Below are 118,728 nucleotides of genomic sequence, written 5' to 3' on the forward strand. Positions count from 1 at the left end.
TTAATCTTTATTGGGGTTTAATATGGCAAAACTTATCCTTGAAAGTTGAGGGCTACGGGAAAGTGCATAGCACCTCTCAGAATATCGCATAGGTATGTATGAGCATACATGGGGATACATGTCAATACACGAAAACATATTTGATTAAGTTAGGCTAAAAACTTGAACACGTGGCTAATCAAACCAGGACCTCTCTATTTAACGTTCAGAATAGCTATATCCTCTGTCTGCATGGCAATATTTAAAGTGGGTGTGTCGGAGCAGTAGGATTGTAGGAACCATATTTCGTAAAAAGTATCTATACATGGATATCGGTATATTTGATTCATTTATAGAAAATCAATCTACTACCCAATTTGCATCTGAATAGTACTTGAGTTGAAACTTGGCATGTGAGTAAGGGACATTAGGGGCTACCGATCCACGACATTCTACTATGTGATCGTATTTGAGGGGAGATCAGAGGTATGGTTGGGTAGACCAGAAAGCCTTACCCATTAAATAATCACATGATAGTCAACTACGTACATTTACCCAAAACGATCTTTCCAGTATAGGATAGGGTTTGTTGACTAGTATGGATACCGATATCATTTAAATTCCAGACCTCATTCATGCCTATGGCTTGTTTGATTTAAGATTGGATCAGGTTCATGATTCCAGGTTTATACAAAGAGTCCTACCGCGTCGGGCTGGGCTGGTTTTCTTAGGTTCTCGGAGCTCAGCACAGGCCTGGCCTACCGGGCTCAGGGTGGGCTGGGTTTGGCCTGGTTTGTGTCATTTTAATGTCATTTTTCCACACCAAAAAAAAAATGGAAAAAAATCACCTAAATCTGTATATGTTTACTTTGTTTAATCAATAGTCTATATTAAATATAAATTTTAATATTTAATCCATGGCTGCCCCTTTTCTTGCATGCAATTATAGATTTAAATAATGGGAGAGGGTTGGGTAAGCAGCCAGCTCCAGGTAAACTAGCGGGTGTGCCCAATGGGGAGGTGGGATGGGAATCATTTCCATCGGTATGGGAGAGAGACAGACATAGGTTGGTTAAGCCACCCGCTTACCCAGCCTTTTCCCATAAATAATATAATACATGTTTTTATGGGGAGAAGGTTTATTGGTATGGCGGACCATATAATCTTGCCTTGGCCGGGTGCCTACTTCTACAATGGGGAAGAGGATTAAAATTCGGGGTGGGATGTCACCACCTGGCAGGTGTAACATCCAGCTGACCGAGCACAATTCAGTCATTTTTTTTTCTTTCTTCTCGAGCTCGGACCATTGGATGTCGTGCCTACCAGGTGGCGACATCCCAATCTCAAACTGCACTACACTACACTTTTAGGGAATTGAAGAGAATTTTTTTCCTGTTGAAGATTGAATTATGCAGAAATTTTATGGATAGTTAATCGCAAGGTTCCCTGCTCACACATCAACGAAATCGGAGTTCACCATGGCAAAACATAGCATTGAAAATCCAAACCATCTCAATACATATGGGTAAATGATTTGAGTTTACAATCCAAGCCATCTCCTAGAAATCCACTAGTCAGATTTGCCATTTGCCCCTTCCACATGGTGGAATTAGGCATCCAAGCCAGAGACACCCTTACCTGGTTCACCAATCATGGAAACTTTTGCCTCTATATACAAGGTAGGGTCGGACCGGGGTGGGTCTCAGTCCAGGAACGGTCTGGCCTGACCCCAGGCCTGGAAAGCCAACCCTAGCCCAGCCCAATAATTAACAATTTCAAGCAGAGCCAAATTTGCATCCCTAGTTTGTAGTTTGATCAGAACTGAAGGATACAATGAGGGAGTATAAGGATCTCAGTGATCCATGAGCTTCATGCCTGATCCAGATTCCAGAATCGAAGAGAACGTTGTTTGTCTTTCATCAAAGCCGACGGTGGAGTGAATAAGAAGAGGAGGATAGGATATTGCTGGTGATGCACTAAAACACTTTCACCATCCCAAGTAAACAACATAAAAGCTTGACCTGTTTAAATTTACAGCAGTAGTAGGTTGGCCAATTGAACCCAACCTGAAGAAATAAGAAAGATAAATAGTTTAGTGACTATCTTTTACACACAAAAAATCACAGCCTTGTACAATTTAACTACTACCCAAAAACTGGCAGAAAATATAACCTGAGGAAAGCCCATACTGAATACAAAGCATATCAAATAGAAGAACAAGCCAAGAAAAGAAAATGGCACTCTCAAACTGGAAGATGTCAAACTCTTAGAGAATGTCAGTTCTTAGGAGGAATCAAGCTGCTGCTAATAACTGTACATGCAAATCCTTGACCAAACATTGCCCCAAGTCTTGACCGATAATTTGGTTGACTTTCCGCTTTCCGGAGTTTGAATTCCTTCTGTATCTGAGACATTAAAATATTGATAAATTAAAAGTCAGCACAAATGCTTTTGCATGCTGATGTCTTGATCAAAAGGGGATATATAAGCACCAAATTCTGGCTATTTTAGATAATAAACTAAAGATGAATGGAAAAGGAAATAAGGATCGAAAATGCTCTCAGATTTCCAAATTCTACTTCAAAGTATTTAACAGAAAAAGAAAACCAGCTAGATTATGTTTATGTTTATCGTCACCTCTAATTGTATGATTAACAAAATTGTGTCTCATTCTTGGTTCTATAAAGCATCCAGAAGCCATTGGAGAATTGATTATTCACGTGTGTTCACATATATGTGGAGTCCATTTGTTTCATCAGTGCACTCTTAGCAGATCTGCTCTGATATAAAGGGTCCCAGCCTGATACGATCTCGCTTTTGCAGGATCCCAGGAGGGGTGGGTGGACTAGAGTTAGTCCCAACAATTTGTGGCCACCCCAAGACTAAAACCCATGTCTTCAAGCTGGCAGCGAAAGCTAATAATTCCTTGTCCAGTTTGATGAGATCCAAAGTGCTAGTAACAATGGCTGGAGGACCCAGGCATCTTAGAGATATTCATTCACTAACATTGGATAAAGAGAAATTACATGACTGCCCCTCTACTAACATAACATACATTTAAGTTCTTATATTCCTATTCTACCCTCAAAATATGTACTCTTAACACTCCCCTTCAAGCTGGAGAATAAATTTCATACAATGCCCAGCTTGCTCAAGAGAGTATGGAACTGCAGTGAGTTGATTCCTTAGGTGAACATATCAGCGAGCTGATTCCCTGCCTTCACAAAGGGAGTACAGATGTAACCAGGGCCAATTTTTTCCTTGATGAAGTGTCGATCAACTTCAACATGTTTTGTACGATCATGTCGAACAAGACTATGGGCTTTGATAATGGAAGCCTTGTTGTCATAGTACAACTACATGGAGTCCTCGGTCTCAAACCCCAATTCTTGAACAAGTCTCTCCAACCATAGAAATTCATATACTCCATGTGTCATGGCTCTAAACTCTGCCTCTACACTCGATCTGGCCACCACATACTGCTTTTTACTTCTCCAGGTAACCAGGTCCCCCACCTACAAAGGTGCAGTATCATGATGTATTCTTCCTATCGGCAACAAAGCCTGCCCAATTAGCATCAGTATACCCCTCAATTTTTAGATGTTCATGTTTGATGAATAGCAGTCCTTTTCCTGGACTGGACTTCAAGTACCTGAGAATACGTACACAGCATCTAAATGCCCACTCTTAGGTGCATGGATGAACTTACTCACTACAACCCAACAACATAAGCAATGTCCGGATGAGTAAGGGAGAGATAGATCAATTTCCCCACTAGTCTCTGATACTACCCTGCATCAATTAGAGGGTGTCCACTGTCGTCACCTAGTTTATGATTTTGATCAATAGGTGAGTCGGTGGGTTTACAACCCAACTTCCTTATCTCTTTCAGAAGGTCCAACACAAACTTTCTCTGACAGATATTTATGCCCTTTTTTATGTTGGCACTTCAATTCCCAAGAAGAATTTCAAGGGACCAAGATCTTTAATCTCAAAACAGTTGTGCTAAGTAGGATTTAAGACTCTTTATTTCCTTTTGATCATTCCCAATTACTACAATATTATCCACAGACAATTAAGATTGTGATAGTACACTACCTTAACGAATGAACGGTGTATGATTAGCCTGACTCTAGGTGCACCCATTCTTCAGAACAACCCGCCTAAACCTCTCAAACCAAGCCTTTGGAGACTGTTTAAGACCGTAGAGAGCTTTCTTAAGGCGGTACACTTTACCTTCAGTCGTAGGAAACTTAAGGCCACGTGGATTTGCATATACACTTCATCTACCAAGTCATGATGGAGAAATGCATTCTTCACATCTAACTGAAATAGTGCTCAGTCCCCATTGGCAGCCATTGATAAAAGGACTCTTGTCAAGTTGTGCTTAGCCACTGGAATTGAGTCCTTCTTAAGGCGGTACACTTTACGTTCAGTCGTAGGAAACTTGAGGCCAGGTGGATTTGCATATACACTTCATCTACCAAGTCATGATGGAGAAATGCATTCTTCACATCTAACTGATACAGTGTGCAGTCCCCATTGGCAGCCATTGATAAAAGGACTCTTATCAAGTTGTGCTTAGCTACTAGAACAAATGTCCACTGATAGTCAATTCTATGTACTTGACTATATCCCTTGGCTACCAACCTAGCCTTGTATCTTTCAATGGTACCATCTAATCTGTATTTAATTTAGTAAACCCATCTACAATTTACTGGCACTCTTCTTTCTGGAAGATCAACAAGATCCTAGGTACAGTTCTTCTCAAGGATCCTCATCTCCTCACTCATAGCTTCCTTCGACTTGGGACTGGTTATGGCCTCATTGACATTCTTGGGAATAGGAGTTGAGGAAAGGGCAACCAAATAAGCAAGACCTGTAGGAGAGATTGCATTATAGGAAACAAACTTTGCTATAGGTTAGTAAAAGCTCTTGTTCCTTTCCGAACAGCAATGGGGGGGGATCTAACTCAGAAGGAAGAGAAGGAGTGTTACCTGATTCAGAAATGGAAGGTAGTGGATCTGAAGAGGACTATTGCCAGGTCTACCTTTCTTTTCTTTTGTATATCAGTACCTCCTGCTTGTCACCTCCCTCAAGGCTAGGTTTTTTCCCCCTTTTATACCAGTTCCCCTTAGTTTTGATGCGAGCACATCATCAACATCCACATCCCTGGGTTTCCAAACATCATAGAGAAAGGGAGGAATAGGTAACAAGTGATGGATCAACTACCTCTTCACTGTGACACCCACTCTCCCCCTAAAGAGGTAATCTAGAGGGAGAGAAAAAAATAAATTGACTCATAGAAGGTAATATAACTGGAGATGAGCCTCTTTTGGGAAGAGAAATGGTAGCATTTGCAGCCTTTTTTGGCAGGAGAGTAGCCAAAAAAGATACATTTGAGAGCCTTCGAATCAAGCTTAGTACGTGTAGATTTGTTAATATTGACATAGTAAACACACCCAAACACATTGGGAGGGAGAGAAAAAACAAAGCAGGAGACAAGATTTCCATAGGGGTTTTAAAGCCAAGAATAGAGGAAGGCATACAATTAATCAAAAAGGTGGCAGCAAGAAGAGAATCAAACCAAAAGGTCTAAGGGAGATGTATAAGTACCGCGGTCCTCGGAGGGGGTTTCTTCGGCTTTATGGCAACTGGATTTGCCTTTGATGGATTATGGCGTATCATTTCGATACATCATCATGGGGGATTGGGATCATGCTTCATAAAAATGGAGTCGCCACCTAGGATTAGGGCCTAGGACCCAATGGGTGTAGCCCTATCCTGGGTGAGTGGAAATGGGCTATGTGATTCCGTATGGTCTAGTCAGAGATTATGGGTAAGTGGTCAGGTTACGAGTGTGGGAAGGTATTAGCACCCCATCTCGCCCGGTTAAACCGGTCTTTCTACTAGATGCAAGGTTTCGAAAATTCTCCCTTAATAATGTATCCTATACCAACATGCGAGACTAAGTTATGATGCACTAAACATGACGAAGAAAGGAGAAAATTAATTACTATGTACATTAGAGTGAACTACTTTAATGGTCTACATTGTGCTAAAAATAATAAAAAGGAAAGAGACAAATACCTGTCAGGTAATAAAAGAAATGAATGAAAATGTATCAAATGGGAAATATGTAATGTCTCACGGCTCAGGTACAGACACTCAGACAGATGATCGGCTTGCCTCTCTCTTGTCAGACAGAGTAAGGACTATATGAGATAGGTTGCGTCACTCAGACTTCAGGCAGGGCAACGACTGTATAAAGGGGGTGTTTTCGTTACCCGTATGCAAACGGAGTAACGACTTGACCTGAGATGGGAGCACTCCCTCTTCAAATAGGGTAATCGAAGGATCTACCCACGACCTAAGAGAACCCTCACAAAAATCACTTAAAAGAGGCTTGAATGGAGGCAAAAAGGCCAAAAAAAAGGGGCCGGGACGCTCTCCCCCCCTCTCTTCTTCCTCCTTTTTGGGGGAGGGGGACCCTCCTATTTATAGGGGTCACCCATAAAGCGCAGTGCCGTGTTGGTCCTCCACAGCGCTGTGTTTATGACATCTGTCACGTGTTTTTGGGCTCCCAATGGGCTTTTTGGGTCTTTTGAGGGTTTTTCTAGGTTTTTTCCTCCCTTTTGACTCTTCAGAAAATTTTCTGTTAGAGGGCTCCGCCCCCTACACCCCCCGGCAGGGGGGCTGTCCGCAACCCCCACAACTCGTTAATCGGCTAGCGGGACCGCCGTAGTTGGGGAAGGTGAGCAGTACCTCCTTCAGCATTTGGCAAAAGGGTCCTATAAGTCATTTTTAGGGATGTCAGGGTGATTTGGCTTAGATGTAGGGGCAAGTGTCCTTGAGAGAAATACCGATGTCTGCCCGTATCCTATTGTCATCATCGCCGAGGGGTGACAAAATTCAGTGTCTACAAGATGCTTTCAAACAACAAGCTTCTTATCATTTCTAATAGATGGGGATTTTTCCGCTCAACCACCTATTGGGGGGTATCGACACAGGCAAGCTGATGGACAATACCCTTATCAATGAAAAAGGTTTGGAGTTGCACACACAAGACAACAGATTTGAACATGAGGCCAATACTACCTGAAAGAGGGCCCCAGGGCGATTTAGGAGAGCTTGGACCCACCTCCAACTGGACTGCACAGCTGCCAGTAGGATTTTCTGCTTCCTTGCTTATGTAGCACAGTTTTGAGTTGCAGAGAGATGGGTAGATATCACTAGCTGAACCTATATAGGCTTGAAAGGAACCTGGTTCCAACTGGACTGCACAGCTGGCAGTAGGTTTTTCTGTTTCCTTGCTTGTGTAGCACAGTTTTGAGTTGCAGAGAGATGGGCAGATATCACTAGCTGAGCCTATATAGGCTTGAAAGGAACCTGGTTCCAACTCCAACAGACCACAAACAAAGGAGAAACAATAAGTTGTTTCCAGAACTGGTGGTACAGTTGTCTAGGTTGAGTTCTCCATCGGTGGTGTGTTAACATCTCCCAGCTTCACCAGCTGCAACTTCTATGGATAGAATTGAGTCATCACTATGATTTGCACAAGAAATTCCTTGCTCTGGAACCCTCTATTGTTGTTGGGTTCCAAAGCTAGAGAGCCTAGGTTTCAAGGTCTTTGGTCGACTCTCAAACCTATAGCTCTGATACCAAGTTTGATGTTACAGCAGCAGTAAAAGAAGCAAGGAGAAGAAGAAGTTGGTGTAAAGAGTTGGGGAGAGAAGTTTGATACCTCTCCCCTATATTCATTCACTAACATTAAGTAAAGAGAAATTACATGCCTGACCCTCTACTAACATAACATGCATTTAAGTGCTTATTCCTATTCTATTTTCACAATATTTACTTCTAACACTTCAACTCTTCAAGTATAACTCCAATTTTTTGTTTGAATTCTTCAGAGGCTTGTCTTTGATACTCTCTTTGGGCACAAACACTTTGTTGAAGTGAAAGTAATAGATCATAAATATGAGCATCAACTTCACTTCTTTAGGTCCGGCTCTAATACCAAGTTGCTGTATATCAAAAAAAGGATCTGCTATGGTGGGCTTAAGAGAGAGAATAAGAGAATAGAGAGACGATAAGGGATTGTTGAACAGTACCCATGAACAGTAATGTGAACACTAATTTTAGAAGAGAAGAGAGGAGAGAAGAGAAAGAGCCACACAAGGCAATAACAAACTAATCCATTCATTCAAATCATGGAGGGTGTTATGATCTTACAATGTATTTAAAAATTAAACTGAGTGACAAACTTTAAAAGGGAAACTAAAAATAAAAGACAAACTCATAAGGACACTCCATGCGTGGGCTGTTGGAGGAGTCCCTTGCTGACTCGCTAATTGAATAATAAAGAAATAAAAGACTAACCATCTAATACTTTCACCCTTCCAGCCTTAGGCTATAAAGGAGTCCTAAGGTGACTCAAACATCACAACTAAATTAAGACAACTTAATTACATAAGGAAACTGAAGAAATAAAGAGACTAACTCCCACGACTCTAACTCTCATGATTTAAATAGTGATAAGGTTTCCTTAAATCTAGGAATGGGCCCCACAAGACACTAACAACTTATTAAACTATCTTAACAACTGAATGATAAATAAAAGAAAGAAAATAAATTCCTAAATCATCCCATAATTTGACTAGCTAAGGCTGGTTCATTGAACCTGGTCATCCAAACAAGGGAACCAAATTTTGAATCAAAATTTCAAATCTGGACCAAACCAGTCCTGCATTACAGCCAACATGTGTTCCATGTCCACCCAGATGTCACGGACAAATTTTTCCTGGAACCAATCTGTCGGTGTGGTGCCTTAGCCAATGCTCCACCAAGGCAAGCCTAAGGTCATTCAAGCCATCTTAACATTCGACCAAACTGATTTCATAATAATCAACGGGACATGGCTTGTGCACAAGCCATATGATATGCCAAGGCTTACTCGACCTCCATGATTTGAGTAAAAAATCATGTTGTTTTTATGGTGAGATATGAGGACTTTCCTCCTAGATTCATAGTAGAATTACTCGACCCATGAGCAGATCAATGTGGCATTAACCAAACCACACTAATGCTTTTCACTACTCATCCAACAATCCATCATCGTAGCAGCCCATTGTTAGTGCCAATCGAACTCAAGCCTACAATTAAGCAAACTATCATGTGTGTACCGAAGGTGTAATAACATTATAACATCTCAACTCGAATGGCAACAACCATGACAAAGGTTCGCTACACCTATGGCACACTCACATATGTCAATTATCATTGTCGCACAAGGTGTACTAGTAACTAACAACAACACGGACTCGTCCAAAGCACGCTGAACACAAGCGATGCCTAAGATAGGCACACCCGCATAAATGACACGGGATAGCCCACTCGCTCAAGCCTGTGTGCCATTAACGCATAGTTGGTTCTAGTAGTATCCATAGCCCCAAACCTCTGCCTCTCCGACAGTACACCATGCTAGCGCCTTCCGTTGAACGTAGTCCCGTCAGTAACCAAACCTACAGGGAAACACCCATCACCCACTTCGGTTCGGAGAGTCCACCCATGGAATACCTATGCTTACCGATGCATGCACGGCCAGACCAACTGCGCACACAATGTCCTTTTGTGGCAAGCCACGATGCCATGCTAGGATGCATTGGCAACAAGGAGGGTGAGGCACACCACCCTTCCTCAAGGTAGCTCTTAAGAATTTCGCCCTTTTTTAGAAGTAGACATCAACCACCCCAAAAATTCATATTGTTATACTTCGAATCATCACAACTCATTGGTTTTCCAAATCATCCCTGCTCTTGTTGCATAATGTTAGCATGATGCCACCGTGCTACGACATGCCCCATGCCAAGACCAAAGCCATCATCGAACCATAATGCATGCCCACGCATCCCTCCTCAAGTGCCACGGCCGTGCAAACAGTTTGGCCATGACACAAGGCTCCGGTTGTACGAGTTCTAATTCTAAGTTGTTTAGCTTTAGCAGATATTTTTGTGTCATTTGGCTATGTTGACTCTATTTCACTAGTTATTTTACTAATTTTTGGATTTTTTTCTATTATTGTTCGGGGGGCCTCATTGGTTTTTCATTCTGAATTATGGATTCTTTAGTTGTAAAGGGTATTTTAGACTTTAGGGATAAGTTTATGTGGGCGATAGCTATTCTTGGCTTACTTTTGGTTATGAGGTCATAGCCAAGCAATCACAATTCAGAAAAGTGTATAGATAATGCTGTATACCAAAAGGTGAGATGGGTTTTTTCTGTTTTTGAATGAAATTAGAATACGGTATTCAAGCCTTTGTTCTAGGTTGTTGGTTGGAGAAATAATCAGCCTGACCATTGGTTGGAGTCATGGTTCTATGCTATCTTCTTTAGTATGTACATCACAATCCCACAGTTCAGATTTTACTACTAAACTGTAACAATGTAGCTTGTAGTTTAATGTTTAATCAAAAGGTGCTTCTTCTAGGGTCTTCCCCTATGCAGGAAATCCAATAACAAAGCCAAATTCAGCAGTTAAGCTTGACTCTTGAACTTGTTATCCTCTGTTTCTTGATAATACAACAAGATCAAATGGAATAGAAACCCTATGTATGGTTCATGTATGTCTTAAAATTCGATGGGTTAATATTTAATAATAGTTGACCAGCCATGTACACCATTTCTTGAGTTTTGGAAGTTTTGAGTGATGATATAAAGAGTCAACCTGAACAAAATTCTAGTTCTTGATTATGAAATCAGTCTGCCTTAGGGACTTTACCTTGACCCAAAACTAAGATTCCTATCCTGTTTAATTCATAATCAAGTCTCCTAGTTTCAATAAAGTTTGGTTGGATTTGAATACTTTTTAGCATTTCAACTTGAAAGCAGAGGAGAGGAGTCTGCTATGCTTTGTCAGAAGGATATGATTGATTGGTGGAGGGCAAGCATACCCTATGTTGAAGGGAATTTCAATTTTTTCATTGACTGCTTGTGTCAACACCCACAGGTACAGGTGGCTTCCCAACCATTTTGCAGCAAAGGATGTAAGACATTAGTTTGGTTGTGTATAAAGTTCAATGGAAGGGTAGAGTGTGTTAAAAAAAGCACAATAGAAAGTAAAACCGGCTGCCTATGACTAGACTTGCATAGAATTTTTTTTATCATTAACAGAATATAACAAGGTGACATCCATTAGCCTACTCAAAGGCCCAAAGTACAAATAAACCGAGGTTTGAAATTTTGGATTTCAGCCCCATTTTGATTTCTGTTGAAACCAAAATATTTTGGTGAAATTTTGGTCCATTTAAACACTGCAATTTCAATAGTAATTTAGTTTCGATTTCGATCGAAACTGAAATATTTCACAAAAATTTTGGTCGAAACCATGAAATAAACAAGGTCAAAGGAGGATCATCCATGCCTTAAATGCATGGTACTTCTAAGAAACCCAACAGCATTCCACTCACAAACAAGAGAAAATACGGGCAAAGATAGCTATTTATGAAGGATCCTAATGGAAAACAACATTTCAAAAAGAACTACAGGAACTGGGGTTGGTGGAATTGACCTCTGGACCGAGGAACAAATGAGGGTAAACCAAGGTTTTGGATAAGAAGTTATTCTTTTAGCCATGATTGCAATTAGGCATGATGAAGGACAGCTTATTGATGGGTATCATGCTGGGAAGTAGGATAAGGTTGGACTTCTGTTGTGCCATTGCAAGTTTTCTTGAGGTACTTTAACTGTATTCAAGAGTTAGATAATGCCAAAGGGCTAAGGATAGAAAGAGGATATTGTTGGACTTGCGTGTGTCCATCAAACCCGGTTCAGTCCAGTTCAACCTGGTTCTTCTTTGTATTGAACTTTTATACATTTTAGTTTAATATTATCACATGCGACATAAACTTTTTGAGCATTATGTGTCTGTAAGTTTTACTTAAAATGGTAGTCACAACTAGGGTTTGGGCTGGGCACCCTTATCATATGGTCGTTGCGTTGGGTATGCCTAGACATGTGATGTCAGGGTACGAATGCCAGTACTCACATGTTTGATGTGTGTCTTGGCGAAGAATCTACTTTGTCGATTCCCTCATGTATTACTGCCAGATGTAAGAAGGGATAGACATGTGTCACCGACACCCTTTGCCTGAGGGAACCTTGTCACTGCAAAGTGTGATCGCATCCTTTGGTTCATCAATGACTGAGACTCAAACGAATCAAAGCCGGTGTTCTGGGAATGCGTGAACACTTTGTGAGTGAAGGAGTTATCCAACATGGTCACCACTATCCGATTGGGGAACACCAAGATTGAGGCTGTCTGTGTATGGTCGGATCGGAATCTGGATCCAGTGCCGTTTTGGAAATGGTTTTGCAAAAATCTATTTTACATAAAATAATAGATTATATATGATTATTTGAACAAAGAGTTTTATCGAGTTTTGCGGGACCCGATCAGATGCACAGACGCTCTTATATGGACATACACTATGGAATGGGGTTTGGCAGTACATGTGTACATGCCCTAGATTCCATAATGATGGTGTTGATTAGTGGGGGCGTTGTATATGATAATTTGTTATCATATAGGGAGTTATTTGGAATTTGCTAATTTAATTGGTTCTTTATTTAATTAATGGATATGGTGCTAATTGTAATTATCCATAAATATTAAATAAAATAACTAATTAATACTTTCCCTATTAGATTCTGCTTCTTCACCTTTTTGAAGCACTTTAAGTTTAAACAAAACTGCCAAACTACGAGAGAGAGTCAGACTCTCACAGGGATTAATCTAATCCTATCAGGGTTTTTAATTAAAGCCTAGCTCTATATAAGGGGACCAAAACGCAAAAGGGGGGCAGTGCTCCACGTTTTGGCCTGACCCCCTCTCTCCTGCGTTTTGGTCTCTCTCTCTCCCTCTTGTGATCTCTCTCCTTCTTCTTCTAGTTTCTCTCTACTGCAATTGAGAGTTAGGATTTGAGAAACCCTAGATCTGTGCTGAAGAATTTGAGAGCATCTGGGATTAACGTGAAGAACCTTGGTAGCACCATTGGGGGTTCAGATCTGTTTACTTGGAGCGCTCATTGGAGGAAGAACCATTGTCTATTGGAGGAGCAACACTTGAGGCTCACCAGGTTAGCAATTCTTCATTAATTCCTCCTGTTATTAATTATTATATATTCATGGGATGCGAAAGAAACTCGAATCGATTTATTTCCACTGTGCATTCGAGTATGGGATGGATCTCTCTTGCCATGTGATGGATTAGAGATGATTTTCTCCGTCCCTTTTGCGTTCTATGATTGCATGGCACACATGAGGGAAGGGAAAACCCTAACAGGGATGCACTAGGGTTCCCATGGGCAACCATGGGAAACCCTAAAATCAAAATGGGGCACCCATGGGACACCATGGGACAACCTAGGGCGTGCAATACCCTAATTGGTTTATAATTGGTTTCCCTAAGGAACCATGGTTTTATCCCTGGACCGTAGTTTGACCTACAGATATGAATGTAACTGGAGTTGAACGACTGAAGAAAAAGCATAAACCTGATTTTTTAATATGAATTTCTTAGGTAAAAAAAAACAGCATGTCACAATATGTTGAAGAATGAATAAAGAGGAGAGATGTGAGAAACATCCCCAAAACCAAACGCTTATGCTTAAAAATATAAACAAGAATTACTAATTCAAACTATTCTAGTTTCCTACTGACAAGCCTGTATGCCTTATTCCACAATTAGCATGACTCCCTCCTGATAGAGGTGCAACTTGGGCCCCAAAAACCCAAGCCTGCCTGAAATGTTCCATGCTTGGGCTGGGATTTCCAGCGCCCACGCTGTCCTGAGCAGAGAAATCTCAGCCCAAGGTCTAGTCAGGTTGAGTTAGGGTTAAGGCCTCGGGTCCCTCCCCCCAACGAACCATGGTTTGAAATTTTGGAGACCTATTTCAGTTTCATCATTGGTTGAAACGATATGGCGTACGAATTGAGGGGTCTCCAAACAGTTTTTTCACCGAAATGGATCATATTTGGCCATTTTGATGCCATTTTGAAATTCCGTCCATTTCAGTGGTATATTTCGGTTTCAACCATGGTCAAAATTCCAGTCGAAACCGAATCTTGGACCTTGCAACTAAGAAAACAATTTACAAGCAAGTAAAGGGCGTACCCAATGCACGAGGCTCCCGCCACTGCAGGGTCTGGGGAGGGTCATAATGTATGCAGCCTTACCCCTGCTTTTGCAGAGAGGCTGTTTGCATACTTGAACCCATGACCACTTGGTCACAATGGAGCAACTTTACCGTTACACCAAGGCCTGCCCTCACCAATCTAAAAGCGAGTGTACTTTTTTTTGGGGGGGGGGGATGAATGATTAATATATTCAACGATACCCAGGAATTCTTCCACACACACACCCCCCCCCCCCCAAATAAAATAGAGGAAAAATACGAAATAGCTGGAGAAAACTCCACAACAACAGAACGGACTATCCCTACAGATGAATCAAGCTATAAGGGAAATCTGCATACAAAGGATAGAGAGAACTCAAAACCACTAGGCACCAGGGCCAACTCCGAGAATATCAAAATTACTAGTTCACTCCTTGATCAATGGGATCATCATCATCACTTATATTACAATACTTTCCCTGAGGAACAGTCTCGACGAGCCTGATTGTGAGTAGACATGCGCCCACTGTTGGAAGGAGGCTCGATAATTGAGTGGGAGTTCTCCTGTTGATCAAAGCAAATATGATTGTTAAGTATCTTCAAGACATCATGGCGGAAAGGAGCAGGGGTCACAATTTGCATCCTCACAGTCAGAGACACCTTGGAATAAATCCTTCACATATGAGTACCATAGGTTGCCAATGGGAAAGGGGGATCGGCATTAGATTCTAGATTCACCTCAGTTGCAGAAATACCCAATTCAATCACCAACTCAATCCCCTCATTAAAGGGACCCATTATGGAGGAATCCAATTAGCATCACCATGATCAAAAGGCAACATCGTTACACCCACAAATGTTGCTGAACCTGATATAGCAGCATGATTTGAGAGCGAAGAAGTAGGAGTAGGATTTTGGAGCGTTTCTTTTTCCGTTTCTTAGGGTGCACTACCTCTGTGAGGGGGGCCACCTCGGTACTAGTTCCAGCATGAACAACCTGAGGTGTCACAGATTGGCTTATTTAATAAGGAATAGGAGGATCTGTGCACCCTTGGTCTGGCCAACATACCAGAATTACCAGATGATGAAGGCCATTGGATGAACCAGGGACAGCCCCAGAATGGATAGACATCAGGTTCTTAAGAACGTTCTCAGTAGCTGAAGCATGAGAATGGAAAGGTTGGAGTTAACTCCCAACAGAGTACTGACAACACTTATAGACCTGGCGGCAGCAGCAACAGTAGGATTTTCATCCTCTCACACTGGAGTAACCCCTACTGGCAAGGGCAGAATCCCTTCACCTCCACCCAAGGATGGGATTTTGCTGTATCTGAGAGGCCGAGCAAATGGTGACAACCATGGGAGGAAAATTTTCGACGAGGGTGTGAGGTCTTTGACTTTCTATACTGGGTGGTAGAGTGCCCAAAGGAGATACACGTAGAGCAGCAGCGAAGCAACCATTTGAAGTGGTTCTCTTGACCAACACAGAAACCTTCCTCAGGATTAATGGACATACACTGTTGGAGATCAGTCAAGGTATGAATCTCAACGTAAATTCTAGCAAACGACAAGCACTCCTTAGAGAGAGTGAGGCGGTCTGAGTAGAGAGGGGTGCCAATGGCACTGCCACTCCGGCTCGAGGCATTGCTGGTCCAGAGGTGGAACGGCAGACCAGGAAAGCGCACCCATATTGGCAAGGAGGAGAACTCCACCTTCTTCAGCGGGGAGAAATGGTGCCACAGCCGAAGGATGAGAGCTCTCCGCTGAAGAAACCATGGCCCTCCCTCAACAGCATGGTGTTTGTCATAAGCATTACTGAAGTGGAAAATGAAGAACCCATTATCAATGAGCTTGACATTGACGTGCCCCTGAGCCTCCATAGATGAGAAACAGAGGCTTGCACATACTTGAAGGACAACATCCGCCCTAAAAAGTGACCAACACAGGTGGTGTCCGAGAGATGGAGCTCCTCGGCAATGATACTACAAGGGCAGTGAACCACTGGTTTCCCCTCCATTAGGGAGGGAGGGACAAAATGCAAGTTCAGACCCTCTTAGGAAGAGCGAGGAGCAGCAAAGAGGACCAGGGGCATTTCTTAGTCCCAACTTTACCGTTGCACCAAGGCCTTCCCTCACCAATCTAAAAGCAAGATTCAAATCTTGTGCAGAAGGCAAGGAAGGGGTTTCCGCAAAGACACCACCGACAGACAGTGAGGGAAACACAGCCGGAGCTACCAAACCTCACTCCAGAAGAACAGAAGAAGAGACAGTCTCCAAAACAGCCCCTCACCAGAGAGAGCAACCCCACCCAAGGCTTCCCCAAGTGGAGAAAACTCCTCACACGAAACAAGAGGAAGAGCCACAATGGAAGAAGCACCCCACTCACAATCCATCCTACCAGAAGACGCACCACCCCTAGCTGACCCTCCCCGAGCTCGGCCAAGGGAGGGAGACCCCCTACCACCATGACAGCTCCACAGAAACACTTTCTGCCAGCCCCTTTTCCATGCGCAACCTGTTCCCCTGCTGACTTCTGGGGGTGGGAACCCACAATTGCGAAGCCACTAAGCCAACAGTCCGCACCACCACCCCCAGATTTCCTTCAAGCCACTGATCCAGAGACACTAGTAGACGACCCAACTCCTTCCCCCACCAGCACAAGAAGCTCTCAGCACCTCAACACCCAGTACAGGAAGAGCTTCTCACTGACCCCTACCACCTCACAGCAGAATCTTCCCCTCACCAACCTTCCTCTCAGCAATGATAATGTTTCTTTGTTGCTCCATCCCATTAATCTTCATGTGGTTCATGTTTCACTGCTTTTTGACTCCTAAAAAGAAAAGAAAAGAAAAAAAGAGGATCCTTGCATTGGTCAACAAGCATCCGAGCATTGGTGTACTTATGTACCATGATGGTAAAAACTTTCCAATAAACTCTTATTCGAAGGTTCGAATCTTCTTTAGTCTCTCCTTAATATTTACATTTAAACATGTTCAAGATGGGCCTTCAGGCCAGGCTGGATTAGGCTGAGACTGGATATGCTGGGCTAATGTTGGAACTTCCTAACTTTGGGTGGACTTGGCTTGGGCTGGGGATAGATGAACTCGGGCTAGGCCAGGGTTTTTTAAAATTTGGCCCAGTATTCATGAATTACAACCCTACCTTTGACATGGATGCTCCAACACTTCACTTTTAAGTACAAATTGTTGTACCCAAGTAGCTTCCTACCATGCCCAACAAGTTCTGAATTGGTACTATATCTAAATGATGCCTAAATAACATGATCTAATACCTCCAACATTGCAAGAGATAATACCTATGCCAGAAATTTTATAATAGACACAGACCAAACCTAACGGGCAAAAGACTTTTTGGCTCTTCTTCCCATCCTTATTGGTCTTATTGCAATATAAGTAGCATTTGCACGTTTTCTCCAAAATTGTCTACTTATACAACTACTCCATAGCCTTCCTTCATTGAACAAATTATCACAACTTAACTCTACTGATTAATTAAAATAAATCTATGACGAAGCAAAATAAAGAAAACCAGCTAAGTAGAAGAAAAGAGAGAATATAATAGGGAAACAAGAACCACCGATTGGAAGAAAAATAGAGAGCAGTCCAATTGGTAAGTATGTCTTGTATATTAAAAAAGGGCATACCCAGTGCACGAGGCTCGCGCTACTGGGGTGTAGGGATGGTCATTATGTATGCAGCCTTACCTCCGCTTGACGGATAGGCTGTTTCCCGACTAGAACTCACGACCACTAGGTCGCCATGGAGCAACCTTACCGTTGTGCTGATGTCCGCCCTCTATGTCTTGTATAAATAAATACTAAATAAAATAAATTACAATAAAGTCCCTGGCTTATGTGTATATTTACACACAAGATCAAAATAATAAGAACCCATTACAAAATACCCTTATAGTATAACATAATCTTTTATTTCTTAACACTCTCCCTCAAGCTGGAGCATAAGAGATATATATGCTCCAGCTTAAAACAATAAGAATATAAATAACCAGCAGAACCAAACTGAATAAATATATCAGAAGTAGAGGACAGTGGCCAGCAACCACATCCAGATATGTAGCAAACAAAAGAACAAGAAGAAGAAGAATCTTCCAGTCTCAACACCAAATTAAACATAAACTAAACAGAACAGCTCAGATCTGATCAGATATACCAGCTTCCATTAGTAGCAACAGAGAGAAATCTTCATTAAGAAGAAACCCAGATATATAAGCAGGAGAAATTACCAGCCATAGGCCATAAAATAGCAGCAGTAGAAATTGAAGAGCCCATCAGCTGCAGGGCAGAAAAATACAACAACAGCAACAGACCAGAAAATAGCAACACTAGAAGATGAAGAACTCATCGTTGCGGCCAGAAAATATTCAATAAAAAGAACTCCAACAGATAGAAATCTTCAATAAGAAGAAATCTAATTAAGGAGGAATCTTTTTTTTTTGGTAAATGAATATATTACCGAACCCCAAAAGGGGGAAAGGAAAGGGGAACCAATGTACAAGAAGGAAAGAAAAGAAAGAGAGAAAAAAAGGGGGGGGGGGGGGGAGGCGGCCAGCCAGCCTACGCAGAGGAGGGGGTCCGCAGAAGGGCAGTATCAAGGCCCCAAAAAATCAAAATGTGTCTATTCCTGAAGTTATCTTTACAATGTCGCTGCCGGATACAGCTAAGCTTGGAAGAAACATCGGAGGAGATGGCTTTCCAAATCGTATCAAAAGATCTAGATTTGGAAGTCCATCTCTCCAACCAGATATGGTGAACTACAGCACTAAAAACAAGCTTCCCAATAGTGTCACAAATAGAGTTCCCTGGGAAAATCTTGAGCAACCAAAGCCATTCACGGTCGAAACTCCGAACTCTTCTGGTCCGCGGCCAGATAGAAGACAAGGTAATGTAGCCTAGGTGAAATAAATCTCACTGAGGACCAGGTTCTGTCTTAGGGCTGGCCGAATGGACAGATTAGGGTTACTAGGGCAGAAGTTAGGGTTAGGAATGGGAGATTGAGTTGGGGTTTATTGGATAATGGTCTGCATGTTTTTAGGAGTCTATTAGTATAGGATCTAACTAGGTTTAAATAAGAAATAGAAATTCGGAATATTAGGGTTAGGGTTTTGGGTCTTAGGACTAAAGAGGATAAAGGGATCTAGGGTTTCTAGAGGGAATCAGGCCAAGAGCTTCTGGCCGAGTGTCACAGAGGTAGGGAATAGGGTTCGGCTGAAGTATGGGATGATTTGGATGGCTGGTTAGGTCTAGGCAGGTTTAGGGTTGTTGGGGTGAAATGGAGAAGAGAGGAAATTAGGGTTTAGTTGTTGAGATGAAGGCTACAGGTTAGGTCGAGTGGAAGGTCTGCTGTGAGGGATCTGTGGTTAGAAGTTTAATGAAAACTGATGGTCAGATCTGTAGTTACGAAGGAATCCTAGTTAAAATAAGAGTTGCAGATTTAATGGGGTTGAGAGTTATGGAAATTGATAGAGGATGTAGGGCTGGGTTAGGGAATAAGAAGGAACTAATTAATTGCAGAATTCTGTAACAACTTACTTGTAATAGAAGAACTTCAATGGCAGCAACTCGAAGAGCTTGGTTGAAGAAGAAGAAGAACCTCCCGATCTGCGAGATGCAAGGAGTCGCTGGATTTCTCCAACCCTAGCCCTTGATATAACTCACAAGGGGTCTTGATATGACACACAAGACAGAGAACCAGCAGCAGTCATGGCTGCAGCAGCAAGAAGAAACAAAACTTCAAACATAATAGGTGGGGGAGCCTCCCACGATTCTACTATTTATAATAATAAAGGGGGGCCAAAAGACCTTACAAATAATCAATCTAAAGCAATCCTAATCAGATTAGGAGTTGGGATTCCTAATCTGAATCCTAATTATAAAACATAGAATAGACTTATACTCTATATAGGAGTATAAGTGTAAACAACTAAAACAAATAAAATAAAATACTAATCCCTCTAAAATCGTGGAGGGGAACTAAGAAGATAAACCATGAAAAAGACTGTTTTAACCCTAGGCTACAAGAACAAACAAATAAAAAAGCTCCAACGAAAAATCAAAGAACAGCCAAATTAATCATGGTTTCGGCTTCTGCATCACAAGGCCTTGTTCCAGATGGTGGAGGTGAAGGGGCAGTCTTCATTACCAATGTACAAGAAGGAATCTTCAATAAGAAGAAATCCAATTAGGGAGAAGTCTTCATAACTCCCAACATCTTAATACTCCTCACTTGTAGCACTACACATGGACAAAAAATGCAGCAATGTAGATTTAAAAACTTCTGAATCAGCAATGTCAATCAATCAAGAGCCAATAACTACTGTAATCTGACACCACAGCAGATTACAAGATACCAAACATACATACATGTGCCGCAGAATAGGTTTGATCAGATCTCCACAGAGCAGCATAAAGAGATTCAAACTTCCAAGAGACAACAGAGTTCCAGAAATCCAGAAAATCAGAACTGCAATGACACGTTTAGAAACAAGAATTTCAACAATCCAGTAAACAGAGATCAGTAACTAAGATGTGAATTAAGAATCTGATCAAATGTCAGATATATGGAGGGGAACAACTCTTCAGAATCTAAACCCGATCTAACGGTTTGATCTGATAACAGGTAGAAATATCCTATTAGAGTTAGGATACCTAAAGACAAACTCCAGAACAACAACTGCAACTGATTGTCAGATCCAAATCAGTAACAGAATGTATCCAGAACTACAATCAGATTAAGCACAACAGTAACAGAATTCAGACTGAAATAACAGGATAGTTTTTCGATTTTTGGAATTGAAAATAGAAACCAAAACAGCAACAGATATCTCAGAACAATGCAGTAACCATCGGCAACACACTGATCAGAACAGCAAGCCAAGAAAGTTATATCGTAGGGCAGGGAATCCAGAATAGAGGATAATATCAACAACAATAAATTAAGAGCACGGATCTACTCACAACTCAGATTGATTATAGACCTTGAATGAGAGAAAACATCCCCAAAAACTGGAATCCAACGGACAGATAGGGCTCGGCATACACAACCAGAAATAGAACTAAAAAATAGAAAACCAAATAACAGCAAATCAATAGACCAGATAAAGGCCAAACTTTGGTCGATCTCCTCTCCTGGGGCAGAGAACATGATCCAGTATGAGTCGATGGTTGGATCATCGGATCTTGTAAGAAAATTTCAGATCAAGAAACTTGAAAGAAGAGTAACCACAGATCATTATCTCATCTTATTTCAGACCTAATTGCAAGAGTAATCAACCAAACATATAGAAATAAACACAGGAAAATATCCTTCATCAGCACATAGAAATCCCTTGTTGTATATGTGATTAAACAAGTGAAGCAGTCACTACTGTATACAAGCATGAAAATCTTTAGACTCAAAACAGCAATAATGGGTATACAGTTCCTGCTTATCTTGCTCTGATGCCATGCGAGTATGTGACAAAGCAACATAAAGAAAACCAGCAAAGGAGGAGAAGAAGAAGAAGAAAAGAGAGAAGATTATAGGAAAAAGAAGAACTACCAATTGGAAGATAATAGAGAGCAGTCCAATCGGTAGGTATGTCTTGTATACATAAACATTAAAATAAAAAAAAATACAACGAAGGCCCTGGCTTATGTGTATTTACACACAAGACAACAATAATAAGAAAACATTGCAAAAATACCCTTATGGTATAACATAAACCTTTATTTCTTAACAAAATCTATTCAGCTTAGCCATGTGGTCACCCATATCGTCACTTATAGCTGCGCACATTTTTTTTTAATTGATTTCTCCAGTCAATCTCTCTTATCATTCAGAATTTGGTCATAGTGTAGCCCTTTAAGTTTTGACCTTAAGTTTTGTTCTCTAAGTAAAAATAAAATCTGCTCATTTCCTACCATGTCCCCTCCAGCTCCTAATCTGTGCATTTTTCCTATGCATGACACGACAGCCGAAAAAGTGCAAGGCAGAAGTGATCCAAAGAATATGTTTTGAGCGATAAAGTATCATGAGACCAACTGTAACAAACAGAAAAATGCCAGAAAGGGAAATGATATCATGGGATCCCAAAAGATATGTAAGGCATCAAATGGTCCAAAACATAATACCTACCGGCTCAAATGTATGCCCGAACCTTCAAGCAACTTATCAATTGAGGATGCAAGTACAAAAAGGATTCCAAAATATGGAGGATAGAAACAACATGGTCATCCAAAATCCAGGCAGCCTAAATACAACTCAAAATTTTTTGAACCACAATGAACACAGGCCAAGCACATTTGTCATGCTTGCAAACTGGTTTTGTCCATGTAGAAGTTGTTGACACGGCATTGGAAAATGGTATCAGGATTCAATCATTCTATTTTCCTCCTGCATCCTCAGCTGCTTAAAGATTCCTTGGTAAATCTAGGATAATAACTAGTTCCCAATACCGAAGGTCATTTTCTATCTTGAATGCTTAAAAAGTTCAAAAAAGCACGAATGTCCAATAATATTTTAAAACATCCATTTCGTTCAATATGCTTTGCCAGCAGGCAGCTTTTTTTTATATGCACCAGACATCCTACCTTCATCCTTCACTTCAACAGGAAGATTTCAAAGTAACTTAACATAAAGAGAGCAGCATCAAAGACGCAAAACATTCTAATAGAAGTATATGCAAAAAGGAAGTCCGTCCAGATATCAACCTCTTCTTTACCCCTGTTCTAAGAGACAGATAGAATCAACATGATTACAGACAAGTTTTTATACTGGTGGAGAAGAAACTAGAACAGCATAAGAACAGAATAGAATAACAATAATATAAAAGAGTTGAAATTAGTTTTGCAGTAAACTGCGAATGGCACTGTTAAAACAGCACTGATTATGCACAGAAAAGGCTGAAGTATGATCTTCCAAATGAACACGTATAAACTAGATTGTCATAATTTTCCAGGTATTTCAAATCAAATTAATGAATGAAGTAACAAGATATTCTCATATAGTTAGCTAAATGGATAAGACAATGACAGAGAACTAAAGACAGTAGCAAAATTTACCTTCAGGTCAACATGACAAAAATTCAAGCAATAGCTTTCTCTCTTCTTCTCATGCTTATTTTCCGTAACTCACGGAGTTGATGAGCTATCTCTCGAATAAATTTTAATCCTTCATCCCCATTCCTAAGAGAATTAATTGCATGCTCAAGAAAATTCCTTTCTGCCTCCAGTGCCCCCAACCTCTCATTCAGGTCTGAAACTTCATTTCCAATGGCATCCAAAACATACATTCCACCAGCCATGGTGGAGTCCTGTCTATCACAATCAATATGATGATTTTCTTTATCAACACAAAGTGGGTTCCCATCTAGAGTATTGTGTCTTTCTTCAGCAGGAGGGTTTCCTTCAGTTAGCAACATACCATTTTGCACTGAAAAATCATTGTCTGCTGTCTGACTAGTTCCTTGAGCCGACTCATTCTGATGAATTCCGTCCAGATCATTTTTTCCATGGGTATCGGAATACCTACCATTAGACAATTCCACACAAACCCCATTATTAGAAAATAGATGCAGCCTCTTTTCCAGCTTCTTCAAACATTGTGATATATATAACCTTTCATCTTCAAAGTCTAATACTGAACTTTTTGAAATGTTCATATCAATAATTACTTCAGGTTTATTACGGCTCTCAGATTCTCTAGTCCTTAGTGAGTAATAAGGAGTATTGGCATTAGCATCACTGCCACTTAGATCTAAACACTCCGCTCTCCTGTCTACTCCTCTCAAATCACATGTCGACTCCCTTACTTCATCCAACACTGATTCATCTGGGAACTTTGCCCTGTAAAATTCAAGCTCTGCTTCCAGATCTTGTATGTCTTTTTCCCTTTCATCCAGGAGATCATTTGCCTTTTGCAATGCTTCTACATCATACTCTGCTTGTTCTTCCATCATTCGTAAATACTGCAAGGCTTCTGTATGCAGTGCTGCCTTTTCCTCTTGCAACCTAGTAATCATAGCCAGTGCCTGACTAGCAGCAACAGCAGCAGCATTTCTTTCTTCCTCCAATTCTTTGTACAGAGCACCCATTGATTTCCGGTCATACTCAACCTGTCGTTTCAACCGATCAACCACACTTTCACCTTCAATTTCGCTGACAATGCTTCCATCCAAAGACTCAAACCCAGATTCATTTCTTTCGAGCGAGATCTTCTTTTGAAGTATCTGCACCCCAATAGAGCTGGAAGAATCAGAAATCTTTAATTCATCACCATTTTCATGCATTTTGGGACTCGTATCATTCACTGATAACTCAAGCCCTCGAACAGCAGATACTTGTGACAGCAACAGCTTCAGATCTTCACTGACTCTTGCACTATCCTTCCCGCTAAGTTGTTCTGCAAGCAGGGCAGATGCTTGACTTCCCTTGCCCAAAACAACCAATTTGTATGCGTCAGAAAGAGAATTGGGCACTAGTGGACTAGGATCATTTGAAACCTGGTCTGTTTTCAAATCCAATCCAGTTGTTGTGATCGAACCACTTCCTGGTTCACAGACTTCCCCACTTTCTGTGGTGGAAGTGTGCCCAGTATCAGAAGTCCCCATAGCATCTACTGCAAGAACCATTTCATGCAAGAGAACAGTCAAAAGTTAAACACAATTGCACATGCAAGTATTTCTGTTTGTGTGTGTTGGGGGGGATGTGCATGAGAGAGAGAGAGAGAGAGAATTTACAGTTGTCTCCTAGTACTTCAATAGGGGCTTCAGTCACACAGGTTGATGCAGGAACATCATCTAGTGAGATAAGGTCACATGTTGCAGAAGGGCTGACTCTCTGGTCAACATGGTGCCAGTTAAGCTCCTCCAAGCCATGTCCAATGGCGACATCAGGTGCAGAAGATGTCACATCATGGGGCTTATCTACTTCAAGTTGCATGGAAGAAATTAACACTGAAGGATCAGATGTAGAAGCTTCATGGATCATCTTCTCTATGGTCAAATCACCTGATGCATTCTTAGGTAAAATCTCTGGACTAGCTGGATGAGTCTCCAGTTGTACACATTGAGATATTAAATCTTCCTTGAGATCATCTGGTTCACAAGCCAGAGCACTTGCATCATCGTCGTCAGAAAATGAGACTTCCGACTCCGTATCAGATGTAATCTTCAGCTCAGTGTACCCTATATGAGACAAAGGATCACGGCCACGACTCTCTTGATGAGAAGCTCTCACCTGCCCAGATGGCATCTCTCTTCTGTTCTGCATGCCACCTAGTGATTGAAAATGGTTATTTGCTGTAGGACCCAGTGAAGGAACATCAGGTTCTCCAACCTCAGGTGCAATCAATCTGGTCGGGAGAAACCTACCGGCCGACAATCTCATTGTACATGGGTTATTGCAACAAGAACAAGACCTTGTCCTAAAAGAATCATGAGTAAGATTGTTCAGAAGTGGATCCTCATCAACACAACGTTCAGGATCCATTCCCAATTTCCCCACCAACAACCTGTATGTTTCAGCATTGGACTTGTTCTCTGTAGCAAAGGAGAAGAAGCAATCGTCGCATACTCCATGGACATCGGCAAGCTTATCATGAATATGGCAAAGAACCAATGATGAAATCTCCAACTTATGGTTACCACATATTAAATTTCTATAGAATCCCGGTTTTTCGTTACCTAGGACATGATCAAGCCTTGAGCATAAAAGGCAGGGGATTTGCAATTCCCAGCACCGGGCAAATTTTGTCACCAGATAGGAAAAAATTGCATCAATGAATAACAGAAAAATCAGCAACCATTCTAGGACAGCAGAAGCCAAAACAGTTCTGAACCCTCTAGAACACCTATGTACTTTAACAGACGAAGTCCCACTTGTAGCCATGCCCCAGCACAATCAATGTGGCAATCAAGCAAGGCCCCCAAATAGGCAAATCCAAGAGAACACCAATTGCCCAGAAGAAAACAAACTCCAATCCCCCCGGGCAACAATGTCCAAAATACAGCAGCAGGTTCAAAACTGCGACTATCACAATAACAAAGACAAAGGAAAGAAGCAGGCTTCTGGGAATGGATGAGGGGCCTATATGTGAAAAACAAAGCAATACACACAACAGCAAAAGGCCAACAATACTAGAGCAGATCAGGGACGAAAAAAATACTAGAAGGATAAAGCCAATTAAGTAATGTCAGGAGAGATTTTGAAAGAACCCAGTTGTAGAAAATGATCAAACACCCCCCACCATACACAGACTCACAAACAGACCCGTAAACTGCAATAGAATATAAGCTCACTTACAGATTCCCAAAGAAAATGAACTACAAACTATAAGCTTGGAATCGGAAGTTACACCTTAAAAACAGAATTCAGGATTGGGAAAAATTCGGAACCGCAACCTGATCATCCGATAAGCAGCACCAAAAGAAGATTGAACTCAGAAGCCGATCATAAAATCAAAATGGGCGATTTCTACCTATTCGTGGCAGCATATATAATTGAATCACACGATTAATCGAATTTTTAAAAAGGGGGAACAGAATGGCCCAACCGAAAAATTGAATTTTTATGACACATCTGTACCTAACTTACGAAAAGAAAAGTGGGAAAACACCGACAAAATATAAAAGTCGGTTGCAACTACAGATACCGACGAAGACCGAAAGGCAAAAAGTATACACTAATTCGATTTCAGAAAAAGAAAAGAGATTCCAGTAACTCCAATTAAATTTGTTTTAGAAGGAAAATAATGGAGAAGTGGGCGAAATGTTCTATTCTATAATTTGAAAAGGGAAATTAAGGGGGGAATCATATACGTTATCCGGAAGATGATGATGTGAAAGATCAAAAAGACTAGGAATGATGGGGTTACGGCAATTAAATTAAGGGAAATATAATATGAAAAAATAAAATTAAAATTACAGGGACGTCTCTGTCTATGAACAGTCTTGACCGTTGACGCCAACTGAAATATATTTTAGTTGACCAATACCTACCTGGAGCCTTTCTTTCTTTCTCTCTCCTTTTTCCTTCTTTTCTTCTTCTCCGTTTTGGTGATGGGAGTGGATTTCATGGAAATGCTCTGCATGTCACAAGATCTGTATTGTCTTTCATTTTATATATATATTTTTTTAATAATTTTCTGCAAGATTTTTTGCGGGAATCCGGGGAAAGTACTTGTCTAGCAGTAGGTTTTAAGCTGCCTGCTTTAATCAATTTCAACAAAAAAATGCTGCTAAAAATTTCTATTTAGGAGAGGGTTCCTAAAAGAATGTCTCCTGAGCCACCGTGGGTGCCAATGGGAACGTTTATGGAAGCATTAATAGAGGTAGGATTTCTGCCTTTCGTGCATAGCCAAGTAGTCATTTTGCACCCCTTTGTGTCTAGTATAGGCATAGGGGCAATGCTCTTGTTAGTATTCTTTTTTTTTTTTTTTTTTTTTTAAGGGAGGGGTAAGATGTGATAAGAAAATATATTACTTTGTTGAAAACTGTTGAGGATTGGTGTCTTGACTTCTAATGACTGGATTGTTGTGTTGAGCCTCCGTAAGCCGCAAAATGGACTATATGGGTATTTCGGTAAACTTTATGTATAGGGTTTCACTATAAACCTATAACAAAAGTTCTTTCTCTGTAACAAAAATCTGAGAGAGACGTGAGGAATGAGCGATTGTAACCCTATTCTCCGTTGATGGTGAAACAGATCTCATCTCACCATGGACGTAGGCAATCTTGTCGAACCACGTAAATCCTTGTGTGTATTGTGTGATTGTGTTTGTGTTTTTCCTTTACTTTTCTGCATCGTGTTAGGGTTCTATTGAAAAACCTATTACATTATGTATAATTGTATACTAAGGGAGAGCATTTTTTTAAGGGGGAGTGCATCAATGAGAAGCAACGAAACGTTTTCATATACATATGGGTAGAGAGGTCATTTGATGTGAAGAGGAGAGAGATAAAAAAGAGAGGCTGTTAATGTACCTTCTATGAATCTTTTTTGGGATTTCTCATGTTGCCAATGTAGGGAGGAATTTACATGCCACACCTATGGGCTCACATTTCCAAAATAACAAAATTTAATTAAAAACATCGTGCGAGATGGAAACTGCATAGTGACCGTGTGGATCTTTTTAAAAAAAGAAAACAAATATTCTGCAATCTTTCATTATGGGAAATACTTGTTCTTATTCATTTAGCCCCAAACATACATTCTTGAGAGGCCCAAGTATTAAACAAGTAATAGTTGCATTGACATTCAAGTATTTTGGACAGGGTTACATTACCACATATCAATTTAGAAAGTTTCACCAAAAAAAAAATAAAATTTAGAGAGTTTCAACCAATCCATGAAGGTATAAAAATCACTTTCAATATTTTTGGGAAATATCTTTTTCTTTTTATGGCTAAACGGACATTTCCACCTCAATGATTAAAGATATAAGACAAATGTCCTAAAATGGTGAGACATATATACATATTTCACAAATATCCTAATACTTTGTATGGAGGGGGAGTACTATGAACGCCTAGACATAAAGGGGGGAGAAATGAGCACCCTACCCCATCCCTCCCCAATGAAAAGAAGAAATCCTACATCCATGATGTCAATATGCATGTTTTCATTGGCTCCTGCACAAATCGTTTATAGCTCATGATTAGAGCTTAGTTAGTAAGTTTATGTATTATATGTGTATTAAACGTGTATCCAAATGTTTAATTAAAAAAAAGTATTTTATTGTATATATCCGTATATTTATTAGAAACCGCGTTTTTTGAGTGTTGCCGTTTTATACCCGTATAAATACGCACTAATCGCATATAATATGTTAAAAAACTAAAAAAAACTAAAGGTAAAGTGAGAAAACACGCAAAACCCCTTCAGTTCGCAAAAAGGGGAAAAAGCTCTGGTCTGTTCACTCTTCGAACCCTAGTCGTCTGCTGCGGTGCTGCTCGATCACCTGCTTCGTCTCCGTCTCCGTTTAACGGCGTCCGGCGAGACTTCATTTAAGGTTCAATACCCCCTAGCCCATGCTCCCTTCCTATACTCCGTCTCTGTTCAAGGTTAATTGCAGTGGTGGAGTGGCGGACAAGCTCTGTTCCTCTTCCATTTTTTGCCCCTTTCTCCTCCTCTCGCTCCTGTAAGTTATACTATCTGCTGTGAATGTAAATAGCATTATTGAATGTTAAGCCCTTTGTGGTTTTTTTTTTGTGGTCTCATGTGACCATGTCTTTCTGCCGCCTCTTATTTCTTTACTCCTCAACCCCCGTCTTTTTTTCTCTTGGTTCCATTGTTGTGTTAGTCAATATAACATCTTTTGTATTTTTCAATTCGAAACCCAGATGTGAATTAATGAAAGAACCCAAGTTCTGATCATCATTTCAAACCCAATAAGTTATTCAATCTGAAAATAGCTTTCCGTTTTGGAAGTATTTGAAGCTTAAGTAATGGGAATAGGTGGTGGTGGCCTGAGTGTTTTGACTAATTTTTAATCAATTATGCTCAAATCAAGCACCATTGCTTTAGAGATTTGGAAATGGTTATTGCAGATTTGAAGATTTATATAGAACAAATAACCCTGCTAAGCTATGCTACAGGACAAAGATTCTAAAAGAACTACCCACTTTAACCCAGAATAAAGGTGTACTTGCATTGGTTCGATTTGCCTTTTTTTTTTAAAAGTATATTGAATGTTAATCTGAATATTTAAGTTTAGCTCTCTGATTAAGGCTGTAATTAGTGGAAGTAACACAAGTTGAGAACATAGAATGATAGAAAATTCTGGTTCCTCAATGCTTCAATTATCTTGGAGATGTGACGATCGTTTCTGATTTTGGTTAAAGATTTAAAAGAACCACACACTAAAATCATTGTGTATATGCTATTATTTTGTTTATTAGGTGGTGAATGTCTGTTACATAGTGAATAGTGAATAGTGAATATATGCCCGTATTTTTGCTTATAGAGTGGCCGTATTAAACACATATCATATTATTGCCGTATGCATTTTATTACACCAGATTTTTTTTAAAGTATTATTGCTGTCTAGTCCGTTTAATTGCCGTACGTATCTGTTCCCGTTCAATTGCCGTTCCCGAGAGTCAATCTGATTTGCCGTGGAGGACCCGCAAGGGCTAAACATAGTCTTAATTTCCTTAGTTGTGTTTATGGAGTTCGTACTGATGGCAATGCCGAATGTGAGTTATCCTTATTCATTTGTATTTGCATAAGGTTATAGAGTATACCCTCCTTTCCTACATTGTATTTATTGTTAAAAAAAAAAGGGTAATTGAATCGGGTACTGATTGTAATGGTTGGAATCAATCAGAATCGGCCAAAAATAACAGAAATCAGCAAGAATTTGTGTCAATTGGCCAGATCGGTTAAGCCGATTCCGATACGAATCGGCTGATTAATCTGATACGTTTCCGATTTTTGAAACCATGAACAAAACCCACGCTTCTTCCCAATTCCCGACTTCCTTCGTTCGCCCCTCGTCCCTCGTCCCTCTTCTAATCTCAGCCTTTGTAACCCTCCCTTAACTCATTATGCCGGCTTTCTCTTCCTCTTCTCCATATCCCACACCCTTGCAGTGGTATACCCCTCTGTTTGCAGCGGTATCCCTTCCTTTGAGACTCCGACACCACCAAAACTATTGAGGCCCTTACTTTTCTCTGTGACAGGACCCCAGTACCTTCCAATTGCAGAAGCCCTTCTTTTTCTGTGTCTCCAAGACTTCGAAAGCCTTGCAGTGGTACCAAATCTTGCCCTTTCTGAGGAACCTTATCATCTTTGTTGGAGCTATCGAGATTGCTAGTATAAGGAGACTTTAGAAGCTATGTGCCGTCAGGACTCAGGACTCAGGACTCTGATGTGTTTTATTAATTACCACTTGGTAGCTTTAATTGTCAATCGAGTTAAATTCTTGAACTAGGGTTTATTCAGCAGCAATTGTTGCTCTCGAGCGTTTGTTTGTTTGGTGATCCTGCTGGGCTTTCTGCTATTTCTTCTGCTGCTTTAATTGTCGATAGATTTAAGGTACTTTCTTTTTCCTCCTTTTAAAAGAAATGCCAGAGTTACAATTTTGAAGTTATTAATCAGGTGTATCATTAGAAACAGAGGTTGGTATCACAGGTCTGGCATTTATGTTGGTGTTAAGGTTTGGTTGGCTGAGAAAACTAAATGAATGAGCAAATAAGAGCACAAACTTAGCCAGTTTGTTATGGGCTTTGGAGACTTATTTTGCAATTCTATCCTTCAATGGTCTTTTTGGTTTTAAATAATGTCAAGTTGGCTGTGCAAGAAAGTAGTATTTTCGATTTTTGTCTACAAAGTTGGCCACTAGGCATCTAATCAGACATTTTCCATTAAGCAAATTTCACATGTTTCTATTACTGTTATAGAACTTTATCGTAGATTTGTGACGTCTTTTGTCCATGTTATAGAAATTGTCACTATATAAGAATCAGCAAGGGAGTGTTTGTTATGAATCAGCATGTGCTTCTGTTTGTTCCTTCAGCTATTTTATTGTGTTTATTTCAGTTGCAAGGCTTCATTTTGATAAAAACCATTGTCTGCATGTTATTATTTGTTTATTAGGTGAAGTACATACCTATTACATAGACCAAAAGAAGAAAACATGTTTGCTGGAGTCAAGTACATACCTCGGGATCAGGTTAATGTAGTAAGACATTTTTAGATTTACATGTTCTCTCAATTTGTTTATTGCCTTTTGAATTCTATCCTTTATTTGCTTTTCTGGTAAGTGGATTTGTTTTGTGTTTGACATTGGTTGTTTGTGTTCTAGGTAGAACCAGACGAGGCATTGGTTTCTTCTGTGAACATAAAGAAATCTGGAAATAGGAAGGAAAGACATCAGAGGAAAAAGAGCTCTCTTTATTGTAGTTCTGATGATGAGGAGATTGAAAAACTTAGTAGAAGTTCTAGTAGGAAGAAGCATTGGTATTCCTCAGATGAACATTCCTCTTCTCTGTCTGGAAGTGGAAGCGAGAGTGGTTCTGATTATGATAAGAGGAAACATCAGAAGAGCAGAAAAAAGAAGATGACATATGATAATGGGAGTTCATCCGATGAAGTGAGTGATAGAGCCAAGAAGAGGTCGAAAAGAAGTAGAAAAGGTTATTCATCAGGGAAACCAGATTTTAGATCTGAAAGTGAAGGTGTTAATGATTCTTCTGATGGTAAAGAAAAATCCAAGAAGGAAAGGGGGAAATATGGAAGTGAGAAGACTAAGAAAAAAAAAGATAAAAAAGCTATTGGAGAGGACTTGTCAGGTATTTCTTATTTGGTTGCTAGTGTGGGTGTTGACTAGCTTGATTTCAGGTTTTGACTATATGCCCTTTTTCTCGTTTGTAGATGATGACAAAAATTCTCCTTCTATAGACAAAAAGGAACTAGCAAGGAAAGAGATGGGACTAGATTGGATGGTTAAACCTGTACAAATAACAGAGAAAATGTCTACACATGCTAATGATCAGACAGAGGAGCCCAAGGTCGAAGAGGTATGTCCTTATTTGACAGAAGTTTATGAATTCTCTTTAATTTAGAAACTGCAATAACATGTTCTATACAATTCAGCCGAAGTATTAGAAAGTATTTACTTCAAATAGTTGTTTCGTGCAGACTTTTCTGTTTTGAATTCAATTGAATTAGTAATTTACCATGGTCAGGGAAAGAGAAATTAACCATCAAGTCACCGGGCACTGAAAAATATATGTCCTCTACCAGGAGCTTCTCCATTTTTTCTTTCTTATATTGTTCAGTATTTCAGTTACTCTACCCCATGTCCCCATTATTTTCAGAGGATAAAATGTAGTCTATGAAATGGTTTTTCTATTCTCTCTATTTCCTTTTTGGTGCATTGAACTGAGATGCATGTTCAAAGTATTCAATTCTTGGGCTGTTCACAATCTGAAAGTGTTTTAGGCCTCGTTTGTTTGCCGGATAAAAAGGAGTGGGAAACTTGTAAGGGTGGGTCCCACATGTTGTGGGTTGGGTTGACAAGGAAAGGAAAGGAAAGGAAAGGAAAGGAAAGGAAATAATGGAATATGCATTTTGTAGTGGCGTGGGATTTAGTGGGGGAGATAGGAAATGGACATGGGGTGGGATTCCATGGGAAAGAAAGGAAATAGGAATATGCATTTTGTAGTGGCGTGGGATTTAGTGGGAGAGATAGGAAATGGACATGGGGTGGGATTCCATGGGAAAGAAAGGAAATAGGAAGAGGAGAGAGATAGACTCAAAAGTAATTTTTCCATGAATAGTGCCAAGGTCCTACTAATTTTGGTAGGACTTTGAAAGTGAATGAAGTGGGAAAAAGAGGGGTGCCACCTCACCAGACAAAAATAGAAGCATTTAATAAGCTTGTCTGGAAGTTTTCCACCCCATGTATCCAAACACACACATCCTTGGTATTTTGTGGGGAAATAGTACACTTTTCCCACCCCTTTTTGCCTATCCCACTTTTATCCGGCAAACAAATGGGCCCTTAGTGATTAATGTTATGGTTTGAAGTTCATACATATACTGCCAGTTAATTGAGGAAACACATTTAATTCCAGCATTGACTAATTGATCCGATATTTGGGTGATTATGGAATTTTCATTTCACTGTGAAAAAGGATAGGAGATGGTAGATGACCAACCATTTGGGAGAAGATCAGCTAGAATGGGGACAGTTACTTTTGGAAATCGAAAACAACATATGAAATACATTGAGTTGTATTTAATAGTGATTAATATTATGGTTTGAAGTTAATACATGTACTGCCGGCTAATTGAGGAAACACATTTAATTCCAGCATTGGCTAATTGATTCACTATTTATTTTAGATGATTATGGAATTTTCATATCACTATGAAAAAGGATAGGAGATGGTAGATCACCAACCATTTGGGAGAAGATCAGCTAGACTGGGGACATTTAACTTTAGAAATCAGAAACAACATATGAAATACATTGACTTGAATTTAATATGATGATAGACATTAGACAAATTTAAGGTGGTCATTCACATTACTAAGTGGGTATATTTGGACTTCCTTTTGGCTTTTTTTTTTTTTTTTTGGGGGGGGGGGGGGGGGGAGGGAGGGAGGAATGGATTATTACCTGTTTTATAAAGCCAAGCACCCCAAGATCCGTGTGTTTTGGCTACTTTGAAGACAAGGGATGCACATCATGCATTAGATTACGGATCATCAGTCTGTTACCCAAGATGACATGGCTAAACTCAAGACTCAGTCAAACACGTCATCTAGAGTTCTCGCTCTCAAGCTGTTAAACAGCTGAGAAACTCTTATCTCTTGTAATCAACGCTTATCTTGGCTTTTTATTTTTTTGGTTGGGGGGGGAGGAGGGAGGGAGGGAGGAATGGATTACTACCTGTTTTATGAAGCCAAGCACCCCAAGATCTGTGTGTTTTGGCTACTCCAATTTCTGACTCTTATAATATTTAACTTTGAAGACAAGGGATGCACATCATGCATTTTATTACGGATCATCAGTCCGTTACCCAAGATGACATGGCTAAACTCAAGACTCAGTCAAACACGTCATCTAGAGTTCTCGCTCTCAAGTTGTTAAACAGCTGAGAAACTCTTATCTCTTGTAATCAACACTCATCATTTGTAATCTCTTGTAACCATTTTCAAACTCATTATACTACAAACAGTAAACCCATCGTCAGATATGGGAGATCGATTAATCCAAACCTTCTGTTATCACTTGGTATCGAGAGCCTTCAACTAACGTCAAGCAACCCAGTAATGTCTTCTTCCTCCTCCTTCACCACCACCTTGCTGCCAGCGTCCTCTCCTTTTGTCTCCCTGACGAATATAGTTGCTCTCTTACCAATCAAGCTTGACCGCACCAATTACGAAGTCTGGAAATCGCTGTTCATCCCGCTTCTGAATGCTCACGATCTCTATGGCTACGTCGATGGAAGCTTTCCTTGCCCGCCACAACACCTCACCATCACCACCACTACCATTGTCTCGGCTTCCTCTTCTCCGCTTGACCCTGCTTATACAATATGGCGCCGCCAAGATGAAATCATACTCAGCTGGATCATCTCCTCTTTATCTGAACATGCTCTCGCAAATATCATTGGCCTCTCCTCTTCCTATGCTGCTTGGACTGCTCTGTCTCGTGTTTACTCCTCCTAGATTCAAGTTCAAATTATGCAATTGAAATACCAACTTTCTCAGATCAAGAGAGGGACTCTACCTATCACTGATTATCTTCAGCGCGTTAAAGACCTGGTTGATAATCCGGCAGCTGCTGCCCACCCCGTCTCTGAGTCCGACATCATTCTCAGTGTTCTTCGTGGCCTCAGTGATGACTATGATTCCTTTGCAATGTCCGTCACCTCTCAGATTGATCTGCTCTCTTTTGATGATTTCTGTGGCCTTCGTCTTAGCCCAGAAATTCTCAAGCAGCAGCGGTCTGCAGAGCCTCTAATGTTTAATGTTATGCATTGTCTTTAAGTTTTAGACTATGCACATCATGCATAGTCTAAAACTTATTACTGTTATGGATTGAGGTTTGTACATATACTGCTATCTATTGAGGAAACACATCTAACTCCAGCATTGGCTAATTGACCCGCTTTTTATTTTGGATGATTATGGGATGTTTATGCAGCTATGAAAAAGGGATAGGAGATGCTAGATTGCTAATCATTTGGAAATAGATCAGCTAAATCAGAAACATCATATGGAATACATTGACTTGTATTTTATATGATGATAGACAAATTTAAGGTGGTCACTCATGCTACTAAGTAATGGGATTCTAATCACCTAAGGAATAGGGTTTAATAAATCCAAGTGAAACCAAAATCGCAGGTAAGGGATAAAACCCAGATTCAAGAGAAATTGAATGTCTCAATAAGGACCTGTCTGATTATGTTCAGATTCTTCTCGAAGTCTTGTCTTAACTGGATAAGCAATCCTGTCAAGTTTGGTCCGAGTCTGATGGACTGATTCCCAGATATCAAGTAATCCTACTGGGAGTTGTTAATGTAGCTCTAGATAGGAGAAGGATCCTACTAGAGGCCAAGCAACAGGATCTAAGAGGGGCTGCTGTTTCAAATGGACAGAACTGGGGAATTAGGGAAGAATGAGGGTTAGATTTATGAATATGGGGATGAATCTTATCTGGTATTAATGGGCAGGCCTAGGGGAAGCTATTAATGTAGGTTGAATGATGTTTAATTAACAAAATTGAATTTCAGAAAATTAGGGTTAGGGTTAGGGTTTCGGGTTTTAGAATTTACGTTGAAATTAGGGTTTTAAATGGGAGTTTAGGGCTAGGGTTGGGATTGAGACATTGAGTTTTCCAAGTAGGGAGGGGGATGTTCGATCCAAATATTGGAGGTTTATAATGGCTGGTTAGGTCTGGGCAGATTTTAGGTTCTTAGGTTTCAATGGCGTTTAATGGAGATTAGGGTTTTGGATGGGGGAAAGTGGTTCAGATCTGAATCGAGTGGAGGGGAAGTGTTGGGGATGCTGTGATCCAAATCTGATGAAATTCTGACGAGGGGTTAGTGCTGAACAGGGTTAAGGGTGATTAGGGTTTATGAAAATCAAACAAAAACAAAGGGGAATCGATTGGGGGGGAAGTAGAGGGTTAGAAACAGAATTGGGTCTCAAACTTACAGTAGAATCCACTGGCAGCAAGCTTGGACAGCAGAGAACGATAGAACCACCTTCAATCTTAGGAACCCTCCCAGCCGTCACGGCGTAAGGAGTGGTAGGAGATCCACCTACCCTTTCCACCTTGATAGAACCATAAGGATGTACACTCTCAAGGAGCAGCAACAACAACAAAGGCAGCAATACGATTTTTTTTGGGGTAAATTACACTGCGACCCCCTGTTTGCCCTTAATCCAGGGCAACCCCCTGTGTTTTGAAAATATACACCCGACACCCTTAAGTGGATGGTGTTAAGCAGAAAATATAAATGACAGTTTTGCCCTTCAATTAAAACCACCCTATTCTTTCTAACCCTTATTAAAATAACCCTATTCTATGGCTTCTTCTCCTCCTTCGCCTGAGCCGAGGAAGAAATCTATTGCTTCTACGGCTTCTTCTCCACACCTGGTCTCCCATTCTTCTTCCTCTTCTTCTTCTTATTCTTCTACTTTATTTTATTTTATTCTTCGTTTATCCTTTAACCCTGACAGTGACCGCCGACCTCATCCATGAAACCCTCTCCTCTGTGACTGCATCACCAAACCTTCTCTTCCCTTCTTTATTTCTCTTCTTCCTCCATCTGTTAAATCTTTACCCCACCATTGCCAAAACCCCATAAGCATTTCTCTCTTCCGTTTTGTTCCTCCATTCTGTCTTTCCTTCCCCTAACCAAAACCCATTTCTTTCTTTAAAATTTCCAATAGCATGGCTGTACTGTGACTGCATCACCGAACCTTCTCCTCCCTTATTTATTTCTCTTCTTCCTCCATCTGTTAAATCTTTACCCCATCACCACCGAAACCCCATAAGCATTTCTCTCTTCTGTTTTGTTCCTCCATTCTCTCTTTCCTTCTCCTAACCAAAACCCATTTCTTTCTTTAAAATCCCCAATAGCATGGCTGTACTATCTCCCCTTTTGATTTTTTTCTATTTCCTTAGGAATCCCAGCCGACATCATTACCTATTGATCCGTTTCTTTCTCTTCTCAGTTCCCCCTGTGCCAGATGAAGTGGATAAATCGGAAACCATCTGATAAGCTTCCAATTTCCATTTCTTCTCTTTCTTGTGAGTCTTTCTCATGCGCTCCTTGTTTCGATTCTGTTATACTCTTGGAGAGCTATTGAAGATGTTGCAGCTCTGAAGGGAGTGATCAAAGTGTGGTTGCTGCCATGATTCCAGCAGAGACTTCTTCCTTCTGTTTACCCAAATCCTTGACTGTTGTGCCTTCTCATGACCCCCTGGTCGCTGCCCTCTGTTACTGCCTACCGCCGCAACTCCCATTGTCACTGCGCCTCACCGCAACGACTCCCTGTCTCCTGCACTGCCGCCGTTGCACTCAAACACGACCCCCTGGTCACTGCCTCCTATTGCCGCTGCGCCATAGTACTATATCTCGCGATATATCGGTATCTTAGGCCTACCGAGATATCCGAAATATTCGAGATATCGCGAAATATGCCCGAAATATTGCATTTTTTCTGCAATATTTCGGGGGTCCATCTCGGGGGGTATTTGGCCATATCTAGGCCTGAAACTTCATGGACAGCCTTATTTAAGCTTAATAAACACATTTAAACCATAAAATTGTAAAAATGTGAATTCAAATTGGTGTTTTGGGCTTGCACCCTTGATTGACATACGGTCGCCGACCCTAATATATAAATAGTTAAATACATATAGATTAATGAAATCACAACTTAAGTTACAAATTACAAGTGCTAAACTGCTAATAGTAGTTGCTGTGCCTCCCTGGATCAATCCCACTCATGCCTCGCTGGAGTCGACGTCCATTGCTCTCTGTTTGAAGAACATATGTGGACCACGGTATAGAATCGGAGAAGAAACGAGTGTAGTTATCCACAAGTGTCACGTAAATGGAATCATCAACATACTGTAGGTAACCTATCCTAGGATATAAACTAGGGTTACCAATCGATCCAGTCCGTGAAGAAGATGATCCACTGTGATATGATGTTGGCGCCGACGCAAGAGGCGATGGCATTGGCTGCATGTATGGCTGGTGAGGTTGGTAGCTAGGTCCGCTAGGGTATGCAAATATGTTATCTACAAAAGATGATCCAGTATGTCCCTGGGACTGGGACTGGTAGTCATAGTCACCTACCCCACTAAACTGCCCATATGATGATGATCCATATCCATATCCACCGTAAGGTTGTGATGCACCATAATCCGATGCCAATGGAGTAGCATGTGCGTCAAAAGATGGGGCACGCCAATGTCCAGTCGGTCCTCCCTCCCTATCATCCATACTCAAACCACCAACAGAGCTAGATAGGTTATCAATGTCCATGTGATTAGGTTGCAACTGTGTTTGTCGACCCCTACGCTTCCTGTTGTATGTATGTAGGGGGCCTCTCGAGAGTGGGGGTACGGGGGCACGTGCTCCGTGGTTCGTATCTTGTGTGGCATGATCAAACTGTGTCTCTCCAGTGAATCGGAGTGGCTCTACAGGTGCCGTATCCTGGGCCTCCTGGCCTACCACAACGCTCTCGCATGCCGTCAAATTCTTCACCAGCATCACCACCACCAACATCACCACCACCAGATTACCACCACCAAGATCACCATCACCACCACCAAGATCACCATCATCACCATCATCATCATTTGAGGACTTAGACCAGTCTTCATCATCAATAACATTGCCACCGAGGGTGGAATGGTATGGTGAGGCTTCCCTTGCATGTATCGACCCTCGTCGACCATATACTCGTCCACATCAGACCAATCTCATAAGCTATCATGGGGTCGGGCCTACCTCCCTCCTCATCCAACACCGGCTTACCTCTATCCCTCACCCAATCCACAATAGGGTCCTCATCGTTTGAGTCAACTTGAAAGATGTCAGCTAGATCAATGGTGCCCCTCTGTCCCTCACGTCCCATGCGTATGTGTTGCAGTTTCAGCCTCAAGTTGTAGTGCACATACACCATGCCAGATAAACGTTGAGACCCCAATCTGTTGCGCCTCTTGGAGTGGATGAGTGCAAAGGTACTCAAGTTCTTCTCACAACCAGATGCAGAACATGTTTGGGCAAGGACTTCAATTGCTATTCTTCTTAAGTTTTCAGCCGATTCCCCATACAACACCCACCATTCAGCTGCATTACAAGTTTACAACAAAAAAGACATGTGTCAAATGTTGTTTCAACTATCAACTTTCAAATTTCAATACATATGTAATTTAAAACTTAAAAGAATTACCAGCATCACCAAGTGCTCTGCCTTGTATCGCAGCCTCAGTTCCAAAACTTCCCAATGCATCCCTAAATACCTTGATCTACACCCATGTGGAAAATTAGTAAGTACTTCTTCACAACTTATTTGAAAGCATCAATAAGTTGAGTTTTCAAATGAACTCACTTCATTGTTGCAAATTGCTTGAGTGCACCATCGGCTCCAACTTCTTCACTATTTGTTTCACATCAATAAGTTGAGTTTCCAACCCAAGCCTATTGTTATATTGATACTTAGGGTTCAAGTAGTATCTTGAAATATGACATATAGAATAGAGGTATTGTCAAATGCATAGGTAATTAGTAAATAATAATACTATGAATTAGTAAACATAAAACAAATTTATTCACTGACCTTATGCGGTGGATGCATAAGTTGATTCTCCCAATGAGCATTTATGATATCTAAGAAGTGTTTGCTACTGCGAGGAGCCACACTATGGACACTATCTTTCATCAAGTCTATTGCAGCATATAGGACTGGCATGGTTGGGCCCTTCAGAGCGGAGTCAGCAACATGTAGAACTTTAACTACTGGCTCTAAAACTTTCACCACTTTGCTTAGTTTGGTCCAGAAGTCCTCAGATGACATCGTTGTTTGTGCTTCCCTCCCATTTGCAGTCTTAGAACCCTTCCATTCAAACCACTCCTCAGAAGCAAACATGCTTCTCAGCCCGGCCTTCTTTGTCTCAATGCTTTTGAGAGCAATGTAGTTGGTGGCAAATCTTGTGATGCCAGGCCTAACCAAGTCACCCCCACATTTTTCCCTCAATAGATTGAGTGCATAGGAGTGGTTGTATACAAAGTTGGTGACTTGTCTTGCACTTTCAACCACAGTCTTCACCAACTTTAACTTTCCCATATCTTTTAGCATTAAGTCAATGCAATGGGCTGCACAAGGAGTCCAGAAGAGCTGGTACTTACTATTGTTCATCATCTTCTCACCGGCCAGCTTGAAGTTACTTCCATTGTCCGTTACAATTTGGACAACATTCTCAATACCCACATTTTTTTCCACTACTTCCTTTAACAATATGTAAATATATTTTGCATCATTTATCTCTTTGGATGCATCCACAGATTTGAGGAACATTGCCCTCCCATCACAATAAACCATGAAATTGATGATGGATTTTCTTGTAGGCCCAGTCCATCCATCTGCCATTATAGTCACCCCATATGTCTCCCACATATTCCTCATCTCACTAATGTACTCATCAATCTCACTCTTTTATTGAGGTAGATAAACATTCATTACCTCATATGGGGTGGGGCCCTTGAATCCTGGGCCAGCCTCTGCAATGGTATCTATCATGGTAGCATAATGGGGGCCTTGTGCGATGTTCTTTGGGATGGTATGGTATAGCATCCACTTAGCTAGTGATTCTTTAACCAATACCTTCATCCCCTTCCATGCTCCTTTGATTAGGGTTGATTGCTTCCTTTCTTCTTATGCAATTTAGGATCGGATGTTGATGGTGGTCTGGCATCTTGGTAGAGGTGTTGGGGCTGCCCTCACACTTTGTGATCTTTTAAAAGATTCAAAGTTCTAGGACCTCCCGAAGCGCCGCACCTCCACTACCCCCTACTCTTTGTCTCTGTTGATCATCTTGAAAACTTACTCTACTTCTTGAAACAGATCCGCCTAAAATCCCTAGCCTCCTATCTTTGTTTGTATGTCATCAGTGCTGCAATGTCATCATCATCATCATCATTGTATCGTCTTCCTCCTCCCATCGAACTCCTCCTGTATCCTCAAGTTGTTCTCTTATCCTTTGCTTGTCGGCCTTCCTCTTCTTTCTTCCCCTCAAACTATCACCAATCTCCTGGCTACTTGATGAGGGACCATATGACAACCTACAACATCTTTAGATCCTCCAGTCGAGATGTTGTTTAAATCTCTTGGACCCACCTCCCATAAATTGCATGTGACAATAGTTACATATAGATTTTCTCTTATCCCCATCAATGGGAGTACCATGTAACCATGCAATGTCACCCCTATCTTTGGCTGGCTGGTCTCTCTTGTTCCCTCTGTTCTCTTTGTTCCCTCCGCCCCCTTTGTTGACTACTTTCCCCCACCTTTTGCTTGCCCTTCGCACGTTGTCTATCACGATCCGCCATAATGATACTTGTTTACTGCAATGTAAGTAACACAAATAATTAAAAAACTTAATGTAGAAGCACTTCAATTGACACTTTTAGATTACTAATACACTTGTATAGTTATTTAATATTTTTCCCCTAACCCTTATATTTTTCACATAATTAAAACCAATTTTTTATATATAATGTTAATATAAGTATTGACTTAACACAACAAAACCAAAAATTAGTAAACATAATATACATGTAATGCATCTCAAAACATATAGAAATAACTTTCATATTTTTTCATTATTTTTTAAACTTAAAACTCATATTTTTCCTTATTTATTTCTGTTTTTTTAATTTTTTATATATTTTTCTTAATTTTCGAAAATTAAAAGAATTATTTAAGTGCAGAAAAATAAATCCGATACTGTGAAGCCGTAGATCGGCCATTGGTGTCTAACATATATTTAATTCATTACCATCTAAGTTATATTACCCCTAATTATTTCCTATTTTAGTTGTAGGAAAATGAATTTTTAAAACCAGAAAAAAAAAAAAAATACATATGGGAAAAAATTTCAACACCGTGAGTGTTTGTAGATCGGCCTCCAGGTGTCTAACATATATTAATATCATCAACATCCAACAACATTTGTACAAAGTTTTTTAAAAAAATAGTTTTAGAGAAATAGAATTTACCTTAAATAATGAAAATAGGCTTGGATGATGAGCTTAGATGACCCTCCGACGTCTTCCCGGCGACAAGGAGCTTCAACAATGCTTGGATGAGGCTTGGAAGGGAGGAAGAAAAGCAAAAAATGAGGAAGAAGAGAGAAAATTTGATTTTCAGCAGCTCTTGGTCGAAATGTCGACCAAGTGCTGTGAAATATGGAATAAAATGGGCCTTAGTGTGACACTATTTGTCACTTTTACAATATCTCGCGATATATCGTGAGATTTTGCGATATATCGTGAGATCCACGATATATCGACGAGATATTGTATTTTTTTGTTTCGGAAGTGTTTCGTATCTCGGGCATGTCGAGATTCACGAAATATGGCGAGATTTTATACCAGGGTGGGGCAAGCTCTTCTATTCTGGTTCATGGTTTTTCTTGGCTATATGGTTCATCCGGGGGAGAGATCGAGCTTGAAGAAATAGTGAATGGCCCTTAGTGTGACACTATTTGTCACTTTTACAATATCTCGCGATATATCGTGAGATTTCGCGATATATCGTGTGATCCACCATATATCGTCGATATATCACGATATATCGACGAGATATTGTATTTTTTTGTTTCGGAAGTGTTTCGTATCTCGGACATGTCGAGATTCACGAAATATAGCGATATATCAGCGATATATCGCGAGATTTTATACCATGCGCTGCACCCAAACATGACCCCCTCAGTCGTTTTGCCTTCCTACTGCGGCCTCTCTGCCGCAGGTAACTTCGAGTAACAGGGGAAGTGAAGGGGGTATGAAGTTTAGGCTTACCTAAAGGCAAAATTATATTTGTCATTTTAAGGCATCAAAGGTCAACACATTAGCAACTAATGGGAATGCTCTAACGGATGGGGGCTGAGTGTAACAAGTACCCTAAACTCAGGGGTGCTAGGTGTATATTTTCAAAATACAGGGGGTTGTCCTGTATTTAGGGCAAAACTCAGGGGGTCGCTGTGTAATTTACCCCCTTTTTTTTAATTAAAAAACGTGTGGGGGAGCCTCCCACGATTTAACTTTTATAATGAAAGGCCATAGGCCAAATCCTAATACAATTTAAACTCTTCCCTCACTTAAATCGTGGAGGGGGGGACCTAATTAAAACAACTTAAAATTTTAAAAGGTTAAAAGACTTATTTACCCCTATAACTTAAAACAAAAGACACTTAATTAAATTACTTAAATTGAACCATGGTTTGAACCGGTTCAATTTAAGTTCACAAATAAGCTGAAATACAACTAAGTATAGAACCTACTAAATGTAAACCTAAGCTATGGCTCCAAACTAAGCCCTAATTTCAGGGCTGTTTCTTTTTCTTCTTCTTCCTTCGGGTATGGGCACTTGGTACTGCATCAGTTGTATAGCTCAAGTTCTGCAGAATTAATGGGCAGATTGGGGTTCCAATTAGAGTTCAGTCAAGACCCGGCCAGATTTATTGAATCTGCACACTTAAAGTCATCCAATCGATTGGATCAGGTTGTGATCCAGTCTGACCAAACCGATAGCCTTGGTCTACAATTCTTCCTCTTCTGTACTTCTGAATTGCATCACTAAGTGGGTATTTTTAGACTTCCTTTGGATTTTTTTTTTTTTGGGGGAGGGGGAGGTGATGCAGGTTTATCACCAAATTGGGTTTCTTTCCCTAGAAATAAGTCTAGGGCTGTGTTATAGACATGTTGGGCCTTTGGTCCCATGGGTTTTCTACGTAATAGGCCACTTTTATGGGCCTAAATTTGGGGTACGTAAGTTGCATACACGATTAGCCATTTAGCCCTATATTTAGTTTATTTTCATGTTTTAGTGTTTAAATTGAACTGGTTGAACCACTGGTCCAATTTAAGTGATTTTAGAATATTCTTTTAGGATATAGTCTTCTTAACGTAAGTTTTATTTTAGGGTACACACCTCTACACGAGTTTTAGAGAGGGAGTGTTTGTATTTAGACTCAGCCTAGGATTAGGGATTTCCTATTCCTAGGCTGCATAGGAATTTAGGCCTTTGGCCATTATAAATAAAGGCAAACCGTGGCCCGTGGGGCTCCTTTTTGCCTCACTGTTTTATGAAATCTGCTCTTGCAAGCTGCTGCAACCTTTCTTCTATTGAAGATCTGCTTTGTGTGTGTGATCAAAGTTGGTGGGATTGGTGTGTGATCCAATCGACACCTTCCGGTGTCAAGGCCAGGTGGTTTGTTGGTGGGATTGGTGTTTGATCCAATCGACACTCTGCGGTGTGAAACACGAGTGGTTCCTCTCAAGTTCTACTTTCAAGTTCAAGATCTGATTTTTATTCAAGTTCAAGTTCAAAGATTCAATTTGTATTCAAGTTTCATCCTCAAACAAGCTGCTGCCAAGAGTAATCTTTCAATACAGTAAGTTTGAGACATCCCCATCCTTCTTCTAATCTTCTACAACCTCAACCCTAGTTTTCCTCTTTGTTATTTTCAGTTTTCTTATACCCAAAATTCCCTACAGACCTAACCAGCCATCAAACTTCATCAAATTTGAACCACAACACCCCCTGCCCATAAGGAGAACTCGACCTCCCTTGCTGCCCATCCCAACCACTGAAACCCTAATTTCCCCCCCATCTCAAATCAAAACCCAAAACCCTAATTTCTGCCCAGCTCAAACCAACTGTCAGAACAGTCTACAAATCTGACCGATTATCTCTCATACCCTCCTAAGAAAACCATACCAGTTCGGTTAACTTCTGTCCAGTCAAACCCTAGAAATCCATCTTTTCCTCTTTTCCAAAATCCGAAACCCTAACCCTAACTTGCTGCCCATTCAAGTTTACACACTTTCGCCCATCAAAACATCTCAGGACCTTCACTGATAGACTCCCCTACCCCTGTTTAGCATAACCAACACCTCAAACCCTAACCCTAATTTTGACCTAAAACCCTATTTTGACCTAATCGGATCACCAGTTCATATCAGATCCTGGTTTACTGGCTCGTAGTTGGTCTCCAACCAATCTAGGACTACATTACGAGAGGGAAAGTATTACTATGTGTTTTGTAAAGCCAAGAACTCAAGATCCATATGTTTGGCTGCTCCTTCAATTTCTGACTCTTTGAAGATAAGGAATGCATGTCATGCATTTAACTGCTGCAGCATATATAAGTGTATGCTTTTTGGTACAGAAATACAGAAGAGACCATCAACATTGGATGATTTTGATTAAGAAGGGTGCAATGCCATTATGTGAAGTTGGGCCCGTTTCAAGTGCAGTCCTAAGAGCTTAACACTCAATTCATCACCGACCCACCCTATCCGTGTCAAAATTAGGTACCATACCTGAGCCCAACATGATTTAGTTTTTCTTCTAAGCTAAAAGTATGCAATAATCAGTATTGAAAGACTCAAAATCAATTCTTTACTCATGTGGACTTATCTTTTATGTTCAAATTGTTGAACCAAGCACATTATTATTTTGTTTGAGTCCTCATGAGCCCAAGTCAAGTGAACTTTGACTCTTGGGATCAGTTGAAGCTCAACCCAACTCTCAAAGACTAGAAAAATTCAGTCAAGACTTGAGAGGTCAGGTTGGGTTTGGATTAACCCTGGCCCGAGTAGCTAAAAGCAAGACTACTGCTGCCAGTTCATGCTTAGGATATTCCATTGGGATTTGGTTGTAATTTTGCAATTTTTTAGAATATGTAACGCTGATGCCTTGTTTTCTAGACTGTTTTGCTTACTTTATATGGATTTTTTGTTGGTTGCATATCATTCATTTGTGGGTTGGCAGGTGAAGAAACCCAATCCTAGAGAACTGAATCCATATCTGAAAGACAATGGAAGTGGTTACCCAGAAGAAGGAAATGGGACAAATATTGGTGGGGACCGGCTTTTATCTTCTTCAGTTGTTGGAGATGGTGGAGCCAGCTGGCGACTGAAAGCGTTGAAGCGTGCAAAAGAGCAAGCATCTAGGGAAGGACGCAAGCTTGAGGAGGTACATTTACTCACCTTTCGTTGCACAGCTGCAATACTCTGGCTTATTTACATTTGATGATTATGCATGTGATTTTTCCAGGTTGTTGAAGAACGCTGGGGCTCTCTTGGTCAACTGGCTGTTTCTGTGGCATCTCGTGCAGCTGCTCCTTCTCGTGCTCATTTGTGTGCCATAAAAGATAGGAGGAGAGGGGTAGCAGAAAAACATAAAACTGTGGTAGATGACCAAAGCAAAAATCCAGAAAAGTTACCTGGAGACAGCCGAGAGTATTTAAAGGATGTATCTCTCCGGCATCCTGAGATGAGGGAGCCAAAAGTTCATGATTCCTTATCTTGGAGGAAGGGGAAGGGTCAAAAGATGTCTACCGAGGATGCTGGACTCATCTCTGCTGTGGCATCTAGCCTAAATAAGTTTGCAAATGATGGAAATTTTATTCTTGATTTTGCTCATCACCAGAACAAAGATGATGGTTCACTGGGTTCGTCTCATGCAAATTATGATAGGGATAAACATACGGATTCAGTAGTGGTTTCATCTAAGATCGACAAACCTAGTGAAGATAGTCCTGTTGTTATACAAGGATTGAGTGTAAATCAGTTGGCAGCCAAGGCGTTGCAACTTCGTATGAAAGGAAAGAATGAAGAAGCCGAGAGACTTATGGTGAGAGATGAGACTTACACTCTTACTTTGCATAGTGTTCGTAAGTTTTGGTACTTTTTACTCCGAGTACTATCGTTGAGATAATCCTTATTAAATTCTAGAAAGTGTTGTGAGTAAATTGGTATGGCCCATGATGCAATTGTAACTTTAAGTTGACTCAGGAATTACATTGAAATATGCTTGTCTATTTTTAAGGAAAGATTATTCAGATAGTAGCTTACAATGAGCTTAGGACAGTGGGAGCCAAATGTGGAAATTATCTGGTCACGGAAGTCTCAGAATAAACTTGTGGCTGTTACCAAAGACTTCTTTATTGGAGTTTACCTGAAACAGCATATTCTTGATTGAGCACTTGCAACATTTTGGCATAAATATTTTTTGCAAAGAGCTTTTGACTTGGATCCTAGAGGCAGTTACTTTGTCCACTTTCATTTTGTGTCTCTGGAAATGGGTTCACACGATGCATACAGGCATACAGCCTAAACTTCAACTTCTTTTCAGCACCTGCATGTTCTTGGACAAAGTGCATGCCTTGTTCTGGATTTGAATGTTTTGGTGGCAAACCATGATTTCTAGTGTTTGTGTATTTGGTGGGGGGGGGGGGAAAGAGCCTTAAGTTTGACATATGTATGACCGTAGGGAACACAAATGCACAGATAGATTGTAGAGGATTGAATTGTTAGTTGCTGAGAGTCACAACTTAAGTCTTTCAGCTTGATTGCAATGTTTCTTCAATTCTGCAGAAAGAAGCAGAGAACCTGAAGGGGAAGCAGGATAGTGGAGAGAGATTTGTTAGCCAGGGAGCTGAGGAAACTTCAAGAAGGTAGATTTGTATTCTAACATTTTAAAGTAAACAATAGGTTCTGCCTCTTATATTCCATTGTTTATAAGCATAATTATTTTTGTGGAACTGTAAATTGTTTACTGTACATTTTGTATTCGTATCTCTGGCTCTTCCCATTCCTGCCCAAATTCAAATATTCCTTTTCCTTTGCATTTGTTTTGGTCACATGTTTTCCTCAATTTATCTCCCCCCCCCCCCAAAAAAAAAAAAAAGAAAAAGATTTGGTACTCTGAACTGATACTGAATTTATTTCATCTGATTACAGGTGTTTTTTGAGGGATGTTTCTCTTAAGAAGAAGAAAAAAGAAGAGGATGCTGATATGCATTTGGCTCAAAAAATAGTGCAGAACAAAAAATTCAGCATGTCTGGTCAGGCAGATGATGAATATGACTTTGATGACGGTCCTAGACGAAAGCAAAAACAAAAGAGAGGAGAGGAGAATAGTATTTCAAAGCGGATCTTGACTCAGCAAGAGCGCTGCCAATTTTGTTTTGAGAATCCAACAAGGCCAAAGCATCTTATCGTTTCAATAGCAAATTTCACATACTTGATGCTACCACCCTGGCAGACTGTTGTGCAAGGCCATTGCTGCATTTTACCCATGCTGGTTAGTGCATTATACTTTTCCTATCCTTTTTTTTCCGTTATATTTCCATGTTTGCTGAATAACATACTGAGAGGAATTTATGCAACTTTTCAAGCAATGTATCTGGTTTAGAGCCACATTGGCCACTCACTAAAGAGTAAAGACAGGTTCCTAAGACCCAAGGTTACCATTTACTAGTCATACGAAACCACTATGTCTGTGAATCACACCAAATCATTAAACCTGGTGGCTGCTCTCTCTTTGATCAGTGATTCACCAGCCGCTACATCCAGAGATCCCACCTTATTCTCAAACCAGAGCTAATGCTGGTGACTGTACTGCACTTAAAGAGCTGTAAAGGGTACTTACTTGACTGGGAAAAAGCGATGCCGCTGCATTTCCCTGTCCTTTTCTTTTAATGCTTCGACCCGAAATGATGCTTCTAGCTAGTTCAGTGGATAAGATGTAATGTAGTCCTAGATTGGTAGGAGACCACCCAAAAGCCAGTAAACAAGGATCTGCTATGAACATTAATTCAGGTAGGTCAAAAATAGGGTTTTTGGTGAAATTAGGATTAGGGTTTGATGTGTGGGTTATGTTAAGTTGAGGTAGGGGAGTCTATCAGTGAAGTTCCCGAGATGTTTTGATGGATGGAAGTGTGTAAACTTGAATAGGCAGCAACTTAGGTTTAGGGTTTCGGGTCTTGGAAAAGAGGAAAAGATGGATTTCTAGGGTTTGGCTGGACAGAAGTTAACCAAACTTGAATGGTTTTCTTAGGAGGGTATGAGGGATAATCGGTCAGATTTGTAGACTGTTCTGACAGTTGGTTTGGGCTGGGCAAAAATTAGGGTTTTGGTTTTGATTTGAGAAGGTGGGATGTTAGGGTTTTTATGGGAGATGGGGCTGGGCTTAGGATCTAGTGGAGCTTGATGGTGGAGGAGTATGTGGTCTGAATTTGGGGTTTTCGTGGATGAGTAGACAGGTCTGGTTCGATGGTTGGTGTAGTAAAAGTGAAAATTAAAAAAGGGGGATAGCTAGGGTTGGGGTAATGTAGTCCTAGAATAGGAATTAATCCCACTAGGAACCAAGTAGAACCAAGCTTAGGGTAAGCCTGCTGTTTAAGGCTGATTAGGGGCTGTTTTAGGGCAAAATTAGGGTTTAGGATGGGAATTTGGGAATGGGGTTTATAGGGTTTTAATCTGCAGGTTTAGAGGGTCATTATGGTATAAAAATATCTGGATTTGAATAAGTTTTAATTTCCTGCAGAAATTAGGGTTAGGTTCGGGTTTTGTAAATAAGGTAAACAACTAAAATTATGGTTTAAAGTAGGATTTAGGGGCAGGGGTTAAGGTCGACTGTTAGAGGGGCTAGGGGGAAGATTCGGTTGCAATATGGAAGGTTTCGATGGCTGAATGTGTCCCAGCAGAAAATTAGGGTTTTTAGGGTCAATGGAGAAGAGGGATCTTAGGGTTTGGATGGACAGAATGGGCAGCAGCTAGGGTCGAGTGGAGATGGTGATGAGGGGAAGTTATGGTCCAAATCTGATCAGATTCCAATGGAGGAGCAGATCTGAATCGAGTTTAGAGTCTTCTAGGGTTTATGAAAATAGGACGAGAAGAGAAAAGGAATTGATTGGGGAAGGGTAGAAGGGATAAACAGAAAATAATAAATTCAAACTCACTCTCTAATCCTCTAACAGCAGTTTGAATGGTTGAAGGATGAAGCCACCTTCGAAGAAAGATCCTCCCAGCCGTCACGGCATAAGGAGTCAACCGGATTCCACCAGTCCCTTTCCACCTTGATAGAACCACAAGGATGCACACTCAACGAAGCGGGCAGCAGCTATGACAGCAAACAAAAAGCTTTTCATTAATCAAATTCGTGTTCAAGGCTTTGCCCCTTACAACCTTATATAAAAGACTCAAAAATAGACTTTTACTCTAAAAGGAAAGCCCTAACCCAATTCCTAACCTATTAGGTAACTTAAACTGACTAGGAAACTAAAATAGACTCAAAATAGAGTCCTAATGACTTAAAAACAACTTAAACTACTTAAAATAAAGAAGATTCCCTACTAGCCAATAGGATATAAGAACCTCTTAGCCAATAGGACCACTTCACTTAAATTAGACCAATTGAACCAATTAGATGCAACCAATTTAAAGGTTCAATTAAAAACATAAAAGACTAAATATTGGGCTAATCCGTATGCAACCTATGTACCTCTCTTTTAGGCCCATAAAGTGGCCTTTACATGAAAACCCATGGGATCAAAGGCCCACATACATATAACACCCTAGACTTATTTCTAAAGAAATAAGCCCATTTGTGAGAATCGCATCATGGGGTTGTAGAGGGTTAGAAGAAGGATGGGAATGGGGATGTCTCAAACTTACTATAGTTGCAGATTACTCTTGGCAGCAGCTTGTTTGAGGATGAAATTTGAATAAAAATTGTGTCTTTAACTAGAACTTCAAAGAAATCTTCAAGCAACTTGAAGGAGAGCTTCAAAAGAACCACCCGGGCTTCACACCGTAAGGTGTTGATTGGATCAAACACCAATCCCAGCAGTCTTGACCACACACAAGACAATCTTCAGCAATGAAGAACAAGTTGCAGAACAACAGCTCAAAAGAGAGAGATTTTTCAAAGTTCAGCCTCTCCACCGAATTCCTTTATTTATAGTAGCCAATGGCCCAATTGCTATGTAGCCTAGGAGTGTAAATACTCCTAGCCAGCTAACTCTAATATCGCCTCCCTTGACTAATTCGTGGGAGCTGTGGACAATAAAATAAAAAAGGTGACTTAAGTCACTTAAATTGAACCACCGTTTCAAACTAGCTTTGGACCGGTTCAATTTAGAACACTAAAACATGAATAGATTAAGTATAGAGTCAATCCCGTATGCAACCTATGTACCCCTACTTGAGGTCCATAAAACTGACCTATTACATTGAAAACCCATGGGACCAAAGGCCCAACATGTATATAACCTAACCATAGACTTATTCCCCTAAAAAATAAACCTCATTTGGTTATGTATCTGCATCAAGATGGCAGCGCTCCAGCTCATTCAAGATGGCAAGCTTGTTCTGATCTTGGATGCTCACAACTTAAAGATATATGAATTTAGTGTTTCTTCTTCAAGAGGGTGCCTTAAGAGGTGTGACATGAGGAATGAAAAGCAGGTCTTTCATCTTCACTGTTTTATTCAACAAGAGCGCCCAATGGTGATAAGGAAAGGGGAGAAAGGAAGTGCACAAAAGATATTTTTGAGGTGTCTTTATGAGTCTGAAGCCCATTAAGTGTTTCAAACAAATGCACCAAAAATGAATGGCTTGTAGTGGTTTTTCAATAGGGACTGTAGTTTCTCTCTGAACCTAAAACTAGATGATGAATCAAAGTTCTTGCTTTTTTGAGTTAATGTCATCATTTTAGATGTTGGAATTTATTTAGGAAAAGGCCTAGAAGGATCAGAGCATGGAGTATTTCAAGTAAGCCAATTTTGATCGAAGTAGGACTGCCTGTACACACACTCACAAACTGATCCATATATTGCTTTACAGCATACCCAATATGGTTTTTCCCATCTAATTGTCTTGTGAGACCAAGGTACTAAAACTCGGGTCTTGGTACCAACTCGGCCCTTGGAAAAACCGAGTCGAGTCGAGATCTCGCCGAGTTGGTATTTTTTTTTTTTTTTTCCCCGACTTGAAGCCTCAACTCGGTGGGTTTTAGGCTTAGTTTGGGTCTGAAACTTGGTATTCAGCCTATTTTAGGCCATTTAAACACAATGGCACTATCAGATTTTGCCAAAACAAAGTCCAAATATGAGTTTCAATTCGGACCATAGGTTGGTAGGCAATGACGTACTAAAATACCCTACTCTATACATAGTTTAGTAATAGAAAGCAAGCAAAACATTCAATTAATAGCTTAACAACTTAAATAAGAATTAGAAATGTTAAAGTGATACATCAAACTGTTTAACAGTGGTACAACTATCATCACATAAAATGACTTTGGATCAAGTATTCAGTCCCCGCTAGTGTCACATAGTCTTCCCATGACATAGTGTTGCCGTAATGTTGCATATAGTGCTCCACAACAAGCATATAAGAGTTCTGTCGAGTTAGGTAAGTAAATACACAGTAGATGGGTCATTTCCATGGGTCAACCCGAGATCTCGCCGAGATATGTCGAGTTAGGTAAGTAAATACATAGTAGAAGGGTCATTTCCATGGGTCAACCCGAGATATCGCCGAGATCTCGGTGAGATATTGCACTTTTATGTACCGTATGCCATCTCATCTCGGTTTCTCAGAAAACCGAGAAACTCGCCAAGATCTCACCGAGTCTAGACGAGTTTTAGAACTATGTGTGAGACCACTACCCGGAAAAGCCTATGGACTTGGTGGGTTTTTTTCTTATGAAGCCAAAGTGATGCATTGGTTTATTGTTTCGTGTCTTAGTCTTTGGTCAATGAATTCCTTTGAAAGCTACAAATATCCATGGTTTAAAGTATCGGTATGTATCGAATCGTATCGGCCGACACGTATCGGTATCGGTCGGTACTGATACGATACATACCAATACATCTCTTTTTTTTAAAAAATAAAAATAAAAATAGACTGTCTCAGATTGTACCTAAATGTATCGGCCGATAAAGACCAATACGATATGATACGACCGATACATATCAATATCATCAATATGTCTGGTAAAGGGTTATGTGGGTGGTTTAATACGTATCGGCCGATTCGTCTCAATACATTTTGATACATATCGATACCATTGATACATTCCATAAAAAAGCCCTTTTTACTCACAGACTTGATACAACTTTTATTCTAACAGAAAAATGAAGGAAAAATCTCAAACAAGAGTCTAAAATCTTGCATTTAATCTTGGTTTTTCACACTTTTGGACCAAAAAACGAATCAAGGAGTGCTACAATATCATCCTTCACATCATCCAATACTTTTCATGGCTATAAACAATTATAACATGTAAGAAACCTGATTTTTTTATAACAATTTCAATTTAATGCACTTGTTTGGTTATACATTATTCTCCATTTTAGTGTTTAATTTATGTGTGATACTTGTTATATATTGCTTATATATATATATTTTGTTCCAAAAGTGTATTCCCATGTGTATCTTGACCATTTTTATGCGTATCTGTAGTGTTCGTTATGTATCTCTGATACAATACATCTCTTAAAATCACCGACCGATACGTTACCCGATACCGATACGTTACCCGATACCTATACTTTAAACTTTGCAAATATCACTCATCATTTGGACAAATTTCAACATCTCCTCTTTGTGCTGTTCTTAATTTCTAATCTATTCTACTTAGCCTTCCTCATAGAATTGTTGAGGCTTGTATATCAGTTAAATTTTTTTATTTGTTAAACTTTTGATTCATTGTTTTATTTATATTTTTGTTTGGTATAAGTTTTCCTCAATGGCTGTTAAAGAAAGAATTGCCTTGATGGTTCACGTAGTTGTGCCACATAGATGGGTGATGTGACAATTCCTACATTTGGATGTCTAGGGAATGGTCCAGATTGTATACCCACCATATATAATATAGTACTGTATTTGAAGGATCAAAACAGTAGCCCAAAAAAAATCTTTTAATCAAAGAAATAGTTCAGATTAGGAGACTTTATATACCGAAAATTAGACAGTTACAATATAGTAATATTCAAATTGAGTTAAAGAAGCAAGGGGCAGAATGTTTGCTCAAAACTTGAGATTAATCCATTGGTTAAATAAGAAAATAGGGGGTAATCCTAGTAACAATAGGATAGGGGTAAAACATTATTTAACCATGGAATTCAGATATGGGATGGCTTAAACAGTAGCTCTTTGAGGTAGAATAGGAAATTTGAAATATCTTCAGATCCAATGGTCAGAATTAGGTCAAATTTGAATCGAGTTCATCATTTGGGTTCGTGAACATGTGATTCAAATCTAAAATCTGGTGGCTGGTGTTTAATCTCAAAAAAATCCTTGTATATGAATGACTAGAATCTAGGGTTCTAGTTGCAGAAAATTAGGAATTAACTTACTTGATAATGGCTGTGATCTGAATATATGGATAGGAAACTAACAAGCAGCAGTAGTAGGAGAGCAAGAACACAAGATAGATCCACCCGGACTTCACACGGCAAGGTGTCGATTGGATCAGACACCAATCCCTTCTCAATGTAGAAGTCAGTTCAACTAAGAACCACTCTACAGTAGGATCTATGATAGGCCAACAGTAGGTTCCAGCAACAATAATCTCTAGTTGAATGATAAACAATTCAGTAGTATTTTCCACTTTATAGATCTTCTAACCAGCAGCAACAATGAAGCTTCGATTGTATCTTAGATGAAGATGAACTCACAGCATAATATGATAGAAAGTAAGAACAAAACAGAAAAATAGAGAAGGGGAAAAAGAAGAGATATAAGGATAGAAGGGGAGGGAGTTGGGGATAGATGACTATCTCAGCCTTGGACCTCTCACCCACAGCTATCTCAGCTATTGAAACAAAGATCTCTCTCAGATTTCAAGCAAGCAAACTGCAATTCATTGGATTAAAACTGTTTAATATTACAATTGATGGCCCCTTTATATAGATTGGCCAAGCTTCTAAAAAAATAGAAAGTTGAAATTTATAAACTTACAGCCAAAAAAGAAAGAACACAAAATTTGAAAGTTCTCAAAATAGGAAACTACTTGCTAAAACAAAGACTTACTAAAAACTTATTTGCTTGCTAGTTGAGCAATCAACATAGGAAATAAAAAAATAGAAGCAAATCTGCCTTCTAGAAGCGGTCGCTGATCTCCCCTCCTTGCTGCTGACTTTGTTTCTGAATAAGACAAAATATGGGACATATTTGGTCTTCAACTTGGGTCTTCTAGAAGGATTCCCACCAAGGCAATATGGCTGTGACACTGTTCAAGTGAACATACCACGTAAATGGTAACTTTGTTTTGAATTTGATTTTGGCCCTTCTCTTCATGCTTCGATCTACATCAATTCTCCCCCACTTAAAAGAAACTTGTTCTCGATTTTGTAGAATTTAGGGATGAGTTTGGTATGGTGCACATCCAGTTTGAGCCCAAAACAGTACTCCGACAGCTCACAGGTGTTTGGAATGTAATCTTCGAGACGGGGAGCTTTCTCTTCAAAAAATTAAGGTGGGATCACGAACTCTATGTGATCAACTTTGATATCATCAGTCATGTTCATTGGGTCGTCCATGAACGTGTTTTCAACCTTCTCTGCTTCAAACTCGAGCTCTTAAAGTTCTTCCTTGTCATTCACGTTCTCCTCAATGGTTTCTTCAACCACCTCATCAATTGTTGTGCCAAGTTCCACATCGTTCATTACCTTAATTTTGCTTGTTTCAACTTCTTCAATGTAAGCCGGACATTTGAAACATCAAGGACTGACTATTCCTTTAAGATTGAAATTTCTGGAACGTCTTCAACATTATCATCAACTTCATGTTCTGGTTCACTGATTGGAGGTTTCTTCTCTTGTTGCTCTTCCATCTTCAAAACTTCAACGACTGCCATGGTAGCATCCATTGGAGGTGGAGGGTGGTGAAGTCCAAAATGTGGCTTTAAACGTTTGCTCGAAAGTGGCAATTCAGTCTATTAGTTGCTTCATGCTCTCTTCAAGTGTATATGATTTTTGGTGGTAATCTTGTTTCTTTGCATATATTCCGGTAGGTACTTGTTCTTCAACTCGTACTTCATCTCTTCCCAAGTGTTAGGTTCACATCTTCTAGCTTTGAGTTTCTCTTCATGGAGTTTCCACCATTTTATATCATAACCGGTTAATTAGGAGTAAACAAACCTAAGCTTCTGCTCCTCTGTTGGGTTGTACCAGTCAAAATATTCCTCCAGAGAATCTAACCAATCAAATAATGGGAATAGATCACTTGGTCCAGCAAAGTAAGGAACTTTTGTCTTCATCTTCTTAGTATTAACATCAACCCAACTAGGAAGTGATAGGCTCTGATATCAAATAATATAGGTTCAACTAAGAACTATTCTACAGTACGATCGATGATCGATCAACAGTAGGTTCCAGCAACAATGATCTCTAGTTGAATGATGAACAATTTAGTAGTATTTTCCAGTTTATAGATCTTCTAAGCAACATCAACAATGAAGCTTCGATTTTATTGTAAATGAAGATTAACTCACAGCACAATATAGTAGAAAGTAAGAACAAAACAGAAAAATAGAGAAGGGGAAGAAGAAGGGATAGAAGGGAGGGGGTTGGGGATAGATGGCTATCTCAGCTGTTGAAATAAAATCTCTCTCAGATCTCAAGCATGCAAACTGCAACTTCATTGATTAAAACTGTTAAATATTACAACTGGTGGCCCCTTTATATAGATTTGCTAGGCTTCTAAAAAAATAGAAAGTTGAAATTTAAAAACTTAACAACCAAAAAGGAAAGAACACAATCCGAAATTACTTGCCTAACTTCAACTTACTAAAACAAAGACATACTAAAAACTAACTTTCTTGCTTGTTGAACAATCTACATAGGAAATAAAAATAGAAGCAAATCAGCCTTCTAGAAGCTTTAGCTGAACTCCTCTCCTTGCTGCTGACTTGGTTTCTAAATAAGACAAAATAGGGGACAGATTTGGTCTTCAACTTGGATCTTCTAGAAGGATTCCCACCAAGGCAATACGGCTGTGAGACTGTTCACGTGAACTGTACCACATGATAGTCCATCGGGTACTATTTACATGAACAGTAACTTTGTTTTGAATTTGATTTTGTTCCTTCTCTTCTTCATGCTTTGATCTACATCAATTCTTCCTTGATCAAACACAAAGGGTTTCTTGATCAAACACAAGATTCTTCAACAATGGAGAAGGAGAGCAACAATAGCCTTTTTATTCATCAAAATTCGTCTACAATGCTAGCCCCCCCTTACAAACTTATATAGAAGACTAAAACATAGACTCCTACACTAAAAAAGAAAGGCTTAACCCAATCCTTAACTAATAAGGTAACCTATATTGCGTAGGAAAGTGAAATAATAAAGGAAGCAGACTCAAAACAATACTGGACTTATAGAATCCTACTCAAGCATTCAACTAAAACGCATTAGAGTGGCTCATTACAATCAAAACGCATGGGATCAAAGACCCAACACATACTTACCCCAATCTAAAGCCCATTTTTACTAAAATAAGTCTATTTAGGTGATCTATCTGCATCAATTCTCCCCAGCTTTAAAAAATTCGACCTCGAATTTTGCAGTCACGAGGAGGAAACAACAATGGAGTAGCAACTTTGACTATTCCCGAACAAAACTCTGGTGGCTTAGGGATGTTAGGAATAATGTCTTCAACCCTGGGAGTTTTCTCTTCAAAGTGGTAAGGTGGAATTACAAACCTAATAAATTCTCCAATTGTAAGAATACATTCAGGGTGGTGACAGCTACAGGATGAGTGATGTAGATCGAAGCATGAAGAAGAGAAGGACCAAAATCAAATTCAAAACAAAGTTATTGTTTCAAGAGTTACTGTTCACGTGAATAGTGTCACAGCTATATTGCCTTGGTGGGAATCCTTCTAGAATACCCAAGTTGAAGACCAAATCTGTCCCCTATTTTGTCTTATTTAGAAACCAAGTCAACAACAAGGAGGGTAGATCAGCTACAGCTTCTAGAAGGCTGATTTGCTTCTATTTTTATTTCCTCAGCAAGCAGGATAGTTTTTAGTAAGTCTTTGTTTTAGTAAGTCTAAATTAGGCAAGTACTTTCCTATTTTGAGTACTTTCTAATTTTGTGTTCTTTCCTTTTTGGTTGTAAGTTTCTAAATTTTAGGGTTCTATTTTTTTAGAAGCCTGGTCAATCTGTATAAAGGGGCCGTCAGTTGTAATATTTAACAGTTTTAATCAATGAAGTTGCAGTTTGCTTGCTTGAGATCTGAGAGATCTTTGTTTCAACAACTGAGATAGCTGTGGGTGAGAGGACCAAGGCTGAGATAGCCATCTATCCCCAACTCCCTCCTTCTATCCTTCTCTCCCTTCTTCTTCCCCTACAATCCTTTGTTACTATTTTATTGTTTTGCAACAATCATGTTTCTGAGGAGATCCGAAGTACTGTTCTATACTGCTGAAGCAATTGGTTGAACCATTGAAGCTTATTCCATAAAGTTCAGACTGCAGATTCAAAACACAACCTAGAGGTCCTTCTAGTTGGTGCCCTATTGCAGCAATCTTCAACCCCCTGGATTCCCAGATCCTTGGCTGAGATTTTGAAGGCTGCTTCAATTCCACTCTACCTACCCTCGACCCAAATATGGTCCCATCGGAGAAGTTGAGTTACTAATTTGGTGAATTTTTTTTTTCCGGTCAATTTTCTCCCTTATATAGTCAGTATCTGTTGCTGGAATTGCTGCAGTAACCTACTGATATGGTTATATAACATAGTTATCAAGTCGGGAAGGCGATCATGGCATTTTAGACGGTCAAAATTCAAGGCGACATCGTCATGGCGGCAAGGCACCCACCATGGCGCATAGTTCGAGAACTCGCGAGATCTCGTCGAGTTTCTTGGTATTACGAAAATCCGAGCCGAGATGGGGGTCGAGTCACAAAAGTACAATATCTCGCTGAGATCACGGATCTCGGTCGAGATCTCGGTTTGACATAGGAAAATGCCCATCTAGGTCCTTTATATGAGTGCCAGATCTCGAGATCTTGCTGGAAATTCTTGGTATACAGATACCTATCTATGCCAGGAACCAAGACAGACAAGACAGACACTTATTTATGCTTTATGCCTAATATCATTTAAGTAAATTTTTTTGTATTTGTATTTCATTTACTTAAGATATTATTCATAAATAAGCAAATACCCCCCTATTTGAATCCAATAAAAGTAGTTAAAAAATCAAATTCCAAAAGGAAAAAAAGTCAATCCCCCAGTTCAAGAACAAAAATTGTATTGAAGGAGTTATGTACCGGTCAAACTTAATTCGGTGTGCGCGAATGCTGTCAAAATCGCTCTGAATTAAAAAATATTTTTGGACATCAAAACAATTGAATATTTTACCGCACTTTTGATTTTTAGCAATGTTTTACCATATTAAGATTTATGGAATTTTTTGATTTGAGAAAAACCCCAGCATTAGAAAGTTGAAAATTGCACCTACCGCAAAAAATCCAGTTTTTGTTCTTGAACTAGGGGGTTGACTTTTTTTCCTTTTGGAATTTTATTTTTTAACTATTTTTATTGGATTCGAATAGGGGGTATTTGCTTATTTATGAATAATATCTTAAGTAAATCAAATTCCAAAACTGAAATCCAAATACAAAAGCGTTTACTTAAATGATATTAGGCATAAATAAGTGTGTCTGTCCTGGTTTCTAGCATAAGTAAGTGTCTGTCCTGCTTTCCCACTACCTGAAACTCCTATTTGGACTTTGTTTTTGCAAAATCTGATAGTGCCATTTGTTTAAATGGCCTAAAATAGGCTGAATACCAAGTTTCAGATCCAAAATAGGTCTAAAACCCACCGAGATGAGGTTTCGAGTCGAGAAAAAAAAAAGTGCACCAACTCGGCGAGATCTCGACTCGACTCGGTTTTTCAAGGGTCCGAGTTGGCACCGAGACCTGAGTTTTCGAACCTTGCCATGGCGACGCCTTGATAACTATGTTATATAACGATCCTACTGTAGAGTGGTTCTTAGTTGAACTTCTTCTACATTAAAGAGTGTACTCAAAGTCTTCCTTAATCATGAACTCATCTTCACTGCTTTAATTGCGTCTTCATCAACCTCTACAATGCAATCCTCAACTGTGGTAACCTTTTCATCGAAGTCTTGAGACACAAACTCTACCTCTTCAAGAACAACATCATGAGTGTCAACGATTTTTTGTGGAATGTTCTTGACCACTACCTCATCTTCCACTATTTCAGCTTTGTCTACTTTGATTTCTTCAATGTAGACCTATTCAGCAGATCTTCTACTTGTTGACCTTCCGTCTTTGAAGCTTCAAGTACTATCTCTGATGTAGATTTATCACCAAAGGGCTTCTTTGTTTAGGAATAAGTCTAGGTTTGAGTTATATACATGTTGGGCCTTTGATCCCATGGGTTTCCAATGTAATTGGTCACTTTAGTTTAATGGACCTAAAGTATGGGTAATAGGGTTGCATACGGGATTAGCTGTTTTAATTCCTTAGTTTATTTTTATGTAATTAGTGGTCATGTGACTTGGTTAAGTGGTCATGTGACTATGTAGTTGTTTTGTAAGTTGGGCTGGATTATGATTCTATAAGTCCATCCATGTTTTGAGTCTATTTCTTTCAGTATTTCAGTTTCCTAGTCAGTTTAGGTTTCCTAAAAAGTTAATGATTGGGTTAGGCCTTTCCTTTTTAGTGTAAGAGTCTATTTTTGAGTTTTTTTATATAGGGTTGTAGGGGGGGGGGGGGGAAGCATTTGACACGGATTTTGATTAATGAAAATTTTTTTGCTGCTCTTCTCTTCTTCTCCATTGAAGATTTGTCTTGTGTTTGATCAAGGCTGAAGGAACCGGTGTTTCATCCGATCGACACTTTGCGGTGGGAAGCCCGGGTGGTTTGTTTGGTTAATTTTAGCATCTCCATTTCTGTTCTACATTCAAGTTCTGATTTTTTTTTAAGGAACCTCAATCAGACAAGCTGCTGCCCAAGTACTTCTTCAACAACAGTAAGTTTGAATCATCCCTAACCCTAGCATTCTTCTTCTAATCCTCTAAACAACCAAACTCTAGAATCCCCTCCTTCTCTAAACCCTCCTCCACAATTCATTCACAGTCTAGCCCATTCTAACCGTAGGAAATTATCCATATTTGGATCGAATACTCCCCTCCCTGTATAGGAAACTCGATCCAAGTTGCTGTCCTAACTGACAACTCTAACCCTAGAACTTCACTCAACCCTCCTTCCCAAAACCCTAACCCTAACCACAAAACCTCGCTGCCGAGCCTATAAACAGTCACTGGTTTGTTAACGGTTAACATATCCTTCACTGGAAGACTCCTACCTGCTGCCTAGACCAAACCCTACCATCAAACCCTAACCCTAATTTGACAAAAATCACCTATTTGGACCTAGCCGAACTACTTCTTCTTTACCATCACAGTTCACTGTGATCACTTCAGCTTTATCTTCAGCTTCAGACTCATTTTCTTTTTACTGGTTCTCTCTCAATTTCCTTCATATCTTCCTTTGAAGGTGCAAAGTTGAGCTTAGCTTGCGCTTTAACATTGTTGATGTCAGACTTCCAAAAATCGTCAACTTGCGAATTGAATTTCATTGATGGATGTTTAAAGTTGTTTTCAGTTCTGAAGGACTTTTGGTAGTAACCTTGTCAAAGGGCAAGTTTCTTTTGGATATGCTCTGGTAGGTACTTGTTCTTTAACTCGTGCTTCATCTCTTCCCAAGTCCTAGCCTCCTAGGTTCATGTCTTTTAACTTTAAGCCTCTCTTCATGGAATCTCCACCATTCTCTAGCACGACCAATCAATCGCAAGTAAACAAAGTGAAGCTTCCTTGCCTCAAGTCGTTTTGTACCAGCCAAAATATTCCTCTAGAGAATCTAACCAATCAAGGAATAGGTATGGATCTGTCTGTCCAGCAAATTAGGGAACTTCAGGATTTTTCTTATTCTAGTAATATCAGTCCTCCTGTAGTATGTGTTGTTTTTCAGATGTACTCCCTCTTTGAATTCTCTTGATATTATTAACAGTTGAACCAAGAGGTGGCTTTCTATTAATTCCCTGATTTTCAAAGGGTGTATAGGATGTGTAAACACTCTTTGGACCTCTATCCATGAACCTTTGAGTATGGTTGTTTGTTGTAGACTGTGTCGGATGTTTTGCCACACCTTCAAGAGGTGCATAACTGTCTTGTATGGATGTAGGAATTCAGTTCACTAATGCTGTAAACTGATCACATAATTGTTGTAACATCTCCAATAGTTTATTCATAGGATCAGGTGGGTCTGGAAGCCTTGAACCATTCTCTGCCGTAGCTCTGATACCACTTAATGTAGTACTGTATTTGAAGGTTCAAAACAGTAGCAAAAAACAAGATCTTTTAATCAAAGAAATAGTTCAGATTAGGAGATTTTATATAACAGCAAATTAGATGGTCAGAATAGACTAATATTCAAATTGAGTTCAAGAAATAAGGGGCAGAATGTTTGCTGAAAACCTGAGATTAATCTGTTGGTTAAATCAGAAAATAGGGGGTAATCCTAGTAACAATAGGATAGGGGTTCAGATATGGGATGGCCTAAACAGTAGCTCTAATGGAGGGTAGGGGTGGAATAGGAAATCTGAATTATCTTAAGATCCAATGGTCAGAATTAGGTCAAATTTGAACGACTTCATCATTAGGGTTCATGAACATGTGATTCAAATCTCAAGATGTTTTGGTGGCTGGTTTGCTTAATCTTAAAAAAACCCTTGTATATGAATGCCTAGAATCTATGGTTCTAGTTGCAGAAAATCAAGAACAAACTTACTTGATAATTGCTGTGATCTGAAAATGTGAATAAGAATCTGCCAACCATCAGTAGTACGAGAGCAAGAACACAAGATAGATCCACCCGGGCTTCACACCGCAAGGTGTCGATTGGATTAGACATCAATTCTTTCTTCCTTGATCAAACACAAGGGGTTTTCTAATCAAACACAAGAGATTCTTCACCAATGGAGAAGGAGAGCAACAATAGCCTTTTCATTCATCAAAATTCGTGTACAATGTTAGATCCCCTTGCAAACTTATATAGAAGACTCGAAAACAGACTCTTACACTAAAAAGGAAAGGCCTAACCCCATCCTTAACTAATTAGGCACCCTAAATTGACTAGGGAAGTCTGCGGGGTATGGGGAGGGTCAAAACAGGACTGAACTTATAGAAGCCTAGTCCAGCCCAACTAAAACACTTAATAACAATTAAAATAAAGATACAAAAACACTTAACTAAGTAATCCCGTATGCCTAGCCTCTAGTCCTCCACCCACATTATAGGCTCATTAAAGTGGCCCATTACAATGAAAACTCATGGGATCATAGGACCAACACATACATAACCCAACCCAAAGCTTATTTCCACTAAGACAAGTCCATTTAGGTGATCTATCTGCATTAATATATTAGCATTTTCTGTTGTATTTTCAGCTGTCTCTCTTCCCCCCCCCCCCCCTTTCAAATCATTTCTCAGCTGTCGCTAGGCCAACTCCATGTGGACTAAATCTGAACATGTGAGCAGGGATCCTTTGGGTTTAGCTGTTGACAAAAAATTGACAACCAGCCACATGGCATATATTTGGGCTATCCAAGAAAACCTCTCCCTTTTGTTTGTTTGTCCCTTCCCCCCCTTCTTTCTCATCAGGATTTGGATGGTAACGATTATCTTTCCCATATACAGCATGAATCAGCCACAAGAAATGTTGACAATAATGTGTGGGAGGAAATTCGCAACTTCAAGAAGTGCCTCATCATGATGTTTGCAAAGCAAGAGAAAGATGTAGTGTTTCTTGAAACTGTGATGGGATTGGCGCAGCAACGCCGCCATTGCATGGTGGAGTGCATTCCTTTACCACAAGATATAGCGAGGCAGGCTCCTCTTTATTTTAAGAAGGTCAGCTCTTATATTTTATCATCAAGTATATCGCAGTTCTGCTTATTGTATATTTTTAGTTAGTAAATAGATGTCCTTGAATTTCTTCCTTGGAATATATTGTAATCGTGTTTCTTGTTTCTTCCTGAATTTGCTTTTCTTTTTCTTGATGAAATGACAAAGTTCAGTTGAAAAGGGAAAAAGACTGTAAAGGGATGAAGTTTCCTATATGGAAGCTGGATCTTTATACAAAATAATAAGCTATAGGGAAAAGGCTGGAAAGTTTGCGAAGTACTGAGAAAGCTAATTATAAGATTTATCAGACCGGTTTAAGATAATGTTAAAATAGCATCATGTTGTCATCTTGCCAGAGGCAAGCCAAGGTAAAGCTTAGGCACTTAAGTTGGGTTGTACATTCCAGCTATTTTTTCCATATTCAAGCTATTGTTCCTTCATCTTCAGGGTCTTGGCTCCTTGATGCATAAGGTGACTGGTTGCCTTGAGCATTAAATTTGCCTTGTGTGATGCTTTGAAAACTATAAATTGAATGTTTGGCACTTGTTCTGAACAAGCTTGTGAACATGAGAGTAATTTTCATTGAATTTGAAAGCTTTGTGTTGAGATTGGGAAAAATATGACTTGTGTCTCATGTGACAGAGGCCCTCTATTTATAATATGGAGAAGAACACTCTAGAATAGGGTACAGGACAGTTTTAGCCCTAATAGACAGATAGACAATTTTACCCTTGTACACTTTTACAACACTCCCTCTCAAATTGGTGCATATATATCACACATGCCCAACTTGGAAACAATAGAATGAAAAGTCCTACCACTAAGTCCCTTAGTAAATACATCAGCCAACTGATCAAGAGAAGGGACCAAGGGAACACAAATGAGACCGGATTCCAACTTCTCCTTGATGAAGTGACGATCAATCTTCACATGTTTAGTCTTATTATGCTGAACTGGATTATGGGCAATGCTGATGGCGGATTTGCTAGCATAGTAGAGCATCATAGGAAGAATAACAAGATCAGCCAAATCAAGAAGAAGACCATGGACTCATGGAGCCATAAGAGCTTACTAATGTCATGTGCCATAGAACGAAATTCTGCTTCAGCACTAGAACAAGCCACAACAGCCTGCTTCTTGTTTCTCCAAGTAACCAAGTTACTATCTACAAAGGTGCCATAACCTGTGGTAGATTGACGATAGTTAGGAGAGCTAGCCCAATAAGAATCAGTAAAAGCCTCAACTTGAAGATGATGATGAGGAGAGAAAAGGAACCACGGCCTGGAGCAGACTTCAAGTAGCGGAGAATACAATAAATTGCTTCCATATGTGTGGAATTTGGGTCATGCATATACTGACTAACTAAGCTGATGGCATAAGCAATGTCAGGACGGGTATGAGTAAGATAAATCAATCAGCCAACCAAACGCTGATATCTTCCCTTATCAACTAGCTCACCTTCTTTGTTCAAGAGATTAGCATTTGCATCAATAGGAGTGTCAGCCGGTTTGCATCCCAAAAGTATTGTCTTAGATAGAAGGTCAAGAGTATATTTCCTTTGAGGCAAGAAGATCCTTTAAGTAGTCCTAGCCACCTCAATTCCAAGGAAATAACGAAGCTGTCCCAAGTATTTGATTTTAAATTTAGTACTCAGGTAGCCTTTGAGCCGAGAGATCTCATCAACATCACCATCGGTGACAACAATATCATCAATGTAGATAATCAAAATAACAATCTTACCAGTAGATCGCTTGATGAACAGTGTGTGGTCAGCATTGCTTTGAGTGTAACCAACCGACACCATAGCCCTGTGAAACCTCCCAAACCAGTTACTAGGTGATTGTTTCAATCCATTTAAGGTAAGTTTAAGCTTGCACACCTTTCCCTAAGTCTTAGGAGAATCAAAACCCGGTGGAATATCCATATATACCTCTTCTTCAATTTCCCCATGAAGAAAGGCATTCTTGATATAAAATTGTTGTAGGTCCCATCCCAAATTGACAGCCAGGGATAAAAGAACACGGACAGTGTTTAACTTTGCTATTGGTGCAAAGGTCTCCTGATAAACTATCCAATATGTCTGTGTAAAGCCCTTGGCAACAAGCCTTGCCTTATACCGGTCAACTGTACCATCAACCTTCTGCTTAGCTGTGAAGACCCATTTACAACCAACAGTCTTCTTTGGAGGAGGAAGACTGACAAGATCCCACGTATCATTTTTCCTCAGAGCCTGCATCTCTTCAACCATAGCTGCCTTCCATGGTGAATTCTTAGAAGCATCCTGCTAGTTCTTAGGAATAGAAACATAGGAAAGAGAAGACACAAAAGTGTATTAGGAAGGAGAAAGAGAATCATAAGAGACAACCTGAGCAATGGGGTGAATAATGCAAAACCGAATACCTTTGCGGATAGCAATAGGTAAATCAAGTGTGGGATCAACCAAGGAGTCATTGACAGGAGAGGTTGAAGAATCACATTTGTTGAAGGGAACTAGAGCAAGACCTGAATCAAGATCAAGGGGCGGCGATTAACTAGGTAGAGTAGCTGCGATGGTCACAATGGGCTGCTTATGCTGCTTTTGAACATAGACACACATCTCTAGTCTAGGCAGAGTAGTGTCCTGTGGAACAATCTCCCCCTAAATGTGAGTATCTAAAACTAACGATGACAGCACATCAAGAGGTGACTCATCTTCCAGAGAAATAGAAGAAGGCTCCTCTTGAAGAGGAGTCGCAGAGTAGTAAGCCACAAACTCATGAAAAATCACACCCATTGTCACAAATCAACGCCGAGTGGGAGGATGGTAACACTTGTATCCTTTTTGACTGGCAGAATCAAGTTTACCATGGGAAATGTAGAAGACTCTTGGAGAACATCAAGAGGAGAGCGAAAATCAAGCACCCAAGATGGCATGCGAGTGATGAGGAAGGTTGTTGTCATCACTGCATCACTCAAATATTTTGGAGGGACATGCATTTCAAACATAAGAGAGCGAGCCACCTCTGAAAGATGTCGATTCTTCCTTTACGCAACCCCATTCTGAGCAGGATTATCAATATAATTGGTTTGATGTAAAATTCTATGGGTACAAGGTAAGACTGAAAAGAGCCCTCCATGTATTCACGACCATTATCACTGCAGAGCACCTGAACCGTGGGAGTGAATTGGGGCTGAACCATATGATGGAAGTGCTAAAAGCAAGAAAAAACCTCCCCTTGCTCCGCATCAAATAAATCCAAGTAGTTCTAGAGTGACAATCGATAAAAGTGACAAACCAACAGAAGCCAGTAATAAAAGTACAATGGGAAGGCCCCCAAATATCATAGTGAATTAATAAAAAAGGAGTGCCACTTGTTGGGTAATTGTATTACAATTTCTTACAAACAATTGAAATAACACAAATTGCAATACAATAGCTTAAGCAATCGAAACTAGGCTGGTGTTATTTTGACCTTTGGCTGAAATGAGAAGACCAAATCTTGAATTCGATATTGAGTCATACCTGCAACAACTTGAACGAACTGCAATAGAATTGAGGTTGAGTCACACTTGTGGTGCTGCCTTTAAGGTAATTGATGCCTCCTACTGCCAAGGATTGTTCTGCACTACTACCCCAAGATAAAACAACCTCCAACTAGAAGATAAAGCAGTTCTTCTAGTCCCTTGAAGGAGCCAAGAGCTTTAGCATAGCAACCCTCTAACCTTACACAGACTTAGAAGAAAAGAGGGGAAGAAAAATAAACCTCATGTGATTGCAATGTGTGGGCATGGATGTATATAAAAAATGTGTATTTTGCAATGAATGTATTTGGTTGGGTTTATATAGACCCAAAACCTACCCTTGCATACCCTTGGAATCCCCAAGAGTAACTACCAAGTAATGGCCAATTGAATTGGAGAAAAAACTTATGGACATGAATTGAGAATTGATTCCTAATTCATTCATTCCCCACTAACGACCATGAAAGGCCTTAAAACCCCATAAAGGGAATAACATAACCTATGGCCATGAATTGAGAATTAATTTCATAAATAAAATTAATCTCAATCAATATTCTTGACCCAACTTACCACTCATAATAGTGACCATGAATGGACTTTAGGGTACCCATAGGATATTACAATCCTTTGGAATTCAACCATTACTTCCTTGATCACATGGGTCCCACACCATAACAAAGCAATCAAAACCTTTTTGAAACTTAAAAAATAAAAGACATTTTAAATCTAACAGCACTTTTATTATTTGAACTAGAATAGACTGATCGATTTTGTTTGGCCAAAACACAAGCCTCACAAAAAAAATCACTCGATTTACAATGCTTAAAAGAAGGAAAAAGATGAGCTAATGTTCCCAAGAGGGAATTACCTGAACACCTATGCCACTAATGTAAGTCAGAATCGCTAGGAGATACTATCTGAAGAGCTTGACCAGAGAGTGAAGGAGAGTGTTCATCAAACAGATACAGACCACCATGTACTCTAGCAGAGCCAATGGTTGCCCCTGTCACCAGATCTTGAAACACAAATTGAGAAGGGAAAAATGTAACTTTGCTGTTAAGATTGGAAGTAAGACTACTGATGGACAAAAGGTTAGTAGAAAAATTTAGAACATGCAAAACAGGGAAAAGGGACAATGGGGGAGAGCATTTGATGGAGCCCTTTCCAAAGATAAGGGAGAGGGACCCATCAGCTACCCGGACCCTATCTTTACCAGAACAGGGAGAGTATTAGAAAAATAAGTTGGCGAACCAGTCATGTGATCAGAGTAGGTGCAACAGACGTACTTAGACCAGCAAAAGGAGTACCTGAATTGGCATGGTGAGGATCAGCGGGGTAATGTATCTCTAAATAGGAGGAGGATCCTATTAGAGGCCAAGCAACAGGATCTAAATAAGGCTGCTGGTCTGGCTAGGCAAAATAGGTAAACTAGGGCAGAATTAGGATTAGGATTAGGGATTTGAGCTAGGGTTTTATTTAGTAATGATATGCAGGTCAAAAGGAAGCTAATGGAATAGGTTTTGAATAGGTTTAAACAGAAATTAAAATTCTGAAACTCTAGGGTTAGGGTTTTGGGTTTTAGGTTTTAGGAAAACAATGGAATTTAGGGTTTAAAGTGGTGTTTAAGGGCTGGGGCTGAGGTCAAGTTTTCTAAACAGGGAGGGGAATGTTCGACTGTAATATGAAGGTTTTCTGATGGCTAAATTGAGTTTTACAGAATTTAGGGTGTTTTTGGGTTTTATGTGAGTGAGGGGACTAGGGTTTTGATGGACAATTGAGGCTACAGGTTAGGTCGAGTGGAGGGAGGGCAGTAAGGGATCTGTGGTTAAATTTTGGATGAAAACTGATGAAGGATGAAGGCTGGACAGGTTCTAGATGAATTAGGGTTTATGGGATTCAAATTAAAAATAAAGGGATCGAATGGGGAAGGAGAAGGAATGAAAAAACAGAATTAACTTCAAACTCACCACAGGAATCCACCAGCAGCAGCTTGACAATTAGGGATGTAAACGGATCGAATTCGGTCGGATAGTCGCATTATCATATTCGTATCCGATTTTATTCAGACGGATTCGGATAATTTCCGGATAGTGATTTTTTGAATACAGATTCTCCTAAATGGATATGAATACGGATCGAATAAGATTTTTCGACTATCCGTTGACATATTTACCGTTTTTATTATGAGGGTTAGGGAGACTTGAGAGTTCGGTAACTACCCTTTCTTCTACTCTTCTTAGTCTTTTATTCTCTTATGTTTTTTACTTTTGATTTTTTAATAGATAAGTAATTCCATGTATCACAGTGCATAAAACAATATATATAAACCAATAGCAAATCTAGAAAAAGAATCACATTATCTTAACTTATAAATTTATTGGTTTTTTACAATTACCACCCCAAAAACTTTACTATTTACTATTCCCCCCCCCCCCCCCCCCCCCCAAAAAAAAAAAAAAACTTTCAAATAACGGTTACCCCCCCCCCCCATGTTGCAAACTAATTACTAATGGACCTCACCGTTACAGACCCATAACGGTGGGGGTTAGTAGTGATACAAAGCCGTTGTCACGAATTTTTTAGAACGAAAATACCCTTGGTCAAAAGTGAAATAAACCCTTTGATTTTCAACTTCGTGTTAGCCCTCTTCACTTCATCCTCTCCACCTCACCTATTGCAGCAAACCGGAGGAAGAAGAAGAACTTCGTCTCAGCCCTCCTTTTCTCCCAAACCAAGCTCGAACCCTAAATGCCTTTGCAAGCCTGCATCCATTGGAGAGTGGAGACTTGCAAGACTCGCCGCTGCAAGCCTGCATCCGTTGCCGGAAGGGATCATATCCACAGGTAATAAATAAATAATAAATAATGGGTAAAAAGGGCATATATGGCTAAATAGGGTTTCAGTGAAACCTTTTCACACGATTTTCTCCATTCTCCGTGACCCTTCTTCTCCACTCTCCCAACGCCCAAATCCCAAACCTGATTTTCAGTCCCCGTGACTCCATTCTCCCAACTCCGAAATCCCAAACTTGATTTTCAGTCACCGTGACTCGCAATGCCCTATTGTTCTAAATAAAACTTCAAATATGGTAGAGGATTGAAGGTTTAGATCTGGTGTAAACCCTTGATGATCGATCTTTACAAGCAGATCTGTTTTATTTTGGAAGTAACGTAGTAATTGCAGACAAGAATCACGAGATCTGCAACCTGGAACGTTGAGAATCGATAATCAGGTTTGCTCTTCTATTCTATCATGGCTTGTTCATTTCTCCTTCCCTTTAGAAGTGTGGAAGCAGAGGAATATCTACATGCGGACTGTGGGTTGTGTAATACAGTAGGTCTTCAACGAAGTAGAAGAAAAAAAAATCCAAAGGGATGTAAAAGAGATTCATTATTTTGTCGGCCATTTCTCAGATCTCCATTAATGTTAGTATGAACATGAGATACCCTCTTTGATCAAGCTCTGTTACTATAAAAATTTGAACTACCCATTCAATAAGAATCATAAAAAACCCAAGTTAATGGATCGATCCAGAAAAGGAAAAAATAGCAAACCTGGAGAAGATGGTTCCACAATCACATTTGTACTCCTTTGTACCACAAGTCTGTGAATGGGCCTTCCAATCAATTGAGAAGGGAGAAGACATGCTGCAATCCAATACCTTTAGATGGAGAGTGGAGACTCGTCAAACTCGCCGCTGTAAGCCTGCAACCGTCGTCGGAAGGGATAAACTCCACAGGTTTATTTCACTTTTGATCAAGGGTATTTTCGTCCTAAAAAATCCGTGACAACGGTTTTGTATCACTATTAACCCCCACCGTTACGGGTCTGTAACGGTGGGGTCCATTTAGTAATTAGTTTGCAACATTGGGGGTAATAGTTGTTTGAAAGTTTTGGGGGGGGGGGTAATAGTAAATAGTAAAGTTTTTGGGGTGGTAATTGTAAAAAACCCTAAATTTATAAATAAACCAATAGCAAATCTAGAAAAAGAATCACATTATCTTAACTTATAAATTTATAAAAATAAGATAACAAAATCCAATAAGGTAACTTAAAAGCATAGACAAACACAGAGTTATATTTCAGATATTTTATTATCATCGGACTGCTAAACGAATCGGATAATAATCGGTCGGATAGGGGGATTATCATATTCGTATCCGATTAGTTTTGGAAGGATTCGGATTCTCCTAAACGGATACGAACGCGGAATACGGATTTACGAATATCCATTTACATCCCTATTGACAATTGAAGGAACCTCTCGACCGTCTCGATGCAAGGAGTCGCAGGAATCCACCCACCCTATCTACCTTGAAATCCACAAGGATATCACTCACAAAGGAGCAGGAACAGCAGCAGCAGGAATTGGCCAGCAGTAATAGTCTTTTTTAATTCAAATTCAATGTGGGGGAGCCCTCCACGATTTACTTATTTATAATATGGCTTTATGCCAAATCCTAATACAATTTAATGACCTCTCCTTCACAAAATCGTGGAAGGGAAGGAATTAAAACTAAAACTAATGACTTAAAATAGTAAAAGACTTATTGAATCCTACTAACCTAAGTTAAAAGACATCTAACTTAAAACAACTAATTTAAAAGAAGATTTCATATTAGCCAATAGGATTTAAGGACCTATTAACCAATAGGAACACTTCACTTAAATTAGACCAATTGAACCAATTGGGTGCAACCAATTCTAAACCGGTTCAATCTAAAAACAGGAAAAATAAACTTAAGTATGGAAAATAATAATCCTAGTCTATGGCTCCCTATTCAAGCCCCAAGTTCAGGGCTTCTTCTTCTTCTTCTTCCTACTTGGAGCTGCATCATGGGGGCAGCAATAGATGCAGATGAGGCATATGCAGGGTGAGGCTGATCCATACGAGAGAGAGAAGGCGTCTAAAGGCACTGAGCTCATCTGGAGACAAAGAGGAGCCTGGAGCAATAGGAGCAAGGACGGCTGTCTCAGTGTGAATAGCCTGAGTTTGGTTGGAATGACCAAGACTAAAGGCATCAGTAGGCCGGCCATGTAACTTTCAGCAGAAATCCTTAGTGTGACGCTCCTTACCATAGTAGTCACACTTCACAGGAGCCTTCTCTGATGAGGAACCACCATGCCGTGAGGGCTCACCACGGGACTGGTTACTAGAAAAAAAAGCTGATCTTTCTAGAGGTGCCAAAATGGGATAGGGAAGCATAACAAACGACGGTTGTCCTCCAACTAAATCATAAAATAAGTCTGCTCCACAGTAGGAAAAGGGTCACGAATCAGAGCCTGTGCACGAAGCTGATCATATTCAATATTCAGGGCTGCCAAGAAATCATAAATTCTAAGCTTGTCCTCACGCTTCTTGAAATTGGTTGCGTCAACCAATGTGGTGGCCTAAAACTCTTCATAAAAATCCAACTCCTGCCATAAACTATGTAACTCAACATAATATTGTGACAGAGTAAGTTCTTTTTGCTTCAGTTCATGGACCTTCTTGTGGAGTTCTTAGACTTGTGCATCGTTCCCAACCTAGGAGTATGTGTCTTGGGCAACCTTCCAAATCTTGGCAGCCGAATCAAGGAGATAGCCATGGGCAATTTGAGGTTTGCATAGAATTGACAAGAAAAGCCATAACTGATGAATTTCACATTCCCATTCATCAAGAGTCGCACCTGCAATCGTAGGTTTTATTGCATCTCCAGTAAAGTACCCATAATATCCACGGGATCTGATAGATATGCAACACGAGTGTGACCAAATCAAATTCGTGGTGTCCAGTTTGATAGAACACACTTGGAAGGAAATATAATTTCCCTGAGTAGAGCCTTCCATCCTAGTAGATGCAGTAGAGATCTTAGAAGTCTTTGGCATAATAGAGCGTGTGGCTTTTAATCACAAGAGAAAACCAAAAAAATTGTGTAGCAGGGTTTCTCCAAAAAAAAGTCGAACAGCACGGAGTGGCCCTGAAAAACAATGAAGCTTTGGTGAAGAAAAAGCAGGGATTGGCCTTCAGAAAACAACATAAAGGGATGAAGAAGAGAACTAAATCATGAACCATTCCCAAAGAGATTCACACAAAGAATAATGGAGCAGCTCTTAATAGTTTATACATCACAAGAGAGCTGATCGAACAAGAGGAGGGACCAGAAAAAAAGCCCTCGATGATTTAAAAAGAACCACCGAGGGTGGCAGAGATGGTGGCGCTACCTCCCGCTGGCTCCTGTGGCGGTAGTGCTAGGTGGAAGGGCTGGTGGTGGCGGTGTTGGGGGAGAAACCGAGGAGGAGAGAGAGAGACGGAAGAGAGTCGATCAGGGTGTGGATCCCTAGGTCCATCCCGCTTTGATACCATGTTGAGATTAGGAAAAATGTGACTTGTGTCTCATGTGACACACACCCTCTTTATTTATAATATGGAGAAGAACAATCTAGAATAGGGTACAGGACAGTTTTAGCCCTAATAGACAAATAGACAATTCTACCCTTGTACCCATTTACAACACTTTGTTTAAACTTTAAACTTGCTTCACTAATTTTTGTTGTCCTGGTAGTTCAAAACAAGTATATTCAATGATAAATATATCGTAGTGTTGATGTATTTGTGCTGTATCGGGGCAATATGTGTCGTGCATCAACTTAGCTCTTCTTTCTAGAACAGAAGCACATTTCATGAATTGAAAAGAAGAATACAGTCCAGTAGCTCTCACTAGGCCTAATTAAAAGTTGAGACCTGAATAAGACCAAAAAAAAAATAGACTTATTGTTTCAAAAATGTTTAAGAAAAAGATAAAGAAAACAGTGGTTTCAACTCTAATGAAATGATGATTTCTGCTGAGGCCTGTTTTGATTCTTTTCAGTTGCATCTTTTGTGAATGATTTTGACTTGGAAGCTTTCAAGTTCTGGAATAGTACTCGTACTTGAATATTAAAGTAATTTGGTTTCCCATAAGTAATGGTTCTTGAAGAATTCAATGAGACTAGAAGAACAAGAAACATTAAGAAAGCTTCCAGAAATGGTTGATTATTGATGTTTCTTCTGACTTTTATCAGCCATGTTGTCTTTTCTAATAGGGAAAAAGAACCCTAATGTAAGGCTAGATTACAAGTAATCTTAACCCCAGATATCACCCACAGTAAAGGATAAACAGTCCCAACAATAAAGGTCTTTAATCAACAGTTCGTCAAGTAAGCAACCACAGTGAGAATTAGAAGTTTAGTGGATAAATACCAAATCAGCCAGCAGATTACTTACAGATTTGGATCGAGTGGAGAAGCTATTTGCAGAGATTTGTACTCCAAAATTTATTGAATTCTGATGGCCTGATATGGAGATTTGGTGTTGCAGCAGTTAAGACTTGGTTGATCAAGTCACTCGATGCCTTCAATGGAAGAATGTTGATATCAATCAGATCTGTGATGTGATATCTCACAAATAAGAATCAAGTGGCCCTCTTGACAGAATGAAAATAATCACCAGATCGGATGTAGAAATCCTCTTGTATTTGCATAGCTGATAACCTTGAAGAACCAGCAACAGAAATAGAAGAATAGAAGATGGAGGGCAATGTAGTCCTAGATAGGTAGGAGACCTACTAGGAGCCAGATAACAGGACCAATAGCAAAAGGGGTTGTTGGTTCGAATGGACATCACTAGGTTTTAGGTTAATTCTAGGGTTTAGGATGGGAATTTGGGAATGCGTCTTATATGGCTTTAATATGCAGGTCTAGGAGGTCATTATGGGATAAAAATAATTGGATTTGGTTAAGTTTAAAATTCTGCAATTCTGGACAGAATTGAGTTGCAGGTTTTGGGTTTAATGGAGTGGAGGAATGGAGGGGATAGAGTGGGAGTTATGAGCTGGGTTTTAGGATAGAGTGTAGGGAGAAGTGTGGGGGTTGTATGCTGTAAGTTTGGTTTGAAACTGATGGACAGATCTGAAGTTATGAAGGAGTCCTAGTTAAGGTAGGAGTTGCAGGTTTAATGGAAATTAGGGTTTGATGGATGGAGGGGGGTGTGGATTAGGTTAGAGGATGAAGAGGGCAAGGATATATGTAGGAAACTCAGATTACTTACTGGTTTGATCTCCTTCAGAGGCAGCAGCAGCAACATGAAGAAGCTTGAATGAAGAAGAAGAACCTCCCGGTACTGGGCAGACGCAAGGAGTCATGAGAGTCCACTCACCCTTCACCTTGAGATCCACAAGGCAACACTCACACAAAGGGAGCAATGGCAGCAATAAAGGCAGCAAGCATAAAGCTGAGTTTTTATTAATCAAATTCGTATTCAATGCTGGCCTCCCTTACAAACTTATATAGAAGACTCAAAAATAGACTTAGACACAAAAAAGGAAAGCCCTAACCCTATCCCTAACCTATTAGGTAACTTAAACTAACTAGGAAACTAAAATACTAAAAGAAATAGACTCAAAACATGGCTGGACTTATAGAGTCCTAATCCAGCCCAACTTACATCACATGACCACTTAAGTTGTCACATGACCACTTAACCAAGTCACATGATCACTTAAATTGAACTAATTGGATGCAACCAATTTGAACCGGTTCAATTAAAAAAACATAAAAATAAACCAAGTATTGGGCTAATCCCGTATGCAACCTATCTACCCCTAGTTTAGGCTCATTAAAGTGGCCTAATACATAGAAAACCCTTGAGAATAAAGGCCCAACATGTATATAACCCAACCCTAGGCCTATTTCTAAAGAAATAAGCCAATTTCTATGATGAACCTGCGTCAGAGGGGATTGAGTATGATGATGGGATGGGAGTCTCACACTAGGCTTCTCACCTTTCCAATCTCTAGAATGACAATTGCAAAAGCAACAACGATTATATTCATTCAATCGTGGGCTCACAAGAGCTGATTACATTGTTTAAATAGCCTAAGGGCTGTGACAAATAACAAAATAGAAACTAGACTCTAATTAGGATTCCCAACTAGGATTCCCAACAAAATAGAAACTAGAGCCTAAGTTGGATTCTCAATAAAACTAGGATTCCCAATTAGGATTACAACTCAATTAAAAGACTAAATAAAAGACCAATAAAAACCTAATCAAGATCCCGCGATTTATGCTGGTGTAGGGGGGATCCCTACACCTACCCTACAGTGCTGCTGGTGTAGGGGAATCCCTACACCTATCCTATGGTGCTTCTGGTGTAGGGGAATCCCTACTCCTGCGGCTGTGTTTCTTGCTGGACAGCCGAGATACATCAACCCTGCTTGACAGCGTGGCGACTGCGCCGTGCGCACAGACACTAAGGGAGGTGAAATGACCACCCCACCCCTCGTGAATGCAAAAAAGGGTGGTGCAGGGGCCATGCTGCCAGGCAAAGAACCCTCTCCCTTTCTTATATTACTGACGAAAGCTTCTTATGTTTTGAATATTTTCTTAGATTATATGTTGAATTTTGTTATTAACTTTGTGGTTTTTTTATGTTGGCAACTTATATTTCATGTGAAAATCAGATATTCCTATTTCATCAAACAAGACAATCAGATATTCTTGGATAACCACTATTCAGTTGTATATGACAAATTGCTTGGTTATTGTTACTTCCTGTTATGGACAACTGCAATTTTGATTTTGTTGCAACCTGTCTTCTGATCACCTTGCATTTCCTTAAAAAACCATTAACTAAAAGCCTCTTTTTTCTTCTTTTTGTCTTCTATGTTCTATATATTATTTTTCGTTGAGTTTGGTTTTCATGTACCTCTCTCAATTATTTGGTTTTTCAGGCAATTGATGAAGCTGAAGATGAGTGGAGCCAGCACAATGCAAAGAAGCTTATTGACACAAGCGAGAAGGGTTTACGTGCTTCAATCCCTAAGGACTTCCCTTACTTCCATGTTGAGTTTGGTCTAAATAAGGGGTTTGTTCACGTGATCGATGATGAAAAAGAATTCAAAAGCAGCCTTGGCTTGAATGTTATCAGAGGCATGCTACATCTGCCAGAAGAAGACATGTATCGTCGCCGGAAGTATGAGTCGGTGGAGACACAAAAACAAGCAGTTGTGAGCTTTGCCCGAGAATGGGGGCCTTTTGATTGGACAAAACAGCTTGGTTGACTATCAAAATCTTTCACTTGTATGAAATTTCTGGTAAATAAATCCTTTATTGTGCATATCAATGGTTATACTTGTGCGCCATCCTTGGGCCAGCAATTGTATCATAGGCATGAGTTCATTTGAGCATTATTACCATGGATCTCCTAAATGCATGTATCCCTTTCTGTTAAAAAATTGTTATTTCTCATCCGTATTTTGCTAGTACCCCTTCTCTGGTCTAATGTATGTTAGGCGAGCTGGACTATAAGAATTTTTGGATCTATGATAACTTCAACTATATACGGTATTGGGTGAGTTTCTACATTAGCTGGGTCTTCTCTTTTTCTTGTTTGATAAATCTTTGTTTAAACTTTGACCTCTATTTGGTTAAGGTGCATCACAAATGGAGATTGGGTCTGAACCTGACAATGACATGCATTATTTTTTTGCAGATAGGGAACGTTATAGATGAGTTCCAGCTTATTAGAGGCACACCATTGGTCAGAGAGCTGGCAGATTTAACCATCAGTGATTTACAGGACTTGTGTAGTGACACTTCCATACTTACTGGATAGTATTGCTTTGCATGGATAAGGTATTGTAGAGAATGTGGTTGCCTGCCAAACTGCATGTTCCCTCGAGTCTGGATCCTCTCCAATGAAGCATGTGCCCAATGAGCATCCAACGGCTGGGCTGACTGGGTGTGTCTCGGGATGTGTGCCCGCATGCACAACCAGCCCAGCCATCGGATGGCTCATTGGGCTCTCCAACTCATTCAAGAAGATCCCGACTCTGTTCCCTCAGGCAAGGTTGGCTGTGTTGGCTCAAATATTGCACCTGCCAGGCCGCCTGGAAGTACATTTTGTACTTCCATTTCTTGGTTATGGACGGTTATCATACTGGATAAAAGATCTTGCAGATTCATGATACATTTTGTGCTGTATTTTTAGTCTTAAACTCCTCATTAAAAGATTCATTTGGGCTCAAAAAGTGGCCCGAATTATCAGTATTTGAAAGGTTTTCCTCTTGGGAAGACCATCTGTGAAGCAACTTTCTGGATATGATTAAAAAAATTATATTTGAAAATATGAGACCCGAAAGGTAAAGTTTCTTGTGATCAAACCATCTATGGAAGCCTCTCTGCCACATGAAAGGATGATTTGGCAAATCCAACAATTGAATAGAATAGATAAGGTGTAGATTGGCAATATGTGCAACTTATCATCATAACTTAATCATTTATCCCCAGTGTGTTGACTTCTTTAGTCATTTATTTGTTTTCCTAAAAGTAATCAATCTTCAAAATTTTATATTGCTACATCAGCTGAGATTGAGTTCTATTTTGACAGGTAGGAACGATACCATGGGACCTACTCACTGGATGGTATTGCTTTGCAGTGAGGAGATTTTCTGCCAAACTGCATGTTCAGGACAGGCAAGGTTGCCTGTGTTGGCTCAAGTATTGCTCTTTCCAGGACGCAAGTAACGAGAGAAGTTCAGATGACTTTCCTACATTGGGAGAGGAATTACCTGCCCCCACATGCCTCTTCAGGCGACACCTGTAAAATGTGTAACGAGGAACTTTAATTATGATTATCTCTTTAATTTTGAATATAAAAATTGTAGGATCAGCACCTTTGTCTCCCTCGTTTTTCCTCTTCTTCAAGGCGGAGGAACACCTCCACAACCCCAACTACCACCACCACCTCCTCCCTCAAGATAGAGAAGGGGTGGTGAGGCGAAGACGGAACCCAGTTATGTTTAATCATCCGGCTGAGTAATGAAGCAGAAAGTTTGGCAATCTATTGTACTTTGTGCACGAGTCTCCCACCGACACTGTTGGAATAAAATAAGATGGGCAGAAAGTATAAGACTAGAAATATAATAGAGGAACAGTAAATACAAGAATTATTTGATTAGTATGGCAAATAGTATAACATCGATATATTCTTGTAGAAAGAAGTACATCAATACACATCCTCTAGTGTAACTCGAAAATTACATAGTTGAGTTGAGTTGTATTGGAGACTTTCCTTAAGGTTTTTAATCGTCCGGATTTGTGTAACCGAGTTGACCATGTGTTTATACCTCTAAGATAAAACAACTCTCTAATCACATGCGGTGCACCCCAAAATATCCAAATCTTATACTCATTAATTCATTGATACAAACACGCTACGATAGAAAGGAAAACAAATTTAAGATTTCTTTAAAACAGTAACATCTCTTCTCTTTACATAGGAGAGGAAGAGACACCACTAAGGGATGTCGTCAAACGATATGTCACAAATCATGTTTTTCCCCACAAGGCTTGTTTGTTAGCCATTCAAATAAGTCTTTCAATAGACATATTCATTGCTATTTAGGTTTCTATTAGGAAGGACTCAATCCTTTAACACCTTTTATAATACAAAATAATATTTTGGATCTTAATATTTTAAAATCACTTAAAATTCCAACAATTTTCCATAAGATTCAAAATATCGAAAAAACAACACTGAACTAATGAATATATTAAACATAATAGAACATATTGTTGTAGGTGTCCTCTGGACTTAAATCTATACTTGGTCTAATGAACTATGCTACATAGTAGGGCAGGGGTGGTGATGGTGGTGGTGGGACTGGGTTGGGCTTGGGTTAGGTTGGGAAGAGGGGGTGGGAGGGGATGGGTTGTTCGACCTTGTCCGGGTGGGTTTTCAATAAACTATTTTTTATTAGGGGGTGGTTTTCTAATATAAATTAATTTTAATAAAAAATGCATTCAACAATAGTATGAGTATCTATATAAATCACCGCTAAATAAGGTATTTATTAATAAAAAAATTTATTGTAACAATAAAAACTCTTTCATTTAGCAACGGTAATTATTGAGAACTTTCTTCCTTCAACTATTTAAGATATCCACCCTATATTTTTTTAAATGATCTTTTTTATGAAAATATATAAAAATAAATTAACTTAGGGAGAGGGTTCCCTACACTGCCTGAGTGCAGTTCTGGGTGAATAAATGAACCCTCTTTGAAATTTGACAAAAGGGGTAGGGCTTTTACGACATATCACCCCCTCACATAAACAATGATATGTGAAAGGGTGTGCAATTTCATTTTTGAGCTGACGATATGCAAAACCTTTTCCAATTAACTTAAAACAAACACTATCAAGTTAAAAATATCCACCCTATTGTAAAGGAATCGTTATCGTCTATGGTTCCTGACCGGTGCGGTTCCCTAGTGCCTCTCACAAGAGGGGGTGGGACCCACCTGGGGTACATGACCGAACACTCTGCCCGGATGGGGTCCACCCTCCTCTTGTGAGAGGCACTAGGAAACTGCACCGGTCAGGGAACCGCATACGATAAAAATTCTATTGTAAAGAGGTCCGAACCAAGGGTTTTACCTAGGGCTACAACAAGGTCGGGTTGGGCCAGGCTTTTTAAAACCCCAATCCAACTCTGAGTCCCCTTAGTTGGGCCCAGGCCCAGCCGTACCCTGACTCAGGGCCTAGAAAATCCAACCTCAACCTGCCCTCCGGGTCGGGTTAGGCTGACCCTGATTGACCCTGATCATGGAGTGAGGGAAGGAAGAGATGCATGGAATGGACTGAGTTGGGCTGGGTTAGGGAAAAGATTATCAATTTTACATAAAATAACACTATAATAAAATATATTATCACTTATTATTTTCAAATATAATATATTAAATAACAAAATATGTGTGACATTTAAAGTTTCTAATATATATAATATATCAATATATATATTTTATAGTATAACTTAAAACAAGGTCAGGCTGGGCCGGGCCGGGCTCAACCCGAGGCCTCAACCTAGCCTGACCCGACCCTGACTTTTCAGCCCTGACCCACCCTCAAGGCCAAGTATCTCAGCTCAAGCTCTGTTCAGGCTCAGGGTGGGTTCGGGCTGATAGAGGCAAACTTGCACCCCTAGTTTTACCAGAATGATATAACCATCCTATGTGGCAACACAAAAGTCTCAGCATTTGATGACCAACATTTGATGACTGATTGCAACATGCTAGATACAGATTGTTTGTAACATGCTAGTGTATCGTATTCAGTATGTCTCCATCGCTCATATGCTAAGGGAGGTCAATTTAGTCAAGGCCTGCCACGAGATGAAGCTATGTCTCGGAATATGATGTTTGAACTAGACAATATTCCACCAAGGTGCAACACTACCTTTGGATATTACAAACTCCCAACGCTGAACCAAAGGTGAAACACTTGGAGGGAGGGGGAACCCACTGTACATGATCCCCACTACCAGGGGTTCTTCTGGAGACCAAGTGAAGTTGGTCCCAAACCAAGGCAAGAGATGAAGAAGTTGGGGACCTGGGTCCCAATTGCCATCTAAGAGGATAGAGCAAACAAGAGACATTCTACTAGAACCAACATCATATTTGATCATGTCGCCAAAGACTGAGAGGAAAATCCCACTTGGGTGCCAGTTATCAAGCCATAACCTAGGTGTGGAGCCTTATCAATCAAGGTTTTAACTCTATCATAAACAATATGTCTAATGTTTAAGAGCTTCCTCCATAGGGCTGCAACAGGGTCGGGTTGGGCCCTGACTTTTTACAACCCTAGTCTAACCCTGAGTCCCTTTAGCTGGGCCCAGACCCGCTCTGACTCAGACTCAGACTCAGGGTCTAAAAACCTGACCTTAATCTTGACCCTGATGAGCCAAGCCCAGCCCACGCCCACCCTGATTGGGCCGGGCTTGGCCTAGTGGCCCTGACCCTGACCCTAATCCTAACCTTGACCTTGGCCCTAGCCCTGGCCCTGATCCTGATCCTAGCCCTAACCCTGGCCTTGACCTTGACCCTAAACTAATATTGACCTCCTCCATTAGTCAAACCCACAGTTCATGCCCCTCACTCGGCTCTTGCTGCATAAGCAAATTAAAATAGCTAAATGTTAATATAGCAACACAATAAAGTGACAGATTCGTATTATTCTAGTTATTTTATTATGTTTCTTTTCCTTGGTACAATGGTTAGGCCTCATTTTAAATAATTATATGCCTTGATCACATATATCATAACTTCTTTTTTTTGATAAATAAAGAATTGTCTTTACGTGGTACAACCAAGAAATGATGCTTCAGTAAACCATAGAGCACATACTAGAATACTAACACAATAAACGAATAAGGGACAAGATCAGGGTCAAGATCAAGGTCAATATCAGGGCCAAAATCAGGGGCGAGTTGAGCCCGAGGTCTCAACCCTGACCAGGCCCAACTCTAACTCAAGGCCAAGAATTTCTGGCCCTAACCCGTCTTAGGGTTTGTTTGGCATCCAAGGAATTTCTACACTAAACCCGCCCTGAGCCCAAACAGGGTTTGGAGTGTATCGCTCAATAAGTGTCCAATGAGGCATCCAAAATGTGGGCTGTACCGCACATATCCCGATGGTTGACTGGGATGTGTGCCTCTACATGGGTTGACTTGCTGACTGCCTCTAAGGAGAGGAGCCCAATCCCATTCTTTGAGCCCGACTGGCAGATTCCTCTACATGGGTTTCGTGGAAGCGTGGAAGCGTGGAACCCCAACAAAACCAAACCCCTCTCCCTACCCACCAAAAGAAGAAAAAAAAGAAAAAACAGAAAAAAAAATGGAACGGGTTAACAAGTGATCACCGTTTGATGATTTGGATTGTCAGCATTAGAGAGAGTTGGAAATTAGAAGTTTCGTGGAGCAATGGGTCTGGGTAGCAGATTTATGCCCATGAAGCGGTTGTTGAGATCTTCTACTGCGAACCATACTGTAAGCTCTTATTGTTCTCTCTCACTCTCTCCAAAATTTCAAAATTTCAAGATTTCGTTACTTCCGCGGAACATTGACGTTTCAACAACGGCCACGCATATGTAGAGAGTGGAAACTGTTAGAGGTTTTGCTGGGTTGAATGAGAAGAGGGTTGCAGCCAAAGGTCCTCTGATTGAAGGGGTTAAGGATATTATAGCCATCGCTTCTGGAAAAGGCGGTGTTGGAAAGTCTACTACCGCTGGTAAATGGGAAAAACTCTTGAATCATGTTTCTAGTTCGGGATATTTTATTTTTGTTTTTGAATTTTGTATATCAAGCTCCAGTCTTGATAGATTGAACAACTTCATGATATTGGGATGATTGCCATGCTCTTATCTAGGGAGGGTTTAAGGATTTGGGTTTAGTGTCTGTCGACAGGCTTTTGAGCGCTTAAAGCAAAATTTGTAGTTCTACATTTTGGGTAATTCCGTAACAGGTTTGGAACAGTAAGTGAAATTTATTATGCGTTTTTAGGGTTTTATCTCTTCGTTGAACCTGGTAGTTTTTTCCCATACATACCGAAGTTGGAGCTCCATTGGGTTTCGAGGAAAAATTCGAAATGTCAAGTTACCTAAAAGAGGTGTTTAAAGTAATTTATATGTGTGACGGCACAAGCATATGCTTGTTATTAGAAAGAAGGGTGCCATTCGACGGAATGTTCTTGTGACATTGAAGCTTTATGGGTGCACTAATCTTTAATGTTCTGAGATGTTTTCTCTGTTATCTGCAGTTCATTTGGCTGTTGCACTTGCTAACACTTGTCAACTTAAAGTGGGCTTGATTGATGCTGATGTGTATGGGCCATCTATCCCTACCATGATGAAGGTTCATGGAAAGCCAGAACTGAGTGAAGGTGAATTGCAAATTTTTTTTTTTACAACTCAGACAATTCCCTCTTTCGAGAAAAAAAAAATGTTAAAACTACTGTTTACAGCAATTATGTGCAACCTTTATCCCTACAATCAGATCAAAGAGTTCTCTAACCTTCCCCCCCCCCCCCCCCACCCACAAAGGTGGCTTTCATCTCCTTCCTTAGGCGTTTACTTCCTTATCAAGCACATGGATTTTGAATGTTATCTCTCTTTCTCTCGCTTTTTCTCGTCAATTGCATGGAATTTAAATTTTATTTTTCAGCCATAGTTTCCTTAATGATCCTTAAAATGCTGTAATGATCAATAATGTAACTGTGACAAGTGGTATGCGCTTTGCGTATTATTCATGAATCTTTCTTGCTTCCATCTACTATGGATGTGATGATGTCACACTTCTTAGTCCATATCTACAATCTTAGTGAAGTCAAAGGCTACATATGTATTCATAGGAATGCTAACGTTTGGAAGGCTGGTGAATTTGGTAAGTTTTTCCAACTGCCATGTGGCAGATATGGGAAGGTCCATGTGAGAGGACTCACATCCATCTTACCTGTCAATTTCTTCCTTTGAATTTTAGCAGGGTCTTTTCATTTTTAATTCTTTTATCAGTTTATTGTAGCTGCCTACAGTAACTTATTTTGCTTGGGTATCATCTCTTGCAGATTTAGTCATATTCTGATTGCTCCTAATTGTTTTTGAATTTCTGTTAGCAGATTTAAGGATGGTTCCTATTGAAAATCATGGAGTTAAGTGTATGTCGATTGGATTTCTTGTAGAGAAGGATGCACCAATTGTGTGGAGAGGTCCTATGGTTAGTGCTTTCCTTATTTTATCCTTCGAATCTCCAGCATGAAGGATGTTTGTTTTGTGATTGTATGATTTTTTTGATTTACTGGTCTTGCACATATTGTTTTGGTGTTGAAGTGTATCTGTCACTTATTTTATTCAAGGATTGGCTTTCACTTGGCTATCAGCAGTTTTAGTCAAAGTGATAATATTTCTCCTATCGCCCTTCTCATTTTATATTAAAATGGTAATTTTGTATTTAATAATGAAATTTGTAGATAAAAGGGCAGAACAAAAAAGAAAAACCGAATGGTTCCTTAAAGAGGGAAAATAAATTTTTTATCACGATAAATTAGAGGATCATGTTTTCTTTCAATATTGTTTTGTAATCATTGACATGGATTAATTTTCCGATATTTGGCATGAGATATCTGGACACGATGATATATATATATATATAAAGGAAGGTACTTCCATGGAGGAATATATTAAGATCCTTCATCCAAGTTAATAAACCCTTGAGGTTTTCCATGCTTTGTTACAAATCCAATTCTGAAGGTCCTGGGCCTACAAATTTGCTTATATCCTCTGAAATTGTATGAACTCCATTCCAGAGATGTTGATGCATGGATAAGCTGGTGCTTTCAAAATCTTCATTGTATTCTATGTTTTCTATTGCGAAGACCAACAAAGGCACTGGTAAGGAGTAATATGATGCAAGTTGAATGTGATAAAAGGGCAAGGGGAAGGTCAAAAAATGACATGTGTTGAAATAGTGAGAAATGACATTAGTACTTTTGAGTTCACAACTGTTATAGCTTTATGGAGGAATGGCGAAACAGTATTCATGTAGCTGACCATAATTGTTTGTATATGGCTTAGTTAAATTATGTTTGTTATTACAGTCAGGATAGAGTTGGATATAAGCTTTGTGACATCATTTGGGTGTATCCCCCTCCTCTCTCTCCTCTCTTGGGGTGGGGGGTGTGGTAGGGGTTTATCACTAGTGCATTCATGGAACCATGGATGGCAATTAAAGTTGAATCAGACTGGAACGAGGTCTCGCTGAGATCTCTGAGTTATCTCGGTTTTTTGAAGGTCCAAGATGAGATAGAGGACAAGTTAAGGAAACAGCATCGACTCGAGATCTCGGTATTTTAGATTAATTGTATGCTTTCTACTACTAAATTATGTGTAGAATAGGCTTATTAGTACGTCGTAGCCTACCAACCTAGGGTTCGAAGTTAAACTCCTATTTGGATTTTGATATTTCAAAATCTGATGGTGTTATTGTGTTTAAATGGCGTAAAATAGGCTGTATACCAATTTTCATGACCTAACTAGGTCAAAAACCCACTGAAACCTGGCTTCGAGTTCAGGAAAAAAAACTGCACCAACTCGTTGAGATCTTGCTCAGTATTTTACATTAATGGTATGCTTTCTACTACTAAATTATGTGTAGAATAGGGCTTATTAATATGTTGTAGCCTACCAACCTAGGGTTCGAAGTTAAACTCCTATTTGGACTTTGATATTTCAAAATATAATAGTGTCAGTGTTTAAATGGCCCAAAATAGGCTGTATACCAATTTTCATGACCTAACTAGGTCAAAAAGTCAAAACCCACTGAAACTTGGCTTCGAGTTCAGAAAAAAAAAAGCACCAACTAGCCGAGATCTCAAAGCAACTCGGTTTTCTGCCTGGCCAAAACCAGGTCCGAAACCGAAACCTTGAGCCATGGAATCAGAAGCACCATTAAATCATGTTGAGATTTATTTTTTACTTGGAAGCTTAAGACGATGATACTTGTAATAGTAACCTTTTTGCTGGAGAAAACTCTATCATAACCCTGTAGCTTCTTTCATTTCATATGCCAACTAGCTTTGATGGTATTCTCCCTGAGTCCTGTATGGGGTTTCTAAAAGAAAAATAGATCCAAAAATAGTTGCTTGAATTAAAATCAGTGCTAGTGATGCTGAATACATCTTTGGCTATATTCTATAATACAGGATGAGTTAGCTCTGACGTAGCTGGAAAAAAAAATCTAATGCAATTACTTTCAACATGTAGTCTCTATTACATTTCTTAACTTCAGCTGATAAACACATAAAAGCCACCATTCAAGGGATGAATTAAGGTCCAGGTGCTATGGAGCAAACTAGGGTTTCTGTTTCTACCCATAAGGTAAAAGTAGCAAGAAGAATCTTCTGGTTTAGAAGTGTAATAGACTGTGCGCTTCGTCTGTGAGGGTTGAGCATAACATTATAATCAAGCGAAACAAGATGCAACCCAAAAGGGTCTGCAACTAAAAAACCCTTCTGTGTAAGTAAATTCTATGTTAGAAACCTCCTTGATTGATGTGAACATTCTCTGCCTTTAGCTTTGGGTTCGTAAACAGCGATGGTCATAAGTGTTCCTGATAATATGGTGATAATAAGGACAAAACAAAATCTGGTTTGCAGAATTTTATAACGTTCTCTAAATAAAACTCATCTAAGCAGTTGAGTGTTAAATTTATGATCTTGTTTTATCAATATTTGACTTGTAATTCACCACGACTGATACAATGGTATGATGTAGTTCTTGTTTTTGTGTATATCATCTGTGCATACTATTCAACTATAATCCATAATGAGGTCATTTATATGAAGATATGAAGCATGAGTATTTAGAGTTGATACAAAATTATATTGGTCCTGCATAATGATTTAAGGAATATAAAAATACGATTTTATCAGTTCAACATTTAACTCATCATTCAGCAGGATCTCCCTTCTTCTCATTTACAGATATACCCTTCTCATTAGGAGCTTGATTTGATTTCTATCTTTGCAGGTAATGAGTGCTCTTGAAAAGTTGACGAGGGGGGTTGATTGGGGAAAGCTTGATATTCTTGTTGTGGATATGCCTCCTGGCACTGGAGATGCTCAGTTATCTATTTCTCAGAGGCTACAATTATCAGGTACCTGCCCCAAATCAGAAGCATTTTCTAACTTTTTCCTGCTGGAAATTTTCAAATTTAATTTTTGTATGGTATACAAGATATTTGTCAAAGTTTGGCTTACCCTACAATCTTTTTATGTTGCTGTTTCTAATTCAGAACTTTCATATGCTCCTGTGATTAGGATTTTGTTGCCTGTAGTCAAGCAAAAGATACTTTATTGTGAATGCTTTTTGGCTAAGCATGTGTTATTTTTTGAAAGAAATAACTAAACTATTCTCTAGCCTGTTCTTTCGTAATATTTTTCATCCTAGGACACATCTCTATCATATCACCATGGATACATCATTTATTTTTGCAATTGTACATTCCTATCACGGGTTAGAAGCTTTTCCATTGCTAAAGATTTCTTCTCCTTGCAAATTACTCTTTTAATGGTTATAACTATGTTTGTTGTGGGGTTTGCTGGCAGGTGCTCTGATTGTCTCAACTCCTCAAGATGTTGCACTGATAGATGCACGGAGAGGAGCAAATATGTTTCGTAAAGTTCAAGTCCCTGTATGGACATCCATTACATACCTTTCTTAAACCCCCAAAAAAGAAGAAACATTTATAGCTCATTGAGATTGCAATTCACTATATTTGAGTTTATGACACACAAATCTTTGAAACAGAACTTTATGGTCGGAAGATTTCTTTGGTGTCTGCATTTCTGGGTAGAATATGCTTTTTCCATGGTTATCCTATTGATATTTTCAAGTATATTGAATGTGGGTCTCCTGTGGCTTCAAACTTCCAGTAGATCATAACATCTCTATGGGTTTGGAATTAAGATTTCGATGCTCCTTGCCAACAAATGATGTATCCACATAAACAATAAACCTTCTGCCATATTCATATTTGATTATTATCCACATATTTTCAAGTATATTGAATGTGGGTCTCTTGTGGCTTCAAACTTCCAGTAGCTCATAACATCTCTATGGGTTTGGAATTAAGATTTCGATGCTCCTTGCCAACAAAGGATGTATCCACATAAACAATAAACCTTCTGCAGTAGTCATATTTGATTATTACTGGAAATTCCTATGCATCTTCTTTCTTTTTCTCCTTCTCGCTCTTCTCTTTTTGGGTGTTTGGGGGGGGGGGGGAGGGGAAGGTTCGACAACTTTTTGCTTCTAGTGATCAGATTTGCTCAGCTCATTGGTAATCCTATTTTTAGGGCCTTCATCTTCCATTCACGTCTGGTGATGTGATCCTGATTTTGAGGGATGAATATTTGGAGAGGAAGCAGATACTTGTTGCCACTAAACATTTTTTCCTCCCGATCCTCCACTCCTTTCTTATTCTTCAGATATTTTCGATAAGTTCCTTACCTATAAGTTTTGGAGTAGCACAACTTGTCATTTCTCAAATGTCAAGCTTCTGAGCAGTAGATAGTGCTTACTTCATGAAATTAGATATGGATTGTTTCTACTGGTTTTCTCCTATGATCTTAATTCAGTAATGATTACAGGTAACTTGCCAATGGATCCTTTTTTCCTCTTTTTTCACTCTTGATGTTATATGTCCAAAAATCGACCCATTGTACTTGCATTCACTGCTTTACCAAGGTCTGCAGCACTTGAGTTGTTGAGTGAAGTATGAGGTGATTGACATCTCTACTTTGGAAAACCCAAAACCACACATACACGAATCAAATTGACTAGTCCTTATCACAACTATTTGGGTCTGCTATGTGGATTGTGCTCTGGTATCAGGCTTTATGATGCAGTTGCATATGCCTAGTTGGGCCGGCATGACCCAATCTGAGAAGTCTAGACCAACGAAAACCAGGTCCAAACCTGGATTTTAATTCAGTAGGGGTATTTAGGGAATTTATTTTTAAATTTCATTTCATTAATATTATATGTTTGTTAGCTATCATAGGAGATAGCGATTGTTTAAGTTCAGTTCCCTAGTTTGATTCAAATTCAGATTATTAGATTGGAATGAATAGAAGCGTGTTTTTTTATTTTTTTCTGGTGGCTGGTTGCCCACCTTGGAGATCACAGGCGGGTTCAATTGACTTCTCCACCTTCTTTCTTCTTTCAGTTTCCAGTCTTGAATCACAAGTGTGATCCTTCCTTTCTTCTTTCTGTTATTCTTCTTCTTCTTCTTTCTTTTTGTTTCTAGTTCTGAGCAGAGATTATGTTTCCTGCCCCTTTCACCCATCAATTTATTATCATAAATCTTTACTTGGTTTACATTCAAAATTGGTATATAAGAATCTGTTGAAATAGGCTGCTTACCCGATTGGGGTTAGCAGTCCTAGTTTGATTGGGATTAATCCTACTAGTCCTAGCTGATTAGGATTAGTCCTAGTCATGTTAGGAGTAGTACTAGTCAGATTGGATTCTTTTCTTTTATTTTATTTTTATTGTTTTATCCTCAGCTGAGTCCTATTCTGGCATTCCTAGTTGTATTAGGAATTCCTAGTAGGACTAGGACTGAGGTGTTATTATTCCTATTTGTACTTTGATCAGTTTACTTCAAGTTACTATAAATAAAGGGGCTTGGGTGATCGATTCAAATCACTCAAGCATTCATTCCAATGCTGTTTACATGGTATCAGAGCCTAATCTGATCTAGGAAACAGCTTCTCTCGATTTCAGGTTCTCTCCTCTCTCTTCTTTCTCTTTTTTTTTCCCTTTTTTTCTTCTCTCCACCACTCTCGGCCTCCTTCTCCACATCAGGGCAGCAACTGTGAGGTGATCTAATGCAATTTTAGTTGCTGCCCTCAATGTCACCTCATTGAAGATCGAAGAACAGCTGGTGTGACCTAAATCTGCCGGCAGGATTATTCCATCCCTGGAGATCGAGCTCTTCTTACACCTGAAGTTTGATTTCTTTTTTTATGGAGATTGTTCCCTGCTTCTATTGGTCTACACCAGCCCTTAGTTGAAGACTGCAGAAGTGTTTGAGATACAGTGCTGCACTTTTCTGCAATTTCCTGCAATCAGTTTTTCTGCAACCAAGCTTCTTCCTAAATTTGTCAAAATTTAGGGTTTTTTATTGGCTCATCAGAAAGAGCTAATTTTTGGAGGTTATCTTCCCTGGTATTAGTAGGGAACTCGACCAAGGTTTCAGCCCATTTTGACGGCTGAAAACTCTGCAAATTAAAAACCCATTCGAATCAGTTTTTTTACAGATCTGATTTTTCTGTCTGGCTGAATCATGGGTGACTCGGAGATGACTATCGCTTAGAGGAGATCAAACTAGGTCTGATTTTCTTCCCTATGCTGCTGCCATTAAGCTTGATGGTACAAACTACTTGATTTGGGCAGATCATTATCCCTAACGATGGGCTGGTAGGGGACTCACAAGCCACCTCACTGGCACCACCAAACAACCTCATCAAGAAGGTGTTGCTCGTACTAAATGGGCTGCCAATGATGCAATGGTAATGTCCTTTGTTCTCGAACTCTATGACCATTGACCTCTCTAGTCAGTATCTTCTCCTTGACACTGCTACGAGATATGGACAGCGCAAGGGCACTTATGGTCGTTCGGAAGTGGTGCTCAGGTTTATGAAATCGGGAAGACACTCCAAACCACTACTCGAGAAGGAGATGTCGTCACCAAATACTATGCTGCCCTCAAATGTTTATGGCAGCAATTGGATCACTATGCTCGGTTTCACCTACTACTACTGCGATATTACGCTACCACACCTATGTAGACCAATTCCGTGTCTATGATTTCCTGGCTGGCCTCAATGATGACTATGATCCTATTAGGGTGTAAGTCCTTGGACGGGTTCCTTTCCCCACTGTAGAGGAGACTTTTTCTTCTGTTCACAGTGAAGAGACACGATGGGCTGCCATGATGATTACTCCCAAAGTTGAGAGATCAGCCTTACAGACTGCTGGCCCCACTCTTGTTGCTTCTTCTGACAGTGTTGCTGCTTCTACTACCAAAGAGCCTGTTAAGTATGAGCATTGTCACAAACCATATCACACTAAGGCTCAGTGTTGGAAATTATATGGAAAGCCAGCTGATTTTGAGGCCAAACGTGGTCGTGCTAAGTCTAAAAACAAAGCCAATCATACTGAAAGTGTAGCTCCAACTCCCACTGCGACATTGGTTTCTCCCGGGAAGAACTCCGGGCTTTGCGTCGTATGTTGAACACATCAAGTGCCTCTACTATGTCTCTGCCAATTCGGGTTCCTTCTTTGCCCGCATGTATTTCTTTTCTTGGTCATTGTGCTTGAGTAGTATCCACTCCATGGATCATTGACTCCAGTGCTACTGATCACATGACAGGTTCTTCTAGCCTTTTTAATACATATTCTCCTGCCTCTGGTAAGGATAAAGTCAAAATTGCTGATGGGTCCCTCTCCTCCATCTTAGGGAAAGGATCCATTGGTTGTTCTCCTTCCCTTACACTGTCATCTGTGTTGCATATTCCCAAATTTACAACTAACCTTCTTTCCATTAGCAGTATCACTAAATCCCTAAATTGTAAAGTGACTTTTTTTCCCACTTACTGTGTTTTTCAGGAACTGGACTCGGGGAAGACGATTGGATCGGGTAAAGTGCATGGCGGATTGTACCTGCTTGATGGCGATCCTACTCCGGCTTTGCCTTCAGCATCTTTCTCTTCTGATTTACATAAATGGCACTCTAGACTAGGCCATCCCCCTTTAGGTACTTTATCAAATTTATTTCCAGCATTAGTTAAAGACTGTAATAAGGAAGATTTTTTTTGTGAGCCTTGTGTCTTGGCTAAACAGACGCGTTCAACTTATCCTATTTCTAATGAACGATCCTCTTCCTTATTTCATATTGTTCATACTGATGTGTGGGGGCCTAGTAGGAAAGCTTCCCTGACTGGCCATCGGTGGTATGCCACTTTCATTGCCTGCTATTCTAGGTTCACTTGGGTTTACCTTATGCACACAAAGAGTGAAGTTTTTTTATGTTTTCAACACTTTCATTAAATGATTAAGACCCAGTTTAATGCCACTCTTCAAATTTTGAGGAGTGACAATGGGAAAGAGTATATGGAAGGTCGGTTCCAAAAATACCTTCTTGCACATGGAATCCTCCATCGGACACGTGTGTCGACACTCCAGCCCAAAATGGTGTGGCCGAGAGAAAAAACCGCCACCTCCTGGAGGTGGCTAGGCCCTATGTTTGCTCGCACTTGTCCCTTCCCTTTATTGGGGGATCTTGTTCTTCTGCGCCTATTTAATTAATAGGCTGCCCATGGATTCTTCTTTCAAAAGCCCCTATTGAGCTATTACTTGGCTCTTTTTCCTTTATAGTCCCACCTAAGGTGTTTGGATGCGTTTGTTATGCTAGGGATACAAGGTCCCCTGGTAAACTTGCCCACGTAGCCTCGCCGCATTTTCTTGGGTTATTCTCGCTACCCAAAAGGGGTATAAATGTTACTACCCTCCATCCCATGCAGGACTTTTGTCAGCATGGATGTTGTCTTTCATGAACATGTTCCATATTATGTGTCCCCACCTCTTCGGGGGAGAGTGTTAGTGAAGATGTGCGACTATTGACTCTCCACCTCCACTTGATCTGTTTACCATGAGTCCGAACCAGTTCGGCTCTGCCCCTAGTACTCCCCGAGGCGGGGAAGAGGTTCCTACACGGGGAGACCATTTCTATTCAGGGGGAGCAATCTACCCGGTCCGGACTCCTATCCAAAGGACTATTAGTGAATTTCGAGAGGAGGATTGATGCGTAATGTGAAGACTTAGTAAGGAAACATAAGCAGGTTCAATCAACTGTTGCTCTAGTACCCATCCAATTGCGAACCCGGATCGAACCCGCCTCTCCACCTGTTAATGATCCCGACTTACCTATTGCTCTTCGCAAAGGTGTCAGAACTTGCACTCAGCATCCCATATCTCATGTTGTTTCTTATGATTCCCTTTTCCCATCCTTTCGTGCCTTTATTTCCTCTCTTTCTTCTGTTCGTATTCCTAACAATTGGCAAGAAGCTTTATCAGATGGAAAGTGGAAGGCAGCTATGATGGAAGAAATGGATGCCTTGAAGAAAAAAACACATGGGAGCTTGTGGTTCTTCCACCTGGGAAGAAAACCGTTGGATGTAAATGGGTGTTTGTAGTGAAACAGAAGGTGGATGACACTGTGGATAGGTATAAAGCACGACTCGTGGCCAAGGGGTTCACTCAGACATACGACATTGATTACCAGGACACGTTTGCACCTGTTGCAAAGTTAAATACTGTTCGTGTGTAATTATCTTGTGCAGTCAACCTTGAATGGGATTTGCAGTAGCTAGATGTAAAAAATGCCTTTCTAAATGGAACACTGGATGAGGAGGTGTATATGGACATTCCACCAGGGTTCTCTTGTGACGAAACCAAGGAAAAATATGCGATCAACGCGCACTTTATGGGCTGAAGCGATCCGCGAGCATGGTTTGGCGGTTCCACAAGGCCATGATTTCTGTGGGCTATAAGCGAGTAATGCTGATCACACACTCTTTATAAAGAGGGTTGGTGAAAAACTCACTGTTCTTATAGTCTACGTTGATGATATAGTGGTTACTGGCAATGATGGTGATGAGATCAGACGGTTGAAGACCTTCCTTGGACAAGAATTTGAGACTAAAGATCTAGGAAAACTACGATACTTTCTTGGGATTGAAGTAGCCAGATCTTCTAAAGGCATTTTTCTCTCCCAAAGGAAGTATGTCCTAGACTTATTGGCTGAGACCGGGTTGCTAGGCTATCATCCTTCAGATACTCCTATGGACCCTACTGTTCGACTCAAGGAGAAAGAGGGTGAGCCTGTTGACAAAGGCCGGTACCAAAGACTTGTAGGGAAGCTGATTTATCTTTCACACACGCGTCCTGACATTGCTGTCGCCGTGAGTACTGTGAGCCAGTTTATGCATGATCCCTACTCTTCTCATATGGAGGCTGTTCTTCGTATCTTGCACTATTTGAAGTTAGCTCCTGGAAAAGGAATTCTTTTGTCTACGCATGGTCATCTACGGATAGAAGCATACACTGATGCTGATTGGGCTGGTTCTGCTGATCGGAAGTCTATTTCTGGGTATTGCTCCTTTGTAGGTGGAAATCTTGTCACATGGCGTAGCAAGAAGCAAAATGTGGTTGCTCGTTCTAGTGCCGAAGCTGAGTTTCGAGCTATGGCACAACGTATTTGTGAGTTACTATGGCTTAAAGGTTTGCTACAAGATCTTGGTGTTCCTATTCGTCTTCCTATGATGCTGTACTGTGACAATAAGGCTGCCATCAGCATAGCACACAACCCAATACAACATGATCGTACCAAGCATGTTGAGGTGGATAGGAATTTCATCAAAGAGAAGTTAGAAGCTGGGCTGATTTGTATTCCCTTTGTGACATTTGCGGATCAACTTGCTAATATCTTCACCAAGGGATTGTTTAGAAAATTGTTTCATCCCAATCTAGTCAAGTTGGGCATGATCGACATCTTTGCTCCAACTTGAGGGAGAGTGTTGAAATAGGCTGCTTACCCGATTGGGGTAAGCAGTCCTAGTTTGATTGGGATTAGTCTTACTAGTCCTAGCTGATTAGGATTAGTCCTAGTCATGTTAGGAGTAGTACTAGTCAGATTGGATTCTTTTCTTTTCTTTTATTTTTATTGTTTTATCCTCAGCTGAGTCCTATTCTGGCATTCCTAGTTGTATTAGGAATTCCTAGTAGGACTAGGACTGAGGTGTTATTATTCCTATTTGTACTTTGATCAGTTTACTTCAAGTTACTATAAATAAAGGGGCTTGGGTGATCGATTCAAATCACTCAAGCATTCATTCCAATGCTGTTTACAGAATCTGATCTAATTATCTAGTGATTTATGGTCATAGACCTGGGATTAATCTCTCACAAATTGAAGAACCTAACCCCTGCTCTGTTTCTGGTTTTTTTCCTGCAACTGGTCTATTGTACCATTCCAGTCTAAAGTAAAATTTCTGGAATAGTTCTACTTACCAGGTCTGGGAGACTCCATCCCTAGAGTTTCAGCACCATCCAGAATGTCCTTAAGTAATTACAGCTCCATTGTAACGTAAGACTAAATTAGGTTAATTTAGTCCCATGAAAACCCACAAATCCAAATAGAAACAAGAGGCAGAATTAGAAAGTTTGTGAAATCAACCAAACCAGCCAAAGGAATTCTCTCAGCTTTGGATCAAATGATGCTTGTATAGGGTAGAAGCACTGCTGAAAGTTTCAATTGATTCTGATGGTTGAGCTGAAAGATATGACAGCAACTCCCAAAATAGAAAGTTGTTCTCTGCAGGCCAAACTAACGACCAGTTTGGGCTCTAACTTGGATTGAGTGTAGGATCTATGGAGAGAGGGCTCTGCTGCAAGTTTGGTGAAGTTCTGATTGGTAGAAGTGAAGTTATGAGGGGTGGAATGAAAATAGAACGTTCAAGCCTGTGGAATATGGTGGAAGTGAGGATCGAGTGGAGGGAATGAATGGAGAATGGTATGCTTCAAAAACCAAACAAACACGTTCAAATTATCCTATTTCAAATAAAAGAAGTTCTTGTTTTGAGTTAGTGCATTCTGATGTTTGGGGCCCTAATCGTAAACCCTCTATTTCTGGCCATCGGTGGTTTGTATCTTTCATTGATTGTCATTCTAGGAACACATGGGTCTATCTCTTGCACACCAAAAATCAAGTTTTTTCATGCTTTCAACACTTTCATAAAATGGTCCAAACTCAGTTCCAGGCTACTCTCAAAATATTGAGAAGTGATAATGGAACAGAGCATAAAGAATCACAATTTCAAAAATATTTGGCTGACCATGGCATCATTCATCAGACTAGTTGTGTTGATACCCCTGCCCAGAATGGTGTGGCAGAAAGGAAAAACCGCCACTTGTTAGAAATGGCCAGAGCATTAATGTTTGCGAGGAATGTCCCGTCTCAATATTGGGGGGATGTGGTTATCACGGCAGCCTATCTCATCAATAGGCTGCCATCTCGAGTACTTTACTCCCGTAGTCCCTTTGATGTTTTAATTGGTAATTCATCCTTTATTGTGCCTCCCGAGGTGTTTGGTTGTGTGTGTTATGCTCGAGACACTAAATCTCCCAGCAAACTTGAACCTCGAGGACTCCGTTGTATTTTCTTGGGTTATTCTCCAACCCAGAAAGGCTATAAATGTTACCATCCTCCTTCCCGCCGTACCATGGTTAGCATGGATGTTGTTTTCCATGAGTCCCTTTCTTATTATTCTTCGCCACCTCTTCAGGGGGAGAGTGTTGGTAAAGATGTGGCTTTCGAGATTCCTCTACCTGAGGAGCCTCTGGCTGCCCAGCCCTCTTTACCACCCACGGCTGCTGTCCAGCCCCTTTTGGATGCTTCCCATCCACCCTTGGATGCTGCCCATCCTACTTTGGAGACCTCCCAACAACCTTTGGCTGTTCCTCCCTCACCTAATGGGAATCCTTTATAGGGGGAGACCATAGAAAATAGTGTTGTTAATATTCCTACTCAGGGGGAGTAGACTCCGGTCTAGAGAACTATTGGTGAATTTCAGAAGAGAATTGACAACTCCAACATGATCACCTATACAAGGGGAAGGTCCACAAGAGGGCAATTGCATCCCACTATAGCACTAGTACCCGTCCAATTGCCGGTTCCAGACACAGATCCTACATCTCCTGGTAATCCTTCTCCTTGGTATAACTCTCCTTCCGACCTACCTATTGCACTTCGCAAAGGTACTAGGACTTGCACTTTACATCCCATATCTCATTTTGTTTCGTATAACTCTCTTTCTCCCTCTTTTCGTGCATTTGTATCTTCTCTTTCCTCTGTTTCGGTTCCTAGAAATTGGCAGGAAGCAGCTACAGATGGAAAGTGGAAGACAGCAATGTTGGAAGAAATGAGAGCACTACACAAAAATAATACGTGGGATCTTGTGGCTCTTCCTCCAGGGAAAAAACCAGTGGGCTGTAGATGGGTCTTCGTAGTTAAATAGAAGGTTGATGGTTCGGTGGACAGGTACAAGGCACGTTTGGTTGCAAAGGGGTTCACTCAGACTTATGGAGTTGACTATCAGGAGACCTTTGCACCAGTGGCAAAGCTCAACACTGTCAGGGTGTTATTATTTTGTGCTGCAAATCTTGGGTGGGATCTTCAGCAGTTAGATGTCAAAAATGCCTTTCTCCATGGGGAGCTTGAGGAGGAGGTATATATGGACATTCCATCTGGTTTCTCTGATGACAGGACTAAGGGCAAGGTTTGTAAATTGAAGCGTGCCCTTTATGGCTTGAAGCAGCCACCTAGGGCCTGGTTTGGTAGATTTCATAAGGCTATGATTTCAGCAGGTTACAAGCAGAGCAATGCTGATCACACTTTGTTTATCAGACGACTTGGTGACAAGGTTACTCTTCTCGTAGTCTATGTGGATGATATTGTGATCACTAGTAATGATGATGTTGCAATTAGGGATTTGAAAATTCTTCTTGGCCGTGAGTTTGAGGTCAAAGATCTTGGTCCCCTAAAATATTTTCTAGGGATAGAAGTTGCTTGATCTTCAAAGGGCATCTTTCTTTCTCAAAGAAAATATGTCCTTGATCTATTGACCGAGACAGAGCTACTTGGCTGTCATCCTTCATATACTCTTATGGAAGCTACTACAAAACTTAGGGAGAAAGAGGGTGAGCCGGTTGACAAGGGTGCCTATCAGCGGTTAGTAGGCAAACTAATCTACCTTTCCCACACACGCCCTGACATTGCAGTTGCTGTGAGTTTGGTGAGTCAGTTCATGCACGATCCATATTCCTCTCATATGGATGCGGTCCGTCGTATTTTGAGGTACTTGAAGTCTGCTCCAGGAAAGGGAATTCTTCTATCTGCCAATGGTCACTTGAAGGTTGAAGCCTATACTGATACCGATTGGGCTGGTTCTTCTGACAGGAAATCTATCTCTGGCTACTGTTCCTTTGTGGGTAGAAACCTTGTCACTTGGCGGAGCAAAAAGCAGAATGTTGTGGCAAGGTCTAGTGCTGAAGCCGAATTCCGCGCAATGGCACAAGGAATTTGTGAACTTCTGTGGCTTAGAGGGTTATTGCAGGATATTGGTGTTGCTATCCATCTTTCAATGATGTTTTATTGTGACAATAAAGCGGCCATTAGTATTGCTCATAACCCTGTCCAGCATGATCGCACGAAACATGTGGAGGTTGACCGACATTTCATCAAGGAGAAGCTTGAAGCTGGCCTCGTTTGTGTTCCCTTTGTGAAGTCTTCTGATCAGCTAGCTGATGTGTTCACTAAGGGATTGAGTAGCAAGCTGTTTCATCCTATCTTAGTCAAGTTGGGCATGCATGATATATATGCTCCAACTTGAGGGGGAGTGTTAGTTATATTGGGCCAGAATACCGTGGGGGTATTCTGGACTTTTTTCCTTTATTATTTGTTAGTTTCTTATGTGGTTTAATCCCACATTGCTTATGTAATTATTTTTACTATTTCATTATAGTTATAAATACAACGTGCTTGGGATGAACTAACCATCCAAGCATTAACCTAATTCAAATCTGTTTCTACATTAAGAAATTAGAAACTTGCAGTCAAAGGGGTTGTAGAGGTGCAGCAATGGTCTCAATCGATGGAACAACCAGTAATAGCAACAACAGTGTTGGAGAAGTGCCTTCAACCTTCAAATGCTGATCTCCAGCAGCAGCAGCAGCAACTTGGAGCAATATTCAGAGGTGAGGGAGGGATCACAGCCTTCGGATGGTATTCTTCAGTAGCAGCAACAGTCACAGACAGCAGCAGTCACCAACAGAGATCGAGCAGGGTAGGAGAGGAAAGGAAGAAGATAGGAGAGAAAAGGGATAAAGATGCTTCAACTCTCTCAGCCAGGTTTCTCAACTGTTCAAGTCACATTCATCACTTCTCAAGAAAACATAATTTGCTGAAAGCAATTTTCAATCACTATAGAAATCGTGGGGAGAGGCATAAACAGCCTCACAATATAAAGAGGGCAGAACTTGCACCTCAAGTAAGATGAAAGAGAAACTTGACATAATAAGTGCAACATAAAAAATAGAAACTACTCTAATTGACTAGGACTGGAATAAATTAAAAACTTAACAAGATCTTCACTCCTTCAAGTGGTCCCCACCAAAGGTGATATCGGCCAACACTTGAAGTACCAAAATCTGTCAATAAGAATTGACAATAATGCCCTGCACATAAAGACTTGAAGTAGCTAATAATTAAAGACTGATCTGCACCTTGATTCTTCTAGGAATATTCTCACCAAGCCAAATCAAGGGGCTGTGACACTGTTCACGTGAACATTATTTTGGCCTCTTCTTCCTCATGTTTTGGTCTGCATCACATCGGTTGGAGTAGGCCACTGCTGGTTTTATAGTGGAGAAGAATATTGTTCTTCTTATTCTCAATAATGACATATTCTTATTTTATTACCTAAAAGTGCCTCCTTCCTAAACTTTGTTTTATTTTAGTCCAGTTTGATTTAAAAATTTCAGAGAAGCCCCTCGCTCAAATTTATTGACTGATTTGTCCAGCTCCTATTTACCTCGTCCAAAGAGGGTCCTGAACTATTCTGGAATTTATGAAATTGCCACCGATCACATTATTTTGAGTTTTATCACTTTGGTATGCCCATAGCTACCTAAATTAGGGTTTCGAACCCTATATCGTACCCATAGAAAATCATCTCGGTCGAAACATGCAGTTATGTTTCGACCGAGATATCTCAGTTTCGACCATATTCCTGTAATTTTGCAAGTTTCGACTTGAACACCTATATAAATTCACTTATCCCCATCAAAACTTGAGGAAAACTAGCTCGTAACTGGGACAGACCTTATTTATGCCAGAAACCAGGATAGACACTTATTTATGCCTAATTATCATTTAAGTAAATGTTTTTATATTTGCCTAATATCGTTTAAGTAAATGTTTTTATATTTATGCCTAATATCATTTAAGTAAATGTTTTTATATTCTAATAAAAATATCCCCTATTTGAATCCAATAAAAATAGTTAAAAAATAAAATTCTAAAAGGATAAAAAGTCAACCCCCCAGTTCAAGAACAAAAACTGGATTTTCAGCGGTAGGTGCAATTTTCAACTTTTAAATGTTGGGGATTTGCTCAAATCTAAAAATTCCATAAATCTTAGTATGATAAAACATTGCTAAAAACCAAAAGTAAGCCAAGATTGCTTAAATCTGATTTATATATTGAAGGAGTTATGTTTCAGTCAAACCTTATTTAGTATGGTGGGCACTTATAACCACCCTACAACAAGTATGTAGACATTTATTTTCTTTAAAAGGGCTACTGCAACCTCTTTGAGGGTGATGAATGATGGAATAGAGAAAAAATAGGGACTCTGAATATTCTTCTTCTTTCCCCCCTTCTTCTATCGGGTTTCTCTCTCTTTAATTCTTTTTCCTTCTTTAAATCCCAACTTCTGGTACTATATCTCTTGTCTTTGTGTTTCTCCCTATTCTTGTAATCCACCCCATCATTTTTGGCATCAGAGCCCAACCTAGGTGAATCTCTCTCTTCTTCTTCTTTTTTTCCTGCCTGGCTGAAGCTTTCCTCCTCTCTCTCTCTCTTGGATTCTTCTCCCTTTCAGTCTCGCTTCCCCTCTTATCTTTCTTCTCCTATCTAACTTCTCTTATCTTGTTCCCTTTCCTGTTCTGGAAACCTCAAGCCAGAACTCCAAAATACCCATATACAACTACCTTATCCTCTTTACTGTAACATCCATTGAACTTCTTTACCCACAAGATTGCAACAACCATTGTTCCATCCTATTCCATCTTATCCCAAGTTGGAATGACGAACAACACTGGAGATGCTGCAACAGTAATGGCGTATGACTTCAACATTCCACTGCAGTTTCAAGATTTCATCCCTCTTCTCCTGAATTACTGGAGCTTTTGAACGGCATGGATGGGCATCATATGGACTGGTTTCCTGGGTTTATCCAAACTCGAGGTCAAGTTTTTTTTAAAGCAAGGGAGAGTTGATGCAAGACATTTGGGGGTTGCTCCTACTAGTCCTAGCTCCACTATAAAGATCTTCATTAGTGCGTAAGCCGATTGTATGCCACCACTGACACCAGAATAAGTGATATTCATTGGGCCGAGAGCGCCCCCTTGAGTAAAGGCTTTAGAATTTGGGATTTAAAGAAGGAAAAATAAATAAAGAGAGAGAAACCCGATAGGGGGGGGGGGGAAGAAGATTCAGAATCCTTTTTTTTCCTCTATTCCATCATTCATCCCCCTCAAAGAGGCTGCAGTAGCCCTTCTAAAGAATATAAATGTCTACATACTTGCTGTGGGGGGGGGTTATAAGTTATAACTGCTCACCACACTACCACTAAAAATGAAAACTGAAATAAAACTAACTACACTGCAATAACGGAAATAAAAAATAAATGCAGGGCTGGTAGGACTTGGGCTTGGGCCTAAGATGGTATCCCTTGGAGAATCTAATTGGGCCTGGGCTAGGGTTAGTAGGAGCAGCCCCCAAATGTCCTGCATCATAATCCTTCTCCTCCATATCCAACCATTGACTTACTTGTTGCTCTATAGAAGGGTACTTGCTCATGCACCAAAAAAATCCCTTTTTGCTTATCCTATTACTCAGTTTATTTTTCTTTCCCATCTGCCTTCTTCCCTCTGTACCTTTACCCGGTTCTTATCTGCGCACTTTGTTCCCAAAGCTTATCAAGAGGCGCTAACTCATCCTGGGTGAAAATTAGTTATGGATGTTGAAAACTCTAGTTGGTTTATCTTTAGGTAAAGAGCTGGTGATGTTTTGGGTGTATACCATTAATAATAATCCTGATGGCTTTGTTGAGTAGTTTTAAGCTCGCTTGGTTGCTACAGGATACACTCAAACATATGGGGTTGATTTCTTTGAGACATTTTCTTTTATGGCAATTTGAACTCTATTTGCGTTCTCTTATTTCTCTGCCCGCTAATCTTGACTGGGCTTTATTTCAACTTGATATGAAGAATGCTTTTGGTATGGTGATTTACTTGAAGAGGTTTATATGGAGCAGCCTTCCAGATATGTTGCCCAGGGGGGGAATTCACAAAAAGTATAAGTTTTGAAAATCAATTTATGGTTTGAAGCAGTCACCAAGAGCTTGGTTTGATAAATTTAACAAAGTTGTTAGTGGTTATGAGTTCACGTGATGCTACTTTGATCACTCTATGTTTGTTTGTAGTCAGGGTTCCAAGGTAATAGTGTTGGTTGTTTATATTGATGATTTTATCCTATTTGGGAACGATTTATCTGGTACTTAAGATGTCAAGGCCTGCTTACAACACTTTCCAATGAAAGACTTAGGTGCTCTCAGATATTTTAGGGCATTGAGGTTGTTCACAACAAGAAGGGTATTAGTCTGTCTCAGAGGAAATATGTACTTAATCTTCTCTGAGACTGAGATGTTAAGTTCTAAGCCTGTTGATACCCTTATGGATCCACATCAAGAACTAGGGGTTTGTGATGATGAGTTTGCAAGCAAGCATCAATGTAGTAAATTGGTTGGTAAACTCATCTATCTTATTGTAATTAGGTCCAGCATATCATTTGCAGTAGCTGTTATAAGCCAGTTCATAGTGAAACTCAAACTGGCTCACTAGGAGGCAACATGTCATGTTTTGAGATATCTTAAGGATGCTCCAAGAAGGCAAGAATAAGTCTTGTTTGTACACCTGGTAACCTTATTGATCTTGTTGGTTATTCTGATGTTGATCGGCTAGGTGCTGAAGATGATCAGAGGTCAACTATTGGATATTAGATGTTTGTTGGTAGTAATCTTGTTACTTAGAGGAGTAAGAAACAAACTATAGTGGCTAGGTCAAGTGCTAAAGTTGAGTATAGAGTCATGGCTCATACTGTTGCTGAATTAATGTGGTTAAAGTCACTTCTTCAGGAACTTGGTTTTCTAATTAACAAACCTATTGACATGTATTGTGATAATCAGGCAGCTATCTACGTAATCCTTTCGTTTATGAACGGACCAAGCATATTGAAGTTGATTGTCATTTTGTAAGAGATGTTGTGATGCGGATGTTGATCTCTATTTCGTTTGTCAGTAATTGTTAATCAACTTGGTGATTTGTTTACGAAAGCCTTGTTTCGAAATGTGTTTTTTCAAGGATGATCCAAGCAGTGTGTGGGAGATATTTCACATTAGTAATTACTATATGCTGGGAGCTATTTTATAATTAGATATTTTATTCATGTTATAAATATTACTGTTTCTATCGGTTAGGGGACCGATCATATCCTAATCGATTAGCTCTTCTCTCCTTGTTCTCTCTTCTCTTTCCTCTTCTCTTGCTATACACAGGTACTAGTTATTGTTTACCTGGTTTTGTCACAGATTGTATCTTATGTATGCTGCAGTTGTTACTTCTATCAGGAAACCTTGATATAATAATAATTAAATGACGAGTATGTAGCTTTCACATTATGTATCTTGCATCTCTTATAGTATTAACAGTCATTCCTAGTCTTGGTTGCAGTTTTTTTATTTTCTATTTGGATGTGATAGGTGCCAATTTTCTGAGAAAATATTGAAATGTATGCCCTAGTGGAGCATACTAAATTCTCATGTGAAATCAAGACAGTGTTCATCAGAATATTTTGGTATTACCATGTTATTGTGCTTCTCTTGTGCTGCGTCTGCTTGACCCACTAGAACTTCTAAGCTGATTTCAGTTTACTTTTGTGACAGCCACCAATAAATAGCAGTTTAAATTATGGCCACTCAATTCACCGAATGATGCAGTTTATCATTTTCCATATTTATATGGTTCTGGTTGTTCATACAGATTTTGGGACTGATAGAGAACATGAGCTGCTTTAGATGTCCACATTGTGGTGAAAAAACAGACATTTTTGGTAGTGGAGGAGCACGTAGAACTGCTGATGAGATGGACATGGAATTCCTTGGCGAGGTATGCTAATTGTTCTGATCTCTAATGATGCTACCAATACTATTACCTTCAAAGATGTATGCTAGGGAATGAATAACTTGAAGAAATTACCTTCTGTAGTTGATTAAGCAGCACTGATTGTTGTTCCTGGACGGAATTCATTCATGTGGGAATTGATTTGTTTGGACACCATGGAGGTTTTAACATAATTAACTTTTCGATAGGGTGCAAAATTGAAATGCTTCTCAATGTTGTTTGAAACCTCCCATTTCTTGTTAAATCCCCTTCGGATTTATAAAAAGACGTTTGCATTGGAAGTGTAAAAATTTAAGAAAAATTGGACAGTGTCCCCAAGTAGTTCTCCATTTTGTTTCTTGATACCTGGCTGTTTTCAATAGGTATAGCTCCTATACACTTTCTTTTATAAAGTTCTTGCTGAGCACCACAAATATAGCATGTCGGAACCCAGAGCAAGTCCACTTACTCCACAATGGTTGTTAGGACAGATGCCAAAAAAAAAAAAATGGTGTCTATAGGGAAGCCAAAAGATGTAGGAGAGTAGCTTCAAATCTTGTTTTCCGAAATTGAAGAAATTTACTTCATTGATATTCAATCGAATGAAGTCTTGTCCAATTTCATAGCCTAGTTCAAGCACCTGGTGATCCCATCTAGTCTACTTTGATCTTTTGCCTTTGAGTACATGATCAATCACTTTTAAGCTTTTCTGTGCGTGAATTCTTTGAAACTAGGGAATTTCTTCTCTAGTACACTGGTGTTATGATGTTGTTCCCATGAGCATATAACATTGAAGAGACGAAGAGTTTAATTCCACCTATCATTACAAATTCCCCTGAAACTTCCTATTTTTAGGGGGTGGTGATATGAAAAAATTAGGAAGTTTAAGGAAGAGGGTTGGTGTGTCAGATTGACCGCTGGCACTATAAAAGCACTTAGCCCTCTTGCATGGATCCTTAACATTCACTTTTTTAACCTTTCAATGATTTTGGCTTAACAACAACATGGCTTTAAATAGAATTGAATGGCAAAACAGGAGGAGTTGTGTGGTAAACCTCATATAATTGGAATAACGATTCGTTGTGTTGAGGACTAAATTAGGGCAGAATTAGTCCCAAGTAAACCCTCAATAACCAGCTCACAAACCCTAGTAGAAGGGTGACCAACACAAGTTTAGAATTAGGGTATGTGCTGGAACTCGGTTTCAGCCAATAGAAGGGACTGATATTAAGGTCACCAAAATAGAAAGTAGGGGAGTTAGGTTTAGAAGCCAAACCAAGCAGCAATTTGGATCCACACTTGGATGGAGTGGAGGACCTATGGAGGAGCACCTATGCTGTAAATCCTGTGCAATTCTGATGGCTGAATTGAGAGTTGCAAGGGTGACACCAAATAGAAAGTTTGGATGGATCTTGCACAGCAGAGGGAGTCTGATCTCCAAACCAGGTTCGAGTGTAGGGCCTGATGAGGGTACTCTATACTCCAAAAGTCTGCAGGATCTGATGAAGGATTATGGAGTTGTGAGGTCTTGAAGCTTGCAGTCAAACTGGAGCAGAACTGGAATCCGCAGGAGGGTGAAGTCTCCTTGTCTGATCAGCAAAAGCAGCTGCAACAACAGAACTCAAAAGTGAAGGAGAGATCACAGCAGTCTTCGATTGATATCTCCAGAAGCAGCAACAGTCACAGGCAGCAGCAGTCACCAACAGAGATCGAGCAGGGTAATAAAGAAGAGGAAAAGAGAAGATAGAAGGAGGGGGTAGGGGAAATGGCTCTCTCAGCCTGGGTCTCTCACCCACATCTATCTCAGCTGTTGAAACAAGGAGGATCTCCATAATCCGATGGCTTAATTGGCCAGAAAATTCTATTCTCAAATCTGATCCTTCATTACAATGTGAGACTGATGCAGAAGCCGAAACCATGATTAATTTGGCTGTTCTTTGATTTTTCGTTGGAGCCTTTTTATTTGTTTGTTCTTTTAGCCTAGGGTTAAAACAGTCTTTTTCATGGTTTATCTTCTTAGTTCCCCTCCACGATTTTAGAGGGATTAGTATTTTATTTTATTTGTTTTAGTTGTTTACACTTATACTCCTATTTAGAGTATAAGTCTATTCTATGTTTTATAATTAGGATTCAGATTAGGAATCCCAACTCCTAATCTGATTAGGATTGCTTTAGATTGATTATTTGTAAGGCCTTTAGGCCCCCCTTTATTATTATAAATAGTAGAATCGTGGGAGGCTCCCCCACCTATTATGTTTGAAATTTTGTTTCTTCTTGCTGCTGCCGCCATGACTGCTGCTGCTTCTCTGTCTTGTGTGTCATATCAAGACCCCTTGTGAGTAATATCAAGGGCTAGGGCTGGAGTAATCCGGCGACTCCTTGCATCTTGCAGATCGGGAGGTTCGTCTTCTTCTTCCTTCAAGTTCTTCAAGGTTGCTGCTGCTGAAATTCTGCAATTCCAGTAAGAGTTACAAGTTCCTGCAACTTTATCATCTCTTCTTCTTACTTCCATCTAACCTAATCGACTTCCCCAAACCCTAGCTTCATCTACATTCATCACAGCCCTATTCCCTCATCAGATTACACTCAAAACCTAACCACAGGTCCATCACAGTAACCCTCCCACTCGATCTCAGTTGCAGCCTCACCTATCCACTACAAACCCTAAATCCCTCCCTCAACATAAAAACCCAGAAACCCTAAGATCTGCCTAGACCTAACCAGCCATCAAAACCCCACCAAAGTCCAGCCGAACCACCCCCTCCCTGCTAGGAAAACTCGACCTAAAGCCCAGGCCCTAAATCTGCTCCTAAACCCTAGTTTCAGCTTAGATCCTAAATCTGAAAACCCAAAACCCTAACCCTAATATTTCTGAATTTCTATTTCTTATTCAAACCTCATTAAAACCTATTCTAATAGACTCCTAAAATTCTGCAGACCATTACCCAATAAAACCCTAACTCAATCTCCCATTCCTAACCCTAATTTTGCCCTAGTTACCCTAAACTGCCCATTCGGCCAACCCTAAAACAGAACCTGGTCCTAAGTGAGATTTATTTCACCTAGGCTACATCAGAGGCCTATTAATAGCTTAGGCAAGCTTACAATAAAATAGAAACTAATCTAAAATAGAAACTTAGCAAAATAAAACTACTAACTAAAATAGAAGGTAACTAATTAGAACTACTAGGCTTTATAATTCAGCCACATCCAAGGAACAAATTAGAAACTACTAAATATAATAACTACTAAAGTGCACTGATCCTAGTTGACTGGTCAAAGGGGAATCTTCTCAAAATCGTGGGGCATATTTGGTCCCTCCTTGGCTGGCTTGAGTTGGTCCTGCTGGGCTTGCTCGAGCTGGTCCAGCTCTGGCCCAAAAAATTCGATGGGTCTTTTGCTTCTTCCTCTGGCCAGAATCTACATCATGGTGGCATGCAAAAATTTGGAGAAAATACAGGAATATCTGCAAAGCCTTGCTAAAATGAAAACCATTTAGTCAAGCTAAAACCTAGAAAATGTCCAAATTTCTCTTACTATTATAAAATGATAACATGATGAACTAGACTCATCATTTCAACCATTTGGGAAGGAATACTAGGAACTCCTGCCTCATAAGTACCATTTATATTGCAATTGAGTTGGTTCACTAATGATTGTTGTTTTTTTTTTGGGTGAATAAGAATTTCATTACCAAAAGAGAGAAGAAAGAAGAATTACAAAGGGCCCCAAAGGAGAAGAACCAAACCAGCCAGCCTAAGCAGAAGAATGAGAGGCCAGAGCTAGCAAAGAAACATTAGAGAGACCTCAAGATTGAACAATGAATCTGTTCCTGGGGGTGTCAAGACAAGAAGAGGGGGGAATACAAGATAACTTTGCTTTAATTTCAAATTAAATGGAATCCCAAATCTTCTGGTAAGTTAGAGAGTTGGAGGTCCATTTTCTCCAATTGCGCTCCATCCAAATATGATTGAGAGAAGCACAAAACGCCAGCCTCCCAACCGCATCACAAGTAGAGGAACTAGCAAAAGTCATATCAATCCAAATCCATTCTCTAGAGAAAGGAAGGATACGTCTACAAACAGGCCAGTGCTTGAGGAGAACTCTCGACCAAATTGCAGCAGCAGTAGGACACTCAAAGAAAAGATGGTTCAAGTCTTCATCATTATTCTAGCAAAGGCAGCAAGCACGAGAGACGGAGATCTGACGGTTGCGCAGAAAAGCTTGAGTTGGGAGACAGTTATTGAAGACTCTCCAAGCTGTGAAGCAATGCCTTGGAATGTAATGCTTGAACCAAAGAAGCCTTCTCCAAGGAACCAAAGGACCTTTCAGACAAACAAAATTCCAAGCAGCCTTGGAAGAAAAGGAGTAAGAGCTGATGGAAGTCCAAGTAACGCAATCACCCCTTGAGGCAGGCCTTCTAGTGATCAAGTAGAGCTCGTTCCAGATAGTAGTGAGCGTAGGACCTGAGGGGGGAGGATCCCAGCCATTGGGACCTAAAATATCAGCCACCAAGGAGAGCCTATGAAAGCCAGAGGAGTAAATGAATCTAGGGGTAATCCGATGCAAGAGAATTCCCATAGGATGCCAGTTGTCCAGCCAGAGGTAAGTAGAGCGACCATCCCCTATATTGGAGTGAATGACCTGAAGGACCAGGGTACGGCTAGCCAGGATCTTCCTCCAAACCCAGCAGGCATCGGAAGAAGTGGAGTCCGACCAAATGGAATCTTGGTGCAGGGGCCTCGCATAAATCCAATAAACCCAAATGCTCTTTTTCTTTGAGGCAATTTTCCAAAGAAGCTTGATGGTACCAGCGGTGTTCACCTCTTTGATTCTTCTAATGCCTAATCCCCCTTCTGTGAAACCCGCAAAAATTTGAACTTTTGGAACCTGTGTGATTTCAGGTTCTGGTTCAATATTGCCCATGCTAGCCTCTAAGTTGTGGGTTGTCTCGATTAAGAAATCCAGACCAATCTCATGACTCATTTGTAAGGGCATTTCGAACAGCCAACTACCTCTCCCTTCTAGAGTTAGAGAACCCCAATGGAACCCCGCACTTAAGCTATCTGTGTCGGATCTACTGGCTGGACAGCATGTAGAACCTCTCCGACAATTAAACCCTTTGTAAGTATGATTTATTGTATTTTATAGCGTATCGTACTGACCGATTAGAGTTAATGGGGGTATTTTAGTCAATTTACCTCTGTGGGACCCACATCGCCAGTGGGGAATCTTGTTCCAGACAATTACCCGTATCCAGATTACCCCTGATGTCGTCTGACGTCACTCTATGGTTAGATTAGTGTAATAAGTACGAAATTTCCGTTAAAATCAAATTACAAATCAGCTTTAAATCTAATTTCATCCAAATGACCAGACTGCCCCTTTATGCTTAAGTTATATATATATATTTAACCCATTCTAAATAATCACTTTTCACAACTCTAAGCCTTGGAGAGAAAACGTTCCAGCCTTGGAGAGCAAGGAAAAGAGAAGAGAAGAAGAGAGAAGAGAAGAATATACCTTGGAGCTCTAATCTTGGAATTGACTTTGGAAGCTTGAACACCTCCATTAGAGAATTGGAGTACAAAAGCAAGGCTGTCTTCACCTCTGCTCATTGCTGTACCAAGGTTGGCCATAAATCCATGCTCTTTCCGCTTTCTCTTCCTTTAATCTTCAAGCATAATTATGCCTAAATAAATTCTGCCATTAAGGCTCTTAATCCAAGCTCAAGTTGTGGAAATTCCACCTAATTCTTACTGTTTTAGTGCTGTTTGGGTTCAGCCATACCTGAACCTTCATGGCTGTCCCTCAATTGAGCTCAATTGCTGACTCTAATGGCCATTACATCAACCCTAGATATGAAATTGGATTTAATTGATAAAAATTCCAATGTTTGGTTGATTATTTCAAATTAATTAATAAGGTTAGTTAGACCCACCTTAATTTTGATTTAAAACACCAAATTAGGGCCATGCATGTCAAGATTTGGCAATTTCAAGCCAAACCCCCAAATTCGGCCAAGCAGCTGGATGCTGTTGCAGGCCTAGGGGCGGTCGACTGGCTCACTGGAAGTCTGCATCCGGCTACCCCTTTTTATGTGATTGTTGGACTGATTCCTTAGGGTTTGACCTAGACTATTACCCTCACTGATATATGATGTTTTGATGTTTATTTAGGACTGTTTTACTCCATTTTTGTGAGGATTACTTGGGCTTTTGGGTTTCTATCTGACTAGGTTTATCGACTATCTCAGGTAAGGGAACTTTGAACTTAATTTGGGCGTGTTAATTTGTTGTTATGCTGAATGCCATATCATGCATCATTGAAACTACTCTGATGCATATAGTTTCTTAGCTTGTGTTTTGATGCATTAGAATGCATATGATTTAGGCTGCACATTAGTATATTGCATTGCATTGCATTGATGTTATTATTATTGTGAATTGTTGATGGTGGAATTCAGTACTCTAATTTAGCTAATCATACTTGTATCATCATGAATAGATTGCAATGGGCTAGGTTGTTATTCATTACCCAGTACTACGCCCCTTACCAACAGGGGGAGAGGTGTTGGACAACCCGTGGTAGGTCCAATGTGTTAGTTCCGGGATGCCATCTTCTGTCCCATGTTAGCGTGTGTACTCCGCTGTGAGAATAAACAGACAGGATTGGTTTTTGGGGGTTTGTCGGGGTCCGATGTGTTAGTTCCGGAACTGGCGGGTCCTCACCGTGGTAGAATGGTTTCTCTCGGGTGACCGAAGGGTTAGTTCTGGGACCGAGGTTAGCATCTACCACTAGTAGTACTTATACCTCATGAAACTTAGCATCTGTGCTAGGAGCATACTAGATTAGGCCATGCATCATGAATTTACTGCGTTTATATGTATGTATTCCCTTACTGGGCTCAGTGGAGAGCTCACCCCTGTGGATATCCTTATTTTTCAGGTGATTTAGTTACTTTTAATGATGGATTTGCGGCGCTGGAGTTTGAAGTGCACGATACTTCGTGCGCACTTGATGATTGCGCCTTCTCCTGATCTTGGCCTGACAGTCCCGGCTACTTCCCCACTCTTTTATACTTATAAACACTTTGTATAGTTACAGTATAGTTTCTTGTGTAGTTTTACCTTCTGGTACTTTTATGAACTGTATAGTTGTATTACAAGCTTTATCCTTTATATATATATGAAATATTACTTAGACCTCTCTTATTACTGATGTTATCTCTATTATTTGATTTGTTTCCGCTGCCTCTGATTACTGTATTTGTGAAATATGTTTGTAAATGGAGTACTGCATTTGCGATCCTTGGGGGATTGGTTGGATGTCAGAGACATCCAGTCACACTTGGCCCTTATGAACCGGGCCGGGGTGTGACACCTTCCTTCCTGGGAAGACACACAGCAGCCCAACTCAAAGGATGAAGGAACCTTGAGGAGTCAAAGCCCTTCCAGAGAAAAGAAGCCATAAGAGCTTCAATGGATTTAATAGTGGCTTGAGGAAGATCATAAATACCCGACTAGTAGATATAGGAAGCTTCTAGGACTGATCTAATAAGGACCAATGGAGCTTGCTTTTCCAGAGCTGAAGTCGCTTCCAAATCAAGTCCAACATAGGAGTGCAGTGATGGGCAGAAAGTCTAGCCGGGATCAAGGGGAGCCCCAAGTATTTGACAGGCAACTGACCTTCAAGGAACCCTGAGGTGGCAAGGAAGGCTGCTTTGTCAATCTCTGAAACTCCAGCAAAGAAGATTAGGGACTTGGAGGGGTTGATACGAAGACCCGAGAGCTCTTTGAAGAACTGGAGGCAGTGCAAGATAGACTCTAGGGAGGCAACCGATGCCTTGGAGAAAATCATCAAATCATCGGCAAAAGCCAAGTGAGTGAGCTTGAGGGCTTTACACTTGGGCATAGGAGTGATGAGCTGCTGATCGGTACAAAGCTGAATCTGTCTGGAGAGGACTTCCATGGCTATAGTGAACAAATAAGGGGAGAGGGGGCATCCTTGCCGGATTCCCACAGTAGCTCCAAAGTACCCTGCCAGCCTGCCATTGACCAGAACTGAGAACTTTGGGGAAGAGATACAAGAGCTGATCCAGTGAACAAAGGCCAAAGGAAAGCCCATCTGAGTCATCACTTGAGCAATGTAATCCCACCTTAGAGAGTCAAAGGCTTTGTGAATGTCGATCTTTAGGAGCTGCGACGGAGAGTGATTCTTTCTATCAAAGCCTCTGATAATATCATTGCACAGAAGAATGTTATCAGAGATGTTCCTGCCCGGGATGAAAGCCGTTTGGTTATCACTAACCAAGGAATCCACAACATTCTTGAGCTTGCGCGCAAGGATTTTGGCAATGAACTTGTAGAGCAGATTACACAGGGCTATGGTTCTGTAGTCATTCATAGCAATAGCACCTTCCTTTTTGGGGATGAGGCAGAGAAAAGTGTGGTTGATCCCTTTGATTTGATTAGGATTGAGGAAGAAGCTCACAATAGCAGCAATGAGGTCAGCTTTGATGATATCCTAGGCAGCCAAAAAGAATCCCATCCGGACCTGGAGCTCCATTGACTTTGAGAGAGTGAATGGCTTTCACAATTTCATCTTTTGAAGGGATAGAGCTTAAGGAATCCACTAACTTTGGAGCAATAAACTTGTTTAGCAGGTGGGAAGGGACAGGGTCACCAATGATTGGTTATATGGTGCAAATTATTGGATTAAAAGGTCAGGGGCCATGCTGAATGTGAAGAACTTGAGTACTTTCAAGTTAACAGCAGATATGACCTTAAATAGATTGAGATACCAAAATAGGATCAACCTCAAGTGGTAGGATAAGGCTTTGTGAGTATTTTCCTGAGGATAGTCAGCCAGTGGTACTATGTGAGATTCCTTTCATGATGCTGGTGTAGTGCATGCCTCTCTCTCTCTCTCTCTCTCTCTCTCTCTATATATATATATATATATATATATATATATATATATATATTAGATTGACAAGGGACCTGTTTTTTTCATGGAAACAGGTCAACAGGTATACTAGGTGTCAAAATTTATGGACATGATTAAGTGCATTTAACCACTCTAAAAGATCTAAAACTCCATTCGTAAATCATAAAGAGCAGAAAAAATGATTTTAAGACCCCCAAATAATTTGTCATGAATATGCAAGGAAGAAAATGGATACATAATTAGATTGCAGAGTATTGCTGTAATTTTACTGTTTAATCATGATTCGTTGAAAAATCCCCTACAATTTTATTTTTGTCTTAACTGCGAGGTGAAAAACAAGCTTTGGGCCATTTTGGGGAATAATGACTCGTTTGGGGAATAATAACTCGTGGCTACAAAATTAATGGCAAAAGCAATGAAATTGCAGTAGTTGCATTGCACATTTTCACTGACCAACATTTGCATGTAGAGAGAACAACATGATGAGGTTGTTGATCGTCTTAATTGATGTTTTTGATCAGTAAATTTTTCGCTGTTTTAGATACCTCTTGAAGTGGAAATTAGAAAAAGCTCAGATGAAGGGAGTCCTATAGTAATACAGTCACCAGATTCTGCAATCTCCAAAGCATATAATGATGTAGCTCACAAAGTTGTTTACAGACTAGAAGAGTTGGCAAAGGGACAAGAAGACCGTCCAGAGATTTTCTTGTGAAACCCAGGAAGAAATTCAGAGTTCAGTCCATCTCCAGGATAACTGACTTACAAATGACTTATGAAATTTTCTTGATTGTATAAAAAAAAATTTACACAGCAATTCCATCAGGAGGAAAATTTTATCTGTTTCAGTCATTATTTGTTTCACAATTTTGTTATTGTGGTCTTCGTCTTCAAGCATTGATCTGGCAGTATCCTTGTCTCACTAGTAGATGTATGTCTTGGCCTCTATTATTGCAGCATTATTCACTCTTCATTGTCTACCTCCGGTTGCTGTCCCGGGGGGGGGGGGGGGATCGGTTATTTAAGGAATATCTTTCTACATGCTCATTGAAAATCTTATTAAAATTGCCTCCGCCATAAGACTATTACTGTGTGTTTGGATCATTGTAGTTTTTAACCCTTGATTTAGGGTGTATGCATAACTGATAAGCATTAGATCTAATTTTAGTTGGTAGTTTAGATTCCATCAATGATGGATAAGTCTGTGTTTTCTTGGAGTTTAGATGTGTGGATCTGAATTCCTACAATTACTACAGTTGGATGTAGGGATAAAACATAGGAATTACCATGATGCTTGCCCAAAATTGATTAAGAGTTCTCAGCAGTTGACTCTCAAGATCCAAACTGACAACAGCAAAAAAAAGAAAAATCAGTCATTGCCTTGAGCAGAAGGAAATTGTACAGTTGATTAAAAGGAAGTGTGTTTACTAAAATATATTAAAAAATTTGGGAAATAACTTTCAATATACTCTTTAGATGTTATCATCTCGGGGGCATCTTGATCAATGCTATAATTGCCACCAGTGAAGAACATCATCCCTAATCATATGGTTGGATACTTCATTCAACCATTCCCAAAGAGAAAAAAAAAAAAAAAAAAAAAAAAAGATGAAAATTTTATAAGGGAAAAAAAAGGCTGTCAAGCTGTGTGGGGCCTGCATCCAGACACACGAAAGGTAAAATGACTGCGCCCACCTCCTGAAATGAAAAGTCACATCCTTGTTGGAAGCCTTTGCATGCACTCTCATTGGTCCGTGCAGTGGTAGAGGGGCCGTGCAGCCTAGCATCGATCTCCCTCTCATTTTACAAATAAGCAAAACTTCATCAGGACAGTCCATCATAAAAACCCTATCAATAGAGTCCACCATTTTGAAGCCACATGAATAGTTGGTTTTGGCCAACTGATCACTGGTTAAGTTGTACACCATATAAATCAGCCATATGTCAAATTCCAATCTCAAATTCTATCAAATATCCAACCATGCCAGTGGAAGTCTTCAATTTTTTATTCCTAATGATGAGAATTGGGTTCAATTACCCTAATAGACTTAAAACCATTGATTCAAAGGAAGACTACCAAATCTAAATAAGGTGAATGTGAAGGCCCTTTTGTTGAGCCTAGTATTGTTGCCATGTTAGTTTTTTGGGGTCCACTCTCCTCTATTTGCTGGTCAGATTCCATGTGGAACAAAATTTTTACATTGACAATAAAAGGAGAGCAAAGTTTTCCTTTACGAGTGGAGAAGGAAGAATTGTCTTACAATCTCATTATTGGTGATGTGACCTTGTGATTGGATTACTGTGTCATCATAAACTCCCACGTTGAAAATACTTCTTTCTTGTTCAATCAAGCGGATGGCAATGATGAGGGGATATTGGGTTCATAAACTACTAGTGTAGAAGATAAAGAAGAAGAAAGAGAATATGAAGCAAAAAATGCAAAATGATCTCTATATGGTCTTTATTGATCTAAAAAAGAGTTATGATAGAGTCCCTAGAAAGGTAATTTAGCAAGTACTAAAGAAGAGAAGTGTTTCAACAAAATACGTGGACATAATTAAATATATGTACATGGTATGATGACTAGTGTAAGAACCATGGAGGGGGTCAAGGTAGTGAATCCTCCATTACAATTGGGTTACATCAACGATCAGATTTAAGCTATTATTTGCTTGTGCTTATCATAGATGATTTAACAAGGTACATTCAAGCTTAGGTTCCTTGGTGGATGAGACAAAAATAGAGATTAACACAAAGTTGGAGTATGGACATCAACTTTGGAATAAAAAAAGATAAGTAGAACGAAAACAAAGTATATGGTGTATTACTTAAGTTACACTATATCAGATAATGAGTTGGTGATTATTGATGAGGGAGATTTTGCAAAGTCATAATTTAGGTATATGAGATAAATCATAAATAAAAAGTAAAGGTGATATAGAGGATGGTGTTTCATAGAGAATCAAAATATGATGAATGAAGTGGAGAAGTGCATTCAGAGTGTTGTGTGATTGACGTATTCTTTTAGAATTTAAAGAAAAAATTTATAGGACAATCATACACCCGATGAAGAATGTTAGGTAGTTAAGATGCATCATATAAATAATTTTATGTAGATGAGATGAAGTTGAGATAGATAAGTGGCAAAACTCAGAAGGATAAAGTAAGGACTAATTTGGGAGTAGCTCCGATACATGATAAGCTACAAGAAAATCTTTTGAGATGGCATAACCATGTTCAACGAAGACCTTATAAATGCTCTAGTATAGAGAAGTGATTTAATTCAGATTGAAGGAGTTAAAAGAACCAGAGCCAGACATAAAATGAATCTGGAAGAAATGGTGAGGAAAGACATGCATCGCTTTAGTCTTGTATGTCTAATTGAGATTTGATTTTTGCTTCATCTAAGCATAATGACCAAAAATTGAAAACACGAAATCAGGAACAGGTGAGAATGATTGGAATCAGTCCCAAAAAACGTAGAATCGACTCTTAGATTGAAAATCACAATGATTATAAGATTTTGAGGTGTCAAATCAAGATTGATCACAACCAATTCCAATCGAATCAATCATGCTGACTCATCTAATTCCAATTTTTGAAATGGTGATAGTGATTAAACACTCTGAATGGAACTTATGAAATAGTCATCATCAACTCCTACCTCCATTTTTAAATGTTCAAAAAACCTTTTCTCAATTCAATCAAAGTTTATACTTTAGTTTATGAGGATGGAGGAAGAGATTCAAAAAAAGAAGGATATTGTATCCCCCTCCCTCATTTTTTTTTATTCTCTCTTCAAAAGATGGAAATTAGAATTGCCACACCTTCTTCTTTCCATATGTGTGGTATAATAGATTGGTTATGTAAGAGAGATATAATTATTTTGCCACGTCATTGTTCTATTCCAGACCAAGTGTCTGTCTTCGTCATTGTTTGCCACGTGGTGGATGCATGTACGCCCATTAGAAGCGGATCCCTCTACTAGAACGCTCATAGCTATAGTTGAGAAACAGAGAGAGGCAAGGAATTAGAACGCAATATCGGATTGTGGGTCCCATAGTTTGCCACGTAGGAAACGCATATAGGGAGAGAATCATCATTCAGCTCATAGCCATAGTTTC

At 39.9% G+C, this 118,728-nt stretch overlaps 3 protein-coding genes and 2 long non-coding RNA genes across 8 annotated transcripts; 2 read left to right on the forward strand and 3 right to left on the reverse strand.

Annotated features, from left to right (window-relative positions):
• Positions 1-23,046: 23,046 nt before the first annotated feature.
• On the reverse strand, positions 23,047-26,847 carry LOC122664497 (myosin-binding protein 1-like). The gene is made up of 3 exons (XM_043860341.1): positions 26,570-26,847; positions 24,908-26,192; positions 23,047-24,786 (listed from the first exon to the last, which is right to left on the reverse strand). Exons 2-3 carry the CDS (start codon positions 26,055-26,057, stop codon positions 23,255-23,257), a joined length of 2,682 nt encoding a protein of 893 aa, XP_043716276.1. The 5' UTR covers positions 26,058-26,192; positions 26,570-26,847; the 3' UTR covers positions 23,047-23,254.
• On the forward strand, positions 24,267-78,827 carry LOC122664506 (CWF19-like protein 2). Of its 3 annotated transcripts, XM_043860359.1 has the most exons (12): positions 24,267-24,271; positions 28,947-28,950; positions 31,791-31,851; positions 31,975-32,461; positions 32,544-32,689; positions 46,710-46,913; positions 46,995-47,573; positions 48,317-48,396; positions 48,683-49,025; positions 64,473-64,685; positions 77,933-78,277; positions 78,694-78,827. In XM_043860359.1, exons 3-11 carry the CDS (start codon positions 31,807-31,809, stop codon positions 78,260-78,262), a joined length of 2,427 nt encoding a protein of 808 aa, XP_043716294.1. In that variant the 5' UTR covers positions 24,267-24,271; positions 28,947-28,950; positions 31,791-31,806; the 3' UTR covers positions 78,263-78,277; positions 78,694-78,827. The 3 variants fall into 3 exon arrangements, with proteins under 3 accessions (XP_043716294.1, XP_043716288.1, XP_043716299.1); XM_043860353.1 differs by lacking the exon at positions 78,694-78,827 and having other exon boundaries at positions 77,933-78,497; XM_043860364.1 differs by lacking the exon at positions 78,694-78,827 and having other exon boundaries at positions 31,791-31,842; positions 77,933-78,497.
• LOC122664530 lies at positions 63,781-76,606 on the reverse strand. Its single transcript, XR_006333345.1, has 2 exons — positions 76,559-76,606; positions 63,781-63,899 (listed from the first exon to the last, which is right to left on the reverse strand). It is a non-coding gene; the product is annotated as an uncharacterized LOC122664530 (long non-coding RNA).
• On the reverse strand, positions 65,102-75,045 carry LOC122664524. The gene is made up of 3 exons (XR_006333344.1): positions 74,689-75,045; positions 72,485-72,489; positions 65,102-65,236 (listed from the first exon to the last, which is right to left on the reverse strand). It is a non-coding gene; the product is annotated as an uncharacterized LOC122664524 (long non-coding RNA).
• A 5,064-nt stretch (positions 78,828-83,891) lies between the features above and the next one.
• On the forward strand, positions 83,892-115,532 carry LOC122652773 (iron-sulfur protein NUBPL). 2 transcript variants are annotated; one of them, XM_043846661.1, is made up of 8 exons: positions 83,892-84,026; positions 84,132-84,267; positions 84,796-84,918; positions 85,651-85,748; positions 88,559-88,685; positions 89,137-89,222; positions 105,539-105,664; positions 115,149-115,532. In XM_043846661.1, exons 1-8 carry the CDS (start codon positions 83,961-83,963, stop codon positions 115,317-115,319), a joined length of 933 nt encoding a protein of 310 aa, XP_043702596.1. In that variant the 5' UTR covers positions 83,892-83,960; the 3' UTR covers positions 115,320-115,532. The 2 variants fall into 2 exon arrangements, with proteins under 2 accessions (XP_043702596.1, XP_043702673.1); XM_043846738.1 differs by lacking the exon at positions 84,796-84,918.
• The last annotated feature ends 3,196 nt before the right edge of the window (positions 115,533-118,728 follow it).

The sequence above is a fragment of the Telopea speciosissima genome, chromosome 1 (assembly GCF_018873765.1).
Source record: "Telopea speciosissima isolate NSW1024214 ecotype Mountain lineage chromosome 1, Tspe_v1, whole genome shotgun sequence".
NCBI classification, from domain to species: domain Eukaryota; kingdom Viridiplantae; phylum Streptophyta; class Magnoliopsida; order Proteales; family Proteaceae; genus Telopea; species Telopea speciosissima.

What these genes read in the sequence shown, in the direction of transcription:
- LOC122664497 (XM_043860341.1), bottom strand. Translation starts at nt 26,057, where the DNA reads ATGGCTACAAGTGGGACTTCGTCTGTTAAAGTACATAGGTGTTCTAGA. An exon ending in TGAAGTACTAGGAGACAACT is followed by an intron (nt 24,787 to 24,907) that starts GTAAATTCTCTC and finishes TGGTTCTTGCAG; the next exon opens with TAGATGCTATGGGGACTTCT.
- LOC122664506 (XM_043860359.1), top strand. Translation starts at nt 31,807, where the DNA reads ATGTTTGCTGGAGTCAAGTACATACCTCGGGATCAGGTTAATGTA. An exon ending in AAGAAGCCGAGAGACTTATG is followed by an intron (nt 47,574 to 48,316) that starts GTGAGAGATGAG and finishes TCAATTCTGCAG; the next exon opens with AAAGAAGCAGAGAACCTGAA. An exon ending in CTCCTCTTTATTTTAAGAAG is followed by an intron (nt 64,686 to 77,932) that starts GTCAGCTCTTAT and finishes TTGGTTTTTCAG; the next exon opens with GCAATTGATGAAGCTGAAGA.
- LOC122652773 (XM_043846661.1), top strand. Translation starts at nt 83,961, where the DNA reads ATGGGTCTGGGTAGCAGATTTATGCCCATGAAGCGGTTGTTGAGATCT. An exon ending in TTCGTAAAGTTCAAGTCCCT is followed by an intron (nt 89,223 to 105,538) that starts GTATGGACATCC and finishes TTGTTCATACAG; the next exon opens with ATTTTGGGACTGATAGAGAA. An exon ending in ACATGGAATTCCTTGGCGAG is followed by an intron (nt 105,665 to 115,148) that starts GTATGCTAATTG and finishes TCGCTGTTTTAG; the next exon opens with ATACCTCTTGAAGTGGAAAT.